The 144,179-nt window shown below is 40.8% G+C and overlaps 2 protein-coding genes across 6 annotated transcripts; one reads left to right on the top strand and one right to left on the bottom strand.

Moving 5' to 3' along the window:
• Positions 1-39,121: 39,121 nt before the first annotated feature.
• LOC122799840 (CASP8-associated protein 2-like) lies at positions 39,122-104,241 on the bottom strand. 3 transcript variants are annotated; one of them, XM_044069179.1, is made up of 7 exons: positions 103,565-104,241; positions 101,279-101,354; positions 95,282-95,370; positions 90,483-90,557; positions 62,746-62,858; positions 48,279-48,937; positions 39,122-40,703 (listed from the first exon to the last, which is right to left on the bottom strand). In XM_044069179.1, the coding sequence occupies exons 2-7, from the start codon at positions 101,352-101,354 to the stop codon at positions 40,111-40,113; spliced, it is 1,605 nt and encodes a 534-aa protein (XP_043925114.1). In that variant the 5' UTR covers positions 103,565-104,241; the 3' UTR covers positions 39,122-40,110. The 3 variants fall into 3 exon arrangements, with proteins under 3 accessions (XP_043925114.1, XP_043925106.1, XP_043925124.1); XM_044069171.1 differs by lacking the exon at positions 101,279-101,354; XM_044069189.1 differs by lacking the exons at positions 95,282-95,370; positions 103,565-104,241 and having other exon boundaries at positions 101,279-101,353.
• Positions 103,980-118,795, top strand: SMIM8 (small integral membrane protein 8). Of its 3 annotated transcripts, none has more exons than XM_044069216.1 (3): positions 103,980-104,004; positions 108,222-108,372; positions 118,513-118,795. In XM_044069216.1, exons 2-3 carry the CDS (start codon positions 108,244-108,246, stop codon positions 118,669-118,671), a joined length of 288 nt encoding a protein of 95 aa, XP_043925151.1. In that variant the 5' UTR covers positions 103,980-104,004; positions 108,222-108,243; the 3' UTR covers positions 118,672-118,795. The 3 variants fall into 3 exon arrangements, with proteins under 3 accessions (XP_043925151.1, XP_043925141.1, XP_043925134.1); XM_044069206.1 differs by lacking the exon at positions 103,980-104,004 and adding an exon at positions 104,422-104,504; XM_044069199.1 differs by lacking the exon at positions 103,980-104,004 and adding an exon at positions 104,714-104,808.
• Positions 118,796-144,179: the final 25,384 nt, after the last annotated feature.

Below are 144,179 nucleotides of genomic sequence, written 5' to 3'. Positions count from 1 at the left end.
TGAACCAGTTGAGGAATGGAGTAGATAGTTTGATGTTAGAAAACTGGAAAAGGAAGAGTTTGTGAGAGATAGTATCCAAGGCCTTAGGTAAGTCCAAAAATAAAGTGGAGATAATCTTCCCAGAGTCACGGGCTTTATTAACTAAGTACATAAAGGATATTAGTGAAGTTGAAGTACTATGACCTGGTCTGAAGCCATGCTGAGTTTGAGAAAGGATTTGATTTTTGAGAAGAATTGTAGAAGCTGATGACCCTGCCACTACTGTGGAAAAACTCAGGAAGGGAAAGAACACTACTAATGTCCCACCCATCCAGTGTATTGATCATAATGATACCAGCTAATTTCATGAGTAACCATTATGCTACTATTGTAATCCATTCTCAAATAAATAAATAAATACTCCCACTCACTTTGGGTGGGATGTATGGAAAGACTAGGCCATAATGCAGGAACCAACACTTATGAATGCCCATAACTTCAAAAGTGAACATTTTTCAACTCTTTTGTTCGCTCTCCAGAGGTGCAGCAAGCACAGAAGTAATTCACTTAGATTAAGTGGGTATGGGGGCAAAATCCAACTTAAAAATAAAATGTTTTAAAATTACCACTTCAGGGTTTGCAGTTAAAGTCCTTGCTGTATCAGCACAAACCCCCAGAATGTTATAAATCAGCATATACTAGACATTAAATGGAATAACCAAAAAAAAAAAATCTCCTCCCTTCCCTAGATGTGACAGTAAACAGTTTTTTTGAATATTACCACAGACATTTTGGACAATGTTGCTCCAGTCAAGGTTTTCTTAGTAAGACATGCATTACAGCCCCTTGATGCCTGATAGACTGAAAGGAACCATGCATATTATAAGCAGTACCAGATTAAGGTCCAGACTACCACCTACTGCTATAGCCTGCTCTAGAATGCTACAAACAGGATTACTTTGACAGTAGAGAACAAAACTGCAATTCTCCAAAAATGTTTTGCAACAATGTAAACAAACTGCTTCAGCCTGGTCATAATTTTGCCCTATCCCTAATCTCGTAACAGTGACAAATATATAGGATAACAATTGAGACAACTTTCACTTAAGCAAAAAATCAGAATAAAAAATTGCTACAGATCACACTCAAGGTGAAATGTCTACAGGCACCCTTAATGCTACTGCTTTATGTTGAAAGTACCTTAACTGACAGAAAACATCTTACTAAAAAAAAAAGAAAGAAATAAAAACACATGCTTCAGCAGGTTCAAATGGTTTACCACTACAATTTATAAAACTGGCCGCTTTTCACTTGCCATATCATAAGAATATTGAAAAAATGGGAGTATCAGATTGGCTCTGTTATCAAATTTATGAAAAGTTTTACACATCATACACCTGTACAAAGGGGACATATCTTGTGGAATCCAATGTCTACAAGCCAGTTTCCATTCTAGATTCCACAACTAAAACTCCTTTGTGCAATTCTACCAGCAGCTGACAAATCTTATAAAGGCCAAAACACACTTAACGATTCTCAGCAAGCATTTTCCACTCAGCACTGCTCTACTGACAGGGGCTGAATATGTCACAGAAGACAACAACATGCAAATAGTGTCAGGAGTATTTTAAATCTGTCGAAAACCTCAGACTAGTAAATGTTCTGAACTAATACACAGACTATAAGCTTTGGGTAGATGATAACACCTTCAGCCGGTTTAAAAGCTATCTAACCAACAGAATACTCATAGTTATGGCATGAGTTCTCCTCCAAATATAAAAGTGTCAATGGAGTTCTACCAGACTCCACCCCTGGGCCTCCTCTTTTTTAATCTATTTTTTTATTTTGCTGAGACCATCCTCATATCCTTCCTAAACACCATCTATCATCACAAAAATAATGGTCACTCAACCTCTTCCATTTTCATAATTAAAGCTTTTGACACTGTTTCTCACCTCCATTACTTAAAAGATTATCCTCAATGGACATCTCAGTTTCCACCTTAAAATGGTTTGTGAGTTTTACATACCTTCTCCTCCTCCTTTCTACCTATAACCAAAGAAGTTCCTCAGGACTCCATGCCTAGACCAATCATTTTCAGCTTCTTCATAAATAACATGTCTATTGCCATCCCTAATGTTGACATAACGCAGTATGCTGACGACTCCACCCTCATCTCTAGAGCATGGTTGGAATTACAGTATATACTTTCTCTTAACTAGTTAAAAGCATCACTTATACCACAATCCTAAAAATGGCCCTCATGAACTACCACGATTACTAAATACATTCCCAGCAGGACCTGTGAATGCACACCTAGAATCTCATCCAAATCACATCACACAATCACATAGGTGATGCCCTCTTCTCTGTTAATGTAACTAAACTCTGAAACTCAACCACTTCTGACCTCAGAAGCAAACCTAAACACCACATATTCTTGCACAAATTAAATGTTCATCTAGCCAATTATTAGATATGTCCACATACCTGATCTTCCCCTGGTATGTCCTTCCATTTCTTTCTTCTCTTCCTAACAAGTAACAGCCAAAAGTACATCACTTTCCCTACTTCTCTTTTATATTTCTGTGATGATAGAGGATACTGCCAGCCATGGTTGGGAGATGTAGGGCAGTGGATGTATGACTTGTGCCAGCACAGCTAGCTGGAATTTTGTAAATAATTGTATGTCATTAGTACATCAAACTGATCTATACAGATGCTTGTGCTGAAAATGTATTTGTGAACTTTGCTTGTGTTAATTGTGTTAAAATATTTCAACAGTGCACCCTGCTGAAATGAATAGAAATGTACATGTATTATGGTATCTGAAGTAAATGTATATATCTTAATAGAAGACACTGGCACAGTAATGGTTAACCAGCAGGCTTATTTTAAGAAAATTAAGGGAAATGTAAATGAGCTGTTAAATCATTAAGTGTTACCCCACAGTGCTGAGTAAGCCCAGAGATGGTAAGTCTGGGAGCAGCCATTATTTGTTAGCTTTCTGTAAAGAAGGGAGAAGTATTGTAAATGCTTCTGGCTCCTGGCATTGCCATAAAAGTTCCTAAATGTGTATTGTAGCAGTATGCTAAAGTCCTGTCTCAAACTTCAAAAGGAACTATTGTGGGAACCTAGAGTTAGGTGACCAGATCAGGTAATTCTGCAAGTCATCTTGGATATTATATTTTACAGGGAGTAATCTCAGAATATAGAGTATTCTGTTTGGGGCCTGACTAGAAAGACTGCTCAAGTATTTCATCTTGCCTTGCCCAAGTAAGTTACTAGGGAACAGTAACATTATCTTAGATTCAGTCAGGAATATAGTGAAGCTTAGTTTAGAGATTGTTTTTCTTTATTTGTATGAGTCTGTCCATCAATGTTGTTTTCAATATTTTCTGTGATTTGAACTTTGTGGTTTACTGTGAATATATATTCAATATTTTCATGGCCTTTTATTATTTATTATTAAATATTTTATAGTGACTAGCTAAAAAATATTAACCTTTGACAGTACTTATATTTATTTGATGACACTGTGTGGGCCACTCCAGAAGGCCTAGCCATCTTGGTGAACTACTACCATTTGTATTAGTATTAATATTACACAGTATAATTGGACACCCTTTGTTAAGGGCCTTAAAGTAGCTGATTGTGAAGTGTCTGGTGGCAGTGATAACTACTTTATACTCTAGGCAGAAGGGGTACATCTGTGCCAGCCTTCCCCAGGTGCATGTGTGTATGAAAAATTAAATATCTCAGTGTGTGTGTGTGTCAGCTACTTGGGGCAGGGACACAAAGCACTGGGTTTACAGAGAGGGTGCTAGAAGGCTTGGCTTGGACACTCAGTTGAGGACCTAACCCTACAGCTGTACCAGTGGGGAGTCTTACTGGGGATCTGGAGGGAGACAGATATAGAGACATCCAAATCCAGGGCTGAGTGTGTTTCCTGTGCACTCTTAAGGGAACTTGTTCTTGATGCAGAGAGGTCTGCATCTGGAAATACTGAGTGTATTCATTTGTATTCCAAGTGCACGTTCCTCTCCAGTGTCAGTGGTGAGGATTCAGGGTCCTTGATTACTGGCCCAACATGGGGATGACACATATTGGTAGTAGTGGTGGGCATCACAATCTCATTCATATATACCTTCTTCATTTCCACACTGCTGCTTTTCCCCTTGGCATTTTCTTTAGATAGTCTCTTAGCCTCCTCCCCCTTTGATGGTTCACTTCTCAATATTCTTCATCTCCCTGTTCTCTCATATCCATTCCCTGTCTTTACATCATCAAATATTTGTCTACCTTCCCAATTTTCTAAACTCACCAAAATATACATTATTCTACTTTTCATTTTACCTTTGCATATATATGTATATATATATATATATATATATATATATATATATATATATATATATGTGTGTGTGTGTGTGTTTATGTATTTCTTATGCATATACTGTTAAGCTCCCTTAGTTGCTTTGATTTGATTATATTGTTGTGTTCTTATTGTTTGTAATCCTGTTATGTTATTTTAACTGCCTGTACCTGAAGCTTCTCTCTCCAGACCTCTGCTGAAAATGGACCACCCGGTAATCAAAGGAATATACAGCAACATTTCTGCCATTCTATTCCATCCAAGTCAACATTTTTCAACTTCTATGCTTCATGCAAAACACAGGAAACCGAGCAAAGAAATATTCTGACAATTTTTTTCAATTTTTAAAAATACAAAATATGAAAGTGGCCACAACTATCTTAACCTATATCTAGAGCTATTTATATTTATCTTTAAGCCCCATCCCCTTGCCACCTCTTGTGAAATCTCTACCAGCACCTCCCCCCAACTATCACCAGGGAGCAAGTCATAGTGGTGCTCATTAAGGCTAAAAACACAGCCACAGTGGGCCCAAGCAATATCACAAGCTGCCTCTTAAATAGCCTCAAACATCACCTATCAAGACCACATCAGTCACTGTTAAACTACACCCCCAAAAGAGGCTACATACCAAATGAATAGAGAATGGCAATGGTTAACCCTCTTCACAAAAGTGGACCATCAACCGACTCCAGAAACTACAGACCCATTAGTCTGACTAGTCTAATATGAAAAATTACAGGTTCATAGGAGTTTACTAGGCTAATGGCCCTAGGGTCTTTACAAGCCTAGCTATGTTATATTCATGTTCCCTACTCGACCTTGGTTAGATGGCCGTTATTCGTAGAGCGAGTCTATGATCAGCACCGACCGCCCCTGTCCATGAGGGACATAGGTGCCACCCCTTGGTTTAATTTATGGTCTCCCATCCAATTATCTAGGTTGCACTTGAATAAAATTATTGAGAAGTTTGGCTTCATATGAATTGGGAGTTTATTCCAGAAGAGCAGCAATCCCTGAGAGATATATCTGTCTCTTCAGCATGTTCTGTTAATGTCACAGGCTATGATGAGATCCCTGGAGTGAGTGACTCTTGTCCCATTTGATTTGTGGATGTGCAGCATTTCCATTAGGGCAAGGTCAGAGGCTGCTCTGTATGCCAGGCACAAGTCACCTTTCAGCAGCCTGTAGGATGCAGAGTACAGTGACAGGCTTTCAGTCTTTCCATGTAGATTATGTTTTGGAGGCCCTGAATTTTCTTGGTGAGAAAACTCTGTGGTCTCTCCAGCTGCTGCAGGTGTCTGATGAAATACAGTACATGTAAAAGCAAGTATTGTACTCTATTAGTGGACTGATGAGGGTCAAGTACAATGGAGTTATAACAGCCTTAGTTTTGGATGAGATGCCCTTACTTATGAGATGTGGAACTTAGAAGGCTTCCTTTACCACTGTGGACACATAGTGATCGAAGTTTAGATTGCTATCAACCTGTGTTCCCAAATCTCGCACTTCTGGGTTTGAGCTTAGGGGAGTGCTGTCAATATTGTAATTTGCAGGGACTTCCTCTTTGCTAAAGGGGATAATAATGGATGTTTTACTCTGTGGTTTTGGCACCAGTCATTTGTCTGTTAGTCTCTCTTATAATATTTTAACATCATTTGGGGACTCTATGATTGTGCCCAGTTTACAATTATCAGTGAACCTGGTAAGCCACAGACCATCTACTTTTTCTTAAACTTCCGAGAAATAGATTCTAAACAGTAGAGAATCCAGCGCAAATCCTTGTGGTATGCCAGTGGTAACTGGTCTACTGGTAGAGGTGGAATCCCCAACTTTGACAGTATGCTTTCTGTTGGTGATCCAGTTGGCTACACATCTAGTGACGCATGGGTTAATGCCCAGCTGGAAGAGTTTCTTAATGATACCTGAGTGGGAGATTGTGTCAAAAGCCTTGGCTAAGTCAAGAGAGGAACCATGTACTGTTTTGCCTGCATCCAGGGCTTTGGTGACATTCTTGAACATGAACAAGTCCACCGGGTTCAATAAGTATGATCTACCCTTAACAAAGCCAAACTAAGTCAGGTCAAGAGGTTGAAGGCTAACTATGTCCTTCTTGATAAGATCCCTGATGATTCTTTCCATGGCCTTGCAGATAAGAAACTGGTGGTTATTTGTGGGGCTAAATTTGGTCTAAACATACCAAATTGTACTGTTTTGGTCCCTAGATGACTGCCTACATTGAATGTAATTGTGGTTTGATTTCCCCACCTGTACAAAGAGAGACATGAGTTCTGAGCAAGATGAGGATGACTATATAAATGTGATTTCAGTTATAAGTAATCAGGAGAAGTAAAGGGAATGCTTCTGAATTACTGTGAGTCTAGAAAACATGAAATTCCAAGTGATTCTTAATTGAATGCTGAATAGTCACAGGCTTCTATTTTGCCACACTCAGACACAAACAGAGTAAGACACAGACAGAAACAGAGAGTGAGAGAAACAGCAGGTAGACTCTGAGTGAAAAAAATCTTAGTGCAAGCACTTGTTAAAGCTAGTTTAAAATGAAATGTATGATCTGTCAGTGGCAGAACAACAAGTATGGTTAACTGTTTTGGAAATGTGACATGAAATAACTGGAGGTATATACAGTGAATATACTAAGCTGTTGGAAGAAATGTGTAGTGAAATGTATTTTCAGTGTGAAGCATGTACTCAAGAAATTACTGAGGCAAGTAGTTTGTCAAAATTATGTTGAATTCCAAATGGCGAACAGTAACTAAATTCATTTTAAATGTAGAAATGAAGCAAATAAACAACAAGGCATTGTGGTGTCATATTACGTGTGCCTAAAAGAAAGTCTTGCTGACAAATGTAAAGTGTGGAAAATACTATGCTTAAAAATGTAACAGCAACTGATGTACACAGTAAAGAAAAAAAGATTGTCGCAATACAACTTCACTGTTTAATGGTGTGCTGAGAAAAATATTACACTGACATTTGTAGAGTGTGTACACTGAGATGTACTACTTTTTTTCTTGAGACAAACAAGTCGGCCAGGTGTGTGTGTGTGTGTGTGTGTGTGTGTGTGTGTGTGTGTGTGTGTGTGTGTGTGTGTGTTTTGGAGAAAAAGTTACCTACAATATCCTGCAAAGGTTGCCTTGCTAACTCAGACATAAGAACTGCCATCCCCTTTTTGGAAATTTAGCAGCATAACTGTATGTGCACATATTCGAGAATGTTTATGTTTACCATAATAATAATACCAAAGGAATAAATAGGCTTTTATCACTTTCACCTTTAGTTAAACGTGTTATATTAAATTGTCTGTATTTTCTGATTTAAAACTGGTGAGAGCTGGGACTTCCAGGATGGCTGTATATTGAGCAACAACTTAATTTCAGTGCCCCCAGTGTGAAAACAGAAACTGAGGAAAAAGGAAATTGAAACTGCTATTTGAGGAAAAATCAGTTACTGGCTAGTACTTAAAATGCCTAGGTACCAACAAAGAAGGAAATTGGTGAACCTGAAAGAAAATCAACCAGGAAAGATGAAGAAAAGATCTGATTGGGAAGAATTCTGCAAAGTTTAAGCAAAAAAAAAAAAAAAAAACGGCCCAAGTTTCAGCTTTGGTACAAATGAGGCATCCAGTAATTTAGTAGAAAATAATTCAAATGTACTCAGATGTGAATAAAATAAATGAAACATTGAAGGAATGTGTCAACTTAAGGCTTGAAAAAGAAAAGGAGCTTTAGCTACCTATTCCAATGAAATGATAAAACTGGAAAAATCAGAGGTTGAAATGAAGACTGGATGAACATTAGACTTAAGAAGAGTTGTATTAAAAATAGAGTTAGAAGACAGAACACAGATAAAACCTGAGATTTTCTACTGTACCTGAGAAATTAGAAAAAAACAGACTATATTAATTTTATGAAAATACAAATAAGCAATTAGACTGTTTCACAACAGGATTTAACTGAAATGGCATATTGTGTATGTGCTCCAAATCTGTCCATGAGAAATCAGCCAAGAACCAAATTAGTAAAGATGTAATCACACCAGCAGAAAGAATTGATCCTGAAAAAAAAATTGCCAGAAAGAAAAGGTATTACAATTTGGAGACAACAGAGTGTTTGTGGAAAATGATTATTTACTGTATACCAGACTAAAGACAACCAGCTTTATTCCAATAATCAAGGAGTGTCAAGAGACAGGTGTGAAATTTGAGCTGCTATATCGAGCTGTCTTCGGAATATTTCTCCTCATGGACCAAAGACAATTTTTGATGCAGAACAGGCCAAGGAGGAAATAAAAATGTTTGCCAACAAAAAGTTAGCCAGCAAGAAGTAGGGGACTCTTCTTCATAGTATCATAACAGGTTACCAAGCTTGGCCATGTTTTACCCTTGTTTCCTTCATATACCAAGAGAAACAGCCTATATTAGCACACAAATTTATGATCAGCACTCACTGCCCCTATCCAAGAGGGACATAGGTGAAACCGCTGGGGGGGTAATTTATGGTTTCCCATCGAATTGTTCAAATTACACTTAAATAGGGTCATTGAGAAGCTATGTTTAACTTGAATTGGGAGCTTGATCCAGAGGAGTGGCAGGCTCTGGGAGACATACCTGTCTCTCCAACAAGCCCTGTTTATGTTGCAGGCTAGGTTAAGGTCTCTTGATCAAGTAAGTCTTGTCCCATTAGATTTGTGGATGTGCAAAATTTCCATTAAGGCAGGGTCCAAGACTGCTCTGTAGGCCAGGCATAAGTCACCTTTAAGCAATCTATACGATACAGAGTATAGTGACAGTGCCAGCGGCTGCAGGTGTCTGGTGATATACACACAGAAGGGAGAGTTGTACATACAGAAGGGAGAGTTGTGCTCTATTATTGGTCTGATGAGGGCTGAGTACAGAAGAGTTATAATCTCCGTAATTTTGAATGCTATTCCCTTACTTATGAGACGGGCAAAGTAGAAGGCATTCCTCACCACTGTGAACATATGATGATTAAAATTAAGGCTGCTATCAATCTGAGTTCCCAAGTCTCTCACCACTGGCTTTGAACTTAAGTGAGTACTGTTAATGTTGTAACTTGCTGGGATTTCACCTTTACTGAAGGGGATGATAAGATACATTTTTTTGCATTATGTCTGTAGCTTTGGCACCAATCATTTGTCTGTGTAGGCCCTTTTTGTAGTACGATGACATTGTTTTGGGTTTCAGTGATTGCACCCAGTTTGCAGTCATCAGTGAACTTGGTAAGCAAGAGGTCATCTATTTTCATCTGAATTTCTATTAATAGATTCCAAAAAGAAGTAGACCCAGCACAGACACCACTAGTAACAAGTCTACTGGTAGAGGTGGAATCCCCTACTTTGACTGCATGTATACTATTGGTGAGCCATTTGGCTACCCATCTAATGACATATGGGTTTATCCCCAGCTGGGTGAGTTTATCGATGATGCCTAAGTGGTGGATAGTGTTAAAGGCTTGGCTAAGTTGAGATAGGCAGTATACACTGTTTTGCCTTCATCCAAGGTTTTGGTGACATTTTCAAAGAAGTTCATCATGTTTAACAAGCATGATTTGCCTTTAACAAAACCAAATTGGGTCAGGTGAAGAGTTTGAAGGTCTCCTATATCCTTGTTGATTAGGTCCATGATGATTCTTTCCATGGCCTTACAGATAAGGCTGGTTAGGTTTATGGGTTTATAATTCCTGGGGTCAGTTGAGAGACCCTCTTTGTGCAAAGGGTTCATAGATGCACTTTTCCATTTGGGTGAAATAAAGCCAGGGATGTTGTCTGATCCCATAGAGGCTGTGTTTTTGGCCTTGGAGAGGGCAGTTATGAACTGCTCACTGGAGATACTAGGTAGATGATTGGTGACAGGTATATTTTGGGGTATAATTGGTGGGGACAGTGGAGTGAAGTTTTTGCTGAACCTGTCAGCAGATTGCCAATTTTCGTAGGTTTCCTATGAGTGGCACCACCCACTACCAGTTCGGCACAAATCTGAGCCTTCCCTTTAAGATTTCAGATGTAGTTATAGAATGCCTTGTGATTATCCTTAGCCAGGGATACTAGTTTGGTTTCGTAGTTAGCTTTGGTGGACTTAACATGATATCTAATTTGGTTAGTCAAACTGTGGAAGGTCTTTCTTCTGCTGAGACTTTTCCTTCTTGTTCTTAGTCAGCAGTTTCTTTCTCTTGTTGTATAACCTATTTATGCTGGACGTCTACCAGGGTGGTTCATTTTTTCGTGAAGGTCCTGATTTCATCTGTTCAGGTACGGCTGAGTCTATACACTTGTTTAGGTGTTTATACAAGGCATTAGTATACTCCTCAGTATGGGATACACTGCTGCCAGTGGTGAGTGGGAATTTGAAACTAGTTATGCCATTATGTAGGAGTTTATAGTTTGCTTTGGAGAAATTTTGTAACCATTTTGCTATGGGGGGGTCAGTTGTGATTGTTACTTCGAACAAAACAGATTTGTGATCTGACCTTACCAGTGAGGGCCCCACACATGGGATGGTGCAGCAATCTCCCATGCTAGTGAGTACTAGGTCAAGGATATTTGAGGCCCTTGTGAGGATGCTGACTATCTGTTCCACAGCATGTGTGTTAACAAAGTCCAGGAACCTTAGGGTGAGTGTGGTATTGCTTATATATGTTGCCTAGTTGATGGAGGGCTAGTTAAAGTCACCCATAACTAGAGTGCTTGGATGTATTGTGAGTGACTCAAGTAGGTCTAGGTAGGCAGTGTGGTTTATCTGGTTCATGTTGGGAGACCTACAGCTAACACTGATGTGGAGGGGGGGGGGTCTTTCCTACAATTACCTGGACTTGGAGTAGCTCTAGGGAGTCATATTTTTTAACCAGTCTTGAGGTGTATTTGCCTTTGATGAAGATGGTAACACCTCCCCCTTTGATTCTTTCTCATTCATTTTGTGGTCTGAATGCGTGGAAGGCATTGTAGCCTTTTGTAGCCATGGTACTCTTTGCGGCCTTGAACTATGTCTCTAATACTGCACAGACATATATGTCTTCCATCTATGTCTTCCAAAGTAAGGAGTGCTTCCAGTGAGTGCAGTTTCTGATTTAGACTGCTAGCATTAAGCAGCATAACCTTGAGTTTGTCTCTAGAAGATGTTTTTTACGTCAGGAATTCTGACAACAAGGCTCATAGAGAGACACTGTCAGTGACACTTTTTTTAGTGTTCCAAAGAAAAATGCTTGAGAAACAAAATAAATAAATACATAAATAAATACAAAAGAGTCAAGTAGAAGAATTGGAAATGGATATGATTAGGAAAAAGACCAGTAACATTGAAATTAGTGAATAAATGGAAGAGTATAAAGCATGAGTCACATTTATGAAATATGGTTTTATGACAAAAAGTAGCTGAAGAAGACTAGAATTCTGTTGACTTTGCTAAGCTTATTGGTGGAATGTAAAGCATACACTGCACAATATCATTAATTAAAATAATGTTCTCCTTATTAATATTTGTATACTGCATCATGATGTAAACTGCATGTTATATTGCAAATCAGTTTTGTATAGTGTGCAGTCAGCGGTATTTTAAATTTGGGGGAGTCTTTTTATTGATTGCTGCACATGATAAAATATTAAAGTAATTCAACAATTTTCCTTAGTTATACAATACATGGGCTTTACAATGTATCAGGATAAGGAAAACAAGACAAAAGCATAAGCTTAAGCATAATGTGATCTTGGGTTGCTGGGGTGGGGGTGTAAAAGTACACTGATTTTATTATATGTAGAAGTAATACAATAATTTCCCTTGCACTTACAAGGGCAGCTGTCCTTGGTGGAGCTATGAACATTTTTTAAATAAATATGCTTTCAAAATAAGACAAAATGATGAAAGACAATGAGTTATTTATTAGCTTATTATTTCCATTAGCAGATGCTTTCAATGGGAAACAGGATGTCTGCATCTGAAGACAGTTGGCCAGAAGAACACGTACATTGTGCTCTAATGAAATGTACAAAGCTTCCTGCAAAGTTTTTAGCTGTATTATTTCTCCCTCATTGCCAACAAGCTACATGCATGTGCAAGAAACTAATCTTGAGAGTTCTGAACACTCTTTACTGAAAGAAATGCAAGATTTAAAGATAATGTGGCAAGCAGTTCAGTAAAAAAAAAATCTAAAATAGGGGGAAATGAATCATAAATAAAAGCTTCCACTGTAAGATTTAGTTTTATTTAAAGGTAGCCTGTAAACTTTTTATTTGGGCTAAAAGTTAATGTTATCTGAAAGCATGCAAACTGTTTTTCACATCCGGGAGGATAATAAAGATAAGAAAAGTACAGGCAGCAATCAGTGTAAAAGGGGACATGCACTTAAGCATGGGTAACCTCAATTTTAGATTAGGTAATGTCTCTGGGTGCAGCCATCAATTTGGGGCAATCACCCCATATGGAAGGTGAAAATTTGTTTAAAATGTGCATTAGTTTTGTGTGCTTGTTCTAAATTAAAAGGGGATGGGGTTTGAAAATGTATTTAGGTTTTTGTTTAAGGGCTCCCATTAGAGCAAAAAGTCTTGAAATGTGGCATAGGGTCAACTGGAGATAAGCATAAGAAACAACTGTATAAAACATCAGTGTGCCAAACAGTGTCTGCATGTACGACAGAATTTAGAAATACACATTCAAGAGAGCTGTTGTGTATGTGCAGGGAGCAACAGCTTCCTATCATAATGGATACTTTGTCCATATTATTTTGTAATCTGAAAGGCCTTACAGGTATAGACAGAAACAAAAGGATATTGGGTACTTTTCCGTTAAACTCCTACCACGCATCTCAACATGAATAAAGATGCAGCGGAGTCGCTTTCTATTCACAATACTCTCTCTTAAGTTACTGGCTCTTACTCTTCGGATATTACAGAAAGTAAACCTCACAGTACCCTTTCTTAGCAGACAATTATAAATGTGCTGTATTTTAGCAAATGGAATATACTGAATAGCACTTTTTTACTTTGAGTTCAGTTTGTTTACACTGAAACAGCCAGACTGAATTTTTTCTTTACCTCAAAGGAAGTCATCCTACTTTTGTTTTAATCTCTCTCTGGTTACCTACAGTCTAAGTCTATTTAAAGTCTGTCTAAAGAACATAACATTTTCGGGCACAAGAACACAACAGCAATGACACTCGTAATGGTGCTGAATGATATTGTAAAGCACTCACAGGAAAACAAAGAGCAATATATACTGCATATCTAATGCAATAATGTGAATAATGTTAGCAGTATAAAACAGACTTTTTCTTATAAAATGTTAATGTAAAGAATGTTGCATAGGAATATCTGCTGTATTTACGGTGTATTTCAAAGTGTCGAATGGCTGAATTGCTGAAACCAATAGGAAGTGTGCTTTATACAGCTTATTTTAAGGGATGGCAGCAGAGATTATTTGTATATATGAAAGCCAGAGTGTTCACTAGCAGTAGGACCCTCACTGTAACTAGCAATTAGTTGGATTTCATTAAGGAAGGGTATTGATATACATTATTATCTGAAAGGAGAAGAAATCTCACTACTTTATTTTCCGTCTTCTGAAGTTGAGCAGCATTTCTATGTGTACTTAATGTAATGACAAGAAGCATAGTCAAGGCACAGAGTTACTAATTCTTTAGCTTGACGACGTGTGGTAGGGGTTTAACGGAAAAGTACACCCTGTAAAGCAAAGTTCACCTTTGGCTTACGTTAAGCCAGCCACATTCCCTTCCCACCCCCTAACAATTTTCAAGGCCTGAGCAAATCATTATTTTTTCCTGGCATAATACGCCACTCTACGAGAGTGGTCACATTTATTTTGTACAGACGTGAATCTGATATTAAAACTGTGTGCACAAAGTTTACAGCCACAGTAGGAAACTTAATAAAATAATTAGATAACAGTAATTGTAGTGCCAATACGAAGCCCTGGGGAAAGGAACAGGGTGAGACACGCCAGTATGGGTCCCAAGACGCGTGGTAGGGGTTTAACGTAAAAGTACTGGATACTGAATTATATTAGGAAATGTAGGGTGCAAATTGTTTCAGAATATGCATTTGAATAGAAATCAGCAGGTGAATTTGACAAAGCAAAGATTTCAGAGTGGCTATTGAGTAGAATATCAAGGACAAAGGAAAAGGCAATTAATAGTACTAATTATCTACAGGGTCTCCAACAGTGCTAGAAGAGGGAAAAAAGACAATAACAGTAGATTTGTTGTAGTATGGAGATATTGGCAAGGAAGGAGGATTACACTGGCATATATTTACATTCCACCAAAAATGCTATTATTGAACTTAAGACCATTTTGTGAGAAATAATCACTTCCAGCAGGGAATATTTTTATAGGTTGGGACTGGAACTTAATTTAGACCACTGTGGATGTATCCGGGGAACCTAGAAGGAAAAATATAACAAAAGAGAGTGGAAATTTATGAAAATATTTGGTATGAAAGATGTCAATTCAAGTAGTAGGACCTCAGACAGAATTTACACATTACTCTGCAAGGTACAATAACTGGCCTAGTATGGATATAAATTAAATCTCACAGTACCATGTTCATTTAATTGAAAACTTAGATACACACCCAATAACTATTTCAGATCATTTCACCAATAAAAACTAAGATATAAATACAGGGTACTAAAGTAAAAATGACACACTGGCATTTTTCCTATTTACATGTTAAAAAGAAAGGAATTTAAAGAATGGGTAGTGGAAATTATTCAAGAGTTATTAGGGAAGATAAGTGAGGTAAAATGATAATACAGTTTAAAACAGGATAGAAATAAAATAGATATGGTTAAGAAGTAATATGAAATATTTAGAGGGGCTGACACTGGTTACAGTATTGCAGAATGTGGGGAATCTTAAACAATAAGAGGATCAAGAGAAGGATAAGGAAGTATTTGCATACCATGCATGAGTTTAGAAAGATAGTTGTTGATCAGAGTACAAAACTTATAGCACAATAACTTAGGGTTGTCACAAACCTATGGAATTCCTATAGAGGCATTATAGATTTTTCAGAAATTGTATGAACATTTGTTTAAATTAGATTAATGTGGAAACCAAGAAAAAACACAAATGGAACTATTTATGGAAGAATTAATTATGTCAAGGTTAGAGGAAGACGAAGTTCAACAACTAATACCTAACACAGGAGGATAAGAGATAAAATGATAATATATGGTCAATCTACAAGGAAATCTCCAGCAGCAGGTAGCATTCCTATAGAGGTTTGAAAGTTAGAAGGGAAGAAAGTAATGGATGCGAGAAAGCCAGCTACAGTAGTCCATGAAAAGAAGACAAAAGTAGCACTGATTTTTGAAATTGCTATACCCAGTGACTAGAGTGTCTTACATACAGAGAGACACAAATTCATAAAATATCGGGATTTGCAGGTGAAAATAAGGGCAATGTGGAAGAAGGATACCCAGACAGTTCCAGTAGAAGTAGGGGCAACAGGTCTTATAAAAAAGAATTTACAATCATACTTGGATATGTTACCAATACATGCAACATCATACGAATTTCAGGAGGAGTCATTACTGGGCAAATTGCAGGTGCTGCAAAGAGCACTTTTGGCTAACATCAAAGACTGAAACAATACTATTTCATGAACTTTAATCGTACTTTGACTGATGAATGGGGTCCATTCCCATCAAGGTATTAGAAACCCAAAAGACTTGGAGAAATTAAGTATCCTGTTTTTTGTTTATTTTGTTCTTTATTTCTTTATTTATAGCACTTTGTGTACTGTGTATTTTTCTAGCTAGTTTCACTGTGTGTGAGGTATTAACTGGAAATTGTCCACTTTTATTAAGCATCTGTTGGGTTGTTTGTTTCTGATAACTTGTTGCAGCTAAACTCTTTTTTCTAGAGGCTCCTTTAGCTGTTTAAAACTTTCATTTAAAGGCTCACTGCTGCTTTTCAGTTGTGAGAAACATTTCTGCAGTTTGTTTCCCACCCTCCCTCCCTGTTAGTTGGTGGCTTTGCAGTTGCCTGCCCCTAGTGTAAATTTGATCGGGGACCCTCCTCTCAGTCTAGTGTCATTACCTCATTCTACCCAGTACAGGGAGAACATTTGAGAAGACCAATCAGCTTAGTTTCTGCAACTCCTTTCTCTCTCTTTCCTTTCTCTCTTTCCACTTAAAAAAAAAAATGTATCTGCTTTTACTGCATTTGTGTTTCTTCCTATTTTATTTTGCTTTTGCGTCATCTTAAAAGTACTCAACTGTATTTATTACTGCTTGGTGTAACTCATTCTAAGCCTTTTAGTTTAAGCACTTGGGCTTCAGACCAGTTGTTTTACATTAAGAAGGTTTGTGGTCTGCGCTGTAGTGGCAGAACAGGTAGCTTACATCCGTCTAAGTTGGGAACTGCTGATTGAGGGCTCAGTGTCTGTTATTCTAAAAGTGTATTAATTCTGGTTTAAGCACTTGGGCTTCAGGCCAGTTATTTTACATTAAGAGGGTTCGTGGTCTGCACTCTTGTGGGAGGAGAGGCTGGACTCTGCCCTTCTGAGCTGGGAATTTCTGGTTAAAGGCTTATAGTGCCTGCATATTTGAACTGCTTCTTACTAAAATTGGTACACCTTGTTTGCTGTAGAATAGACTAAATCCAGGCCTGCTGAATCTAGTTTTGTTTGTATAACTTGAGCACTAATCCAGGCATTCTTTAAAGTATTCAATTGTATTTACTACTGCTTGGTAGTAACTTGATTAAAGTGTAGCTATCATTCTAAGTCTTTTGGATTAAGCACTTGGGCTTCAGACCAGTTGTTTTACATTAGGAAGGTTTGTGGCCTGCACTGTGGTGGCAGGACAGGTAGCTTACATCCTTCTAAGTTGGGAACTGCTGATTGAGGGCTCAGTGTATGTTATTCTAAAAGTGTATTAACTCTGGTTTAAGCACTTGGGCTTCAGACCAGTTATTTTACATTAAGAAGGTTCGTGGTCTGCACTCTTGTGGGAGGAGAGGCTGGACTCTGCCCTTCTGAGCTGGGAATTTCTGGTTAAAGGCTTATACAGCCTGCATATTTGAACTGTTTCTTACTGAAATTGGTACACCTTGTTTGCTGTAGCATAGACTAGATCCAGGCCTGCTGAATCTAACTTTGTTTGTATGCTTGTTGTTTGTTTGCTTGTTATTTCCCTGAAACGCTAATTCCACCTAAAATGCAGCTTTTCAGCGCTTCTGTGGATCCCTGGTGATATCTGCATTGCTTACTGTACTTATTTCCTTGTTTCACTTGAAAGAAAGTTACTGTTTGTCGTTTTTGCATTTAAGTTACCTGTAACACATTGCATTTAAGTTACCTGGCACTTGCTCACTAAAGCAATTATATAAGTCAGCACTAAAAAATTAAAAGCACTACACCCTCACAAACTCCCCTTGAGTACCTTGTTCCCCATTGGCCCTTTTTTTCAATTATAAAGGAATTTCCAATACTATTCTATCATGTCCAAAGGTCAGTTGTCAATCTTCTCTCTGGTCCAGCTGGTGAATCTGGGAATCTTGAGGCAATGTTACAACTGCTTCATGTACACAGACAACCCTCTCCTCCTCCCAACAAATTCCAGCACATGTGAGAGATGCAACCATATAGCCAAACTGGAGGCTAAGCTCTCTCAACTCAGTACTGGCGTAACCAGTCAGGAGGAGAAGGAAACCACACTCACTACAATTCCAGTCTCACATAGACCTACCACGACAGCAAACCAAACACATAAACACACAAAAACATACTTGGAGACTCTAAATAAAAATCTACCTAAGCAGCAGAGGCCTCCAAAGCAGACACCCAAGCAACCGCTACCCCAAAACAAAACATGTGCAACACATAGCTCACAAAGCCACTGTGCCGAACAGTCACAGCCCTTAAGGCAAAACAACACACCTGATAGACTTGTAATAGACAACTCTATCGTCAGGCACACTGACGTCCCGCTCACCAGGCTGAACAAGGAGAAGGTCACAGTGAGCTGCCTGTTGGGTGCTAGGATCTGCCACATAACACAAGCACTCAGGTCACTCCAAGGCAAGTACAAATATGACTCAGTCATTGTCCATGCTGGTGTGAATGACCTGAGACGTACCTCCCTGGACTACATGAAAAGAGACATAGAGGAGCTCTCTGAACATGTAGCCCAGACCGGTATGACCCTGACCTTGAGTAGCATCTTACCCTCACCAAGAATGATGCCACAATATGAAGACAAGATGATCAATTTCAACAACTGGCTTAAGTATTGGTGTCATTCAAGGGGGATCCAATGCCTGTCAGCCTGGGATGACATGCTCGACAAGCCACGATGCTTCGCTAGGGACGGCTTGCACCTGTCACCCCTGGGCTTTCGGATATTGGCAAAGGCTCTTGCTACCCCCATAGTGCCTTTTTTAGGCAAAGCTCAAAAGACAAACCCACCTCCATACGTATCACAAGGGATAAGAAACTAAGAGTAATGCTACTCAATGCCAGAAGTCTAAACCTCAAGATGCACGCACTCAAAACTCTCCTTAGCATGGAGAACATCGATATCTGTGCAGTAACAGAAACCTGGTTCAAGGCTCCCAAGAGCACCCCAGCACTAGCAGGTTATACCTCATATCATGCTTTTCGGCCCCAAAACTTGGACCAAACCACAAAAGGAGGGGGAGTATCAATATTCGTCTAAGATACCCACACTTCCAGGTTGGTGGCACAGCACAAAGCATCAGAGATTATCCATGTGCAACTAACAGTGGGTAAAACTGCCTTCCAGTTTACAGCCTGCTACAGACCACTCTCCCAAACCCAGGAACCCCACTCGGCCTTCCTGAGAACACTGGAAAATATGAAGGTCTCTCCAAACACCATTATATTGGGCGACTTCTACTACCCAAACATAGACTGGGAGCATTACTCTAGCTCCAACACCCTAGCCCAAAGGTTCCTAGAATTTATAATCTCAAATGCTATGGAACAACTTGTTACCACTCCCACAAGAGGGGAAAACATACTGGACCTGATCATCACCAACATGGGGACTCTATGCTCCAGACCAGAAGTGTATCCCTCACTGGTAAGATCAGATCATAAACTAATCTCACTGGATATTCACATCCCGACCTCACCCCCTGCCCAGAAAACCACAGTGAAAAACTTCTCTAAAGCAAATTTCACACTCCTCAAAACCAAGGTGGAATCCTTCAAAGCTCCCGGGCCTGTGGAAAATACTTCCAAGACTGCAGAATCCTTTATAAACGCATTCTATGAACACCTTCAGGAATGCATGGATCATGCAATCCCAAATAAAACCAAGACCCAATACTCCAAAGGCAGACGTCCTGTCTGGTGACCCCAGCCATAAACAAACTATAAAATAGAAGGAGGAAGCTACTACATGATAGAGCAAAATCCCAAAAAGGGAAGGTATCTCTGATCAGTATTAGCAAAAAACTACGGGCACTCATAAAATCGTCTAATGCCAGCTTCGACAGAAAACTTGCACAGAACACTAAGGATAATCACAAGGTTTTCTTTAGTTATGTTAGGAATCTGGGAGGGAATTCCCAGATATGCTCAGAAATAGTCCAAAATGAGAAAAAATACACCGAACCCACAGACATTGCCAACATCCTAGCTGACAGGTTCAGCGCAAACATCTCCCTCTCCCACCAAAAGGGCAAATATCTATCCCAGCAGAGTGCTGCCCCCCTGACATCTCAGATGCTCAGGTAAGAGCTGCCCTCTCCAAAGCAAAAAACACAGCATCAATGGGACCAGACGGTGTCCCAGGCTGCATCCTACATGAACTCCAAGAAGAGCTAAACATAAAACTACTGTTCAATCTCAGCCTTACTACAGGATATGTACCCAAAGAGTGGCATACAGCAACAGTGGTCCCTCTCCACAAAGGTGGTGCCTCAACGGATCCTGGAAACTATCGCCCCATAAGCGTGACTAGCTTGGTCTGCAAAGCTATGGAAAGGATCATCATGGACCTCATAAATAAAGATATTGGGGACCTACAGACACTGGATCCTACCCAGTTCAGCTTTGTTAAGGGCAGATCCTGCCTCTTAAACCTGGTCGATTTCTTTGAAACAGTCACCAAGGCCATTGACGAAGGGAAGGTGGTCCACACAGCCTACCTGGACCTCACAAAAGCCTTAGATACAATACCCCACTCAGGCATTATAGATAAGCTTACCAGCTTAAATATAAACCCCTATGTCAATAGATGGATTGCAAACTGGCTCAAGGACAGAAACCACATAGTTAGAATTGCTGGAGCCATGTCAGACTCCAAACCAGTTACAAGTGACATCCCACAAGGCTCAGTCCTGGGACCTCTCTTGTTCGGTATATATTTCTCGGAGGTACAGGCCAACATGGAAGGACTGTGGCTGACCAAGTTCGCAGATGACTGCAAACTGGGCACCATAATCGACTCTCCAGCCGACACAAGCATCCTCCAAAAGGGCCTCATAGAAACAGACAACTGGTGCCAGAGCCATGGCCTCAAGCTAAACGCCAAAAGTGTATAGTCATCCCTTTGGCAAAAGCAGTGCCCACAAATTACCACATAGGTGGTAATCCATTAAGTACAGAAGAAGTAATTAGGGACCTGGGGACCCAAGTTGATAGCAATCTCTCATTTGACAACCACGTGGCCAAAGTGGTTAGAAAAACATTTTATATAGCCCACCTAATCATGATGGGATTCACATCTAGATCAGGGGAGGTCATCGTGCCTCTTTACTCATCCCTCATCAGGCCCATAATTGAGTACAATGCCCCTTTTGGGATGTACCTTACCAGACACCTGCAGCAACTGGAAAGACCCCAAAAGTACCTCACCAAGAGGATGAAAGGGCTCAAACAGATGCCATATGCTGCCCGGTTAAAGAAACTCCAGCTCTACTCAGTGGCATACCGCCTGCTCAGAGGCGATCTGTGTCTGACGTATAAAGCCATGTCCAACCCGGAATTAATGGGCATGCTGCACCTCAGAAAATCCAAATCCCATCGAGCTATGTGCTCGAGAGACTTGAACCTCAGCACTGAAATAAATAGGACATGCTGGAGGGACAGATTCATAACCCAGAGGCTCCCTTCACTGTGGAATAAAATCCCAGTCCAGGTTAGGCAGAGCCCCTCATTGACTCTCTTCCAGAGGAATCCTGATGAGTGGATGGGACATCGTAGGTTTACCCCGGGTATCACTTCTGTGTCACTGTTAGACAGAGGCACAGTATACTAACCTCGAAAAAGGGCATAGCAAAATTAATTTAAAATGGGTGGCAAAAGCCAAACACATTCTGGCTAGGCTTATAAATGCCCTAGGGCAGATAGCCTAGTATGAACCTATGAAATTAAAAAAAGTATTATAGGCATAAAGGTACAAAAAGTATTTTAAGGACTATGACAACACAGGAATGGTGAAAGGAAATTTTGCCAGTAGGGATGACTGCAAGTAGGAGTACAGGAAATAGAGAAGATGGAGCTGGAATTTACTGGACAAAACTGGCAAAGGAACCAAGATATTAGAAGCAAGTAACTGGAGAGGGAAAGGTAATAGAATGGGATAAGGCCAAGCAGAAGTTTGCACTGTAGGTCAGAGACTGCCTTCCCTACCAGGGATTGGTATCAAAGTAAAGGCAAACTTCTTTTAGGTGAATCCTAAGTAAAAGACCAGCTCTAGTAGAGTTTTATTTGAGTCTAGAGCAGAAGCTGCTGTTAAAAAATTAGAATATGTAAAATATTGTGTGATATCTAGGTTGAAAAGAATGGAAAGACAAACTGGAAAATCAGTTTACAAAGGGACAATGCAAGGACATATGTATAGATCTTAAATATGTATCAAAGTCCAAACGTTTTAGTATTTTTATATCCCGAGCAGACTTCAAAGGATTTTTCCTCAGACAGCTAGCAAATTCTCCTAAGCACCCTGGAGAATATTAGGGTCCAACCTACCACCATTAACTGGGAAAACTACCAAAGCACTTGCCCAACGTTTCCTGGAATTCATTAATTCCAATGCCCTGGACCAGCTCGTTCTTACACCCACTAGAGGTAGCAACATCCTTCACCTGGTCATTACTAACATGGGCGGCTGCTGTTCTACACCAATAGTCAACTCCTCCCTGGTTAGATCCAACCACAAACTAATCACCTTGGAAATCCACATCCCTCCCACCCAACCCCCACAAAGGTAATCACCATGAAAAACTTCTTCAAAGCTAACTTTGGGGTCCTAAGAACAGAGGTGACTAACTTCACGGCACTCATACAAATGGAGAATAGTTGCATGACCACCGAATCATACACCAATGCACTGTACCAACACGCACACAAATGCATGGATCTCACCATACCCAAAAGAACCAAGACGCTCTCCTCCAAAAAATGGAAGCCAATCTGGTGGTCCCCTGCCATAAACAAACTTTACAACAGAAGGAGGAAACTGATGTGGAATAAGGTGAAGTCGCAAGACTAGAAAAACTCCCTTATCAGCCTCAACAAAAAGTTGAGATCCCTCATCAAATCCTCTAAAGCTAGCAATGAAAACAGAATTGCAGCAGATAGTAAAGACAACCACAAGGCCTTCGATAGTTATGTAAAGAACCTCCACAGCAATACCCAGATTTGCTCTGAGCTACTGCACAATGGTGCCTCATATACCGAGCAAACAGATATTGCCAATATACTGGTCGACAGATTCATTGCCAACTTTTCCCCTCTCTCACCCCATAAAGGACCAATCACAATAATAGTAGATTGCCAGGCACCCAGTATTACTACTGCACAGCTTAAAACAGCACTGTCCAAGGGCAAAAATACAGCCTCTATGGGACCTATATCCCTGCCTGTGTTCCACATGAACTACAGAGTGAACTGGCACGTCACCTGTGTGCCCTGTTCAATCACAGCCTCACCTCAGGCTTTGTCCCTACTGAATGACGCACTGCTATAGTAATCCCTCTCCACAAAGGAGGAGCGACTACAGGCCATGGCAAATATCGCCCCATTAGCCTGACAAGTCTGATATGCAAAGCTATGTCACGCATCATCATGGACCTAATAAACAAGGATATAGGGATTCTCCAAACTCTGGATCCCACACAGTTTGGTTTTGTGAAGGGTAGCTCATGCCTGCTCAACTTGGTCGACTTCTTTGAGTCAGTCACCAGAGCTGTGGATGAAGGCAAGGAGGTTCATACAGCCTACCTTGATCTGGCCAAGGGCCTTTGATACCATTTCCACTCAGGAATCATAGAAAAACTCACTAAGCTATGCATCAACCCCCACATCACTAGGTGGGTTGCAAACTGGCTTGCAGATGGATCCGACAGTGTGAAAGTAGCTGACTCCAAGTCAGACTACCAACCAGTCAAGAGTGGAGTCTCACAGGGATCAGTCCTGGGTCATCTCCTGTTTGGTTCATAGGTTGTCACTAGGCTATTGGCCCTAAGGCCTATACAAGCCTAGCCATAACAATTCCCTGTTTATTTCTTCCCACAATATTTACTTCCCTGGACCCCTGCCTAGCAGGGTGATGAACGTGATCCCTGGGGTGAATTTCCTATCTCCCATTTTTGGTATCTACTTCTCATAAGTCCAGTCCAACAAGAAGGGACTATGGCTGACAAAGTTCGCAGATGATTGCAAGTTGAGTGCCATTATTAACCCCCCAAGTGATGTTGACATCCTACAGAAAGGCCTCCCTGAGACCAACGATTGATGTCAAAACCATGGCCTTAAGCTCAATGCCAAAGAATATGTCATCATCCCCTTTAGGGAAAAACCCAGTTCCCATGAACTACCACATCAATGGTAGTCCACTGAACACAGAAGGTGTTATAAGAGATCTGGGAACACAGGTTGACAGCAACCTCTCTTTTGACCATCACACTGCCACTGTGGTCAGAAAGTCCTTCTATGTGGCATATCTCATTATGGTTAAGGGTTTTGCATCCAGTAAGAAAGAGGCCGCTGTCTCCTTCTACTCTTCCCTCATTAGGCCAATCGTCGAGTACAATGCCCCATTTGGCATGTACTTCACTAGACACCTGCAACAACTGGAGAGGCCACAAAAGTACCTCACAAAGAGGATCCTAGGCCTTAAACACTTGTCCTATATGGAACAAACAATAGTGTAAAGCACCCAAAAAAAAACCAAGAAAAAATGCCCAGAGTGCAAATTTTTTACCTGCCGTGGATTCAATAAACTTTGGATATATTTTGGCAAGTTTGCTCATTCTCTCTTCTAGCTGTTGCACTCTGGACATTTTTACTTGTCCTATATGGACAGACTCAAAAAAACTCTAACTATTCTCTGTCTCATATCATCTACTTAGAGATGATCTCTGCTCGACTTATAAAGCCATGTCTGACCCAGTTCTGTTAGAAATGCTGCATCTAAAGAAATCTCAATCCCTCCACACCATATGCGCCAGAGACCTCAAGCTCATTACCACAATCAACAGAATGTGCTGGAGGGACAGGTTCATAACCCAGGGACTGCCCATGCTATGGAATAGACTTCCCATACATGTCAAACAGAGCACCTCACTGGCCCTCTTCAAAAAAAATCTTGATGAGTGGATGGGAAATAGAAAATTCACCCCGGTGATCATTCCAGTGGCTCTACTTGACAAGAGGCACTGGAAACTAAGGTGAGGTGGTACAATGCCAGGGTAATCCTATGGGCTAGGCTTGTAAAGACTCCAGGGCCATTAGCTTAGTACACACCTATGAACCTAAACCTTGACGTGAGGTTTTTAATTTAATTAATGCAATTTATTTTTATATTTATATTATGTATTGTAAGGTAGGCAAATGACCGGCAACACTGGTTGTTTTTTAAGTGTTTTAATTGAATTGTTAATTAATTCATTGATTGATTGTACTGCCTATTTAAGTGGTTTGTAGCAGTACTGTGGCATTCTGAAGAAGTCTGAGTATTCGGACGAAACCTAGGTCAGTGGTGTATTGTACGTTGTGAATAAACTTCTGTCGGCTGGACCTCGTATTCCTTGTTTTTTGGTCATTTTGGTTGTGGACGTACAATTTTTGGTTACATTGTTTGTCTCTATGGAGAACGAGGGCTCTCCGGCTGACGTTGTTAGTTTATTGCAGCGGATCAATGAACAATTACAAGAGCATTTGGCTTTAATTAAAACATTAATGGACAGAGAACCTACAGCATCCGTTACCTCTTTTTTGGGGAGTTTGGGGTTGCCACTTACCCAAGCTACTCCCAATCCATCGACTGTAGTTGGACTACATTCCAGCAACACAGCTGGTACATCTAAAGGGCAACTACACAATATGTGTTCCAATGCTGTGGATAATCAGCCTAATACCTTTAACAGTGAGCATTGGAAAACTAATCTCTTTACCTTTGATGGTGACTGTATTATTGGGAACCCGACGAAAAGCAAACAAGGTAAATGCATGAACGAATCACTAAAAATTTTCGAAACTAGACTATTCAAGCTTAAGAGAACACAGCTTGAAAATAGTTACTTGAATAAGAACATAGAGCTTGGGATGGTGCCGAAAGGTTTACGTGTGTGGAGATACCCGAATGGGTGTGATGGTAATGACAACATGATTAAAGAGCTGCACGAACTGTTTAATAAAACTGGTTTGAATATAATGGAGATTATGATTAAATATAATAGGGTTAAAATTGAAGCCTTGCTAGAAGAACTTGAGTCCATCAACGAGAACATCAGCAAGGATCTCTTATTTGACCAATATTATACAAATTATATTAACATTGTGCATGATGTGGAACATAGTTGTGATGTTATCTATAATAAGAAATTAAAGAAAATACAAAGGGACACTAAGGTTTATCAAACCGTGAGCGTTTATCCGAAGTCTAAGAAATTGTCTAGTTGGCATGGCAACACCAATAGGGATGTGCGTATTAACAACAATGTAGAAACGGATGCTGTCATTTCCCCCGCATAGCATGAAAGTTCCAATAATTTCAACTACGGTAGCAGGAGCCCTTTAGAGGAGGGTGTGAGGCGTTCGGAGAGGATCCGGAACAGAGACCACATACATGAGGGGGACGAAACTGCTAGGATGGGGGCACACCCAAAGGGGTTTCATGGCACCAGCAGTGTTCAGAGAGGCGGGTGGAGACCGCGAAAGTAGGTAGCGGTTCTTCATGGGACTGTTTAGTAAGTGATGATTTAACTTTTTCCACCGATAAGTGCAAAAAACTAATTGAGTCTACAGAATGTGCTTTTGGTCGTATAAAAACTGGAACAGATACTGAATTTGATGTATTATTGAGTAGTACATCACTGCATTTTAGTCTCAATGTTTTGATGGACACTGATTATTCTTCTGCCCCAAATTCCTTTATTAACAATGAAACAAGCATGCCTGAGGGGACATTTGAGCAATTGGAAAAATGTATTAGGGAGGTTTGTGGTTGCGATGGTGAGCACCATATTAGCCCGGATGTTTTTGCTAATACTGGGCCTAGTTGTGAAGAAAATGTTTATGTTCCAACATATACAGGTAAAGTGACTAATGACTGCATTTATAATGCATTGCTTAATTTAAGTACATACAACTTTTTAGAGGAAGATGTTGGTACGGCACCTAATACCTGCATTACTGTTTCTAAGGGGGTGCATTCACCACCTTGCTATTCCACAGATGGGGATGTTTTTGTTGACTATAGAACTGGTAGTGGAGTGATAACTAAAACATTAGGACACAACTCTAATAATCAGGAAAGTAGAGATGTGCCACTTGTATGTTTTGATAGGCATACCGATGTGGAAATGAACGTAGATGGTATGCAACACAGTAGTGATAACAATGTGTTTGGTTATGGTGTTTTAAATTGTGATACGGTTGGTTCTTTTAGTCATGTGATTTTGAGCAGTCCTATTGTTAAGGTAAACAGTATGGGGGATTTTAATTTATATAATTATTCTAGTGTTATCCTAGGTGTTGAATATGTTAATTTTTTTTCAAAGGGATTTAATTTTGTTCCTTGTAGGAGGGGAAATCTTGTTGATTCACTTATTGATTTGAAATTATTTACACGTAAAATTAATCTTAAGGTTTTGTTTGAACACACTGACAATTGCAACCATATGGGCAACAACCAGAGGTTGGCCAAACCTAGCGTTTTTAATCTGCCTTTGAATTCTATGGTGGCCATGTTTGAAAAATTGTGTGAATTTGACTTAAGGCAGTATTTTAAAAGGTGAAAGGGAAAAACATACTGCAACATGACAGAGGACGAGTATTTGTTAATGGAAAATTTGAGTCAAATGGGGAATATTCGTATTATGAAGCCCGATAAAGGTAATGGCGTGGTGATCGTAGATAATTGTGACTATATTAGTCTTATGATGTCAATGCTTTTGGAGGATAGTAACATTGAAGTAAATACAAATGAGATTAATATAGCATATAGAAATATCGATCTCTGTTTGGAGGATATGTTATATCAGGGTGAAGTATCTGAAACTCAGTATGAATATATGGTAAATGCTTATCCTGTGGTTAGTGGTATTTTCGGTATACCCAAAATACATAAAGGATTGAATAATATGAAGTTCAGACCCATTGTTGATGGTAAAAGAAGCAAAGTATGTTTCATAAGTCAATTTTTGGATCACCACTTGAAAACGGGCATAAGCAGTTTTCCCCATATCACTAAGGACTCTTGGAATTTTTTGGAAAGACTGAAGGCATTTAAGTTCAAAGATGATTTTTGTTTCCTAACCATAGATGTATGTAATTTATTTACCATCATACCGCATGACACAGGTTTAATGTGGTTGGAGGAACAGTTGTTTGAAACTGGTATGTATGAGCAGGATAGAATTAATGTTCTTGTCAAACTTATGGAAGTTGTATTGAAAAATTATTTTTTATTTTTTGAAGGACATTACTTTAAACAACAAACTGGGGTGGCAATGGGGGCCGCTTGTGCCCCTATTTATGCCAATTATATTATGGCATATTGGGAGGAACATTATATTTTCCCCAGTGAGTTTTACAAGCACATTAGACTGTATTTGCGCTTTTTGGATGATATTTTCATCATTTGGGAAGGTGATGTGAATATACTAGAAGCCTTTATTAAATACATTAACAGTACAGCATGGTTTTTGAGATTCACACATGAGTTAAACTTTGAGACCACCACTTATTTGGACGTTAGGTTAACTTACGACAGGGTAAGTGGTTCAATCAAATCCAATATATACAGAAAACCAACCTTTTCGAATTTCTATCTCCATTACAATAGTTGGCACCCTAGCCACCAGAAAAAGGCCATTGTGAAGGGCCAAATGGTTAGGGCTGCCAGGATGGTTAGTGACGATAGTGAATTCGTGGATGAGTTATATTTTATGATTTCATTATTTTTGAACAGAGGGTATCCTGAAAAATTATGTTCGGATTTGTTTCAGGAAATAACACACAAAAGGGAAATAGGTGTGTTCCAAGCTATCTTAAATTCTGATAATAATTTGAATAATCCTGTAGGAAATTCTTTGGTAAGGTCAACTTTTTTGTCAAAGTCATCCTTATTGTTTATTTCTACATATAATGGTGACTCTGATGAGATTAGGAAAATAATTAATAGGAATTGGGGTATTTTGAAGCTGGATAAAGATTTGGTCCCCCAATTTGAAAGTAAATTGAGTTATGTATACAGGAAAGATTTATCATTTAAAGATATGTTTGAAATGAATGTATGGGGAAGGGGGCTTACATGTAATAGACCAATAGGCAATTTTAAATGCGGAAGGTGTTCCACGTGTCCCTACATTTTTGCCACTGGTAACAGCCTCGTGATCAATCATTGTTATATTTCTATATCGGGTCACTTTGATTGTCACACCAAAAATGTGGTTTATCTTGCTTTATGTCAAGATTGTAATGCCTTTTATGTAGGCAAAACAAGTAGGTATTTTAGGGAAAGGATAAGGGAGCACCTGTTGGATGTTAGACATCTCAAAACCACTAATGCTCTTGCCAGGCATTTGGTTGACCACTCTGATCACAGCTTTAAATTCCGTATATTGAAACAGATAAAGGTAGATCAACAAGGTAGGATTACAGACACACATTTGGATATTTGTGAATTAAAATGGCATCTTAGATTAAATGCACACAATTATCCTGGATTAAATGAGTATAGTACTGTCAAGCCTACATTCAAGTTAAGGAACATTACAGGCATTAAATAACATTATTTAGGTTTTAGTACTCACATATAGGTTTAATTCCATGAGAAGTTTTGCACTTTCAACAGTATTTTTGGTTTTAAATATAAATATAAGCAATAATATTCTTTCATTTAAATTATATTATATATTTTTCATTCAAATTTATTTAAATTTATTCATATTCAAATTTAATTATAGACGTGAGGTTTTTAATTTAATTAATGCAATTTATTTTTATATTTATATTATGTATTGTAAGGTAGTTAAATGACTGACAACACTGGTTGTTTTTTAAGTGTTTTAATTGAATTGTTAATTAATTCATTGATTGATTGTACCGCCTATTTAAGTGGTTTGTAGCAGTATTGTGGCATTCTGAAGAAGTCTGAGTATTCGGATGAAACCTAGGTCAATGGTGTATTGTATGTTGTGAATTAACTTCTGTCGGCTGGACCTCGTCTTCCTTGTTTTTTGGTCAAACTAAACAGCAGCAACAGGGAAGACATTATCCTATTAAAAAAATCATAAATTTGGAAGCGAAGATGTCTGCTGCTTGCTTTGCCTGTTTCAGTTCCTACTGCAAACTGATGGGAAAAGCAGATATTACGATCAAGAGGCCATAGGAGAAGGCCTACCAGCTTAGTAGAAGGTACCATTTGGTGTTGGGTGGGCACTTTAATTCCCCAAAAATGTCTTTAAAAAAAGATAATCTGTGAATTGCAAAGGAAGGGTATTACTCTGAAAGAGCAGAGTCCCTGCTAAATTAATGTGAAGTGAATTAAAGTGGCTTGTGAAAGTGCTCAACATACCTCAAGGGAGTCTACATGAACTGTAGTGGAGACCTTTTCATCAGAGGAGGTGGTCAAACTCTCAATTTGTACCCCTTCAACTCAGTGTAAGAGCTTCTCTGGGGTGAGGAAGGATGTTACAAGGGGCAGAGAATGAGTACTCAATACAGAAACACTGAAGTGTAACCATTAATGTTAATCACATTGATCACTGCTGCAGTAGACTTAGCTATATAGGTTATATCCTGCCAAGGACATAATAGCCAGCCGGCTTCCGAAGCTACAGGGCACCTTCTATGCACCCAAACTGTCAGGCAGCTTGAGCAGAGAAGACTAAAAGAAAAGTTTGGACTTGCAGCCCTTCGGAGCTTTACTGTCATTGAAGAGTATGCTCTTGTGAGGATTAGGAGTATTGATGGTCAGCTTGTGATGTTCCTGTGGTGGGCAGATAAGTCCATTTTGGAAAGAAAAACTTCCATTTTCTGACTTGTGCTGCTGTTTTACCATTTTCTTCTAAAAGGAGAGTTATTTTAAAGATATGTGTGTTGTGTTTTAATAGACTATCACATGACTGCAATGCGCTTTTAAATGGACTGCTCATTTTTTTCTGTTAGTTTAATAGTGTAAAGTAACTGAAAACATTTTTTTCTGAGGAGAACTTGTATTTATTTGACTTCTGTGGGGCTGTCATTGTGTTTTAAAGTGCTTTCTTTTTACTGTGCTTTTCTGTCAAAAAGTAACTTTTGTAGAGTGGTAGAGTTTACCAGCATTTAGTGCTTGTCTTCCCTGGGAAAGAGGCACACATTTTGGCTTGACTACAGAACAGACTACTAGTTTCACAGTTGGTTCTTTATCCAGCTACGAAAGGAAAATTCAGGAAGATAAGTGAGGTAAAATGATAATACAGTTTAAAACTGGATAGAAATAAAATAGAAAGAGATATGGTTAAGAAGTAATAGGAAATATTTAGAGGGGCTGACACTGGTTACAGTATTGCAGAATATGGGGAATCTTAAAGAATACGAGGATCAAGAGAGGGATGAGGGAGTATTTGGATACTATGCATGAGTTTGGAAAGATAGTTGCTGATCAGAGTACAAAACTTATAGCACAATAACTTAGGGTTGTCACAAACCTATGGAATTCCTATAGAGGCATTATAGATTTTTCAGAAATTGTATGAACATTTGTTTAAATTAGATGAATGTGAAAACCAAGAAAAAACACAAATGGAACTATTTATGGAAGAAATCCAGTTATCTGGGTTGTGCTTAAAAAGGGTTAATGAGGTACTCTACTTGATGTAGTGAGGTAGTCTATTCCATAAAATGGGGAGTCTCTGGAACACAAATCTGTCCCGCCAAGTCCTACTGATGTCACAGACCAGGTTGAAGTCGCACGTGTGGGTTACTCAAGTGGAGCTTGACTTACGGATATGCAGCAGTCCCATCAAGGTGGGGTCTGAGATTGCTTTGCATGCCAGATAGAGGTCACTTGTGAGGAATCTGTATGTGACTGAGTAGAGGGACAGGGCTTTTAGCCTGCCTGTGTAGGGTAGATGTTTGAGGCCCTGGATTCTCCTGGTGAGGAACCTTTGTGGTCTCTCCAGCTGCTGCATATGCTTTGAAAGGGGCACTGTACTCAATAATGGGTCTTATAAGGGAAGAATACAGGGATGTTATGACCTCCTTGTCCCTGGATGAGATACCCTTCCTAATAAGGTGGGCCATGTAGAAAGCTTTCGGTACAATGGAGGCAATATTGTGGTCAAAAGTCAATTTGCTATTAACCTGGGTGCCCAAGTCCCTAATGACTGATTGCGTGCTTAGGCCCTTGTTATTAATGTGATAATTTGTGGGGATATCACTCTCCCCAAAGGGGATGATGATGAATTATTTTTTAGCATTCGGTTTGAGGCCATGTTTCTGGCACCAGCCATCTGTTTGGGCGAGACCCTCTTGGAGGATGTCCACATCACTAGGGGAATTGATGACAGCGGTCAGCTTGCAGTCATCTGCAAACTTGGTCAGCCATGGCCCACTGTTTTTGGCCTGCACCTCAAAAAAAGTATATCCCAAACAACAGGGGCCCTAAGACCAATCCCTTGGGTACACTGCTTGTTACGGGTCTACTGCTTGAGGGGGCTTCCTCTATTTTGATTAAGTGGGTTCTATCAGTGAGTCAGTTTATTACCCATCTGTGATGCCTAGTTGAGAGAGGTGATCTATTATACCCGAGTGGGGAATAGTATCAGAGGCATTGGCCAGGTCAAGGTAGGTGGTGTGCACTGTCTTCCCCTAATCTATGGCTTTGGTGACTGTCTCAAAGAAGTTGACCAAATTTAACAAGCATGACCTCCCCTTGATGAAACCAAACTGTGTAGGATCGAGTATTTGGAGGTTGCCAATGTCCTTGTTAATGAGGTCTATGATAATCCATTCCATGGCCTTGCAGATCAGGCTAGTTAGGCTGATGGGTTTATAATTACCTGGATTAGTGAACGCTCCACCTTTTTGCAAAGGGATGACAGTGGCTGTCCTCCTCTTGTTGGGATGAAACCAGTACTCAGGTTTTGGTTGAATAGGGTACCTAATGGTGCTGCAGTTCCTGCCCGAGTTCATGTAGGATGCAGCCTGGAATGTTATTGGGTCCTATGGAGGCTGTATTTTTTGCCTTTGAGAGAGCAGTGATGACTTCCTCCCTAGAGATAAGGGGAGGAGGGCAGGTGCTGGGGATGTGCTGATTTACTGATGGGGGGACAGAGGGGTGAAGTTTTCATTGAACCTATCTGCCAGCAGGTTGGCTATATTTATGGCATTTGTGTATGTGGTGTCCTTGGCCACCAGTTCTGAGCAGATCTGAGTGCTTCCTTTCAGATTATGGACATATGTGAAGAAGGTCTTATGAATGTCTTTAGTAGAGGTGGTCAGTTTGGACTTGAAGTTTGCTTTGGAGGATTTCACTAGTGCTCTTATTTGCTTGTTCAGGTTAAGGAGAGATTGCTTCCAATTTGGCACTTGCTCCTTCTTGGTCCTGGACAGCATTTTCCCCTTTTATTATAGAGTTTATTTATTGTAGATGTTCACCAGACAAGTTTACTCTTCCTTGAGGAGGATGATTTTGTCCTGTCAGGTATTCTTGATTCCATGCAGCTATATAAATGCTCATATAGTACTTTGGTGTTGGTTTGGATACTTGTGCCAATTCCTATAGAAGGGGGGGGGGGCTGTGAAGCTGTTTATACCTTCCCTCAGGAGGTTGTAATCAGCTTTGGAGAAGTTTGTATGTTTGACCCTAGCAAGGGGGGGAGGGGTTTTGGGGGAGATGGGACTTTGAAAGTGACTGCTTTGTGGTCGGATCTTACCAGGCAGGATGACACTGTAGGGGTGCTACAGTGATTACTCATGTTTGTTAATACCAAGTCCAAGATATTATCACCTCTTGTGGAGGTGTTGACCACCTGGTCCAATGCATGTGCATTGACGAAATCAAGGAATCTCTGGGCATTTGTGTCTTGGCATGAGTAGTTCTTCCAATCTATGATTAGACAGTTAAAGTCATCCAGGATCAGAGTAAAGGGTTGAATCTTGATAGATTTCAAGATGTCCAGATTGGTGAAGTGGGCATCTTGAATCAAAGTTGGAGGCCTGTAGCTAAGTATGATTTGAATATGGGTTTTGTCAATGGTTACCTGCACCTGGAGTGTCTCATGTGAGTCACTGTTTGACCAGCCTGGAGGTGTGTATGTCTTTAATATATATTGAAACTCCCACCTCCTTTTGCTTTGCTGCCCTCAGTTTGGGGTCTGTAATATAACAGGATGAGTAACCTGGTACGGCTGGGGTGCAGCTTTGAACCAGGTTTCTGTGACTGGACAACTGTCAGCATCTTCCAAGGTTAGGAATGCTTGCAGTGAGTGCAGTTTCAAGTTTAGACTCCTAGCATTTAGCAGCATGACCTTTAATTTGCATTTTGATGAGCTTTCATGTCGGTAGTTTTTACCTCATGGCAGTGCCTAAAAAAAGGCACTATGGGGGAGGCAACAGCCTTTGCCAGAAGGTTGAAACCCAAGGGAGACAGATGCAGGTCATCTCTGGCAGCATCGTGGTTTGTTGATCATGTCTTTCCAGGCTGTCGTGTACTTTTCTGGTAAAAGAAAGAGGGATATCTTGTTTCTTGAACAGATTCAATATTCTGGATCTGAACAGGAAGATGCAGGAACATATACAATGTTTTTACTCAACTTTCTGATCTAGACTCAGAGCTCACTTTCTGATTCTCCCTCTGGGGGGGATTCTTTTTCTCTGAGACTACTGCTAGAATGTGCCAGTGTTTTCAGTGGGAGAACATTGAGGTTTCTCATTTCCTCAGAAAATACAGAGTTGTTACAAAAGGACTTTCCAGAATCTACACCTATTCCCCCTGTTCTGTCTGCTTTAGAGGATGTGTGTGTTACTGCTTGCAGTTTTCCTGATAGTCAGCTAGCTGTCTCTAAAAAAGGCAGACAGGATGTATGGAGTTCCTTAGTCTTTTAAATTTGTATACACTATTCCCAGATCTGACCCAGCAGCTATAGCCTTAGTCAATTCCACTGCTGCTAATCACTTAGTTAATTCCAATCCTACTCTTTCTAATAAGGATGGGCAGTTATTGATAGATATGGGAAAAAAGTATATACTAGAATTTTGAACTGTCAGGCTCATATGTTAAAGTTTGTTCTGACAAATTGTGAAAGTATGGGGAATGTTTTATTTACAGTTTCTTACTGCGAAGAAAAAATCTGCTTTAAATAACGTAGTTTCTTCTCTTGCACAAGTCACTATTCATTGTCTAGTGTGTTTATGATTCTGTCAATATACCTCTTCCAGGGCTATGGCTACAGGTACTGTTTTGAGCAAGCTTTCATGGCTGCATTTTCAGAACCTCAGTTTAATTTCTCCAAGTCTTTTGGGTTTCTAATGCCATGATGGGAATGGACCCTATTCCTTAGTCAAAGTATGATTAAAGTTCATGAAATTAGTATTGTTTGCATGTTTGATGTTAGCCAGAAGTGCTCTTCGCAGCACACCCAATGTGCCTAGAACTGACTACTGCAATTCAAATGGAGTTACATTTATCGGTAACATATCTAAGTATGACTGTAAATTCTTTTTTATAAGAACCTTTGCTCCTGGATCTGTCTGGGTATCCTTCTTCCACATTGCCCTCATTTCTGGTAAAAACTGGTATTTCATGATTTTGTGTCTCTCTCTGTACGCAAGACACCATTCACTGGGTGTAAAAATGTCAATGATCAATGCTACTTTTGTCTTCTTTTTCCTGGACTCTGATATGATAGTCAAAATGAGATTTTAAATTTACCCTTGGATAGAGATTTAGTGTTTGGATCCCCTGCTGCAAAAGTGATCAAAAAGTGTGATAAAAGAGGAAAACTGATCCAAGGAATCTCTAAGATTTTTCACCATTCCTTTTACAAAATTTCCAGGGAATTTTCTATCTTCTCATCCAGTCTTGGCAAAAAGCAGAGTAAACAGTCCCAATAAAGATATGGGTAAACAGACATTTACTTACACTTCCCCAGAAATGCTATATACAGGAAATTTGCAGCAAGAAAAACTTATCTCCTCAAACTTTTATATCAACCTTACAACACAGTGACTGGCAACCCCCCCCCCCACCACCACCACAAATACTCCCATTAGAAGCTGCAGTATATCATACTTCAATAATACTTTCATGGAAATATTAAACAGCAAAGCTCCTCTTAGAAATATTAGATTAAAAACAATCTATGCCCCCTAGCTCTCCAAACAAAACAAAACTCCTTCTCAAAACTAGAGACAAAGTCTGGGCATAATATCAGTCAAACAAAAATCCAACCACACTAAACTATTACAGGCAACTAAGAAACCAATCTAAAAACATAAAAAATGACAAAAAAAATCTTTCTTTTTAGCTACTCAGCTAAAACACCAAAACAACACAAAAAAATTCAGGGCAACTATACATCAACTTCTACATCCAGGCCAATCCACAAACCCACCCCCTCCACCACAACTTCAAAGGATAGTATAACTACTCAGTTCAACACCTTCTTCACCAACTCCGTACTAAACATAACAAAAAACAAACATCACACTACTAACAATCCCATTGGAATCTAATAGTCATATGTTTGGCCTCCCTAAACACCAAGAAAAAACACGGCTATCATTCTCAGCAGTAGAATCTTGGCTTACTACCTCTCAACTAATACTGAATCCAAATAATGAATGATCTTTTCAAATAACAAGTCCACTGACCACATCTCTCCCTTCCTAATATACTCTTCTAACATCACCAAAGTTGAACCAGTGTCAAACTGAAAGCTACTTGGCATTACAGTTGACAATAACATGAAATTTGATAAACATCTGTCAACTACTGTAAAGAAAGTCCACACAAAACTAGGCTCATTCTACAGAACAAAACCATATCTCACTGACTTCACTAGACAATCTATTGCTAGGACCCATTTACTATCTCCCCTCCTCTATGCCTCTTCCATCTTCACCAACTTGAAAACTATTCTAGCCAGACTAGATACTTGCTATAACAAGACTGCTAGGTTTGCTAGCAACTCCACATATAGAACGCATCATTGCAATGCCTTACATCTAAATTGGCTGGAACTACCTAACCTTCTTACCCTCACACACCGTACAAAAGCCCATAGAATAGCATATGAATCCGAAAAGTGTCCATCTCTCCAAAACCTACTTCAACCCCAAACCAATACAAGGCAACTTAGATCTTCTGACAAGCTTCTTCTACAAGTTACACGAGCTAACGACTTCTATAGTGATTCCCTACTCCAATCATATTTCCAGAACATGGAATCTGACCCCACAACATATACTAACTACAACTAACTCTCAACAATTTAAATCACTGCTTAAATCTCACCTAAGAACTGGCTTTGCTCTTGCCTAAATCCTGGCTGACCTCTGTCTCTACCCTACTCTCCAGAATTCATTGCTGTCAACACATTCAAACTAAGTAATCCTTTCATCTCCTACTATAACTTCATTCATCTGAAAGACTACTAGTTCAAATTCTCAAATCCAATAATACAGCCAGTAAATCTCTATTTGCTAACTCTGTTGGCAAAACTTGAAATTCTCTTCCTGCTAATCTTACATCTGAACTCTCTCTACCTCAATTCAAGAAAAGTCTGATTCAGTACTTTAAAAAACGATGGCTATGTCATTGTCCTAATCCAGACCAACTCTAACCATCATTCGTGTGCACATGGAGGACTTCTATCTACACTTTATTGTTTCTTAACTTATAAATCCTATGATCTCCTTGGATCTACTACCAGGTTAGCCTACTAGGCATTCAATACCTTATGATTCTTAAAAACACTGTCTGGAATTTTCCATCTGAGTAAAAATGTAATAATTTGTTTGCGTATATGTTTTTGTGTTTGCTTACATTTGTGTAAAAATCCTTTTACTTGTGTTTTATTTTGTGTTTTAAACTGTAAAAATGTAACAGTTTGTTGAATGTCTTTTTGGAGCATTTCTCCCCAAGCTTCCGCTGAAAATGGGCATGTATCTTTTTGGACTATCCCGGTAAACAAATGTAAAATAAATAATAAATAAATAAAATATTGCACTTAACTACTAACACATACTCTTATCTATTCATATATAAAACCCAAGCTATGTTTAGCTAAATGACATTTTTTCTCAGTTGTGGTTGTGTTCCTCTAAATATTATGATTTTTCTTGTTTGAAAATTGTAACTATTATTATAGCTATATATGTTTCCCTTTTCTACGGCAATTGTAACTAATATTATAGCTAAATATGTTTTTCTTATCATCCTGTCCTAACATATGCTTGTAATAATTTCAACTGTGATTATTCTCTGTAATTTGTCGGGCTATTCTCTGGGCCTCTGCTGAAAATGGGGCTCCCACCCAGTCGGACTATCTGGTAAACAAACATAAAATAAATAAATAATTTAAGAAGAAATGGCAAGGGGGTTCCAAAAGGAAGTCTCAAACCTCTCAAAACCAAGGAATCCAAGTCCAAATGACTATTCAAGGGACCATGTGACCCCCAACCTCACTGGCCCCTTTTTCTTTAAGAAAGTCTCAATCTACATTTTCCCTTTGGCAACAAATAGTTTCAGACAAATGAGTTCTGAAAATCATTTGTCAGTGTTACAGATGGCAGTGGGAGTAAATTCCTCCTTTCCAGAGTCATTCCTCATCCTCTAGATCAGACTCTTTTGTTTCCACCAGTTCATAGAACCAGTTCCTCCTTCGCAGGTGGAGAAGGGTTTTATTCAAGGATATTCCCATACCAAACGTAGAAAATACCTGAAGAACAGTTCTGCATCTTTCTTTCTTTCTTAAACCTATTTGTGATAGTGCCCATATTCAAAACTGTGTCACTTCACAACCTGTTGCCTCTTCTTCCTCTTTGAAAGTTTCCTGGTAACACTAGACTTCAAAGATGCTTATCAACACATCCTTATTCATCCAGATTTGAGATACATAATGAAAGAAGATAGATCATGCAATGAAATGGTTTATAAAATAGTAATGCAACTGAACTATGTAGCTAAAAGAATTGAAAAGATTTTATAAACAGCAATGTTACACTGAAAACTGAAACTTTCGCGAACAAACACCAAAAACAAAATCAAGCTTCGACATGCAATAACTGAATTTACTTTCACAGTACTTTGTTTAGCCATTCAGGCATATTTATTTATTTAACGACCAAAAACTCCTTCTCTTCACTCCAAAGAAGACTACGAACCAGGGCAGGCAGCAAAAACCAGGCAGAAAGAAACTCTCAAACAATCCACTTCATTACTAAATGCTTTCTTCCCTAACTTAACTTAGACATGGGACTTCATCACAGTAAACTTGAATAAAGAGGTAGAATGGCTATTTAAAGTTTAAAAACACCAATCAATGACCTTCTTTTTTTAAATAAAGATTGTTATTCAACCATGATGGTTGGCTGGCATTTAACCTAATTTACCAGTATAACTCTTGTATTTTGAGAGATTTTTGGTGCCACTATCTCTAGGGTTTAGGATTTCTCTGTCTCTAATGATAAAAAATAAATTTATTAAAGTTATCACAAACCACAGTGTGTCTGTGTAAAGCGTTGGTCGTTTCCCTATTTTTTATGTTTTTTATATGCTCTCAAATTCCGTCCTTTAAAATTTTCTCTAAGTGTTTTAAAAATGAGATCTTTTAATATTTGAAACATAGATTTCAAATGTTTCAGTCATTTTAAATTTTCACTTTGATCAATTTTTGAAATTATTATTATTATCATTTTTATTTGTGTTTTAACATCATATATCTTAGCAATAGTGTTTATGCCAATGGCTCTCATTAATTATTAAAAAGTGTTATATTGTGACTTGTTAATATCCAATATATGTGCTTTGTGATTGGTGTTTTTAAATGTTAAATAGCCATCCTAACTCATTCTTTAATTTTACTCTGAAGTTTCATATCTAAGTTAAGTTAGGGATGAAAGCACCTAGTAGTAAAGTAGATTGTTTGACAGTTTGTTTCCACCTGATTTTTGCTGCTTGCCCTGGTCCTTAGTTTTATTTACTTACATATTTCAGTTTACACTTAGCAATTGAGAAGATATTTTATTTACTTTGTTGTCTTGGCTGGAAATGTCTGGATTTGTCCCATTTCTTATGATTTGATGATTTTGCTTAGTTTTATAAACAAGCAATTGAGTTGCTGCTCAACAAGTGGCCATAATAGCCACTTCCTGTTTAAACATTTCTTCTTAAGAATGTGTTTCACAGTCTTATTTAATTTTATTTCATTCATCGTTGTTTCCACAGTGGCGCACAGTAGATATTGTAGTAGGTGATCAGTCTTCGACAGCCTGGACCAGTTTAAAGTGTTTATTAACATTTTGAAATCTAAAACTGCAGCTTCTATAACTCTGGCAAACTCATGTTCCTTGAAGTCATTATGAAGGCGCATGTATCTTTTTTTTACATGTTCCTGAGTTACTGACAGCAGGAAGATGGCCTCATGAACAGAGGAAGGAGTTGCAAACTTCTTTATGCAATGAGGCAGGAAATACTCTGGCACCTCAACTTTTCTTCTACAAAAACGGAACCTACTTCTTGACACACAGCTTGATACTTTGCCTTTGTTGAGCCCATACTTGTTTGCAGGAGTTAACACTTTACTAGGCTTTACTGAATGTATTGTTTCAGTAATCTTTTCAGTACATCTTCGGCTGTCTTTGAATTGTTCAGCAAGTATATCATCTGGAAAGTTGATAAAAGAAAATTAATAATATTTAAACCATAAAATTATCACTAAAATGTAAGTTTGGTACGCAGCCGATCTACATTTACAAAATGGTCAGTTGCAAAAAGCAGTTCAACTTCTACTTCAACCCTAGCTTTACTATAGTTAGCGCTAAGTTCAGATCTCCTCATGGGTGACTTAGATGGGATGAAAGAGGCAGGTAATATCCATGTGATACTTCAATCTCTTCCTCAGATAGCAAGGAGGCTTTCTTTTGTGGGACTGGCTAGGCTTAGGATAGAAGGTGGGAGGAAGGGGCCATAATTCATATGGTAAGGACGTTTCATCCTCTTCTGAGATTGGCTAGGCGTCAAAGAGGATGTAGAAAGAAGGTGTCATAAGAGTCCTTCATTGAGGTCAGGGCCTGTTTCTGCTTCAAGAGGCTGTCAGCCAGGGGCAGGATGAGCAGCACTTCTTCAAAAATGGAGATCTGAGATCTTGGTTTCAGAGTTCCTCCTTAAGGAGATGTAGCCTCAGCTACATCATCTTTCTTAAGCACGTCTGATTCTGTGGTTAGCCAAAGTGTTCACACTCGGTACTATGCCAAACCAAACTGATCATGCAATAGTTGGTGCAGTGATACTTAGTAAGAAGATTTACTCACTGATGCAAGGCTTATAAACATCTGCCATTCTTTCAGGGCTTACGGGTGAACGGTAGGAAGTCTACAGCTTCTCTGGACACAAGCTATGATAGAATGGATTCATAGGGAGATAGGTCAGGAGTACTCGGGTATCTTCCCTAGATACTCTGTAAAGTATTTCAGAAGGGATGGGCTTTATATATACAGGAGAGGCCATTCAGAGGAAGCTAAGAAAGGCATATACTCATTATCCTCAGAGACAGTCAACAGTGTTTATGTTATCCAATTCTCATAGAAATCTGAGTGAGAGTGACTTTCCTGCCTGCTGTCACTTATTGGTAAAAGCCTGGCCATGGCATCCTGCAAAACAAAGCATGCAGCTGATGACTCCAGGTATTGGATGGCATAGACCCAACAAATGATTAGCCATGACCTAAGTTGCTGTCCACTGGGAGATGCCGACACTAGGTCTAATACTGCCATCTAATTTCATTCTCTAAGTGTATGCTCCTATATCTACCATTCCAGCTCCTATCAGATAGGAAACCTTTGATGTCTAGGCCTTGAACCATAACCCCTGGGGTAGGACAGCTCTCTTGACCCTCCTCAATTGTGATCATTTGAACCAACTACTATTGAAGGAAGATTATAGGAGAAGAAACTTCAAACCTAAATTTGATCTGGTAACTTGAGGTACTCCTTCCTGGGATCAGGACAGTTGGCCTTGTATACCATCTGATCAATCAGGATATAGCCAACACCAACAGTCTGGGACACACCTCCCTATCAGCTGGACCCCTGAGCAGTCCCCAGACTGGCACCTCCCTCAATCCAAAGTTGAGAACCCCAGAAAAGAGCCTTTTCCGCAAGTTTATACAAAGCTGTAGAAAACAGCTATGTTACAGTTACTCAAATACACACACACGCATTTAAATAGCTGCAGGATAACATCCATGGCTGCTTAAATGATGACTGATATTGGCAGCTCAGTTGCACTGTCAGTCATGCCTTCTAATTGCTCGTGACAGAGAGCCATACCCTTCACTCCACCTGGGCTACTGTATTGTTTCTGCTGTGAGAAAAAAAAAAAAAAGGGAGATAATGTACTGATTACTGATTCAGGGACACCTAAGAAGATACTATTGGGACAATGCAGGGTGGCCCTGAGGAACTAAAACATCCACTTCACGTCCTCTACACCAAAGGCCTAGGGTTCTGAGCGCCTGCAAGAGAGGCGATTGCTGATAAAAATAGCATTTTCCAGGAGGCGAACTTCAGTGTCTTTGAAATAGCCATATTGAATGGGGAGAACAACGAAGCCTTTATATTACAAAATTCAAACCCCCAGAGATGGGAGGCATTCCCCAAAGATGAATGGAAATTCAGAATATACTTTTAAGAACTCGTTAAACCATCAACTTGGAATTCAAATAAGGAGGCGCTAAGGTAGCAGAAGATTTATTAAGGAATTTCAGCTACAGCCTGTTGCTTATGTTACTCTTTTTACACCCTTAAGAACCTGCTTGACTAGCTAGAGCTGGGCTTATATCTATTATACCAATCAATAACAAATCCTATGAAAATCACTAGTCAAGGACAACAGACCAGATGGAGACCTGCTCACTGTCTAGTAACTTACTATGTGGCTGTGTGAGCTATGAATTAGTTATACTGGTTAGGGGGTTTAACCCCACATAAAAAGATACAGCAAATTGCCAGTTTGATCTATTAGAGTGGCACAAGCATGTTTCACTGCCAGGCTACAATGTTGTCATCCATGAGGTCACGATGACTAGAAAAAGCTAACATGTACAATGACCTCAGAAGTTTCAAATCATAGGTACCTGAAATATGTCAAGATCACCTGCAAACTGATTGATTCACTGGGGTAGCATAGAAGTAGTATTCCATCCAAACTGAGAACCTGTTCAAATTGTGAGTATGCTTCTGAGTCAAAGGCTTCATGTCAGTCCCAATAACTTATAATATATTTGTTAGAAGGTCAGTTGGGCTCAGGCAACCTAAAGGAGAAGCTAAGCCCTGAAGTGTAGGTCATGTCCTAACCGTTGAGGGCCTATTGGCTGAAATTGAGAGAGTTTTCTGCACTTCCAGGGAACAGAGAGCCTTAAACCACACTTTTCAGCCACAAGGGTATGGAGAAGGTTATTTTCAGTGTTTATTTGTAAATTTTACCTTGAGGTGTACAATCAGTAGGAACGCCCACTGGAATAACCCTTGTCATGGGATGGAGAACACATCCGTTGCATATTCCTCCTTGTGTTTATGCAACAAGCCGATGAGGAAAAAACTGCATTTTCATACTGGGAAAGATGTTGAGCTCTAGAGAGTCTCACTTAACAGAAGATCCCAAACAAACATAGATTCGAAATCCACAGCTCTAGGAAAAGACTAAGGGAGTGATTGAGTGATTCCATCAATATATTTATATCATACCTCCCCCTAATTACAACCTAAACAAAGACATAAAACATGGGGCAAAGGCTCAAAAATAGGTACAGAATTTAAATACTGCTCTTATATAAACTTAGGCAAAACCTAGAGTAATAGGTTTTCTTACACTTTTTTTTGAAGTACATGAAGTCTGAAACTTAAATGTTTGTTATGCTTTATGCAACATTGGCTACAATCCCCAGTGATTTTCCAGAAAATCACAAATTTTATGAGGAAAAGACCAAAAATACGAGGCAAAATTCTGGACAGTTGAGAGGTATGATTCACACTGTCTGGGATGTGAATTGCTGAGGTCCTAATGTCTCTGCCACTCTCCATACATTTCATGAAGTGTTAATTCCCCAAAGCTTCAACTACATGAAAAAATCTTGTTGAAGTTTCAGCTTGAGAAAACTAAAAAAAAAGTGGTTTTGTGTGTGTGTGTGGGGGGAGGGGGGGCTGTGTGAACCCTCTAGTGGGGGCTTTGCCTACCACCCTGCACTTACATAAACTAACTGTTGTAGCACAACTGTGTTGAAAAAATGGAAATTCACAAACAAAACTAATAAATGCTGAGTCACACTAAGAAATCACATTGAGCAGTGATTTACCAAGAAGTGTTTGAAACTTATCCACTTTACACTTGATGAAGCATAGGATGTAGTCTCTGTCTGTGGCCTACGAGTAGATACACATCACCTTTCTAATCATGGAGAATGACCATGTACCCCTTTCCGTGCTTAGGTTCTTCAAGACAAATTAGTTGTCAGACTGAATTAAGAGGGCCTCAAAATCAGTTGTCCCTACAAGCCCTTTGGAACCAGGAAGACTGCAAGCAACTGTAGAATCCCCCATTACAGGATGACTACTTCCTTTCCTTGGAACCATAGTAGAGGTGAGATAAGCTTGTTACCCTGCCAGAAAAGCATCTGCTGTCAGGACTTGGAATTGATTTGCCTCCTCAACTGAAGCTTGTTGGATACTGCCAACCACTCTAGGATACAACAGCAGGAGTGTGATACCTGTAGGAGATCCACAAGTGCATGGTAGCACTGCAGTTAGTGATGCATCACAGTCCATTATAATACAGTAGCCTTAGTCATGCATATGGCACCATAGTAACCATCAAGTAGAAAGATGCAGAAGGGTATGGCCTTGGACTCACTGCCAAGTATTCACTCAGGTTTCCATCACTTCCTATACTTTCTACACAGGCATGAATGACTGACACTGCAGTGCGCCCTGCTCTATGCTATTAAAGATAATCCAATGATATGGGAATTCCCACTCAAAGGATGCTGTCAGGATGTTGATGCGGCTACCAGGAAGCAGTTACCCAATTATGGGAACACATGGAGAGCCTTCTCTTGCAAGGCTTCATGCAACATAGCTGAAACCTTAGTAAACACTCAGTCTTCTTCTTCTTCTACTTTCAGCTGTTCCCGTTAGGGGTCATCACAGCGGATCATCTGTTTCTATTTCTTCCTGTCCTTTGCATCTTGCTCTGTTACACCAACCACCTACATGTCCTCTCTCACCACATCCATAAACCTCATCTTAGGCCTTCCTCTTTTCCTCTTACCTGGCAGCTCCATCCTTAGCATCCTTTTCCCAATATACCTGGCATCCCTCCTCAACACATGTCCAAACCAATGCGATATCACATCCAATCTGAGCTGACCTTCTAATATACTGATTCCTAATCCTGTCCATCCTCATCACACCTAGTGCAAATCTTAACATCCTTAACTTTGCCACATCCATCTCTGACTCCTGCCTTTTTGTCAGTGCCACTGTCACCAACCCATATAACATAGCTGGTCGTTCACTACCCTCTTGTAGGCCTTCCCTTTCACTCTTACTGGTATCAGTCTGTCACAAATCACTCCTGACACTCTTCTCCACCCACTCCACCCTGCCTGTACTCTCTTCTTCACCTCTCTTCCACTCACCATTACTCTGAACTGTTGATCCCAAGTATTTAAACTCATCCACCTTCACCAACTCTACTCCCTGTATCCTCACCATTCCTCTTTCCTCCCTCTCATTCACACACATATATTCTGTCCTAGTCCTGCTGACCTTCATTCCTCTCCTCTCTAGAGCATATCTCCACCTCTCCAGGGTCTCCACAACCTGTTCCCTACTCTCACTACAGATCACAATGTCAGCTGCAAACATCATAGTCCACGGAGACTCCTGCCTGATCTCGTCTGTCAACCTGTCCATCACCACTGCAAATAAGAAAGGGGTCAGAGCTGATCCTTAATGTAATCCCACCTCAACTTTAAAAGCATCTGTCACTCCCACCACAGACCTCACCACTGTCACATTACCCTTGTACATATCCTGTACCACTCTTCCATACTTCTCTGCCATTCCCGACTTCCTAATACAATACCACAACTCCTCTCTAGGCACCCTGTCATATGCTTTCTCTAAGTGCACAAAAACACAACTCCTTCAGACCTTCTTTATACTTCTCCATCAACACTCTCAGAGCAAACATCACAGCCATAGTGCTCTTTCCTGACATGAAACCATACTGCTGATCACTAATTGTCACCTCCCTTCTTAACCTAGCTTCCACTCCTCTTTCCCATAACTTCATGTTGTGACTGATCAATTTTATCTCTCTGTAGTTACTACAGCTCTGCACATCACCCTTATTCTTGAAAATCGGTACCAAAACACTTTTTCGCCACTTCTCAGGCATCCTCTCACTTTCTACGATTTCATTAAACAATCTGGTTAAAAACTCCACTGCCATTTCTCCTAAACACATCAATGCTTCCACAGGTATGTCATCTGGACCAACAGCCTTTCCATTCTTCATCCTGTTCAAAGCTGTCCTTACTTCCTCCTTTCTAATCTGTTGCACTTCCTGATTCACTATCCCCACATCATCCAGCCTTCTCTTTCTCTTCATTCATCAGCTCATCAAAGTACTCTTTCCATGTGCTCAACACACTCTCCTTGCTTGTGAGTACATTTCCCTCACTATCCTTTATCACCTTTTCCTGCTGCACATCTTTCTCAGCTCGGTCCCTCTGTCTAGCCATGTGGTACAGGTCCTTTTTCTCCCTCCTTAAGTGTCCAACCTTTCATACAACTCTCCATACGCCTTACCCTTCGCCACCTCTCTCTTTGTCATGTGCCTCATCTCCTTATACTCCTGTCTACTTTCTTCATCTCTCCGACAATCCCACTTCTTCTTCTCCAACCTCTTTCTCTGTATACTCTTCTGTACTTTCACGTTCCACCACCAAGTCTCTATGTCCTCCTTCCTCTCTCCAGATGTCACACCAAGCACCTTTCTAGCTGTCTCCCTTACTAGCTCTGCTGTAGTTACCCAGCTATTCGGTAACTCTTTACTGCCACCCAGTGCCAGGCTTAACTCTTCACTGAACTCCACCTCAAAATCACCCTTTTTCAACTTTTGTAAACACTCTGTGCATATGTAAAATTCCAAACGGTAGCACTTTTGTACTGAAAGTGATGCCCATCTAAAGAATAGCCTTCTTTTGTGGAACTAAAGCAGTTCTAAGCCAAAAGGCATCCACTATGTCTACTGACACTATCCAGATGCCCTGCAGCAGCAGCATGACCCCTCCTCAGAAAAACATCATCTGGAACCGGATACAAGAGGTGTGCTTATTGAAGCCGCTGAAGTTCGGGATAAGACAGAGACCATCTATTCACTTTGGAACTACAATTAAGCTGGAATAGAAAACCTGACTTTGTTCCAAAAGAAGGGCAGCCTCTATAGTTTATCTGAGAAGCAGCGTATGATGCTATCCCAAAAGGTCCATGGAAACAGTTTGATCTGAAAGTGGAAGCCTTTCTAGTGGAGAAACTACGAGTTTAGAGATGTGGATTACTAACCACATTCAGAAACCACTGGTTCTTTGTGATGGCTCCCAAAGCTGAAGAAAATGCAGAGAACCAGACTCACAGGTCGACCTGAATTAATAAATGCCTCCTCAATAATGATATCTTCTCTTGTTATACTGTTATAATATATCTGGAAAACATGGTTTACAATAACATGTCAGGGGCACAGCGGATAGAGTTGTTGCCTCATAGCAAGAGGTTCCCCAGTTTTATTCTTGGCTGGAGCACCTTCTATGTGGAGTCTGCCATGTCTTCCCTGTGTGCATTGGTTTCCTCTGGGTGCTCTGGTTTTGTCCCACATTCCAAAGACATGCAGTAAGTGGACTGGAAACTCTAAACTGGGCATAGGTGTGAGTGTGTCTGCAAGTGTGTGATGTGGAAGCACTATTGCGGCAGGGCTAACCACCCAGCAGGGTAAACATTGTCTCAAGATGATTGTCACTGTTGAAGTGACATTATGAGCTCATGTACAAAAATGGGAAAAAAAAAGATGTAGACAGATGGAACATTTCTGTTTACTGCACACACTAATGTCAATGGACTAGTTAGTCTATAAAAATATAATAAACAAGAAATATTATTAAATCATTTTAAAAAACACTACCTTTATCTAAAAGTTTAACCACAGACAGTTTTCTAGAATTCTGTCCTCTCTCAGGCTGACACCCTTCCTGTATTTGGCTAGCTATTGGGCTTAAATACTGAATTTCTTGCATTTGGTTCAGATAGACATTTTCTATAGAGCCTTCGTCATCATCACGTAAGCAAGCAGTAGTCTCTTCTGCTGCCTCTTTGTCCTCTGCTGCCATTGGTGATGCCTGCAAGACATGAACTGCAGACAATGCATCTGAACAGACAACCTTTTTGGCCAGAACAGCCACATTATCTCTGTATTCTTTGTTAGACAAATCCATATGTTTTAAATTGCTGAACTCCACTGAAAGGTCTGATTTTTCTGCCTTCTCACATTCTGTAATTCCACAATTCTCTGTTGTTTTTCTGCTTTCTGCTTCTCTTTGGTGAATTTCTGGGGGATGCAGAGAATTTTGTGTTTCTTCTTTCACAGTTATTTTGAAAGCATATTTAATGCTGTTCACACTTTCATTTGTTTCTGTTTGTTGTGTTTGTAAATTAGAGTGGCCATCTTTTGGGCTTACACTCCAAGATGAACTGTTTTGGTGTTTGAGTTTGGATGTGTTAGTATATAATGCACGGAGTTGTGGATGATTGTTTTTACCTGTAGGTGATGACCCAGACACACTGCTGCAGAAAAGGAAATCAAACTGTTAGTTCACACAAAATATCTAGCCAGCCTATGACCACCATTCAACAAATATAAAAATTCACATTTTTGCACACAAAGAAAATACTTGACTTAAAACATTTATTTGAAAAGAAGCCCTTGGATAACACAGCTGTGTAACACATGAAGCATAAGAGTAGATGTGGGCACTAATCAGCAGTGCCTTGAGAAGCATCGTGGACCTTGGCCATCTTTCAACAGTAATAATATCCCTCTGCACAAACCAGTGCAAGTCTATTGTGGGAGTGATGTCAGTACTCTGGGCTGGCATGCATCCTCTCCTGTACTCTGGGCTGTCATGCAGCCTCCTCAGTACTCTGGGATGGCATACATCCTCCTCAGTACTTTGGGCTGGCATGCATCCTCCTCAGTACTCTGGGCTGGCATGCATCCTCCTCAGTACTATGGGCTGGCATGCATCCTCCTCAGTACTCTGAGCTGGCATGCATCCTCCTCAGTACTATGGAATGGCATGCATCCTCCTCAGTACTCTGGGCTGGCATGCATCCTCCTCAGTACTCTGGGCTGGCATGCATCCTCCATAGTACTCTGGGATGGCATACATCCTCCATATAACTTGTTAGCTGGTGTTCAGTGCTGACTGAGAATATTTACATTATACTAGTGGTACTTAAAGAAAATAAGTAAATAACAAATACATTCTTACTTATGCCACTTGACAAATGAAAGGGCATATCTGGATGAGTCCTGTGCTTAGGATCATCTTTTCCAACAATCAAAATGCAACATCTTTTTATCAGAAGTTTTTTGCACCCATGGGCAGACATGTAGCTATGGTAATGCATTTTATGATGCAATATGTTAATTATGTATGTGGTTTCTCACAATCCATCTTTTACCCATCAGCAAATATTTTCCAACAAATCAAGAAATAAAAATGAATGATTTTGTACCCCCATTACTATCAAGCAAAATACTAACACAAAATTGCCTGACTTAATAGAAAACTAATAGTCAGGGATGACTGGAACAGCTACCCCTCATAACAGAAGGGTATTCCTGACCAGTCAAGAAGTGTCTGCTCATAGAACTAATGCAGTAGAATATATGTCTGCTGTATACAAGAAGGACCCTCCCTGATGGCTGCTACAGTTAAGGTTAAAACCAAGCAGTAAGCCACCAGGGTAGAAGGAACTTGATGACTACAAAAGTACAAATCACTCACAGAAAGCTGAGTTCCAAAGCAATGAGTTTGTAAATGAGGTTTGACTTTCAAACTTGCACTCAAGGCAATAATGTTTGACAGAAATGTATTTAGGATGGGGCAAAGAAGACAGCCTCCCCAGGTGCAAGGTGCTAGGGGGTCTGACTGGCAAATGCCAATAGTCAGTAGTACAGTAGGGGCATTAAGAAATTAATGCTAATATGGCGTTACTGATCAGTGCTACAGCAAGCAATATGATGCAAATGTAGCAAACAGTCTGCTACAATTCTCAAGGATGGGAGCATTTTTCTGGTCCTCAACTTGTGCAACAGCTCAGGGAATGGCATGGGGTTCTAGAATAACTAGCTACATGTCTGATGCTTGATTATTTATTTATTTGACATGTGTTGAATTGGGAAAGTCCAACTAAGCTACAGGCCTTTTTCAGTGGAGGACCAGGGAGAAAATCTCCTCAGAAGAACAAAACAATGTTACACACATAGCATGAATATATGCGAATACAGTATGGTATTCAAGAAGGTTATACAAGTGTATCCAATAGAAATAAATGCACATAATCAGAGAAAGTAAAAAAATAATATAATTAAATGCACACAGTCTAAAAAGTATAAACATTTGAGTTCAGATGCAAAATAACATATGTTAAACATGTAGGTATACACATTTCTAAAATGCAAGTTGGACAGAATTCAGCACAATGCTGGTTAGTTGTAGAGGTTAAGGAGTGGTTGTAAACACAGTAGGTTTAAGATAGGGAGAGTGTGAGGGTGGCCGTAGTACAGAGGTTGTGAGAAGTAGTACCAGAGGACAGTAAAGACAAGAGTGAGTGGTGTTAATTAGGGAGGGTGGTTTAGACTGAGTCTACTAGCTGAGTGGAAATGATGTGCATTTTTGATGAAGGTGGGTACTAAAGACCAAGTCACCATATCACCGATAATCTGCTTTTAAACAATTCTTGAATCAAGTACAAGGGCAACCACTCCTCTAGTATGCTGAGCTTTAACTGCAACATTTGCAGCAGGCAGCAATCTACTTGTGAAGTGTCTGCTTGGCAACTGCATGCCCTTCCCTCCCTGGTAACTCCTGAGATGGTGGTGCACATCCAGTGTGTAAGCAATTCCCGTCTTCCGATTTTTGCCCCATTAATAAAACTGAAAGATGGAAAGACTGGCTGGTTTGTACAAAGGGACCAGAACCCTTTCCTTAGACATAAAGTTCTGAAGTTTCCGGATTCTTGCTCAGGATTAGGAACAGTATTTTTCAAAAAATGTACATCATTTCCACTGAACTAGTAGATTCAGATGATGAATATGCAAGCCTGGAAACCATGAAGTTCAAATCCCATAGAAGGTGGTAGAGTCTTTATAAAATGATGGAGATGCAACTGTCTTTATGTAAACTGATTAAACAATGCAGGGCCATGGTGCAGATCTTGAGAGGTTCATGGTGTGCAGAGATAGCTGCACATGCGCAATGGATATAACATAATTGATATTCAGATCATACAAGTGGTTTAGGTATATCAAAATCATATGTGAGCTTGCTTAACCAATGTGCTACAGGCTACTCCTCTGCTCAAACCCAGAATGAGTTTCCTAAAGAGTCAGAGGCCTGTCACATGGAAGTCTTCCTATCAGCCTCAATAGCTTCTGACACCACCACAAGCAAACACAGAAGTATTAGAGGTATACATCAGATGCCAGACTTTGAGGTGTAGCCAGCTGTCATTCCATACAATGAGGGGCATCCTTGACACAGACTAGGAGAACCTCTTGTGTTACAAGGGACCAAACTGTGCCCAACTCAGCCACCAGAGTATCAAAAGGGAGTTATGATCTTTCTTATCTGAAAGTGAAATCAGTAGAAATAGACTCTCTCCTGCTCCATGAAGGAAAGAACATGGTCATGATTACCTCCCTTTGCCCTACAAGACATAGAAGAAGAAGGAGAGGACTACATTTTCTTGAATGGTGAATAGAACATTGTCCTGACTGTCACATGTCTGGATGATCCTGACCAAGCTCATCCTCTTTATCCATAGCTGACAAGACTATTTCACTTCCTTATGGAGAACAAATCTGGAGTGAGTTATGCCATCATCTACGGCTCACTGCCATTGGAGCAGTGTCTGGCTTTAAAAGTGGTATGACCTTGTACCCCACAGCATCTACAGATATCCACAACACCTACATCGACTGCAAAAGGACAGGCTCCAGAGGCAGCACTGTCTTCAAGGCCTCCAAAGCCAACAGCTCTTAGCTCCAAGTCATTAAGGTGAAGCTCCTTCTCCAAGGGGGAGCCAAACTCCATGTACCATGTAGGAGCCACAGTGCGCTCTGCAGTCTGCAAGCAAACCATTTACTGTTACAGCTGATACTGTGTCTTCTTTAATGAATGTATTTAGTAGTCTAGTGTATTAGTAACTGTAGTAACTGTAGCAAAAGTCTTGCATAAGTTGTTTGTTATAATTCTGAGCCTGCAAATCCATTTTTATGGTTCTGCTTTAAGCTGAGGGGGATGATAGATGACTTAGTTATGGCTCTGCTTTATCTGCAACAAAACTGTTGCTATCGTTAGAATTTTGGAATGCACTGCTGACCAATCCCAGTGTAGGGATCCCTTCCATTATCCCAAATCAAATTGGGATTCCTACATTGGAGCAAGGAACTTCTCAGAGAAATGGTTCTCTAGTTAGCAGACTAAAAACAGTGATATTATATGTTTTCTTATGTATGTCCTCCATTTAAATGCACAGGCTGATAACTAATGAACATTAGAGGAAGAGGTCAACAAAGCAAACAGATTACTCAATATATAACAAAAGAACAAGCAGTATGCAAGTTTATGTTAAATGCACTAAGAGCTATCTGATGTACTTAGTATTGCCCAAGCTTTTTAAAGCCTTGCACATGAAAAATAAATAAGCAACTTCAAGAGATCTGTATGAAGTGTAATGTAATTGCATATACAGTGGATATAAAAAGTGCACACACCCCTGTTAAAATGCCAGGTTTTTGTGATATAAAAAATGAGACCACAATAAATAATTTCAAAACTTTTCCCACCTTTAATGTGATATATAACCTGTATAATTCAATTGAAAACCAAACAAATTTTTTAGGGGAAAAATATAAAAAATAGGAAAACGTGCAATAAGCTGGTTGTATAAGTGTGCACACCCTTAAAATAATACTTTGCTGAAGCACCTTTTAATTTAATTACAGCATTTAGTCTTCTTGGGTAGGAGTCTATCAGCATGGCACATCTTGACTTGGCAATATTTGCCCACTCTTTCTTGCAAAAGTGCTCCAAATTCTGTGAGATTGCGAGGGCATCTCTTGTGCACAGCCCTCTTCAGGTCACCCACAGATTTTCTATTGGATTTAGGTCTAGGCTCTGGTTGGGCCATTCAAAAACTTTAATTTTCTTCTGGTGAAGCCATTCTTTTGTTGATTTGGATGTATGCATGGGGTCACTGTCATGTTGAAAATTGATATTCCTCTTCATCTTCAGCTTTCTAGCAGCCACCTGAAAGTTTTGGGCCCAAAGTGACTGCCATTTGGAACTATTCATAATTCCCTCCACCTTGACTAAAGCCCCAGTTCCAGCTGAAGAAAAGCAACCCCAAAGCATGATACTGCCACCACCATGCTTCACCGTGGGGAAAGTGTTCTTTTGGTGATGCGAAGTGTTGTTTTTGTGCCAAAAAAGAAGTTATGTACTTACCATAACATTCCATGTTTGTAGTCCATCTCACCTACATTCTTGCTGGATGGGCTCGGAGACGATTCTCATCTCCGATGCGGCTGATACTAAAGCTCGAGAGCTTTTACTGGCTCGAGGCTAACCACTATCCCACGGTGTCTCACGGCAAATCCCCAGATCTTGTTTGCAAGAAAGTAATAGGTACATAATAGTCAGTAAACTATCAATAACTATGCACATACAGAGAGAACACTGTGTATTACTATCCATGTCAGGTGGACGGACAACTACAACCAGGTCAGACAGCATAATGTATAGTCCATCAGGTCCTCCAGGAAATAAGCAGGGAGAAGAAGGGTGGGATGCAAGAATGTAGGCGAGATGGACTACAAACATGGAATGTTATGGTAAGTACATAAATTCTTTATGTTATGTAGTCCTATCTCGTCGTAATTCTTGCTGGATGGGACAGCGTCCCTAGCACCTTTACCCACGTGGCTCAAGCGAAGGGACTATTCAGTACAGTGGACCCAAAGGATGACCTGTTCCGGGAGGCCAAATCCAATTTGTAATGAGTGACAAAGGTATGAGGTCTTGCCCAAGTGGCTGCTGCACAAATTGTATTAATTGGGAGCCTAGATCTAAAGGCATATGAAGTTGATACTGCCCTTGTTGAATGGCTTTTTACTTTGGCTGGTAACTGTTTGCCAGCAGCTTTGTAAGCAAATGAAATGCAGTCTGAAAGCCATTTAGACAGGGTGACCTTAGAAACAGGCAAGCTTTTATTTTTGTCTGAAAAGGAAACAAATAATTGGTCTGTCTTTCTAAATTCTTTAGTCCTGTGCAGGTAAAACCTGAGAATTCTGTGGACATCCAATTGGTGTAGTCTGTATTCTGATTTATTAACATGATTTGGGAAGAAAACTGGTAGATCGATAGTTGTGTTGAGATTATGCTCTGAACATACCTTAGGAAGAAAGGAAGGATTAGTTCTAAGTGAGGCTCTATCCTTGTGGAAAACAATGTAAGGAGGTCGAATGGTGAGGGCTTGCAAGCCTGAAACTCTCCTAGCAGAAGTTATAGCCACTAAGAACAATGTTTTCCAAGACAATAATTTCAGATCTGATGAAGAAGAGGGTTCAAAGATGTAAGAACTAGGTTTAGGTCCCAGGGCTCCGATGGTTGTCTGGTTGGAGGTCTGAGAAGGAGGACTCCTTTCAAAAAGGTTTTTCATAAAGAGTGGGACATAATTGGATTTCCCTTGTAGCCAAAATGGTAATTAGAGATGGCAGTTAACTGAAGTCTAACAGTAGCAGCTGCAGCTCCTTCATGAAAAATGGATGCCAGGAAGGACAGGATAGACTCTTTAGGAGCTGAGTAGAGAGCTATGCCTTAGTTTGCTGCCCAATTGGAGAACCTTTTCCATTTGCTGGAATATAATTTCCTTGTGGAAGGTTTGTGTGAAGAATCAGAATGTGTTTGACTGTAGGCGAAAGGGAAACACAATTGGCTATTCGTGGAACTGGAGCAGCCCTGCTGTCAATTTCAGGGTTTGGATAGTACGATGGAACTGCCCTGATTGATGAATCAGGAGGTCTGGAGATGGCTCCAGAATCCATGGTTCCTCCAAGAGATAGGGCCACAGGAAGGGGAACCAGACTTGGCGAGGCCAGTAAGGAGCAATGAGGATCAGGGTACTCTTCAACAGTTTTGCTTTCTGAATCACTTTTGGAATGAGAGGAAAAGGTGGAAAAGCATAAAGGATTCCCAGAGGCCAATTGTGGACCAGAGCATCCCTGGGTGACATCCCCGGATGGGGAATTAGTGCAAAGTAGCTGCTGCATTTGGTGTTCATGTACGTGGCGAATATGTCACAGCAAAGCTGGCCCCATTTGCGAAAAATCTCTTTCGCATCTTCTGAATTCAGGGACCACTCATGAGGCATCAGAATTGCTCGAATGAGTTTGTCTGCTATCACACTGGACTTCCCCGGGATATAAGTTGCTACCAAAAACCGTTGAGTGTCCATCGCCCATTTCAATACTCTTAAAGCCTCTCGATAAAGTGGGTAAGATTTGGTTCCCCCTTGTTTGTTTATGTAGCACACTACAGACATGTTGTCTGATTGAATCGCAATTGTCCCTGTGGGAAGAGAACTGTGAAGTGCTTGCAACGCGTATAGCACCGCTTTCATGTCCAGAACATTTATGTGCAAGTGATTCTCGTGATTCTGCCAAGTACCTTGGACCGTCATTCCCAGATAATGCCCCCCCCACACCCTATCTGGGAGGCATCCATGGTCAAAACTGCATTTTCTTGAGTGGGACTAAGTGGGCGACCTAAATGAAGTTGATCTGTATGTAACCACCGCGTTAGAGCCTTCTTGCAGGAGTTTGCGATGAGTATCTGGTGAGACAGGAGGAGATCCTGCACTGACCACTTGGCAAATAGTAGCCACTGAAGTACTCTCGTGTGCAGATGGGCTAGGGGAACTAAGAGAATGGTAGAAGCCATAGTCCCTAGGACCTGAAGGACTATCCTGGCCTGTACGTTGTCTCTCTTCAGCAAGAATCTGACTTGGTCGTGTAACGATTCTATCCTTTCTGGTGTCAGTTTTGCTGTCATAGTGGTTGAATCTATTTTTGTACCTAAGAATACAATGTGCCGCGATGGAGATAAGGCTGATTTTTTTAGGTTTATTGTAATGCCTAAACTGGCACACAAGGGTAGAGTCTCGTCCCTGGTTCTGATTAGTTGGTGCTTGGTGGTAACAGTGAGGAGCCAGCCATCTAGGTATGGAAACACATGGAATCCTTGCGTCTCAGATGAGCTGTTACCACTGCCATGCATTTGTTAAGCACTCTGGGGGCTGTAGTGAGGCCAAAGGGCAGTGTTCGAAATTGAAAATGACTGGCTCCCAGCCAAAAGCGTAGGTGCCTTCTGGAGTGCCTACCCATTTTGATGTGGTAGTATGCGTCCTGAAAATCTATTGAGCACATCCAACTGTCTTTCCCGATAAAGGGAAATATCGACTGTAGAGTGATCATTTGGAACTTTGATTTCTTTACAGATTTGTTGAGTTTGCTGAGATCTAGACTTGATCTCCAGTCCCCCTGTCTTTTTTGGAACTAAAAAGAATCATGAGTAAGTTCTGGATCCTATTTGCTCTGTGGGGACTTCTTGGTTGACTCTTTTTTGCAGCAATGAGATGACCTCTGATGTTGCATGGTCTAGTCGAATGGGTGGCACATCTGGTAGAGACCAGTTTACCGGGGATCGGAAACAAAGGGAATCAGGTAACCTCTGGATATTATGGTTTGTACCCAACGATCTTCAGAAATGTTTAGCCAGGCGCCTGGGTACAGTGAAAGTTGCCCCCCCCCCGACTGCCTCCAGAGACGGACAGTCGGGCAACCCCTCAGGGGCAATGGAACGGCCGATCAGAGAAAGTCTCTCTGTCTCCCTGATGTTGCGGGCCTCCTCTGCCGCGAGGACAGCGTCTTCTGTTATATCCTCCCCCTCTGCCTCTAGGGGAGGGTTGACCTTGTGCCTGAGGGAAACCTTTTTGGGATTTACGGAACCACATTTTTCCCTCCTGTTTGACCCTTGGGATAGGGTCTAGAAGGAAGGGAGAAATGGACTCCGATGGCAGATAAGGTATTCCCTTCCTGCTCGCACCTGGTCAAAGTCTCTTTTACCTGCAGTCCAAAAACAGTTGTACCATCAAAGGGGATGTTGGTAAAGGAAGACTTACAGGATTCCATGAAGTTACATAGATGCATCCAGGAATGTCTCCTAAGAGAAATTTCTGCTGCGGCTGCCCTGCTTGCTCTGTCCACTGCATAGGAAATCAGCCTCAAGGAGGAGTTGGCTATCAATGTAAGGGTGTAGAGCTGCACAGATACCTTATCCGTGGATCCTGAAGCTACTGAACCCTGAAGGGTGTCACCCAACTCCTTCAGGAGATCCCTTTGAAGTCTAGTAAAATGGGACAGGTAATTCAGAGATCTTAAGGTAAATGCCGCTGAAGAGAAGGTACGCTTTCCATACCTATCCATTGTCCTGGACTCCTTATTAGCAGGATGGACATTAGAAGATGTCTCAGACAACTTTTACGTAGCCGCTGCTACCACCATAGCATCAACAGGAACTCCCTTAGAAAGAACGGACTTATCTTCCGGAGCACTCATAAATTTGTTTGTCCTTCTCGGGACAGGCTCCACTGTGTCCATGGAGGGCCAGGCTTTCCGGGATATGACATGCAACAGCTGGTCATAAAGCGGTGTCAACCAAGAGGCTGAAGGTCGGGAACCAAAGGCCTCAAGATACACTGATTCGTCCTCAGTAGGGTTAGAGGTCTTCTAATCACCCCTCTGTCTAGGGATTTCAAGGAAATCAGAAAAGGAGACATCCTCAGAGGGGGATCTAGGGGACCCTTCTGACTCATCCAAATCAGTGTGTGATGTGACAGGTGAGTCAATGTACTTCCTCTTACAAAGTCTCTTCCGAGGAAGCTCTCCAGTGGGATAATCTGGGGAGGTCTCATAAGAGGGGGACACCTCCAATGGCGGCTGCTTGAGTCTCTGGTTCCTTACATTGAGTTGGTGGCGGGGCAAAAGAGGTTGCTGCCTGCTGTTGGTGGGACATCAGGTCGGGGCTTTGGCACTGGACAAAGCTTTCTTTATTGCTTCAAAGGCCTTAACACCCCGCTCCAAAGACGACCTCTGTTCCGAAGAGATGGAAGGTTGGCTCCGAGCAGGAGGGACACGTTCTGAAGCAGACGTGGGAACTGAGCTCACTCGAGCCGAAGCACCAAGAGGGAGGGTTGGTTCCGAAGAACAACTGGGGTGACTATCCCTCTCGGAGTCGACTCGAGAGCATCAGCTCCCAGATCCCTTGGCTCCAGACTGAGCCACTGAGGATAGAGTTATCAGTTCCGAGGAAGCAGGAAGAATTCTCGGAAGCGAGGGATCCAACATAGAAAAACCCGAAGTGTTTGGCTCCGAGAGCAAAGCAGTCGGAGCAGTAGTCTGTAAATGGGACGGCTCCGAAGCCTTTAGGTCCGGAAGGGCTAACTTTTTAGCCAGAGCTGGGTCACAGAGCAACCTCTTTACCACCCGTTCGATGTCCTCATCTGAAAGTGTCCTGGAGGAATGGGTGGAGACAGAAGGAGATGATCTCCTTTTTAATACAGGAGACCTCAACGTTGGTGAAACAGGGTCGATAACTGGTGATTGTCTTGATACCGAAGGTTGCCAGCACCAAAGAAACTGACGGCACAGAGACAGAAGAAGCAGAATCGGAGCCAAAACTCCTTGGCTCCATCGCTTTAGACTTTTTAGACGTCTCTGAAGCTGGAACTGAAGATTTTCTCTTCATAGTTTTGGGAGCTGTCTGACCAAGTTCCAGCTGTCCCTGGAAGGAACTGGTCATAAGACCCCTGTCTATTAATTTACATTTCTTCTCATTAAAAACCCTAGTACTGAAGGCATGGCAAAAGGTACAGGGTTCTTGTAAGTGAACTTCTCCCAGACAGTGCACACAGCTAGCGCGACTGTCAGTCAATGACATCTTTTGTGAACACTTGTCACATTTCTTGAACCCCGACAGGTGGAGTTCCTTATGTTCTCTGTCCTGCTCTTTGGACATGCTGTGGATATTTTTTTTGTACCCTTCTCCTGAATGATACCTTTCAACAATGAGATCCCTTTGATGGTTTGTAAGCTCTCTGCGAACCATGGCTTTAGCTGTAGCAGGCAACTGAGTAAATATCAGGAAAATCCTATGAGGACAACTGAACTTTATTTGGGGTTAATCAGAGTCTCTTTAATTGATGGCAGGTGTGTACCCAAGAAGACTGAATGCTGTAATTAAATGAAAAGGTGCTTCAACAAAGTATTAGTTTAAGGGTTTGCACACTTATGCAAACAGCTTATTCTACCACTTTATTTTTTATATTTTTCCCCTAACAGATTTGTTTGTTTTTCAATTGAATTATACAGGTTATAGGTCACATTAAAGGTGGGAAAATTTTGAAATGATTTATTGTGGTCTCATTTTTTTATATCACAAAAACCTGACATTTTAACAAGAGTGTGTATACTCTTTATATCCACTGTACGTTCACAGATAAGAATGTTGCTGTTACAACCTATTGGCTTTCAAGAAGGTTGACTGTCATATCCCCATGTGGATATTTTCTGCATTTCTCTATACATAAAGATTATTTACAGAGCAAGTTAATGACTAACTTCAGATTCTAAAGAAAGCTTATTCCATAATTTTGGAGGGCATTACGTAATGTATCTTTCACATTTTTTCTAAGATTGATATTTATTTTTTTTGTATTAGACTCCCTGATGTTGTGTTACCACCTTAGCACTGTGTTCAAGCACAGAGTTTCAAGTAGAGCTGAACAGGTTGGATCAGACATCATCTTCTATAGCAGGTAAATGTGCTCTACAAGTAACTTATAATACAAATGATATCATGATGATTCCTGAATTCAGTGTACCTTTTCCAATTGATTCAGATGATTTGTTGAAAGGCTACAGAGCAGAGTTGTATTCAATAACACACAGTATCAGTGAGGTATAAATTGGTAAAATGGTCCTCTTGGAGACAGTTGACACGCTCTCTGAATTTAGATGGACTACAGAATAGTATTTTCTAACTTTGGTAGGTGTAATCTGGTCAAAGATTAAATCACTATGTTCTGGAGTACTGTGAAATATTGTAATAACTTAAGAGATTTGCACAGCCTGATTGATTAGCCATTGATTGACTTTTTTTCTATTTAAAATTGAAGAGCAATTTTGTAATGAAGAAGGCTGTGGCTAAAATACCAGTTATATTTATTTACTTGTAAGAATTTCATTAAATGTTATGTTTTAGTTATGGACAGTTACATTTTATATAGCAATTAAACTGTTGTCTGGCACTGTCCCTACATCTTTAGTGATGGTGTTATGTTTTAATGATTTGAGTATTTATTTTGTAGTCATAATTTATATCCTTCTTGCCATGTCTCATGATACTGCATTTTCTGACATTAAAGGCAAGATAATTATTACCACACTTGGTACTGGCGTGTATTTTTGTAGACCATGTTCGAGAACTTTGGCGTCTTTTACTGAAGTAGTTATGTTACTCCATTTGCAGTCATTAGCAGATTTGTTTATCCATACCCATTTCCAACATTTACACATGGGAGGACAGATGCAAAAGACATGGCTCCAATACAGTGCCCTCTGGTCAACTACTGGCAACACATACTGGGGTGGAGACATTATCTTTCCACAACCCTGACTTGTTGCATTCTGTCCTGGAAGCAGTGTTTTACCTTTTGAACTATGTATGGTTTAACATAGTAAGTATAAGTAATTTAACTTGCTAGCCCTTCATTAAGTGATGCTGTTACCTCATCAAATAATACCACAAATGTTAGCAGGACAAGCATTCACTTTAACAAACATATACTGTTCCATGGCTAATAAAACAACTCCTACATCATTTTAGAAATGTTTCATTATGGCTCTCCCTAGAAATTTACACAGAATGTTGGTCAGACTAATGAGTTTAAAGCTAACTAGGTCTGATGTAAACTCCCACCTTTATGAATCAGTACCACTACAGCCCATCGCCATAGATCAGGAACATGTCTACATACTGCCATTTTGTTTAAAACAACTGTAATAACAGGAGTTCATTTAAATTTTCCTTGAGTCTGTAAAAGACTTTCTGGTATATTGTCAAGTCCCACTGAATATGAATTTTTAATTCTATCTATTTGAGACAACAGTTATAGCTGTAGTTATTAAACCAGATGCCTCCCCTTGTCTCAATAGCACTCTGAAATATGCTTGATTAGTGTGATATTTGCAAAACATTTGTATTCAATATAATCACTTTGTCTTGTGGATAGATTATCATGTTATTGTTTATTAACAGCATTTTACACGTACAATTTCCCCTTTTAGTTTTCTTATGTTAAGAATATCTTATTATTGTTCACAGGCTTTGCTTTCTAGCTGATTTCAGTGAAAAGTATAACTTCCCATCATTTTAATATCCCCAACGTTTCTCAGCATTATAAATGTAGGAACACTGTCAACAGATTTTCTGAGACAAAGCTACAAGATTTAAGTTGCTTCACACTTCAGTAGCTCAGTGGCTAAAGAGTGACACCATTACACGGTAAAGAGGAAGATGAACCAAGAACAGTCAAGGTGACAACACAAAAGATACCACAAACACCATGTTGTGTTTGGTCTCTGATAAGCTAATGCTGCAATGTGTACATAATCTCCATGGGAAATGATTTTGCTTGTACAGAGCAGCATGCACAACAAGAGATTCCACACCTGGACATAAAAAAAAAACAGCTCACATTAATGCTGCAAGTTGCAATTCCAGGCACAAGCAGGCAGACAGACAACTTTCTGTCAGAATCTGTACAAATGGGCTGAGAAAAGCTACAAGGTCATTAGCATAATTTAATTTAGAAGCACTGAAGATTCCTGGAACCTTTCAAATTATACTCAGCAGAACTACATGTCATAATGATCTCAATAATATTAAAGTTTTGTAACAGGCAACACCCTTCTCTGTCATTCTCTTCAGAAGGCAGAATAATTGTACTGATACAGTGAATGGCACAAATCAGAGTGATCTATAATTAAAAATCACAAAACATGCTATAATTATGTATATATATATATATATATACACACACACACACACACACATATACACAGTACCCTTGTCAAAGTACACATTAATGATATGTTCTGTTCTCAACCATCTCCAAGAATATATCTGCCTTGACTGCACAATACAAAAGAAAATGGGAAAGATATCAGTTTAAAAAGTACTTACCTTAGATCATGCTTATTGGTTTTTTTACTTGTTAACCCTTTTCTTACCACTATATTCCCCAGAAGACCTAACCGCTTTATACTGATGTCAATATCATTTATTAACTTAACATCCTGTATAAAAAATGAAAAATAGTTAAAGTCAGTATCTCAACATCACACAACAATGCTAGACATGAAGTCCAAAGGCAAACATACAGGAGACATAATGAGCACACTATCAGAATTACCAAAACATATATCTATATAGCACTACAGACAGTTAACAACAGTTTTTGCTGAACAGAACTGAATAAATGGTAACAATTAAATTAAAGGTCTTTTGCTGCAAATCTTTTACAGAACCACTTGTGATAAAAGGAGAAGCTGCCAGCCCAGCTAGATATAATTTTGTAAATAATTCTATGCCATTTGTAAATATTAACATGATCCACAGGCTTGTTTCACAAATGTAAGAAAACTGTTACGTGCTGAGCTTCAAGATTGTAACCACAGTGCACTCTGCTGGAAGAAAGCAGAAATGTGTATAAACTCTACACCTATGTAATAAGAAGTTATGTACCTACCATAACGTTCCATGTTAGTTGTCTTCTTCTCTCCTTCTTTCTTGCTGGTTGGGTTCGGAGCCGATCCTCGGCTCCAACTCGGCCATCTTCAAAAGCTCGAGAGCTGCTTACTGGCTCGAGGCCCCCCTATATCCCATGATGCCTGGCGCTAGATACCCAGATCTCGTTTGGTAAACCTAACTGCAGACATAATAATAACAATTATAATAATACAGTAAACTGTAATAGGATACATGAACCTACTGGAGAGACTGATAGTCAGATGTTATAGCCAGAGAAGACTCAGCCAGTGATAAAAAAACATAAGGAACTCTTCTCGGTCTACTAGGATAGGGGGATGGAGGGTGGGATGCAAGAAAGAAGGCGAGAAGAAGACAACTAACAGACAACGTTATGGTATGTACATAACTTCTTAATATTAAGTTGTCTATCTCGCCTTCATTCTTGCTGGTTGGGACAGCGTCCCTAGTACCTCAATCCTGGGTGGCTCATCGGAACAGACCCATCAGAACAGTGGAACCAAAATCAGCTCTGCTCCTGGAGGCCACATACAGCTTACAATGTGAAATGAAGGTATGTGGATTAGCCCATGTAGCTGCTGCACAAATAGTTTCCATTGGCAATCTGGCCTGAAAAGCCAATGAAGTAGCTAGAGCTCTGGTGGAGTGACCTTTTGGTTTAGCAGGAAGCTCTTTATTCCTTAACTGATATATAAATGTAATAATAGATGTCAAATCACCTAGATAAGGTTACTTTCGACACCGGTATACCTTGTTTACCCTCAGCATAGGACAGGAACAACTGGTTTGATTTTCTGATTTGCTTGGTTCTATGCAAGTAAAAGCGTAATTGTCTATGAACGTCCAACTGATGTAACTTGTATTCTTCCTTGTTGGAATAATTTGGAAAAAACACAGGTAGGTCAATGGACTGATTCAAATTATTATCAGAAGTAACCTTTGGAAGAAAGGAAGGGTTAGTCCGAAGAGAAACTCTATCCTTGTGAAAAACTAGGTAAGGAGGACGAACACAAAGAGCCTGAAGTTCAGAAACTCATCTAGCCAACGTAACTGCAACCAGTAGAAGGGTTTTCCAAGAAAGAAACTTCAAGGAACAAGAAGCTGCTGGTTCAAAGGGGGGCAGTATCAGGGAAGCTAAAATCAAATCCAGATCCCACGGAGGTGGGGGGTCTCTTACTGGGGGCCTGAGTAGAGTGGTCCCTTTAAGAAAGGCTTTACAAAGTTTATGGGACATGATGCTTGTATCAGATAGGCCCGTATGAAAGTTTGAAATTGCAGCTAGCTGAACTCTAATCGTGGCAGAAGAGGATCCAGCTTGAAAATATTCCGCTAGAAATTCTAAAATATGGTGCACAGGGGCTGAAAAGGGATCTATATTCCTGGTCTCTGCCCATAAGGAAAAATGTTTCCACTTACTAGCATAAGTTTTTCTAGTGGTAGACTTATGCGAGGATAAGATGATTTCACGCACAGAGTGGGAGATGTTCAGAAGCTTGGCTAAGGTCGGAAGTGGAGAAACCAAGTAGTGAGCTGGAGAGATTGAAGAGACTGGTGCAGCCCGCCCGATTGATGGATCAGGAGGTCTGGAAGTGGGTCCAGGATCCAGGGTTGCTCCAGAAGGTGATGATGCAGGAACGGGAACCAAATTTGTCGAGGCCAGTAAGGGGCAATGAGGATCATCTTGCATCCCAATGTGGTAGCTTTCTGTATTAGTTTGGAAATCAGGGGAAACGTAGGGAATGCATAAAGAAATCCCTGAGGCCAATCATGAATTAGAGCATCTCTGGGGAAGTGTCCGGGAAGAGGAAGGAGAGAGAGAAGAAATTGCCGCACTTGCTGTTGAAGGGGGTGGCAAAAAGGTCGCAGCAAGGCTGACCCCCATTTGCGGAAGATTTTGTCCGCCACAGTCTGACTGAGAGACCATTCGTGAGGCATGAGAATTGCTCTGCTCAGCCTGTCTGCTATAACGTTGGACTTCCCAGGGATGTGCGCTGCTATCAGAAACCATTGGGAAGAGATCGCCCACTGCCAAGGTCTGAGTGCTTCTCGACATAAGGGGTAGGACTTGGTTCCGCCCTGCTTGTTGATGTACCATACTACTGACATATTGTCTGTTTGATTTGCAATGGTCCCGGTGGGAAGAGAGTTCTGAAGAGCTTGCAATGCTAAAAGCACTGCTCTCATCTCCAAGACGTTGATATGCAGATGGTACTCGTGAGGCTGCCAGATGCCTTGGACTGTTCTTCCCTGAAAATGCCCCCCCCCCCCCACCCAATCAGGGAGGCGTCCATGGTCACCGTAGCTACTGGAGGAGGGAGAACGAATGGTCTGCCCTGGCGTAATGATGGGGAAACCATCCACCAAACAAGTTGGTTTTTGCATGACTGTGTGATCATTATCATGTGAGACACTGGGAATTGCTGGAAGGACCATTGAGTGAACAGCATCCACTGAAGAATCCTCATGTGAAAACGTGCAAGGGGGACTAGTATGATCGCCGCTGCCATGAGAACCAATGTTTTTAGGACTAATCTGGCCTAAATCTTTTTGCATCCTAATAAGACCTGCACATGTCGTCGAATAGCTAACACTCTTATCTACTGGAAGTCTCGCTGACATGTCCTTTGTATTTAAGTTTGCGCCTATAAAGGTGATAGATTGACAAGGCGACAATGCAGACTTTTCGAAATTTATTGTGATGCCAAGTTTGGAGCACATTTGGATGGTGTAGTCTCGGCTCGCAGCAGGTGATGCCTGGTGGTTGCAGTAAGGAACCAGTCGTCTAAATATGGAAACACCTGGAATCCATCTCAGGTGAGTGGTAACTACTGCCAAACATTTGGTGAACACCCTGGGGCTGTGGTGAGACCAAAGGGCAGAGCTCTGAACTGATAATGACTGGCTCCCAGCCGGAAGCGGAGGAATCTTCTGGAGCGTCTGTCCATTTTGATATGGTAGTACGCGTCTTGAAGATCTATGGAGCACATCCAATTGTCCTGACCCAGAAAGGGTAAAATGGACTGTAGCGTGACCATTCGGAACTTCGTTCTTTGAACAGACCTGTTTCATCTGCTGAGATCCAGAATGGGTCTCCAGTCCCCTGTCTTTTTTGGGACCAAAAAGAACCTTGAGTAAATTCCAGATCCTTGTTGGTCTGCTGGGACTGACTGGATGGCTCTTTTTCTTAGCAGTTTTGAAATTTCTTGAACTGCTTGATCCCTTAGATTGGGTGGAACATCTGGAAGGGATTTGTTGGTAAAGTGTGGAGTGCGAAAGAAGGGGATTTTGTATCCTTCGGATATGGTAGAAAGTACCCATTTGTCTTGTGTTATACTTTGCCATGCTTTTGGGTACAGAGATAATCTTCCCCCGACTGCCTCCGAAGGTGGACAGCCGGGCAGCACTTCAGGGATGCTGGAAGGGCTTGTCAGAGAAAGATTCTCGTTGGCCCTGATTCTGAGGACCCCCTCTGCCCCTAAACTCTCCGATACGGTCTTGAAGGAGTGGAAAAACGGACTCCCACAGCAGAGAGAGTCTTGCCTTCCTGCTCACACCTGGTAAGGGTATCCTTCACTTGTGGTTCAAACAGAGCAGAACCATCAAAGGGGGTGTTGGTGAAAGACGCCCTGAAGGGTTCCGCAAAGTTGCATAACCGCATCCAAGTGTGTCTCCTCAGAGCCACGCCTGTGCCTGCGGCCCTACTTGCGCCATCAGCTGCATAAGAGATAAGCCACATGGAGGAGTTTACTACCGAATTTAGAGTCGCCAGCTGGGAGGCAACCTTAGCCTGGGCCCCCGCAGCTGATGGATCTTGAAGGGTATCTCCTAGCTCTTTAAGGAGATCCCTTTGAAGGTGGGTAAAATGGCACAAATAGTTCAGAGACCTCATGGAGAAGGTCGCTGAGGAAAACATCCGCTTCCCATATCTGTCCATCGTCCTAGATTCCTTATTAGGGGGATGGACAGACAAAGAAATTTCAGCCAACTCCTTTTTAGTGGCCGCTGCTACCACTATGGCATCAGCGGGAACACCCTTGGTCAGAAGCTGCTTGTCTTGAGGGGCAGTAATGAATTTTGTGGGCCTGCAGGGAGTTGGTTCCACTGTGTCTGGAGCTGACCACGCCTTTCTAGCCACCACAGACATCAGTGGATCGAAAGGCGGTGACACCCAGGAGGTGGAGGGTCGGGATCCAAACATGTCCAGGAATACAGACTCATCCTCGGAAGGGTTAAGGGTAGTCCAGTTCCTCCTCTGCCTAAGAATTTCAAGGATGTCTGAGAAGGAGACATCCTCAGAGGGGGATCTCGGGGACCCTTCCAACTCCTCTAAGTCGGTATCTGAAGTGACAGACTCAGGGGAGTCAACATGCTTCCTCTTGCATTTCCTCTTTCGAGGGGGCTCCTCTGAATGAACAGGGGAGGCCTTGGAAGAGGACGATACACCCAATGGGGTGTCCTGGAGAGCTTCTTCCCCACGCTTTGGGTCTGGAGGAGGGGCCGAGGCAGGAGCAGGCTCCATGGGGGAAGGAGCCGATGAGGCTGACCGTGAGGCTGACTCAGATGCCAGCACACGCCTCATGACCTTGAAGGCGCCCCTTCCCGATATCGGAGAAGGCACTGGCTCAGAAGAGACCGGGATCCTCCCCGGCACCAAGAGAGACGGCTCCGAAGCCGATGTAGGAGCCCAACTCACCTGCGACGAAGCTCCGAGAGGGAGAATGGGGTCGGACAAGGGTCCGATGCCACTCGCCCCCTCGGAGCCGACAAGGGAGTCCCAGCGCCCAGATCCCTCCAAGGACGGCACCATGGAAGAGATCGGAGTCAATGACAGAACCGAAAGGGGTGGTATCGGTGCTGACGGTCCCACAATTCCAGCCTCAGCATGCTCCGGCTCCGAACTCAACGGATGAGTCGAAGGAGAAACTATTGCAGAGACAGGTAGAGCCGAACCCTGATGAGGGGGGCTGGATAGCATTTTAGCCAGGGCCTGCGATTTTAAAAGCCTGCTCACCACTCTCTCCAAATCATGGTCAGAAAGGCTAGATGACCGAGAAGAGTGGGCTCGATGACTTCACTTCGATTGCAACAAGGGTGACCCTGGAGCCGAGTGTATCGACTCCAAGGATGGTGACTTGGAGCGTTTTCGACTCCCTGATGGTTCCGACAGAAGAGTCGGGGCCGACTGGGAGATAGGTACTTCGGCTCTAGTCGGAGCTGAAGTTGACTTGGAGATAGGTGGTACGGTTCCAGCTGGAACCGAAGTAGAAGCAGAAGCCACACCCGGTGACAGCTCCGAACTGGGAGCCGACGGCTTCGATGGCCTGGAAGGTTTCACTGACTGAGTCTTGGCTGGCGATCCTTCAGGTTTAAGCAAACCCCTAAGGATAAGCTTGTTCCTACGCTCCTGCAGGACTCTTGGACTAAAAGGCGTGACACATCGAACAAATGTCCTGCATGTGTAGGGCGCCCAAGCAGTAGACACAAGAAGTGTGACCATCTGTCAGAGACATTTTCTGACAGCATGAGTCACCCTTCTTGAATCCAGACACTTTCGTGTCTTTAGACATTCCTGTAAAGGAAAATTCAAATACAAAGAAAGAGTACAAAGGGAAGTAGGTAACTAGAAAAAAACACACACAGTCCACACAAGTTACCACACCCTAACAGCACACATACTCTATAATATAAGACCTACAAACTACCACAATTTCTAATGAAAAAAAATTTCTACCTTAAAAAAGAAAACCAGGATAAGCCTCTAACTAAAACGGCTTACCTTAAAAAGGCAAAACGGGAGTGGGGGAGGGAGGGGAAAACTCTCTAAGAAGAAAACAAGTTTTCAAGGGGGGAATTAAACACTAACAAATACCACAAATCCTACAACTATGTATGACACTAAGTGTTATAACTAATAATACACAAAAAGTTCTAAAATTATCAATAAAGTGAATAAATATGACCTGAGCCAGTAAACGCAACCTCGTAGCAGAAGTGGTAAATGAGATCTGGGTATTTAGTGCCAGGCATCATGGGATATAGGGGGGCCTTGAGCCAGTAAGCAGCTCTCGAGCTTTTGAAGATGGCCGAGTCGGAGCCGAGGATCGGCTCTGAACCCAACCAGCAAGACCTATGGAGTTAACTTGCAAACTCTAAGAAATTAACCTGATAAGTAAAGAATTTTACAACTGCGTGTTATCTCAAGTTAAGAAACAGGATGTCTAGGCTACGAGTTTCTTTCTATTGTCTTAAGACAGAGATAATTACTACGTTTTACATGTAAAGTGTATTTTACTGCTCTATGGCTTCCTGGCAGCTGCAGATCACAAAGAAATGTTAAATTTTAAGTTCTGTTAGCCTGGGAACTTAAGCAGAGGTGACAAGAATGATGTAATCTGAAATGATGTAGTACTGCGTATTATCAATTTAAGATCTATCTCAAGAGAGAAAGAAAGTGCATTTTGTATTTGTTTCTGAACCAGAACACATCATCACACCAGCATTTGCTTGCTCTGTAAGTAAGACTTAGATCTTAGTATTTCTCTTAGAGAAAGATAGGAATACAGTCAGATTAGTGTAAATGTTTTCTATATTTACTGTATGTGAGACTGTTCTACAAAGTTGTTTTAAAGTATTTCCTGTGATTTCTGAACTCTCTATTGTACTGTGCTGAGTTAACAAGTACTGTCTTATGCTTTTATTATTTATTATTAAATATGTGTAAACCTTTTAACTGTGACTGTTTTGTGTAGAGATATTTAAGCTCTTAGATTGCTTGCATGTATTTGGTGATACTATACAAGCTACTCCTAAATATAGTCTTCAAGTGTCAGTCACACTTACCAATTGGATAATAATAACATTGCACAGAAGAATTAGACACCCTTTGGTAAAGTCCTTTATGGTAGCTAATAAGAGTGGCTGATGGCAGTCGGTACTACATTATAGTCTGGGCAGAAGGGGGCATAGCTAGTGAACCTGTGCCAGCCTTCCCCAGGAGTGTCTGTGTGTTTGTATATAAATCAAATGTTAAAGTGTGTGCGTGTCAGCTACTTGGGCAGAGACACGAAGCACTGATTGGACACAGAGGGTTCTGGAAGTTTTGGCTTGACCACTCGGTTGAGATCTGAACCCTATAGCTGTGCCAGTGGGGAGTCTTATTGGGGATCTGGAGAGAAAAGGAGAAACAAGCCCCAGACTGACTGTGATCTCTGTGTGCTCTTAAGGAAAATTGTACTTCACTGTGTGTGTACTTGTCATCCTGTCAATGTGCACGTCCCTTACTGTTGTTAGTGGTGAGGATTGAGGCTCCTTGATTACTGGGCCAGTGCACAGGTGTCACATATTAATTGGTGGCAGTGGTGGGATATCCACATCAAATACTAATTGTTTGATAGTGGTGAGACAGCCACATCACACATTAATTGGCTTGTAGGGGTGTGGACGTTGAATTCCTGTAACTTGTGTACAGTGATCACTGAAGGTGTTTTTATACTCTAAATCAGCCATGCAGTGAACATTCAGAGTTCAGATCACAACTGTTTTATTTCTTTTGTTAGAGTAGTTAGTAAGGGAGAGCAGACAAACATGTCAGCAGAGGAGTATGGGAAGCAGACAATGATCCAGTTGGCTGAGATACGCCAGGATAAAGGAGTGGTGCATGGAAACCTGACTAAAGCAGACATGATTGCAGCTTTGGTCACAGCTGCATCAGAAAATAGCAACCAGGAAGACGATCAGACTGTCAGTAGAGATGTACAACACTCAGAAAATGGACAGGGCAACCTTTATACACAGGACTTAAAAATCCATCTGGAGCTAAAGAGACTTGAGTTGGAGGCCAGGCATATGGAAATAGAAGCTGAGGAGAAGGAGAGGCAGAGGCAACATGAAAAGGAGATGCTAACTCTTCACCAGAGTCATGGAGGTAATGGGGAAGGGAGTAACCAGACCCCAGAAGCACAAAAGGTCAGTAAATTTCTTCCACAGTTTACAGAGGGGGATGATAGTTTCATTCATATGTTTGAGAGGGTATGTAAACAGTATGATGTTGACCAAATGCTCTGGGTACAGTTCCTGACCCCCTGACTCCATGGTAAAGCTGTAACTGTTCTTTCCAAACTATCTGTTGTTGACTTTTTAAAGTATAATGTTGTAAAGAACGGTTTGCTAGAATTTTTTAAGCTAACACCTGAAGCTTATAGGAAAAAGTTTTGTGAGCATAGATGCAAGGCGGATGAAAATGTGTGTGAATATGTTGCTGAACTAAGCACTTATTTTCATAGGTGGGTGAGTGGATGTCACATCATCACTTCTGAAGGGCTGGCAGACTTTGCCTGAGGACATGAGGATCTTGTTAGCTGATAGACAATGCCTTACTGTAGATGAGTTGGGGAAGAAGGGAGACCTATACCTAGCAAGCAGGGCATTCCTGCACAGGAAAGGGACACCCAGTGCTGCTTATGGGTCTAAGGGAACCTATGGTGGGCAGCCCAGACTGCCCCAACAGAATCTCCCAGTAGCAGGGGAAGCTAATAGTCCAGGTACACGTCCAGGACCTTGGGTTAAAAGTTTTGAATGCAACCAGTGGGGCCATGTAGCATATATATATCAATGGAGGCAAGGTGGAGAACAAAAGGTGGGAGAGCCAGTAAGTAGGGAAAACAAAATGCCAACAGTGGGTTGTCTTGAGACAACAAGGGTACCAAACTACCACAAGAGGTTATATCCTATCTTAGTGAATGGCAAAGAGACCACTGCTAAGAGAGAGACACAGCTTCTAACATAACCATTGTGAAGCCTGCAATGGTTACAGAGGACCACTACTTGCCTGGGCAGTCTACTCCAGTCAGAGCTTTAGGAGGGACCCCATTCCAAATACCTTTGACTAGGGTTCACCCTGACTGGGAGGGTGGAAAAGGAAGCCAGCGAGTAGGTATGTTTGAGGCTAATCATGTAGATGTCCTGATAGAGAATGATTTTGATAATGCAGTACTGTGTGTTCATGCAGTTACATGCAGTCAGGAGTGGAGACAAGCATGTGGGTCTGGTAGCCTGGGGAAGACCCAAACAGACCACACACTTGCAGCCAGAACTGGTGAGGTGGTTACTTCAGGGAGGGAGCTACCCTGTAGCAGTGAGATTGAAAGTGAGCCACAGCTGCTTGTGGGTACTGATGTTCCATTGGGCAGAGTGACTGCAAGGACAGATGTGAGTAGTAGTACCCAGGCTGACAGGCACCACTGTCTGATGATGCTATAATTCCTGTAGAAGGGGAGCTGGGAAGGGTTACAAAGAGAGAGTTGAGACAGGCTCAGCTCTCAGGCCCTATATTACAAGGCCTGAGGCAGGTAGCTAGTGAGGAACCCGATTCTCAAGCGAAGGGGGAATCTGTACACTGGGACAAAGGGTTACTGTATAGAGAGTGTACCCCTGAAGGACGGCTGGAGGGTGAGAGAATGTAACAGTTGGTAGTGCCTAGAGCCTACCGTCTGGCACTTCTAGCCATAGCCCACGATATTCCCTTTGCAGGTCACATGGGCATAAAACATACAAAGAGAAATATTATGCAGCCCTTTTAATGGCCTGGGATTTACAGAGATGTAACAGGGTACTGCAAGACATGTGAGCAGTGCCAAAAGGTAGGCAAGGCAGGAGACAAGGTGAAAACTCCTTTGATGCCTTTGCCTGTGATTGGGGAGCCATTTCAGTGGGTAGCTATGGATATTGTGGGTCCTCTGAGTACCCCAAGCTCCACAGGAAAAAAAAGTACATCCTAGTGGTAGTAGATTATGCTACAAGATACCCTGAGACAGTGGCTTTGTCCTCCACTGAGGCAGAAAAGGAGGCAAATGCTTTGTTAGAGATTTTCAGCAGGGTAGGTTTCCCAAAAGAAATACTGACTGACACAGGTGCCAATTTCATATCAGACCTGCTGGCTTGTGTGTGGACGTACTATGGGGTGAAGCACCTAAAGACCACCCCCTACTAGCCTCAGACTAATGGTCTTGTTGAGTGGTTAAAGTCTACACTCAAGTCCATACTACGGGCATTTGTAGACCAGTTTAAGAGGAAGTGGGACAAATATTTGCCCCATCTGTTGTTTGCTTACAGAGAGGTTCCCAGGAATCCACAGGCTTTTCACCCTTTCAGTTGTTGTATGGGCATAGGGTGAGGGGGCCTCTAGATTTAATTTGAGATGAGTGGGAGGGTGACTGTGAATCCCACAAGGAGTCTGTTGTGACATACATCCTAAACCTCAGGACAAGGCTTAGAGAACTCATGGGCTTGGCCCAGGAGAAACGGACAGAAGCCCAACAGTAGAAAAAGGTTTGGTATGACAGGAATGCTCGAGCTAGACAGTATGCTGTAGGGCAGCAGGTAATGGTTCTCATTCCTGTCAGACACAACAAGCTGCAGGCAGCTTGGGAGGGACCCTATAAGGTTGTAAGGAAGGTCAGTGATGTTAACTACATGTTAGAACTGCTAGGCAGGAGGAAGGGGCACAAATTGTAAGATGTTAACATGGTGAAACCTTACCATGATAGGGAGGCCCTTGTGTTGAGTATTTGCAGGGGATTGCAAGAGGAGTCTGAGGGAGACCTGGTGACTGATCTCCTCAGTGAGGCTTGGAGTGACACCTCAGTGGAAGGGGTAGCAATGTCCCAGCAGCTATCCCCTACCAAGTTTTGAGAAATCCGAGCAGTGTTACAAGAGTTTGGGGACATGTTCACAGGGAAACCAGGGTTCACCCACCTGGTGCAGCACCAGATGGATACAGGACCCCAAAGGCCTATTAGGCAGGCCCCTTACAGGGTGCCTGAGAGAGTTAGACTCTGAGGGAGGAGATACAGGAAATGTTGGAACTAGGGGTAACTCAAGAGTCCAACAGTCCCTGGGTCTCCCCAGTGGTGCTGGTGCCAAAGAAGGATGGCAACACCAGGTTCTGTGTGGACTACAGGAAATTAAATAGTCACACAGAGTCAGATGCTTACCCCATGCATAGGACAGATGAAGCCTAAAGCAGCTGGGTGGGGCTAAGTATCTTACCACCATTGACCTTACCAAGGGTTACTGGCAGGTGCCCTTGACTTCCAGTGCTAGAGAGAGGTCGGCCGTTGTGACTGCTTTTGGCTTGTATGAGTTCACAAAGATGCCCTTTGGGATGAAAAATGCCCCAATGGCTTTCCAGAGGATGGTAGATCATATCCTAGCAGGGGATTTTGCCCTTGCTTACCTAGATGATAATGCCATCTACAGCCATTCCTAGCAAGAACACTTTCAGCATGTCAGGGAGGTGCTTGGCAGACTACAGAGGGCAGGGCTATCCATTAAGCCCAGCAAATGTCAGGTGGGTTTGGCAGAGGTCTCCTAACTGGGACATAGAGTGGGGGGTGGTAAGATCAGGCCAGAAACTGCCAAAGTGGAAGTCATTCAGGCATGGCCTGCACCTGTTACCAAAAAGCAGGTGAGGGCATTTTTAGGGACAGCAGGGTACTACAGAAAGTTTGTCCCCAGTTATAGTACCACAGCCACTCCCTTCACAGACCTGACAAGGAAAAACAGGCCAGATAAGGTAGTGTGGACCACAGCATGTGAGCAGGCATTCAAGGAGCTTAAAGAATCTTTGGAAGGATCACCTGAGTTAGCCAATCCAGATTACAGCAATGAATTTGTTGTGCAGGTGGATGCTTCGAACCATGGAGTGGGGGCTGTACTTAGCCAGATTTCTTCAGAGGGACAAGAGCACCCAGCGGTTTATCTCAGTCATATATTCCAACGCAGGGAGGAATGCTATGCAGCTGTAGAAAATGAATATCTCGCCATAGTGTGAGCACTACAGAAACTTCAGCCTTATCTGTACAGAAGAAAATACACGGTAGTTACAGATCACAATCCCCTAACATGGTTACATCAAGTCAGCCAGCAAAATGCCAAGCTGCTAAGGTGGAGCCTAGGGTTGCAAGCATATATGTCAGTGCAGCACCACAGTGGGATTAGCAATGCCAATGCAGATGGGCTCTCAAGACAGGGAATGGGGCAGGTATACCCAGACAGACTCAACCCTCTCAAGCAACGCTTCTCAAGGGTCACTTGGAAAACTATATTGAGTTCTCGGCAGGGGAGAAATGTGATAAACTGAGAGGCTGCCAGCCCAACTAGATATAGAATTTTGTATATAATTCTATGTCATTTGTAAATATTGATATAATCCACAGGCTTGTTTCACAAATGTAAGAAAACTGAGTTATGTGCTGAGCTTCAAGATTGTAACCACAATGCACCCCGCTGGAAGAAAGCAAAAATGTTTATAAACTCTATAACTATGTAATGTATGTTTCATGGTACAAATGAGGACATACGGAGTTAACTTGCAAACTCTAAGAAAATAAGTTGATAAGTAAAGAATTTTATGATTGTGTGTTATCTCAAGTTAAGAGACATGATGTCTAGGCTAGGTGTTTCTTTTTATTGTCTTAAGACAGAGATAATTACTAGTTTTCACATGCAAAGTGTCTTTTATTACTCTGTGATTTCCTGGCAGCTGCAGATCACAAAGAAATGTTACATTTTAAGTTCTGTTAGCCTGGGAATTAAGCAGAGGTGACAAGAATGATGTCATCTGAAATGATTCAGCATTAATGTGTATTTTCAATTTAAGATCTATCTCAAGAGAAAAAAAGATTGCATTTTATATTTGTTTCTGAACCTGAACACATCATCTCACCAGCATTTGCTTGCTCTGTAAGTAAGACTGAGAGCTTAGTATTTCTCTTAGAGATATATAGGAATCTAGCCAGATTAGTCCATATGTTTTCTCTATTTATGTGAGACTGTCCTACAATGTTATTTCCTGTGATGTCTGAACTCTCTATTGTCACTGTGTTGAGTTAATAAGTATTGCCTTGTGCTTTTATTATTTATCATTAAATATTTTTAAATCTTTTAAATGTGGCTGTTTTGTGTAGAGATATTTAAGCTCTCAGACTGCTTGCATGTATTTGGTGATGCTGAACAAGCCACTCCTAAATAGCCTTCAAGCCTCAGTCACACTTACCAATTGGATAATAATAACACTGCACAGTAGAATTGGACACCCTTTGTAAGGGCCTTTATGGTAGCTGATGAGTAGTTGGTGGCAGTCGGTACTACCTTATAGTCTGGGCAGAAGGGGGCATAGCTAGTGAACCTGTGCCAGCCTTCCCCAGGAGTGTCTGTGTGTTTACATATAAATCAAATCTCAAAGTGTGTATGTGTCAGCTACTTGGGCAGGGACACGAAGCACTGGCTGGACAGAGAGGGTGCTGGTACTGAAGGTTTTGGCTTGACCACTCGGCTGAAATCTGAACCCTATAGCTGTGCCAGTGGGTAGTCTTATTGGGGATCTGGAGAGAATGAGAGAAACCAGCCCCAGACTGACTGTTATCTCTGTGTGCTCTTAAGGGAAATTGTACTTTACTCTGTGTGTACTTGTTATCCTCTCAATGTGCACTTCTTACTATGTGTGTACTTGTTATCCTCTCAATGTGCATGTGCCTTACTGGTGTTAGTGGGGAGGATTGAGGCTCCTTGGTTACTGGGCCAGTTCAGAGGCATCACAGCACTAATAACGTTTTATGCAATTATACCAGAATGTTAACGTTAACATAAATACTTCAAAAATTAACAACTAGTAAGAGAAACATGCAAGAGCTCTTTAGAATGAGTTCATAGCACAAGGCCCATGCTCATGTCAGTGATTCTGAATTACTCAAAACTAAAATAATAAAATTTCTTTTATATTTTGTAGATAGGAAAAAATACAAGTACAGATGAGTCAACTGAACATACCCTGACAGTAGATGTTTGCATGATCACCGATGAACACTGAACTGCATGTACCGATACTTTTTTTTTGGAGGGGGGGGGTAAGTCCTGCATGTGGAGTTTATACATTTTGATCCAGTACTGAAATATTACCAGTCAGAGATTGCACTACCTCAGGGAAAAGGAAAAAAAAGCATGCTTTCTTTTCTTCTCACTGGTGAGAGCTGGGTACAGGGTGCCTTGATCCCATTAAACAACACTGTTGTAGACATTTTTTGCAATTAACATGTCCACCAAAATGCCATATTGGCATTTAAGTTAATGCAGAACTGAGAGTTCCCTAAATAAATATTGTCTTTTTGCTGTGGACCACTTCAGCATGTCTAAATAATTTACTAAGATTTACACGTATATGAAAACATGTATCAGTGGTACAACAGGCTGGACAGTCACCTTTGGTGCAGAAGGCTGTGGGTTCTATTCCCATATCAGGTGGATGGATTGCTGACAGTGCTGTATAGTATAAGGGGGGTGCTGCACTCCTAAGTGTGTCATACTTCGGATGAAATATTAAACTGAGATCCTATCTGCTGGTGTTGGTAGTACCTAAATTGAATATAAAAGATCCCATAGCAGTTATTGAAAATAGTAAGGGGAAGTTCCCCATTGCCCTGGCCAAATTTCCCCTAGTAGTATAAATACCACCTTGGGTATCCCTTGAAATGAAAAGAAGCCACTAGCTTAGTGGGACCAATTCAATTAACAAAGGATAAATAAATAATATAAATATAAGTGGAATTTCCCAATTGAAATGGTAGTCATTTCCCATTTTCAAGGCTAATATGACATATTAAAGATGCATGAATTTCACCTTCATTTCCTACCAAAAATCTTCATGTGCCATTCTGTGCTAATGTTAATTCCCTCACTTATCCACCACCCACACTATCCACACAGGTTACGTATATCCATATGATGCTATTCAGTGACATTCTCCCTCACTAGGTAGCCAGGTACCTAACTACACAGGACTCAGCTACCCCAATGGAGGGTAAGAGTCATTTCCATTCTTCCAAGAGGCAGAGACCTATAGTGGAAACCCTTGGGTTCAGCCCTTATGAAGACAGTGTTTGAGAATGTACCAGCAAATCACACACACATGTAGACATGTGCTGGCACCACTGCACATTGGGAAAACAAAAATCCAAACTATCTATGGATGCCTAGTCACATCAGCCTGGCTCTCACCCATACCGGTAATGTGACTTTGGCTAGCCATTGGAATAAATATATCAGCAGAGCAAGGAGTTGGGAGTGATGGATAAAACAAGGCAAAAGCATCTTGTGAGTCACTTGTATGACTAGACTGTGTCTGAAAATACATTTTCAACACAGCGAAGTATAATGGATGGGATGTAGTCTCGTAAATAAATAATGGTATGCTATGCATATGAAACTAATTTTACTAGGAGATTTTAGTTGTAAATCTCATGGGAAAGAGATTGTACAAATGTCTGTGATATGAATGCCTATGATGTAACAGCAAGGAGCACTGAGGAAGAATGTAAGGTAAAAATATAAAGGGCTCAGTACAGTAAACTAAGCATAGGCACAGACAATAAGGAAATGACATGCAAATAGGTACAGAGTGTGAGTACAAAATAATTCTGTGCGATTAATAATATTCAGTAGTGAAACAAAAGCCTAGATGATTTACCATCTGGAAAATTACAAGAAATGAAATGATTTAATATTGATAGTTTAGCAAAAAACATAACTTAAAACAGCAGGATCTATACATGCAAATGTATAGTATAATCAACCATAAAACTGATATAACACTATAAAATGGTGCAAAATCATGTCAGTCTTATCTTTGAAACAGTCGGTGATAAATCAAGAGAAAAGAAAAGGAGACTCATCAACTATAATTAGATTTTCATTTTGGGTCTGAAAAAAAAAATTAAGAAAGGGAAGAAATGTAAAAAATATACATGATATTTACAAAATTCAGATAGCATAGTGCAAAATTAGAAAAAGCATTGCAAAGACTCCAAAGAGAAGAAGTATATGGGAGAAAGTACAGTTCTGTAACATTTTACCATAATGTTAGATGTCCTTGCCTTCAGTGTTGCAGTATTCTTAACATATGGGGATTCCTTGCCATGGAAGCCCAATGTCCGGCCATTCTACCAAAGACTACTGTTGCTGTAAGGTATGCCGAACATCACCCAAACGTTCTTTGTGTAGCATAGGGCATAAAGGTGACGTTTAGGCCTACCATAATAAGAAATAACTGCTCCAGTAGAAACACCAGTCCAAGGAACCCAAGAGGTAGCCTGTACATTCAGAAAGGCAAATGACTAGGGGGATAAAGAGAGGGAGCAAATACTGCAGCAGTGAATGCAAGGACATCTACCGTTACGGTAAGATTTTAAAAAACTGCACTATATCCTTACATTCACTGCTGCAGTATTCTTTACATATAGGACAATGACAACGCTGAAGAGGAAACTAGGAAGGGGAAAAAGCAGAAGAGTCCCCTAAAAAGCCATGAAGAATGGCACTAACAAAACCAGCCCTAGATCTAGAAATACCACCCAGCTTGTAGTGCTTGGTAAAGGTATGCACAGGAGTCCAGGTAGCGGCTTCAAGCACAGAATTAGTACATAATCCCTTGAAAAAAGCACCAGAAGAAGCTACAGCTCTAGTAAGTATGTGTCTTAACTGAAGAAGGAAGGTTCTTGCCATGAAAACTGTAGCAAAAGAAAGCAGCCTTAGAAAGGCAAGAAGAAATTGTTCACTTGGATACAGCAAGTCCCAAAGATCTAGGATGAAAAGAAACAAATAACTGACCAGATTTTCTAATAGCTTTAGTCTTATCCAAATAAACCCCGAGTTGCCTATGCACGTCCAAAGTATGCAGCACCCACTCACTGTCAAGACTGTGGAGATGGGGAAAAAATAGGCAGACTAATTGACTCATTAAGTGATAACTCATTAACCATCTTAAGCATAAAAAAAGGATTAGTGTGCAAGGACACCCTGTCCTCATGAAGGATCAAAAAAGGAGGACAAGCCATGAGGGCCTGCAGCTCAGACACCTGTCTGGTAGAAGTAAGAGCTAATAAAAAAACAGTCTTCCAGGAACAATGATGAAAGGAAGCTGAAGCAGCAGGCTCAAAATGAGCCTGAGTCAACTTCTCCAAAACAAAATTAAGATCCAAGGGAGGAGAAACAGACTTCCTGAGAGGTCTTACTTTAAGGACACCTTTAAGAAACTGTTTCACCTCAAATTTAGAAGCTAAAGGAGGAGAAAAATGCAGTCAAGCAGAGATAGCTGATAATTGGGCCATAACAGACGAATAGACTAGACCAGTATTGAGCAACTCATACAAATGAGAGAGAACCAAAGGAACATCCACAGTAAGTGGGTCCAGGTTACGAGAGACACCAAATAGAAAACCTCTCCCATTTGGATAAGTTGGATTTCCTAGCAGTAGGTTTTCTGGCCTCCTGCAGGAGTTGCTGCACATCTTCAGAAAAAAGGTGTCTATTAGGAATCAAAATCCTATCACTCACAGTTTCAGCTGAAGCATGGACAGGTGGGAATGGATGAGAGATCCTTTGTCCTATGTGATTAGATTCACTCGGTAAGGTAACTTGTGATGATTGCCCCTGGTTAGATGCAGAAGTAGAGGGGAACCAGTGCTGTCAATGCGAAAAGGGAGTCACCAACAAGATTTTATGAGCATCTTGTTGAATCTTGACCAGGACTTTCGGCATGAGAGGAAGGGGGGAGGGAAGGCATAAATAAATATCCCCTTCCAAGAAAATGACAGGGTGTCCACCTTCCACACCAGAGGACCTGGGACACTGACACAAAACAGAGGAAGTTGTCTGTTCAGAGGGGAGGCAAAAAGATCCACTTGAGAAGTACCTCACTGATGGATAATGTCCAGAAACACATCTTTGTGAAGCATCAATTCATGAGACTGAGTTAAGGACCTGCTCAGTGTGTCTGCCACAATGTTCTAACCAGAAGGGATATAAGGGATATAAACTGCCTGAAGAGTCAATTGATACTTGACAGCAAGATCCCATACCAGAAGTGCCAACTGGCAAAGAAGACAAGATCTCATTCTACCCTGTTTGCTAACATACCACATCACTGTGGTATTGTCTGTGAACACCTTGAGAGGCTCTGGAGAGAAAAAGAGGATGAAAGGCCTGAAGAGCCAGCAGAACAGCTCTCATTTCTTTGACATTGATGTGCTCCTTCTGCTGACAAAGTACCTTTAGAGAGCCAAATGTTGCTCCCCATCCCATGTCTGAAGCATCTGTGAACAATTCCTTAGAGGGAAGAGGGGGATGAAAAGAGATACCTGGATTCAGAGACAACTGCGGAATCCAGCCATGAAGTCCTTGTCTAAGACAAGGAAGAAGATGAACTACAAAGTCTAGAGGATGTGCATGCTGAAGGCACACTGACTTCAGAAACCACTGAAACATTTTTATGTGAAGTTTGGCCAGAGGGAGCATTGGAATGGTGGATGCTATGAAACCCAGAGCTCTCAGAAACTCCATGGCAGTAATGGAAGCCAGAATAAGAGAGTGAAAGAAAGGAGAGTTAAGGCGTTTGGAGGAGGCAGAGATGCAAGCATTGGCACCGTCTGAATCCTGCAATCCAGAAAAACATGATCCTGAGGAGTCAGAAGGGAATAGGCAAAATGAAGATTTAGCAAAATGGTCTCTGGAGAGGATGGCTGAATCAGCAGGTTGTCTAAGTAAAGAAATATTTGGATGCCTTGAAGCCTGCAAAAATCAATCACAGGAGCAAGGCATCTGGTGAACACCTTGGGGCAGTAGAAAGGCCAAAGGGCAAAGCAGAGAACTAAAAATGCCAGGAAGCAACAGAGAAATGCAAAATCATCCTGAAAATAGAATGAATCAGAATATGGAGATAAGCACCCTTGAGATCCAGAGATACAACATAGGCCCGAGAGAGCAAGAGAGGAGACTGAATCTGAAGGGAAAACATTCGAAAGGAGGGCAGTTTTAGAAACGTGTTTAGATGAGAGAATTCTAGAATAGGTCTCCAAGTGCCCTCTTTTCTGGACACTAGAAACAGCCTGGAGTAGAACTCTTTCCCCATTGGGACACAGGCACTACTTGAATAGTACCCTGAGTCAAGAGATTTTGAAGAACCTCTGGGAAAAGGGAAGTTGTTCCCGAGGAGGCTAAGGAATGCCCATGTGACACCCTTCCTCTGAGTCAGTAATCAAGGAACCTTAATCCTCACCACTAATACCGGTAGGAGATGGTTCACTTAGAAGAAAAATGAATAAAGACAATATTTTCAGATGCAGCTCTCTGCATCAAGCACAATTTCCCTTAACAGCACAAAGGGAGCACACTCCAGATCTGGGGCTAGACTTCCTCTCCAGGCCCCAAATAAGACTCAATCTTTCTCTCTGCAAAAACCAGTGGTCTATGCCCCTGTTCCAAGTAGCTGACACAAACACACACACAGATTTACCAGCTCTGCCACCACCACCCAGACTATAAGGTGGATTCACCACCATCAGCTAGCTACTTTAAGGCACTTACCAGAGTACCCAATTACTCTTTGTCAAACATTACCATTTGTATAGTATTCATTTTACTAAGCAGCAAGCCTTTCAGGAGCATGAAGCCACAGTGTCCCAAAATAAATGCAATTATTCCCAAGGATTAAAATATTTTTATAAGATCAGCTACAATAAAAAGTTTAGATATATTTAATAATAAATAATAAAATAGAAAACATGAAAATACTGATTATATATTTACAACAAGCACCAGAGTTTCATTCACAGGATATATACAAATACAGATGCAAATATTCAGATACAGAAAAACAATATTTAACTAGTCTTACTACATTTTCCTAACTGACTGAAGAATTACTGTTACCCATTTACTTGCTAGATCAAGGCAATATGAAATGGATATGGGTCTGTGTTGTCAGGTCCAAGACAGAGTGCGGAGTGTCTTCTGTCAGACCTCTACTATCTAAATATAATTTCAGTGCTGGCTATACAATGACATCACATCTGGTCACATGATTATGTGGTTCCCACAATATCCCCTTGACTAGAAGCTGAACCACGATCTACCACAGATGTGTCACAATACACACCTAGGATTTTGCTAATGCTTCTTCCAGCATCTGGAGACTATAAAACAATTCCAGCCCTTTCACCCCTCCTGTAGAAACTAGCCAGCCATTCTCTGGCACCCCAGGGTAGCAATTAGTTCACGACTAAGGACAATAAGAGCCCAAGCTTTCCCAGACATTGTGTCTCTGGCTGCATTCAGGCCTGTGACATGAAATCTTTATGGCCTAAACCGAGTCATTTAATATTTGGCTATTTTTCTTAAGTAAGCTGAGCTGAGCTTAACCTCTTCCCTTCCAACCTCTGTTAACATACATACATTTCTTCAGTTACAACAGTACAGTCTGATATAAATGTATATTTCTTTTCTGTCCAGCAGGACCCATTGTTGATACATTTTTAATACAAGCACCTTTACAAATACATCTGTAACACAAGTTGTTGTTGTTGTGTCTTTCGGCTTTTCCCGGTTAGGGGTCGCCACAGCGAAACTCCGGTCCGCTAATGATTGGCAGTAGATTTTTACATGCTGAGTTGCCGGCCCTGACGCACAACCTTCAATGAAGGTACGCCCATTCACGCATGTCTCCACATAGAAGACGCTCTAGCTGAGAATCGAACAGGACAACGTCTTACTGTGAGGCGACAATCTGTACAAATCAGTTTGATATTCAAATGAGATATAATTCTTTACAAAACTCCAGCTAGTTATGCTGGCAAGTGTCACACATGCACTGCCCTACTGTCTCTGGCACAGCTAGTACTATCTCACATCATCACATCTCTCCTCCCTTTAAAGACTCAAGCTAGTTTTTCAAGTGACTCTGGAGAAACATTGCTTGAGAGGAATGAGACTGTCTGGGAACACGTTAACCCACATACCCTGTCTTAATAGCCCATTCGCATTGGAATTGCTGACCCCTTCCACTGAGGTGTCAGTCCGAGCCTCAAGTGAGGAGATCAGTCACCAGATACCCTTCAGATACATCCTGCCACCCACTGCAAATACTTTGCTCAAGGGCTTCCCTATCGTGGTAAAGCTTCATCATGTTAACAAGGTACAGTTTGTGCCCCTGCATCTTGCCTAGCAGTTTTACCATGTAGTTAACATCACTGACCTTCTTTACCACTTTAAAGGGTCCTTCCCAAACTGCCTGCAGTTTATTGTGTCTGACAGGAATGAGCATCATAGTCTGCTGTACCACAGAATTCTCTCAGGCTCAAGCATTCCTTTCATACCAGACCTTTTTCCTGCTGTTGAGCTCCTGTTAGGTTCTCCTGGGCCAAGCCTATGAGCTCCCCAAGCTTTGTCCTGAGGTTTAGGACATATGCCACAACATACTCCTTGTGGGATTCACACATACCCTCCCACACATCAAGAATCAAATCCAAGGCTCCTCTCACCCTATGCCCATACAGCTAATCAAAGGGTGAAAAACCAGTGGATTCCTGGGGTACCTCTCCATATGTAAACAGCAGATGGGGCAAATATTTGTCCCACTCTATCAAACTGGTCTTCAAATGCCCTTAGCATGGTCTTTAGTGTAGCGTTTAACCTCTCCACAAAACCATTAGTCTGGGGGTGTGGTCTTTATGTGCTTTATCCCACTGTGCTCCCACAGACAAGCCAGCAGGTCTGACATGAAACTGGCACCTCTGTCAGTCATTATTTCTCTTGGGAAACCTACCCTGCTGAAAATCTCTAACAAAGCATTTGCCATCTCCTCTGCCTCATTGTAGGACAGAGTTACCACCTCAGGATATCTAGTAGCATAATCTACTACTACTAGGATATATTTCTTCCCTATGGAACTTAGGGTATTCAGAGGCTCCACAATATCCATACCCTCTGAAATGGTTCCTCAATCACAGGCAAAAGCATCAAAGGTGCTTTGACCTTTCAGCCTGTCTTGCCTACTTTTTGGCAAGGCAGGGGGAAAGGACAAAGTGTCTTTGATGCCTTGCCAAAAAGTACGCAAGGCAGGCACTTTGACCTTTCCCCCTGCCTTGCCTACTTTTTGGCAAGGCATCAAAGGCACATTGATGCCTTGCCTATTTTTTGGCAAGACATCAAAGATACTTTGACCTTTCCCCTTGCCTTGCCAAAAAGTAGGCAAGGCAGGGGGAAAGGTCAAAGTGCTTTGATGCCTTTGCCTGTGACTGAGGAGCCATTTCATAGCTACCCTCTGAAATGGCTCCTCAATCACAGGCAAAGGCATCAAATGTGCTTTGACCTTTCTCACTGCCTTGCCTACTTTTTGGCACTGCTAACAGGTTCTGCAGTACCCTATTACATCCCTTGTGATCCCAGGCCAATAAAAGTTCTGAATAATATGTCTCTTAGTATGCTTTATGCCCATATGACCTGCAAAGGAATGCCATGGGCTATGGGCAGAAGTGCCAGATGGTAGGTTCTAGGCACTACTGACTACTGTGTTACCTCACCCTCTAGCCCTCCCTCAGGGGTCCACTCTCTATACAGTAACCTTTTGTTCTAGTATACAGACTCCCTTTTTCCTTGAGAATCAGGTGCCTCCTTAACTGCCTTTCTCAAGCCTCAAAGTGTAGGGTCCGAGAGCTGAGCCTGTCTCAACTCTACCTTTGTGAACCTTCCCAGCTCCCTGGAACTCATGGAAGGAAGTCTGGTATCTTCTGACAGCAGTGCCTCACTGTCAACCTGGGTACTACCACTCACCTCTGCCCTTGCAGTCACTCTGTCCAAGGGAACATCAGTACCATCAGCAACTATGACTCAACTTCCGCTTCACTGCTACAGGGTAGCTTCCCCCCTTGAAACAGCCACATCATCAGCCCCACCTTCAGGTGTGGGGTCTGTCTGAGTCTTCCCCAGACTACCAGACCCAATGCCTGTCTCCAAACCTGACTGCATATAACTACATGCATACAACGTACTGCATTATCAAAATCAATCCCTATTGAGACATCTGAAGAGATATCCTCAAACACACCTACTTACTTACTTTTCCACCCTTCAGTCAAGATGAACCCTGGCCAAAGGTGTCTGTCATGGGGTCTCTCCTAAAGCTCTGACTGGAATGGACTGCCCAAGCATGTACTGCTACTCTTTAACCACTGCAGGCTTCATAATGGTTATGTCACAGGCTGTGTCTCTCTTAGCAGTGGCCTGTTTTCTACCCACTAAGATAGGATACAAACTCCAATGATATATCCTATCTCCAGACAATTTACCACTGGCATACTGTTATTCTCTCTTGCTGGCTCCCCACCTTGTTTCAGTGGACATCTGTATGATGCATGGCCCCTATGGTTACATTTAAAACATCTAACCCTTGATCCTGGCCATGTACCTGAACTAGTTGCTTCCCCTGTTACTGGTGGACTCTGTTGGGGTGGTTTACGCTGCCCACCATGAGTTCTGTTATATCCATGTGCAGCACTGGGTATCCCTTGCTTGTGCAGTGGTGCCCTGCTTGCTAAGTAGAGATCCCCTTTTCTCCACAGCTCCTCTGCAGAGTTATATTCCCGGTCTGCCAACCAGATTCTCATGTCCTCAGGCAAGCCGCTAAGAACTTGTTACCTCACCAAAATGTCTGATAGCCTTTTAAAAGTGGTGATCTGAAACCCACTCACCCACTTGTGGAAATAAATGCTTAGCTCTGCAATATAATCACATACATTTTCATTTGCCTTATGTCTATGCTTACAAAATTTGTTTCTGTAAGCTTCAGTTGTTAACTTAAAACATTCCAATAAACACTGTTTAACCTTGTTATAAATTAAACAGTCAGTATCAGACAATTTAGAAACAGCAGTTACAGGTTTACCATGGAGTAAGGGGGTCAAAAAACTGTACCCTGAGCCTTGGTCAACATCATATTGTCTACATACTCTTTCAAATTTGTGAATACAACTATCAAAATTATCACCGTCTTTATACTATGGAAGAAATTTACTAACTTTTTTTGCTTCTGGGATTAGGTTATTCCCTTCCCTATTACCTCCATGTTCCTGTCAAACAGTCAGCATATCCCTCTCATATTGCAACTGCTTCTCATTTTCATTAGCCTCCAAACACTGCAGTCTCTCTGCCAATTCTAATTCCATGTGTTTTGACTCCAGTTCAAGTCTCTTTAACTCCAAACAGGTTTTTAAATCCTCCATGGAAAAGATGAACTATCCTATTTCTGAGGGTTGCACATCTCCGTTGACAAACTGGGTTTCCTCCTGGTTGCTTGTCTATGCTACAGCTGCAACTAAGGCTGAAATCATTTCCTCTTTAGCCAGGTTGGCATGCACCAGTCATTTGGATTTGCACACCTTAGCCAACTGATTCAGTGTCAGCTTGCCATAATCCCCTGCTGATATATTTGCCTGCTTTCCCTGACTAAACTAAACCAACAAAAATAAATGTTATGAAAAACAAAACTCTGCATGTTTACCCTGTGATTGCTGAGAGTACACACACCTTCAGTGACAACTGCTTGCACGCTACAGAAGTTCTATTAATATCCCACCACTGCCACCAAAAACTGAACACCTCCCACCCGTGTCAATGGTGAGGATTAAGGTTCCTTGACTAGTGGCATAGAGAAGGGATGTTAAAGAAGGATGGGATTTCCACACCATAAAGTACCCCTGATAAATGACTTGACAGAAACCAATAATTCTGAGTGATCTGAAGCCAAGCAGGAAGAGAAAGAGAAAGAGGAATGTGGCTGGGAAGAGACAGTCATACAGCACCTGGTTTGTCTGGAAAGGAAGGCTTTGCAATCCCTGAAAACTGAGTAGTCTTAGCAGGAGTAGCATGTTTGCCATTCTTCTTGGCTTTAGTAGAAGGGCGAGATTGCCTATGAACAAAAGCAGGCTTAGCGGGGTAGTTTCTCTGAAATTTAGACACAGGAGAAACAAAGACATGTTTAAGCTTCTGTAAAGCCTTACCATTCTCCTGAAGGGGCTTAAACAAAGCAGCAGCTGCTTCCCCAAACAAAAGTTTAGAATCCAGAGAAGCATCCATCAACCTAACTTTAATATCATCAGATAAAGGCTGAAGCCTAAGCCAAGAATACCTCCTCATCACTGAACCAAAAGCAGCAGCCCTAGAAGGGGCATCTGCAGCATCATAACTACATTTAATAGAATGAAGAATGGCTTGAGGAGAAGTCACTAAGCAAGGAAAGAACAGAAGTTTTACCCTCAGAGTCTGGAAAATCAGAAATAAGTTTTCAGGCCTGAGAAAGAAGAGGTAACCCATACCTAGACATATGGGTCTGATAATTAATAGCCCTAAAAGTTAGGGTAGCAGAAGTGTAAACCTTTTTACCTAGCCTCTCCATAGTTCTGAGGTCCTTGTCAGAAGGCAATAAAACTTGGGTGGAGGAAGCAATTGAGATGGCTCATCAGAGACTACAGACACTACAGAGGGGTCATCAGTAGGACATTTATATAAAAAATAACAATCCTCAGGCACCCTATAAACATCAACAGGCTTTATGGGAGCAGAGGGCAGAAAATCAGGTGCATGAGAGGCACTGGAAAAAGCATCCAGCAAAGCAGCCAAAACAGGAGGAATAGCTGCAGGTTTAGGAGATTCAAACTATGGCAACTCATAGTATCTCTTATGGATATCAGAGACCTGAGCACAATCCCACTTACAAAAAAATCCATCATTCTACAGAGTGTGTCTCCAAAGGAAATTTCCTCAAAAGGAACATCAGGACTAAGATTCCTCCTCCTCCTCTGATCCATAGTTCAAAGGAGAAGGAACTTAAGTAGAATAAGTCAGGGATTCATCATCAGAATCCAACTCATCCTAAGAAGAATCCTGTTCTCTAGGCCTTTTAAGGGGGGGTAGAGCACCAAGGAAGAGCAGGAACAGAAACCCCTTGAGGAGGCTTTAAGGACATTAAAGCAGTAAACAGCCCCTGAGTGAAGGTCTACCACTCACTTTGTGGATCTCTAGGAGCAGAGGAAAAAGGTTACATTTTTTTTTTTTTTTTAAGGGAACATCTCCTCCAAAACCGGAGAAAGCTCAGACCCAGGATGGCAGTCAAGAACCATAGCAGAAACTTCTTCCCCCAACTAAAAATTGAGGAACTCCCCTAGACCCCTCAGAAAAAATAAACCGTGGTTCACCCTGAACGTCTGAGACGGATACCTGCAAAGCCTCGAATCCTCACCAGTGTCCAACATGGTCATGGCAGAGAAATCTGACAACCCTGCCGGGTGAGCCTCCGGGTTTGTAACAACCTTGGGAGAAATATCTGGCAGAGGCTGGACAGCAGAAGATTCCGGTTGAACATTTTTCACCTTTTTCTTCCCTAACGGCTGACCCTCAGTGTGGGAGACTCCTTCTATTATATGTTTAGTGAAAAGCTTAAGATAAGAAGTTCTCAAGATACAAGGAAAGGGAAGAAAGTCTACTGTGAAGGGTTTTCAGGACAAATGCCTGACAAACTGAACAAGATGTATGGTCATGAGAAACTCCTAGGCAAAAAAGACATTTAATGTGGCGGTCTTTATTGGGAATCTGTCTCCCACACTGGCATTTATCCTTCCTGGATGACAATAACTCCAAGCAGCACAAAAAAGCAAGAAAAAACAAAACAAAAAAAAACAATGAGGCACTTACCTGCAACTGCTAGAAGTCAGTAAACAGACATAGGTAGTCACTGGAAAATTAAAATGCATTCAACTGGTGGAAAGCGGATGCAGGTAAACAGATGAATGGTGAACAGATACGTTCAGACTAGTAGCAAAGAAGTTCTGATTATGGTAGACCTGAATGTCACCTTTATGCCCTACACTATGCAAGGAGTGTTTGGGTGACGTTTGGCATACCTTAAAGCAACACTAGTCTTTGTTAGACTGGCTGGATATCGGGCTTCCATGAATCCCCATATGTTAAGAATACTGTAGCAGTGAATGTAAGGACATCTGATATAAACTATTAAGATGGAATGAAGGAAACAAAGAATTGGGCATCCCTATGTTATGGAGATGTAGACTGCTAATGTACTTGAGGCAGCTCAATTAAAACAACAATAAACCAGTTGTTTATACAATATAATATCATACTTTAGAAGAATTGTTTATTTTTTTGAGTTGTTTGCCTCCAGACATGAACTACTTTCTGTGATCTTAAATCAGTGTAGGAAAACAGTGAATAGCTTAAACGGGAGTTTTGCACATTATGGATAAACAATAGTATACCTTGATCCTAATCTCTTTCAGACCAATTAGTGTCTCTCTCAGCTCCAGGAGATTTCTGTCATGTCTCACTTCCATCTGTAATATAAGAAGAAAAAAAGCATTAACACACAGAGGTAAAGCACAGATATTTGATTATTAGTATTGCAGCAGCTGTTTGAATAGAGAATTATTACAGTAGAAATTCATTATATGAATGGAAATTAGCCACAGTTGTCTGTTTGTGCCCACCCCCTTTTCCCAGTAGTAGGAGTGAGTGGATGCAGCTTTGGTCAGTAACAATTACGGGGAGTCAGTGCATGAAACAAAGTGTACTGCACACCTGACTCTGTTATTCATCTTCTTCTTTTTGTGCCCACAAGTTGATAAAATGTAAATACATTCTACTAAAACAAGGCTAAAGGAGGTTGTAAATCCTTACTCAGATAATATAAAAGTACAATAGTCAACGTTTTACCAAAAATGTATAAACGTCTAACAACTAGCTAAGGAGGACAAGAAAGAAATACACCACAAGCTATGAACAAATAAAAATATTAAAAAAAATTGGTTTAAAAAAGAATGCTTTTTATTGAGTTGCTCTAAAAAGTAAAAAATAAGGAAGAGTGAACGCTTTGCAAAACAAACACAGACACACTGATTTCAGAAAAGCATTCAAGGTTGATTATTGGGATAATGAGGCACCAGAAGAAGTAGTAGAAATCAGCAAAACCAACCTCAAATGCTTTTCTGAAATCAGCATATCTGTGTTTCTTTTGCAAAGCTTTCACTCTTCTTCATTATTTTTTTTTTACTTTTTAGAGCAACTCAATAAAAAGGGGCAGCCGCGGTGGTGTAGAGGTTAGCGTTTCCACCTCACAGCAAGAGGTTCTCCGGTTCGATCCTCGGCTGGGGTGCCTTCTGTGCGGAGTCTGCATGTCCACCCTGTGGTTGCAAGGGTTTCCTCCCACATCCCAAAGAAATGCTGTAGGTGGATTGGACATTCTAAATTGGCCCTAGGTGTGAATGTGTGCCTTCTGTGGAAGGTTGGGTGCTGGGCTGGCAACTCGACACCATAAAACACCACTGCCAATCATGAGCGGACAGGTGCTATGCTGTGGCAACCCCTAACCGGGAAAAGCCGAAAAGAGAAGAAGAGCAACTCAATAAAAAAACAATTCTTTTTTTTTTTAAATGTGTTTTTTATATTTTTATTTTTTTACTTTTTAGTCTTTAAGTAAAGTATCGTCTGTACTGTGAAGGGAGAAGCAAGAGACAGAGAGAGAGGGAGAGGGTGTGTGTGTGTGTGTGTGTGTGTGTGTGTGTGTGTGCTAAAATCTCTGTCAAAATCAGGGACAGCTGTGAAGTACTCATATCCTTCCTGCATAGGGGACACAGAGGTTAGTAGTGCTATAGTAAAAGGATTAGCTGAGTAGCTTATACACTCTATGCCAGTATAATAGAAAATATCCTGTCAGTTTGCATCTGTGAAGTAATTGCCACAGATATTCTGTGGCAGAGAAAAAACTCTTGGCAGACATACTTGAGTACTTGCATTTTTTGTACCGTTTCTCAGTATTTCAATTGTTTTTCTAAGAAAATATACACCGTGAAGCAAGTTCATTTCCCATGGATATTTTAAAAAAATAGCATGTTGAGAATGTGGGCTGTGCGTCACAATTTCATGAGATATTGCTACAGAGTTTAAACTTTAAAAAAATATTGCTTTGAACTTGGTCCTAAAATTCCAGGCTGAAATCAGCAAGTTAGCATTCCAAGTCTTTTCACTGTGGTTATGTGTTAATATCGGAGTGAGTGTCTTGGATTTTTCATTATATACATAAAACATAGTGACACTAAGGTAAAGATTAACCCGTTAAGATGTGTAAATAGAGCCAGTGTGTTATTTCTGACAACAGCACTCTTTCCCTGAAATTCATTCTGGTGTGTGTGCGTGCGCACGTGTGTGTGTGTGCACGCACACGCGTGCGCACTTACATGTGTGCACATCTGTGTGTGTGTGTGTGTGTGTGTGTGTGTGTGTGTGTGTGCGCACTTACATGCGTGCATGTCTATCTGTAAGTTATTTAGAATAGATCTGGTGTGTGTCTGTGTGTGTATGTCTGTATGCGAGCAAGTCTGTATTAGTGAGACAGTGGAAACAATGCTGAGTTTCACTGCATTTTTTCCACTGTCTCGCTAATGATAGAGGGATAATATTTTACTTAAAGAGCAAAATATTGTCCCTCTGTCATTTTCTATGCCTGGGGTACAGGTTTTGTTAGGATTTACTTAACTGTCAATTAGCACAGTGGAGTGTGGCAGGTAGTGTATCGAAATAAAGCTTTGCCCAGTTGCTGAGCTTCTTCCTAAGCTAAGGGTACAAGGTTTGAATCTTTTCACCTTCATTTGCTAAAAGTGTGATCTTCAGTAATTTACTTAAGCAATATTAGTGATTTAGAGCAAGTAGGAATTTGGGCTAGGCTCCTTAATGGTATGCTGGACTGCAGTCCTATCAACTAGCTATGAATCTATTCCCAAGAGGTAGTGCAGTGGACAGGAGGGGGGCAGGTAAATTCTAAGGTCAACACCCTTGCACCATGGATTATTGTCCTTATTCCAGTGTTGTCATGAAAAAGATGGAAGTGCTGTCAAGTTGTAGCAAATGATAGATGGTTGAGTTTATGTTTTTCTACATTTATATAAACTTGTGTTTTGTTTGAAAAAATATCTTTAATCTAGTGACTTATCTATCTATATACTATCTATCTCTCAACCCATCTATCTATATAATTATATTTTTATTTAGTTATTCATAGTGGGTGAACATTGTGAAAGGAAAACATACTGTACATCCAAAATGTGACTTTCTGTAGGCTGTGTGACATTTCCACTTATTGTACTAGCAAAGAGAAGCAGTGTGTGTATGTGTTTGTGTTTGTGTGTGTGTGTGTGTGTGTGTGTGTGTGTGTGTGTGTGTGTGTGTGTGTGTGTGTGTGTGTGTGTCTTGCATATTCATATCAGCATCCAACTTGCATCAAAAACAAAACCAAAGTGCTGCCTTCACTGACCCACCTGGCCAATCCATTTTCCATCTTATACAATGCAGTTCCACATGCTGTGAAAGATTTCCTTTGGGTATTCATTCAGTCCTAAATTACTTAGTTTCTGTTTGTCCAGTCATGGTTGCTAGATACTGTAGTTTGCTGTATTTGTTTTATTGCTACATAGAGCAGAGAACTATGTAGGATCATGTTTTACTGTTTAATATTTAATCCCTACTCACAGCATCATGGAGAAAGAGTAAGAGATTAAAAAAAGATAGTGGACTGTTCTTTATCCAACTTGCAGTGAAAAAAAAATAAGGGGGTGTGGGGGAGATCCCTACAAAAACTCTTGCTTGTATTTGATACAATTTTCTATTTACTCAAAACAGTTTTCTCATTTCAAGTACTGATGATTAGATACTCTCTTGCTTGAGGAGATAATTTCATGCAGTAAGGGATAAGCAGATACATTTCAAGGGGCTGCAGTTCAAAGTATCAAATGAGAAGCACTGTGAACAATCACAGTAATGGTCTTGATAGTATAGCTGAAATGTGAGAGGCAATGTTTGTGTTCTGTGCTTTATTCTCAATATCTATCTTCCCTTAAGAATACTTCCTCCTTATGGAAAAATGCAGCCATTAGGTCCTCTGTTTAAATCATCCATCTCCTTCTCCTGATATGTGTCCCTTTCTAATCTCCAGTCACATGTTAAACACGAACAAAATGGGGTATAACCAGTTGTTTTGAATATAAGAACACACATGACCAACTTAATCATGTGAAACTTGGCTTTTGGAAAAGCAGCAGCACTCCCTTCTACCAGATTGTTGATACCGTCTTCTCCAACAAAGACAAAAGTCTTTTAATGGTACCTTTGTGTGTGTGTGTGTGTGTGTGTGTGTGTGTGTGTGTGTGTGTGTGTGTGTGTAGGAAATTACGTCAGGAGATGCGACAGTGTGAATGTGTGGAGAAAATGATGTACAGAGATGCATGCTTGTGTGTGGAGATAATGATGTACGGAGATGCGTGTCTGTGTGTGTGTCTATGTGGAGGAAATGGATGTACAGAGTTGCGAGGCTGTGTGTGTGTGTGTAGACACTGTATGGAGATGCAAGTGTGTGTGTGTGTGTGTGTGTGTGTGTGTGTGTCTATGTGGAGGAAATGGATGTACAGAGATGCGAGACTGTATGTGTCTGTGTAGACACTGTATGGAGATGCAAGTGTGCGTGTGCGTGTGTGTGTGTGTGTGTGTGTGTGTGTGTGTGTGTGTGTGTGTGTGTATGTGGAGGAAATGGATGTACAGAGATGCGAGACTGTGTTTGTGTGTGTGTGTGTGTGTGTGTGTGTGTGTGTGCGTGTGTGTGTGTGTGTGTGTGTGTGTGTGTGTGTGTGTGTGTGTAGGAAATGATGCTGGGAGATGCAAGAGTGTATGTGTGTGTGTGTTTGTGTGTGTGTAGGAAATGATGTTGGGAGATGCAAGTTTGTGTGTGTGTAGATAATGATGTACAGAGATGTGTGTGTGTGTGTGTGTGTGTGTGTGTGTGTGTACGCACGTACTGTCTCACTAATGACAGAAGCACAATATAAAGAGTAAAATACTGTCCCTCTGTCATTATTAGAATGTTTTTGTGTATGGATGTTTGTCTTCCCGCTGTTATGAAAAAAATATTCATTAATACAAACAGATTAGCTTCTTAGATGCCAGTTTTTGAGCATTTAGAGACAGGTTAGAAAGTAATAACACCATTCTGCTTAAATTACTACCACTAATATACCTCAGCAGCTGATGGTAGTAGTACACCGTCTTCTGTAAGGATCCACATATGATAGTCTATACCATGCTTCAACGGGCTATATAGGCCTTCTGTAATTAAAAAAAATAATAATTCAAAGCCCAGTCCTCATTTAATTATGCAAAATGCTTCCACAACTGTTATTATATTTCTTCTCTTGTGCCATCCCTAATCTACCAAGACCTAGTCAGCTTATCAGCAGTAGGGTAGGGCAAGAGGGGCAACTGCCCTGTGACCAAAATATTGGGTGGGTGAGATCAGCTAATCCTAATCTCTCTTAATGCAGTACCAGATTTAAGAGCCAATTTTGCACACACAGCACTGTTGCCTCACATAAAGAGGTCCCACAGTTTGACTATTGGCTGGGGTGCCTTCTGTGCAGAGTCTGCATGTTCTCCTTGTGTTTGCATAGTTTTCCTCTGGGTGCTCCAGTTTCCTCCCACATTCCAAAGACGTACAGTAGGTGGAGTGAACACTCTAAATTGGCCATAGATGTGTGTGTGTGTGTGTGTGTGTGTGTGTGTGTGTGTGTGTGTGTGTGTGTGTGTGTGTGTGTAGTGTGAAAGAACAACCGAGGCAGAGCTAGCCAACTGGCGGTGTAAACCTTGGCTGTAGATGATTTTCATTGCTGAAGTGGCACCCCGACTCCATGTGCAAAACTGGGAAAAGGGGTTGTAGATGTATGTATGGATGGATTGCATTTGCAGTCAAATCTGAGTCATGTATTACTCGTGTGTGGTCTAAACTGTCCTACATTATAGCATGTAGTTTGCTCCAGTTTAAAAGTAAAAAACAAAACTGTATTATTTTTTAACTAAACCTGAGTGCTGTAGCACTCTATGGAGGCAGGGTATAAATTGTACCAACTGTTTGCTACATTTCTAGGAAGTGGTTTGCTATAGTTAAAAAGAAGAACTAAAACATATGAGCACTGTGAAAGCTGCCAGCCTAGCCAGATAGAATTCTGATGATAATTTTGTCATCTGTAAATATTAATGTAACAACAGTACGCTCTGCTGGCAGAAAGATGACCAAATAAAGCATGCTGTGACCCTTTGATCTAAAGTCGGCTCCAGATGGTCCATATAAAGACATTATTCCTATTGTTTTAACCAAGAGTTAAATTGCTAGATTTAAACATGCAAATGTATTTTTATTGCCCTGCTTCCTGACCAGCTGCAAGATAACACAAGGAAATGTTAAGAATGTAAATGTAGTTTCTGTTAACCTGGGAACTCGGGGAAATGTGAAGAATGATGTAATGGGAACCAGGAATGTGATTTTAAAAACAGAGAGAATCAGTCGGCATTAAGCATTTTTGTCTTGACCATCCAACTCATCAGCACTCTGCCTGTTCTATAAGTAAGTTTATCTTAGATTTGTGTTTTCTCTTAGTCTAATCTTTCTAGTTTCTAGCTATTTCTAAGTGTTTTTCTGTGGTCAGAAATGTACTACTGAATTATTTTAAGTATTTCTCTGTGATCTCTAACCTGTTGACTAGCACTGTGTAGTAAAAAGTATTGTCTTGTGTTTTTATTATTTATTAAATATTTTAAAACCTTTCAACTGTAGCTGTTTTGTGTAGAGATAAGTTAAGCTCTAAGAGTACATTGCATGTATATAGGGATCCTGTATCAAGTCACTCTAATAAGCCTTGACTGCTTAGTTATACTACCAATTGGATAATAATATTGCACAGTAATAACTGGACACCCTTTTAAGGGCCTTTGAGTAGCTGATAAATATTAGCTTGGTGGTGGCAGTAATTTCTACTGTATAGTCTGGGTAAAAGGGGCACAGCTGGAGAACCTGTGCCAGCCTTCCCCAGGAGTATAAACTCTTATCTCAAAGTGTGTATGTGTGTCAGCTACTTGGGCAGGGACATGAAGCATGGGTAAGACAGAGAGGGTGCTGGAGATTTTAGCTTGCTCAGCTGGCTGAGATCTGGACCCTATAGCTGTGACAGTGGGGAGTCTTACTGGGGACCTGGAGAGCAAGGGAGCAACCAGCCCCGGACTGACTGGGATCTCTGTGTGCTCTTAAGGGAAATTGCACTTTACTGTGTGTATTTGTTATCCTTTCCTCCTATATGAGATGCCGCACACTGGTGTTAGTGGTGAGGATTGAGGCTCCTTGATTGCTGGGCCAGGGCACAGGCGTCACAAGCACTATCAACACTCCCTGGAAACTACAGACGCATAAGTCTCACTATAAGTAAATACACGGAAAGAATGATCATGGAGATGATCACTAGAGATATAGTAAACCTCCAGACACTGGACCCAACCCAGTTTGGTTTCTTCAAGGGCAGATCATGCCTACTCAACCTGGTGGACTTCTTTGGGAAGGTCACCAAAGCAATGGATGAGAGCAAAATCGTTTACACTGCCAACCTTGACCTGGCCAAGGCATTTGACATAATACCCCACTCGGGCATTGTTGACAAACTCAAGAGGTTAGGTACAAACCTGTATGTTACCCAGTGGATAGCCAACTGGTTCACAATGAGGACCCAGGAAGTTAGAATTGGGGAGTCCACCTCTACAGAGGCCAGTCACAAGTGGAGTCCCTCAGGGATCAGTCCTAAGTCAAGGCCAATGTCAGCAGTCTCTGGCTGACTAAATTTACAGATGATTGCAAAATAGGAGCTTCACTGAATCTCACACTGACACAAATCTTCTCCGGGTTCACCCGAGAGGATTTTGCCACTACAAAGTACATTGAGGATTTCCTGGCAAATGTTATTATGAAACAACAAGGACAGACTCAGAAATGCCATCTGGTATGGATGGCTTCCTATTGGAAGAGCAAGACCAAAGATCTGAAAAAATAAGTGGAATTTTCAATGAAATGTTGTTTAAAACATTTAAAGCCTGCCCACCCTCCCGCGCTCCAGTGTGGGAGCTATGTCCCCACATCCCCACAACATATACGAATTTCAAGATTGCTGTATCTCACAGTAAAGGCAATACACGAAGATATCTTACTCTCAGACTTAGCATGTATCCCCCAACTTTGTATATTGTCTAACCATTCAGAAGTCTGCAGTTCTGGTCTTCAGAATATTAGCAGGCATGCAGCATAAACAGAATCAGTAGCTGCTGCTGTGCCCACTGCACCAGATCATTCAAATGTACAACAGACACTGTGAAATTCAACAGGCAACCAGACAGATAACCCTAACCTTGTCCTGGCCACTGCCCCAGCTCATTTTAGTGTTCAGAGCCAATATAAAGCTCAACAGGCAACCAAACCAGACTACACCAGTAGTTGCTGCCCTGCCCACTGTGCAAGCTCATTCCAATTTACAGCAGGCAATATGAAACTCAGCGGGCAGGCAGTATAGACAACACTAGCAGCCTTAGTCCCTGTACTAACTCATTTCAGTGTACAGCAGGCACAGACCAACAGGTTATTCCAATGTACAGCAGGCAATATGAAACTCAAAGTGATGCCATAATAAACCCTTTGAAAGACTTCTTGATCCCAGAATCAAGAAGCTTATTTTTTTTTCCCATGCCTCATCAACTAAAAACTGGGAAATAAGAGACACAATTGAGAATCACCTGGCCACAATAACAGAGGATGAAACTCTTCTAATAAACCTCTTCATATCTTTTAACTATTTGTTCCACAAATATTCTACCAAATGCTAAGTCGTGTAAACTATGTGCAAGACCAAGAAAATGACAAGGAAATCAACCCTAAGGTGGTTTAGAGAGAACAGTACATCATTCAATTGGGGGCTTCCAGAGTGTGCCCACCTTATTAAAGGCAAACAGGTGAGCATCTGGGTTCTTCCATGTAACAAAGCAAAGCTATTCTTAAAGGTCAGCTCAAGATGACCCAAGTCTTCTCCTCCATCATCTTTAGCCACAAAGGGCCAAAGGCAAAAAATGCAAATAAAGGATTGCTTACATCAGATATCTGACAAAGACATTTTACATTATAGTTATAAATGCAGAGGTGGAATCTCTCACAAAGTAACTGTTACACAAAATAATAAAAGCAGTCAAAAGAATACTAATATTAGTTTATGTAATGCAAGAAAATAAATTAATATAAAAATAGTTGTATTCCCTACCACAGACAGGGATGGCTTCTTCTGGTGCAAGCTATTAGGAGACGTAATCAGCACCTCAGAAGAGATGATGACTGGGCATTTGTACAGTGCAGTACTAGCATTAATTTAAGCAATTGCAGCCAATATCACACCTGTTTAAATGAACACCATTATATTTGAATAACTGCAGAAACAAAGATATAGTAGAAGCTCTTTGCTAAAGTTCTGGATTTTTTTTTGGCCTCAGTTCTGGGTTGGGGTGCCAGTCTGGGAACTGACCAGGACACTAACAAACCTAGCAACAGCTCTGGTTATAACTGCTGTGACCTGTTAACAACATCTAGCATTAAGGGTTATAAGGCAGAGATGAGATGCTGCAAAAATGAAAAATGCAACATGCTGGATGATGTGACAGAGCATGATCCTGCATGTCAAAAACAGGCAGGAATACAGAGGTTATAATACGATGGCTATTTCATACAATGCACACAACTATCCACAATATGTATTGGAGCTAGCGTAAGTTGTTATTTTGAAGAGAAGAAAAAAGTCTGTACTATCAGGTAAATGGATTTTGCATGTACCAGACCCTTCTGTCAGTAAACGTACAGATGCCTGCCAAGCAAAGCACATCACCTGTGCTTCACTGCAGAACTTGATAAGACGTAAGAGTAGACTGTGGCTCTGTTAGTGAGAAAGGTGAGGACCAGTTGTGTACGATGAGTTCCCTCAAAACATCCAAGCCTTGGCCTTCATCCTGTGGCACAGAAGGATGAAGCCCTGACTGTGACTAAGATGACCAACCTTTGACTAGCAGCTCGGTGTTGGAGGAACTGTGTCAGGGAGTATGGGAGTGACTGGTTGAGGCCAGCTCACTCATCATGGGACAAGGAAGGAGATGTGACCACGTTTGGAATGTTCTGTGACTGCTGGTAGCAGCTTTTGGGTCAGAGTGGCTTTTCTACTGTAGGCTAGGAAGGTGTTCTATGTGCTTGTAGGGGCATGAAAAGGGCCTCCTAGCAGAGTTACAGCAACAGCTATCAAATACTGTAGGGAAGGACTTACACAGGGAGGGAGGGAGAAACCCCTTACATGACTGAAGGTCTGGTAACTTCTGACTCTTGCCTCTGAAGGAGAACAAATGGGCTATTTACCTCTCATCTCACTCAGGAACATAAAAATCACATGTCTCTTGAGTTGGCCTGGGAATACATCAGAGGGCTCATGCCCCAAAGGAGGAATTAATTGGTTGGCAGAAGAGGGCTGATGACTAGGGGTGGGAATAAAAAATATTAGACTTGAAATGTAGGGGGAACAATACTTTAAACAGTAAATGTTGCATTCACTTTTAATGTTTTAATATTCACTTTATGCCTCCACAAACTGACAGCCAGCAGCCCTCATTTTTCCCCATTTACATTCTAAGAGCTGGCCATGACATGCCATCATCCAGGCAACCATCAGGGCTAGTTTTTCGTTTTTGTTTTTTTCTTTGCCCTCCAACATTGTGGTAGCAAAAAGGCTCACTTTCCATCAAGACAGAAATTCTGCTGATCTTACACCTTTGTAGTGTTTTGTCAAATGCCAATACAACAATGAGGCTAGCTTCTTCTTTCCCTCAAAATATGTGGGTTAGTGGCAGCCACTAACTTCCATTTTATACCGCCCAACTTTTCGAACACCTGAGTCACAAGTCAAACTTGGGACATCTGGGTTTAGTCAGCGCTTTATCCATCTATGCCCAACAATTGGGTAAAATGAATTGACATGTCTACCACACTGGGTTAATTTACACAACAGACAAATGGTTAAGGACAATCTAAGATGAGGACCTATCAAATTATGTTGACATATCTGCTGGTAAGAAAACATCTACTAGTCAGTTAACAACACATAGAATGATTATAGTGTCTTACCTAAGCATTGTCTGTCTGAAACAATACATTTAATTATATCTTTATTGATGTTGGTGAAATTCGCGGTGCTTGTCATCTAGAAAACAAAAATAATGAAAGCATGCATCATTGCTGAAGCTTTACCTGCAAAATGAGAAGCAATTACACAAATATTGAAAACAGCAAATGTTATATAAGACTGTATTTATCACAATAAAATTGGAGATCACATCTGAGAAATAAATACATATGTGTATATTTATTTATTTAACATTTGTTAACTGGGAAAGTCTGACTTGGAACAGAGCCAATTTTCAGTGGAGGCCCGGGGAGAAATGCTCAAGATGCATGTCTTTCAAATTTGGGAGATGCAGACTCCACTCAGAAGGCACCCCCAGCCGAGAATTGAACCGCTATTGGGTCCAGATCTCAGCCTAGTGGGCAAGCTAAAACCTCCAGCGCCTTCTCTGTCCAAGCAGTGCTTTGTGTCCCTGTCCAAGTAGCTCACACACACACACACACACACACACACACACACACACGCACACACACACACTTTGAGAAGAGTTTACATAACCGCACAAACACTCCTGGGGAAAGCTGGCCCAGGTTCTGTAGCTGTGCCCCCTTTTCCCAGACTATACGGTAGTATCAGCTACCACCACCCACTAATATTTATCAGCTACTCAAAGGCCCTTAAAAGGGTGTCCAATTATTACTGTGCAATATTATTATCCAGTTGATAGTATAGCCCACGGCTAAAGCTATTGGGGTGGCTTTGTACAATTTTACCACAGGAATGCAGGTACTCTAAAGAACTTAAATTATCTCTACAAAAACAGCCACAGTTGAAAGGGTTTAAAATTATTTAATAACAAACAGTCAAAACACAAGAAAATACTTTTCACTACACAGTGCTAGTCAAGAGTTCAGAGATCACAGAGAAATACTTTTCAGTAGTACAGTTCTGACATCACAGAAACACAGTTAAAAACACAGTCTAATCTTTCTAGTTTCTAGCTATTTCTAAGAGAAAACATAAATCTAAGAAACTTACATATAGAGCAAGAGCGTGCTGGTGAGTTGAATAGTCAATACAAAAATGCTCTCTGATTCTCTCTGTTTTTAAAATCACATTCATGGTTCCCATTACATCATTCTTCACACTTCCCTGGGTTCCCAGGCTAACTACATTTACATTCTTAACATCTCCTTTTGTTATCTTGCAGCTGGTCAGGAAGCAGAGCAATAAAAATACATTTGCATGTTTAACTCTAGCAATTTAACTCTTGGTTAAAACAATAGAAAAAAATGTCTTCATCTAGACAGGTCGGAGCCATGTTTACATCAAAGGGTCACGACATGTTTTACTTGGTCAGTAGAGTGCACTGTTGTTAAACATTTTCCAGTTTCACATGTAACACTATTTTTATCATTTTTATCATTTAAGACAACACGCCTGTGGTTTACATTAACATTTACAGATGACAGAAATCTGGCTAGGCTGGCAGCCTTCATCTATCTTCACCCAACCTTCACAGCATCCATCAGCGGCAGCAGTGTCATCTTTGCGACAGCGGGCTAACATTCCAAACACTCATTACATCTGTTGCCCCGATTATAGAAAAGTACTTGGTGTTTTTTAAAGTTTCTTTGTCTTTCTTCTCATCCATTCCTGCTGGGATAATGCATTACATGGCCCAACTTTAAAGTTGTATTCATGGGGATTTTGACCTGATGTTTGTGTTTTTCTCTCCCACACTGCCTTTTTTTGTTTTGTGAAAATCTTGTAATTATATTACTACTTTTTGCAGCCTTTGAACCTGTTTAGCAGACTACAGATTAAACCACAATTTAATTATTACAGTGATCAGGGCTGCTAGACATAATAAATGGTAGCAGAAGATCAAGTTAATATCTGCAGTTCAAGCCATACAACTAGAGTCACCACCTGTCTCACTTTGTGAGGGACAGTCCAGTCCCTCTTTGGACAGTTGCGTCCTGCAAAACAGTTGTAAAAATGGCAAATGTCCTGACATTTTAGGACAAAATTATTTCCTATATTTTATGTAATAGCTCCATAAAAGTTATTCTGTACCAGAAACATCTAAATGTTATAAGAAACAGAATAAGCAACTAAAATGCTACAAAAATAAGCTTTTATTTAGGCAAAATAGTGAAGTTCTATCGTCTGTACTGGCTGTGGGTATGTTTCAGCCCGCAAAATCTTACCTTTGTACCTAAAATATCCCACTTTGGGCATTTGAAAAGGTAGCAACCCTACATACAACAAATAGGATTACTTACCTCTAGAGGAATTTTTCTCAATTAGATTCAGTCCAGTTAAAAAAATAACAGGATCCAGTGACACAGTCAGCAACTTAATCCACTGAAAAACTTTCATTAAATTGAACTGGGTTCAGTCGGTCAAACATATTTATTTCAGCGTTCGAAATTTCGTGTACTTTAAACATATTGTGACCTTGCAGTGTTGACACTGTGACATTTCAGTTTGCCGCATCACAGAACTCGGCTTTGTTTTCAAGTCTTAACCCACTGGCCGTTTCGCACACGAATGGGCGTGACCAACGTGATTGACAAGCCTAATGCCTGTGAAGTTGAATGCAAATGAGGCATGATTGGCATGCCATATAGATTTGCCAGTGACATCATGAATATTCATTTTTTAGTTTACTCTCTTCCTCCAAGTAGTAGTGCGATCTCGGAGTTGGCATATTTAAGTACGGGTGTGTATGTATGGTAAATTCGGGGACAGTTGACAGATACAGAGCTGCCTTGCAAATAAGGCTACACAGAATTTTATAACTTGTACTGCTTTCCTACAAGATAGCACAGCATCTATACTGCAGTACAAACTAAATGCAAACGCGGCATAACCCATTGTGTTTACAGCTTTGGCGATCGACACCGCTGGAATGCTACGCTAAGAGTCTGGTAAAAAGCCAAACATTGGACAAGAAAAGTCCAAAATTAGGGACACATTTTATGTATAATATTAATACGCTTAAAAGTTAATAGAAAAAAAAATAAAAAGTTTGCCTCCACGCATTTTCGGCAACGTTGTACTGTACTGGCCCAATGACAGTTTCGCGCAGAAAGGGCGTGGTCATGGTGATTGACAAGCCTTAATATCTGTGAAGTGGAATGGAAATGAGGCACGACTGGCACTATAGTAGCCCGTGACAACATGCATGTAATGATTGCTGATGAGCAGCTTTGCAAAAGTGTAAATTTTTATTTTCCTATTTCCCTACACTACAACAATGAAGCATTTGTCTGTACAATAAGTATAATAGTTGGTATTACTGGCTCTGTGCAATCCTGAGTGATTTATCCAAAAATAAAAAAACTTTTACTATTGAGTAGCTGGGGAAAACAGGCAAACCTCAAGGTACCATATTTGTTAACATCTAGTCTCTTCCAACCGTAAACAGAAACACACCACTATATTTCGAATACTTCCGGGGAAAGTTTTTTTTTCCGGTTCACATACATACATACTTGAAAATCAATGTTGAGTTAGTCGGAGGGTGAGTTGTAGACCTCATTTTGATTTGTTAGAATGCTGATATATAAAAATAAGTAAATAGTGTATGCATTTTTCAGGTTGAGTCTACGTGGTGCAAGAAAAAAATACATAGGAAAATGTTATCCTGGCCAAGTCTGAAAACGGTCTATAACAATACAGTAAATAACGGCGTAATTTGAAAGGAACATTAGATCGTTCAGAGATGATATTAGATTAGATTATAACAAACTAAACAGGTTAAAGATGAAGTATAATGCGATACATTAAGCATAAGAACCACGCAATAGCACTGGCCAATACAGAATGTGTAAAATATTGGACGGTTAGCAGATAGTTCTAAAATGAGTTTAAAAGTGGAGATAATGGAAGGGCGCATACATTTCAACCTACATCAAATCAATAATAGCTCTCACCTTGTCCAGATTTTCACAGACTGTCCAGATTTTTTTACTCATATTTTTGGACCGTTTCTTTTAAAATTGTAGTTTTTTTTGGCAAATCACTGACGACCGAAATCAGAAAATAATGACAGGCATTTAATTTTTAGCCATCAGAAAATGCATGCAAATGCAAAACCTGTTATACCCTCAACTTTCTAAATTTGTAAGAACGATATTTAAAAAAGTGTCCCTATTTGGAGGCATTTGCCCCCCCCCCCCCTTCCCCCATTATTTGTGGTTTGCCCAGATTTCTTGTTCTAAGAGGTTGGAGATATGATATAAATCATATTATGGACAAATGTTCTTGAGAAGCAGATCCAGCTGGCCAACAATCTGTAATAGCTTATAAGCATGATATTTGAAGACTGTGGGACACAATCAACCAAAAAAACGAGAGAAATGGCAAAATTATACAAAACTGTGGTAGAATAATCATGTTCTATTAAGCTTGACTATGCAACTCATAAAATGGTATTGATAATGCCATTACATTTTTTTTTTTGCAGGGGTCGCTGCCTCCTGTAGCCCCACAGCTCAAGATCACTGTAACGTAAAGCAGAGTAGTCCAGGGTGTCTTAACCTTGGACTTAGTATAGAGTTACTTATTTCCACTTTCAGTATTGCCATTGTGTATTCTGCATTTGGAATCCTAAGAATCTGAACCCTAGTGAATAACTTCCAACCATGCTGTTGCATCTTGGCTTAACCTTACAGCAAAGTAGAAAAGATGCCTTCCCATTTTCCTGCTGCTGTAAAGTTTCTCAGTGGATGAGCTCAGGGCTTGATTGTCTTCAACCTAACATTTTTTCCATATGTATCACCAGAACCTCAGGTACAACTATGTTAAGAAAGTTTAAGATGGTAAGTCGTTACTTCGTACCCTATCTCAGCTGTACCATTCCTATCACTGTGTGCTAAAATGTGCCATCACAGTGGTCACACTCCTTGGTGTACAAAAGTGATGGACATAATGCACACAGTCTCAATGACCTATCTCATTCTAAACCTGGGTCATCAAGATTATGCAGAGACCCTCTAGCCTGATTTTGCGCATGAACAGAACTGGTGCTCTTTAGATAAATGATTCAGAGTGAAAGAGGCCATCAAAAGCATCACATCTGTTACAATTCTTTGACCAAACTAGAATTATTTAATTAAATAGTTGACTGAGGATGGGGAAAACCCATTAAATATAAAAAAATCTTAAATCATAAATCTTTTGCATGCATGCATCTGGCCTACCTTACTCATATTCTCAAACTTTCATTGTTTGTTTTTCTTATCCATTGTACCCATAATATTGTTTTCCTCTGTAATATTGTTAATTTGTCTCTATTTGTATGTCTGTTTGGGGCTTTTCCCCTCGGGTCTCCACTGAAAAAGGGTAATTCTTACCCAGCTGGACCAACCCAGTTAACGAATGCAAATAAATAAATAATAAATAAATATCCCAGGTATAACTTTTTAAAAGTTGGACACTTGGTGACAGTATGGAGATATTGCAACATAGGACCATTTTCAAATGATAATGACATGGATGCAGTTACCAATACATACACAAACCAGCTACCGTCACTAAAACAATATTCTTGACTGTTGGCTGTACACTGTGTACAAACTGAAAGCTACTGATGTATCAAAATAATGTCCGGAGTTCTAAGTGTAAAAGGAAACAGAGTCAAAACTGCACATCAGTACTTCCAGAAGCAATATCACTGACATTAATTTAACATAAAAACTTCATCCTTGTTTCTTTTTTCTCCAAAGGTACACATTATGTCATAAAATGCAGAAAAAGACCACCATGTTGTCATTCAGGAATCCATACTTATGTCTAGATAACATTATTTTTCAGTAAAAGAGAAAGATGTATGTTTCTGTGGTCATTATCTATGTTATAATGAAAAACAGCACCAGTATGTTGTAAAGCTAACAAAAAGCCACATTATAAGTTTTCAGTACTCAGCAAATCAGTATTATTTGAGTTTAAAATATATTGACAGAACACCTTTGAAATGTTCATAATGCAGTTTACTTTGACAACCGTATGGTTTAAATGTGAAACAAAAAAACTTGAATGTAGATCAGTCAGCATTTTTATACAGTTGTACATGCAGTAGGTACTGTGTCCCTGCACACACTGTCAAAGAAAGCAGTGAGACAGGGACATTTTTCATTCTTATAAAAAGGCTGAGTCCCCACATTATATTTCAAAGACTTCTCACTTGTGCTATATTTTCATTTAGTTGTGCCATGGTATTTTCAAAGACTGCTCATTCTTGCTGTATTTTTGTTTAATTATGCAACAGCTTAAATAGTCATTTTTTTCCTGTTGGTTACTACACAGTGAATACAAGTATTAGTAGCTCCATTCCCTTCCACTATACACCTCAGATGTAATGGCAAGTTAAATTAATTAAAACGAACAAAAAAAACTTCCCCTGAACTACACAGGGGGAGTAGTAGGTGCTTGCTTTTTCTAATGCTTTCAGTGTTCCACCCCTCTTCCGTGGTCTGCTGGGCAGCCAATCACAGTGCCTGACTTGAAGACTTGGATCACCTCCACTTGCATACAGGTGTAGTAAAGGTGCTAATTATGTCATCTATGTCAATCTATGTCACAGGCTGAAGATGTGATGACTGGCATAGAACAAAGAAATCCTTTATTTAAAGGGGCTGCCCAGAATTTTGTTGTACCCTTCTATTCTGTGTTTAAAATCAATAGTTTTCAGCAAATACCGGCCATTTGAGGTGTATGGTAGTGGCAGTAGAAAAAATATTCCTTACAAATTAGAATGTAGTGGTTAAACTATACTAGAGTATGAAGCAACAAGGATGATGATGACTGTAGCAGTGACTGCAAGTTACAATCATCAAGCATGCAGATTTGTATGGTGTGTGTGCATCAAAGGAGAGGGTGTTGTAAAATTTTAGACATTAAAACATCTGTTATATAATGTGTTCTTATACATAGGCTGTCACCCTCTTTCTAAAAGATGTCATCTTCAGAATCAAATGGCAAAAGAGAACCAGTCAAAGAAAATGATTTGAGAACACCTGGATTCCGGGGAGTTCGCACTACTACTCTGTTTCGAGCTGTTAATCCAGAGCTTTTTATCAAACCTGTAAGATTTTCTCAATCCATAATCAGTTTATTTATGAAGTTTGGGCTGTTCACATTTTTTTTCTTTGCAACACATACTACATTCAGTTTGTTGTTGTTGTTATGCCTCAACTTTTTAGCACTGTTCTGAAATAATCCAGCATTCTAGCTATAATGAAAATAAACATATAACACAATAAGTGCATTGAGTTGTGATGTAGGTTCTGTTTTAATAGCTTTTGTTGCATTAGTGCTTATGTTAGTGAAGCTGCTCATTATGCAGCATCCATTGAACAGGTGATTAAAAAAACAGCAACATGAGTCTAAGTAATGGCTTCAGTAGAGCAACTTTGAGGTTATATCAAAAGATGGACATTGGAAGGAATGGGTGCATGAGAAAGAGGAAGGATGAAAGCAAGAGGAAATCAGCTTTAATGAGCAATAAGGTGTAGAACACTGTGACTACAGGAAAGGCACACATCAAGGGCAAAGGGTTTATGAATAATCAAAGGAAAATGTAGCTAGGGTAGTCAGGAAGATCAAAGTGGAAATGGAAAGGAAAATTGTTGAAGGGGTTAAGGAAGGACAAACTACTTTTTTTCCATTCACTTGTATGAGTGAAAAGAAACATGTTTGTACTGAAATGGGTGAAGGGAGAAAAGAGTTAAAGAACCAGTTAAGTATGTTGTAGTACTGAATATTTTTTATCACTTTGAAAAGGACATTGAAAAGTGGATGAGACCGGAGAATCACATGAGGGCACACAGAAAAGGAGTCCTTGTGACTAAAACAGGCTAAGACTTTGGGACTAGAATGAGCAATTGTGCAACTTTCTAGATTGTACAGTAGTCCCTAGAAACTGGTTAGACTTCAGTTGATTGGCATATGGTACTAATGATATCATTACATGAGGTAGGGTTCATAAATTATTCAAAGAAGTAATGGCCAGTAAGCCTCACTGCATTCATGGAGAAGGTAGTTGAAACATTTCTTAGCTGCTAACTGTTTAACTGCATGCCAGATAGACTTTTGAGTGAACATTAGTATAGTTTTATAGAAGGAAGGGAGCATTGGTCAAATTGTGCCATTTTTCTGACTTGGTAACAACAGAAATAAGCATAGGAAAACAAGTGGATGGGATTTTCCTATCCTTTAGCAAGACATTCAGTGCAGATTTTCACAGAAGGTGGAAAGAGAAAAATAAAGATAATAAGAGTAAGTCTAAATACAGTATGGTAGATCAAAAACTGGTCATCAGGGAGGAGAGGTCAGTGGTAAAGTATGTGAAGTCTGAGGAGAGCTGGCTAGTGGGATGGTAAGGTAGTGTTGAAGTTAGAAATGATAAAATGACAAGATGCTTCAAGAGTTGCCTTTGGGATGGTGCTGTTCTATATATTTTTGGCAAATATTGATGGGATTTAAACTATCATTACTTTATTCACAAATGACACCAAGAATGATGGGGCAAATAGGAAACTGGAAAGAAAAGTTTAAAAGGTGGTCTAGGAAGTGTAAGTAAAGTGGACAGAAAAGTGTCAGCTAACTTCCAGTCAAGGGCACCCACAGACAGGTGGATCAGAGTTCCAGCAAAATAGGCCTACTGGCTGACAGGCAGATTAATTTTCTTTTAATTTAAAAAATATGTTTTTTAAGGGCATTCTTCCTTAAGAACATCCTTTGTTTTCAGTTGCACAGACATGACAGGTGTCTGTGCAACCGATTGTTTGCATCTTCATCTTCCTCCATGCCCACAGATTTGAATTCCAGAAGACGTTTGGGCTGCAGATGAATGGACAAGGAGGTAGGTGTGTGTGTGTGTGTGTGTGTGTGTGTGTGTGTTTAAATGTTTAAGACGTGTGTGTGTGAAGAAATAGGTAGGTAGGGGTGTGTATGTATAAGTAGGAAGTAGATAGGTCTGTGCGGATGCATGTGTGTAAGAAGCAAGTAAAGGTAGGTGTGTGTGTGTGTAATAGGGAGGTAGGGGTGTGTGTGTGTGCCTCTCAACTGTACAGATTTTTGCCTCGTATTTTTGGTCTGTTCCTTATAAAATGTGTGGTTTTCTGATAAATTGTTGAATATTGAAGTCACTAAATAATACTAAATCTTCTTCTTTTTCTTCTTTCGGCTTTTTCCCGGTTAGGGATCACCACAGCAGATCACCTTTACGCTCATAATTGGCAGTGGAGTTTTACGGTGTCGAGTTGCCAGCCCAGCGCCCAACCTTCCACAGAAGGCACAAACACGCACAAACTCACACTTAGGACCAATTTAGAGTGCCCAGTCCACCTACAGCATGTCTTTGGGATGTGGGAGGAAACCGGAACACCCGGAGGAAACCCACGCGACCACAGGGAGGACATGCAGACTCCGCAGAGAAGGCACCCCAGCCGAAGATTGAACGGGAGAACCTCTTGCTGTGAGGTGGCAATGCTAACCGCTGCACCACTAAATAATACTAAATAAGGACAAATATTTGAGTTTCAGACTTTATATCCTTCAAAAATAATGTAATAATGCAAAACCTTTTATACTAGCCACTTTCTAAGTTTATAAGAACAATATTTACATTCTGTTCCTATTTTTGGATCTCCCCCCAATTCTGTCTGACTTTGTCCAGATTTCTTGCACTAAGAGGTTGAGAGGTATATGTGTCTGTGTGTGTGTGTGTGTGTGTGTGTGTGTGTTTGTGTGTGTGTGTGTGCGCGAGCCTGCATGCGCATATATTAACCTATCTCTGAGAGTTAAAATGGTGGAATAAACTTAACTTTATGCAAACTACCTTTTTCTAAAGCTCACTGCAACAGTTTAAAAACAGCAGTCATTTGCTGCTTTATTCTATATCTATCTATATGTATCTTTATATTAATTAATTGTCCAGATTTTTGCCTTATGTTTTCAGTTTTTTTTCATATAAAATTTTATTTTTCTAGCAAATCATTGAGGGCTGAAGTTAGAAAATAATGGTAGACGTTTGAGATTTAGATTTCATATCCTTCAGAAAATGCATGCAAATATAAAACTTGTTCTATCAACTTTCTAAGGAGGTAGGGGGAGGCATGTGCGTGTGTCATACCTCTCAACTGTATAGATTTTCACAAAATGTCCAGATTTTTGCCTTAAATGTTTGATCTGTTCCTCATAAAAATTCTGTTGTGTTTTTTTTGACAAAATCACTGGGGTGAGCTAAGGATTAAAGTTACTAAATAATGACATGCATTTGAGTTTCCGACTTCATATCCTTCAGAAAATGCATTCTAACACAAATTCTGTTACTCTAGCAATTTTCTAAATTTATAAGAGCAGTATTTAAAATGAAATGTGTCCCTAGTTTTGGGCTTTTGTCCCTCCAGTTATGACAAGCTTTGTCCAGATTTCTTGTGCTAAGAGATTGAGAGGTATTGTGTGTGTGTGTGTGTGTGTGTGTGTGTGTGTGTGTGTGTGTGTGTGTGTGTGTGTGTACCCCTCAGCTGTCCAGGTTTTTGCAGAATGTCCAGATGTTTGCCCCATATTTTTGTGTGTTCCTCATAAAAAGGGTTAAAATTGCTAAATAATGACGGACGTTTGAGTTTTACACTTCATATCCTTTAAAAATGCATTATGAGAGCAGTATTTATAATCTGCCCTTATTTATTTTAGGGTTTGTTCAGATTTCTTGCGCTAAGAAGTTGAGGTGTGTGTGTGAGAGAGTGAAATGCTCTAGTTAAGAGTTAGCAGGTGGAATCTATTTTCAAGTGCATTTTCAAGGAATTGTGAGCTTCAAGGTAAGAGAAGTTTACTGCTGCTCATGCTGAGTCTACTTAAAATGTGCAACTGTTTTGTTTAACAAATAGTATCATCATTGTGGTATAGAATTTTAAAGCAGTGTTACTTGCATCTTGATGTAGAGGGCTGTAGGCTGTACTCCCACAGCATGTAGTTTGTATATTAAGAGGGTGGGGTGCTGCGTTCCTGAGTATGCCCTCCTTTGGATGAGATGCCAAGTAACTCTCAACCTGTTTTTCAGTTTGACATCCATTTCCTATTGCAATATATCAGCTTACCATTTTTTAATGTAACCTAAGCAATTTATTCTTCGAGGGCAGCAGACACTGAATTTGTAGAGGAAACACTGAAATATAAAGTTGCTTTCTAGCAGCAGCCTCTTCATTATTTTCAGATATTTTAATGTGGAATTATTCAGATGACTTACTTCTGCAGAGATTGTACATATTGACTGATATTGGTGGATTGTAATGACAGAAGTTTTTGAGTTTTATGGTTGAAATTTTCTGAATTGGGCAGTACTGTCATTATTGGTTCATATGTTTTGTTTCATTGCTTACTGGAAGAATGTATACAACTAAAAATTTAAAACACACTTTAACAAGTGCTGCTATATTATACAAGGGATATAATTGAATTATATATTATAATTTAATACAATCAGGAAGGTGAATCAAAAACTTTTGCATGGTCTTAAAATGTGTGCTAGGTGCCTATGATTTGAAAACAGCCCAAAGGTAAACTTAACCCGCTACTGGCCAGATGCATTTTCTTTGAATGTGGGTTTCAGTGCTGTTTCAATGAATGTGAGTTTCAAAGGCAGAGAAGTTTTAATGCTAAGTCTGTTTTCATTGTAAGGCTGTATTGTTTTGTTTAGCAAATGTCTGTCAGTGTTTGTGCTATAAAATTTGAAATAAAAGTTGTAAATTAAATCCAAATATCTGTAATCATTGTAGAAGTAAAGCATAAAACAGTATGCACACAGAGTTTTGAACAGTGTTTATCGCAACTGGGGAGACACAGCCAAGTAATTGGACACTGAAATTGCTGCATGGGGGGGGGGGGGCTGAGTGGGGGGGCTCTGGATTTGCACCCGCTGGCAAAAAATCCTGCGGGCTTCCCTGCTTCCAGTGTAGGCAAGTGGAGAGTTGTGCACTTCAATTGCATTATTCCTAAAGTCATGTACACTAACCATGGGAAGGCAATGGCAGCCATACATGAGGAGGAGGACCCCAAGTCATCATGACAAAGTAAAATAGCACTGGCAAAGCCCAAGATAATGTTAGGATTGAGATTTATAATTCTGAATTCACAGTTGTGGTTTGTAGACCTTTAGTAGGCTGCAGTTGGACTAAATGTTAAATTATGGAAACCATTTAGAAGAAGAATGAAATTAAGCTGATGGGGAAAGTGCAGATGGGTTATGAAAATAAGAAACTAGATCTGCTGTCACATGAAGTCAGACTGAAGTCTCAGAATGCTCACTGTGATGAAAGGGAATATGATACACAGAAGTTTAGGAGAATGGTGGTGGAAGAAAGTGGGATGGATGAAAGATGGAACTAGATTTAAAATGGATGTGAGGGAATATTTGATTTATAAAGAGAGTTATAGGAAAATGGCAAATTTCAACAAGAGTCCATGGGATTTTGGACAGCAGAAAAATTAGCATGGGACAGTGCATCTTCGAACTTGATGACATACAAGGATTGCTATGCATAACATTCTGTCTACTTTTGCCTCACACAAAAACTTGGTGATATTGGATACTATTATATTATATTAATGTAGCAAAACCTACCACTACACTTCTGATTTTATTCATCATTCATACTTTATTTTGTTAGTTAATAATTTATGAGTAAATTTAGAGTAAAAATGGAGCTTGCTGTTATAGAGTTAAAAAGTGTCTCCTAGTGCTTGTAGTATTCGTGGTATAAAACCACATGCAGAAGAGGATACATAGCTGGTAAACTTGATTTGTTCTGTGCTATAATCAGCCTGTATTTCTAATTTGTTCCACTGTAACTAAGAATTAACATAGTACATCTAATCCATATCCTCATTTTCTAAAGGTTAGGTTAGACATTGTTTTTTTATAGACTCTGTAATTTTGCTTTCTGGGTAATGAGGTTTAGTTAGGATATTTCCTTACCAGTAGCATTATTTATTTATTTTTGCCATGTGATTACTGGGGTAGCCGAACTGGGTAGAAGCCAATTTTCAGCGGAGGCCCGCCAAGAAAAGCTCCAAATTATTACAAAACATTATAAGAAAAATAATTTACAAGCTTCAAAAATGAAACAAAATACTCTGCAGTTTAAATAATAACAAATTAGACATAATATAAAAAGATTGGTTAAGAATCGATACAAGATATATGGCAGTCATTTAATATTTAGTGAAATTTTAAACGGTTTGTAGAGAAATTAAAGGCAAGTTAATTTAATACAAATAGGAATTGCTATATGAAGTGAGGGGAAAACAGGCTTATGGTAAATTTAGAGAGAAAGTCAGGGAAGAGAATTAGCAAGTGTAGATTAGAGTGTGTGATGTACCTTTAAGAAGCATTCCAGTCAGTGGGCACGTACACATAAGTACTGAACACATGCAAGCAAGAGTGCCATTTTGAGTGAGCAGCCAGAGTGAGAAGCGTGCATGTATGTAGTCAGTCAGTTAGATAGTTTAAGTTTAATGTTCCTGCCATCCATCCTGATGTGTTTGTATATAAGCTACTTAAACGAGCACCCGAGCCTCAGCGTCCTCTTAATGTACACAAGAAGAGTGACAGTAAGGAAGCAAGTGAAGAAGGGACAGTATAAGGAATGAAAATGTAATTGTTCACATTTAGGGATATAGTTTATCCTGTTTTTGAGCAAGAACAGAGCCAGATTTTAGCTGAGAAGTCTTTCACGGTGGTTTTGAAAGATGGGAGGGTGTAAACCAATGGATACAGGTAAGGAGTTCCAAGCCTTAGCAACCTTGTACAAGTACAGACAATGCCCAGCAGATTTGCTGGGTTTGTAGACAGATAGGAGTTTTTGGTCACTGGATCACAGTGACCAGCTAGGAACATAGCTGTGTAGAATGCAGGCAGATAGATGTCGGATAATGTTGTAGGTAATAAGAAGTTGTGTATATGTTAGTTAATATGGCAGTTCTAACCAATTTAGACTTTTTAGTGCTATACAGTAGTGGATTCTGAAAGAGCTGTGTGTTGGAAATTTAGCAACTGTGTTATAGCATTGGTCTACTTTTAAGTTTTGTGAAGACTGGATGTTAGTAAGGATGGGGGCACCATAAAGAAGAGTGATGAGGAGGCAAGTAGTGGCAGGTGTAGTTTTATTTGCATTGGTGAGAAAGTTTTTGGCTCTGCAAAGCATCTCTAGTTTTTGATGAGTTTTTCTTATGTAGTTTTGTATATGCAGGTCTAATGTAAGATTATCATCCACTGTCACCCTTAATAGTTTGCTATGAGAAATGACTTTAGTGGTAGTAATATCAAGAGAGAGCACTTTATACTTTGTTTTTTCACGAGAGTGGGGTTTGGGGGGGGAAAGTAGTAGTTTGGTCTTTTATGGGTTGAGCATGATTTGTGAGTTATGAAGCCATGTTTAACTGGCCATTAAAGCTTTCCGAGTAATTTTTTGGAGGTGTACAATGTTGTCAGATGTGCGAATGAGAGTTGAATCATCTGCATATTATTTAAGGGTGGCCTGATGTATAGAAGTAGAGTGGGTGTTGATGAAAATATTAAAGAGAGGCGGCCAAGCGTTAAAGGAAAACTCCACCTTAGAACTAAACAAAAAAAAACATGTTTTTGCATTGTAGCTTTGTTTTCTGAGCTATTTTAATGCCTCAAAATCACTCCAATGCTTATTTTACAATTTTAATGTGTTCCCCCCAAAATGGCAACTGATGGGGCCTGCCTTGGTAATGTGATCTTGTTTTCTTGCTTTCATTCCTTCTTCCCAGAATATATTTCAAGTCCTCTTTATAAGAGTCATGATAGACATAAGGAAGCAGTGGTGTTTTCTTATGTCATTAAGATAGAATGGCAGGAGTATAAAGCACAGTCATCTAACATACCTTCTATAACAGAACTACTTCTATTTTTCCTTGAGTGAACCTCATTTATGTATCTGTCAGAGCTTGTTCTATGCTATAAATAGCTGTTAACTACTTCCAACAAAATAAATTAAGCAAATAGCAGGCTTTTATAAAGGGATTCTTTTGTAGTTCTAAAGGAATTGACAGACCCCTTACACTCTCATCCTGAGGTGTAAAAACCTTCTCTGCGGTAAATGATTCTTGCTGTGTCATGCACATGTGACAACTAATACTGGAAAAGACTCTAAAGTAAGTGTGTCTGCTATTCCCAATGCCTTCAGTGGAAAGATTTTTTTCTCTCTCATGAATGATGCAGAATTAAAGTGTGCTTTATTAGTTCCTTTATTATTTCTGTCATGTTCACTCCCCCTTTTTCCTAGTTTGTATTTTTTATACATTGTTAACCAGGAAAGTGAACTGGCCCCAGCAACCATTTCAGCCATGCCAAGGGCTACATTGGCAAAGATAATAACAAGTAATAAATGCATTTAGCAATAAAAAGAAAGGAAAATACTGCCAATAAGACATCTGACAAAGACTGCATGTACAACACATAGCCAAGGTGTGACAGTGAATAAGTAAAACATTAAACAATATATACTGGAATGTATACATTAATAATGCTTAACTCTACTATGCTAATGTTATTATAAATAAATTATATGCACCCATATTGCACAATTAACAGCGCTGTAAGATGTTAGTGTTCTCTAAATGACTAGGAATCAGCAAGTGAATGTTTTATGGCTTCACAAAAGGAAAGGGCAGGGGGTTAATTATATTTGCATCACTTTTGTTTTCCTAAGATAGTGTGAAAACATACTAAACCTACAAATTCTGGAAATGAATAACCACAACAGTGGAGCCTAATAACTAGTATGGTGAAAAAGATTTGGGACATGAAGAAAGTAGGAAAATGTTGATTGGGATGATGACAGTTATATACCACACGTGTGCATGCACATGCCCCATCTGCTTGTGTGTGTGTGTGTGTGTGTGTGTGTGTGTGTGTGTGTGTGTGTGTGTGTGTGTGTGTGTGTGTGCACACGCGCCTGCACCTGTATGCCCCAGGTGAAGTTTTGCTTTCAGTACTTTCTAGTATAAGTGCAAAGGGCAGTGTTTTCCTGAGATTAATTTCCTGAATGCTGGATGTTACCTTATTGTTTTAGTTTTTTAATGGATGTATTTGTGGGTTTTGAGTTGCATGGTGGATGCTTTGTCAGTTAGTTGGTAGTTTGCATTTGTGTTTCTTATGTATTTGATCATTTGTATACATGTGCATGTACACGTGCACGTGCACACACACTTGTGCAGAAAACTACACTTCATGTCTTTGTATATTCAGGAAGCGTTATTGCTTACAACCTTTTGCAATACTCCCTTGATTCAGCTCAGTCTTTCATATTAAAATGTCTCTGTGCTGCTTTTGTATACAGTGCATTGTAATAAGTTATTTCATTACTGGCACATTTATGTTAAATGTATCTTAACATGTATTTGGTTCAGATCGATCATCACTCTACTCTAGTTAACAGTGTTATAAATAAATAAATAAGTAAAGTTGTTTCATTGTATATAAACCAAATAATAAATGTCACCACCAGCAAAGAAATGATCCTGAGCATGATAGGAAAGAAAAATAACATACGAAAATAAAGGGCTCCGTTCAGGATCAAACCAAGCAGTCAGTCAATCCAAGCCAAAGTATGGGCAAAGTTAATGTCTGTTCAGACCTTGTGCTATATATTCAGTTGCTTGAAGGACACATTTGTGATGGTTTGAAAAAGCTACATAGCAAAAGCGCTTACCGTTTTTGTTTCAATAAAAAGTTTTTTATCTTTTATACCATTTGTATTTGAATGTGGAACATTTGTGGACACCTACGAAGTGGTTCCTAAGCTTTGAATAGACTTTTGTTGTATGCTTTTGCATTGTGCCTTTATTTCTAGACTTCGGCACAGTCTGAACAGACATTAAATTTGCCCATACTTTGGCTTGGATTGACTCACTGCTTGGTTTGATCCTGAACGGAGCCCGTTATTTTTGTATGTTTCATTGTATAATTTATAGCATGCTATACCGTACATGTAATTTCAGAGGGTCATGAACAGATTTGTCTTCTTTTATATAATTAATAGAAATATGCATTTTCTAGCTGTCTAGCATTTTGTTAGCAGAAAAAGTTATGCTGAAAGCTAGTAAGATGTATATTTGACTATGTTGTGTCAGTTCCAAGACATTTTTTGCTAACTACACATAATCTTTTCTTTTTTTTTCTTTTCTGAAACAGAACAAAACAGTAATGGCCATTGGACTGGTAACTATCACTCTCTGTGTGGCATACATTGGCTACTTACATGCAACCACTGAAAATAAGAAAGACCTTTATGAAGCTGTTGATGCTGATGGAACTAAATATATGAGAAGAAGAACATCCAAGTGGGACTAGCTCAGATGCTGCTGCAGAATTTGTAAATAGTTTTGCCTTTTTCAGCTGTGGAAAGGCAATATTGTTTTACTGTGCTATAATGAATGTAAATTATTTCAGTTTTGGAAATAAAAGGTGACCTGTTTGATATGTTTCCACTTTAAAATGAAAAAAGAAAAAAAAACTTTGTATGTTTTATATATGTAAAGAAATTTCCTTTAAGTTAGATTTTGATTTTTGATTATTTAAGGGTGACATTTGTATTGAAAAATTAGCAACTGTCGATAGTCCTTTGAGGAAATGGATGCTTACCATGGACCATTTGGTGTTTATTAAAAGTCCACTTCCATGGTCTAACCTGATACAGAGCAGGCATCAGTTTGTGTTTGTTGTACACAAGAATATAATTCTGAAGGCTGGCTCAGTGGTGTAGAGGACTAAAACCTTAACTGCAAGGCGGGAAACTCAAGTGGTTGATATGCCTCTAGGAGTTGACCAAGGAAAATGGGAGCAGCCTCTCCCTGCCATCCATCTGTCACCATAGAGAGAACGAGCGGTTGGATGAGACACCCCAGACAGCAACAAATAGAAAATAGCATTCTCACATAGCATAGGGATGCCTGGCTATTGCTCTGATGGAATGAATGAGTCATTTGGGTAACTATAGTAAAGCCATCAGGCAGATCCAGTGGGTTACTAAAAATATATAAGTATGGGTTGATCTCACTGTGAGTATTCTGTCTCTTCAAATCTTTATCTTTATTCTGGGTAATGACATAAGGTGGTAGCATTGCACTGAATTCACAGATTTTCAGCAATACACACTAGTCCCTTTTTATAGCCTTATCAGTTTTTGTCTTTTGCACCTCTTCCAGTCTGCCAGTCATCCTGGCTGCAAGGAGGGAGAGGTCTTTAGTGGTCAGGACCAAGGGCATGGAACATACCTGTTGGCTTCCAGGATCCTTGAAGAGTAGAATTTTTGAAGCATGTATGAGTAGAAAATTCTTTATCATATTTTCTGCTGATATTTTTTTGTACCTATTTGCCTGTGAGCTAAATTATTTTAAAGATCAGTGAAAGAAGAGTAAAGAAAGTTATACCTGTGCATATGTAATGTCAACCTATTTCTCACTTTTTGAATTTTTTCATCCCACCTCCTGTTTTTCTTACTCAAGCACTGAAAAAATAGTTGAAGTTAGGAGATTGCTAGTCAACACATTGAATTCCAATAGGTCAGAGCAGCATTCAGTAGGCATTTTGCAGTGATGGTATTGCTGTCCTGACCTGAGATTTACTCCAAAGCACCAGACATACATAATCTTGCAGGAAAATATAAGCATGTGTTTAAAGCCAAGTTCACAGTGTAGTACATGACATTATGCTTCATATCACCGTAATTATGTACTGTTCCAAACAACAGGGTTACACTTGTGCTACATAATGAGATTCCATAACATGAAATCCAAATCAATCTCAGTATGTACAAACGGCATGTTATAATTGACAGTTGTAATCAAAGTGCAGAATGAGGCAGGGCACCATGCCTACCAAAATGCTGTACAGTGTTACTGTAATGTAATGGTAATGATTCTGACAAAACTAATAACTGATATATTGACATCTAAGAAGTGACATTATACTTTGCTGTACTGTATATAGCTAATCACAAGATTCTATTAGCAGTCTGATAGTTGCACACTGCCAGACGCTTCTGGACAGCAGTAGACATTAATGCCATAATTGGGTACTGCACCACTTAGCTGTGTTTTTGAGCTTAATTTTCTGAATGCTGGATATTACCTATTTTAAAGGATATATTTATGGGTTTTGAGTATTACGTTGCATGGTGGATGCTATGTTGGTTAGTTGGTAGTTTATATTTTGGTTTCTTTTATATTTGATTATACATGTACATGTGTGCATACACACACGCGGTCTCACACACACACATGCACACACATGCAGAGAACTACACTTCATATCATTATTTATTCAGGAAGCATCATTGCCATGGTTAAATAACTTACAATCTTTTGCATTATTCCTTTCATTAACTGACCTTGAGTTTTACTCCAAAGCACTATACATGCATAACACTGCGGGCAGATATAGTCATGAGTTTGAAGCCAAGTTCACTGCATAGTACAGAACATGACACTGTGCCTCAAATCACCATAACTATATACTAGTTACACCTGTGGTACATAATGAGATTCCATAGCATGCAGTCCATATCAGTTTCATTATATATATATATATATATATATATATATATATATATATATATATATGTATAGAGCATGTTGTTAGTGATAGTTGTAATCAGAGTTTAGAATATAGTAGGGAAACATGCCTCTTGCAAGCCTATGCAGTCACCATAATGTATGTAATAGTATAGGTTATGACAATGCTAATAACTGCTGTATATCTGTCTAAGGAGAGATACTGTACTTTGCTCTTCTGTACAGAGCTAATCATATAATTCTAACAGCTGTCTGATGACAGTAGCACACTGCCAGATACCTTTGGATAGCAACAGACATTAGTATCATAATTGCATACTGCAGCAGTTAGTTGCTGTTGCGAGATTTGTGTATCTGAGCATTTGCTTTCAGAAACTGTACTGTGTGGTGGTATTTCATGTCTGTATTCTAACAGGACTTTTCAAAACATATAGAGGAAAACACTGTGGCTATCTAAGGGATGCAGAGCATGGAGAGTTAACATTTTATATTGTGTGCATTTGTTTGGGAGGTACAGGCAGGCTCTTGCAGATAGCTGACTTAAGACTAGATTACCAAGTTGTAAGGTAATGTGATCTCTAAGATAATAAGGCATTGTGTGCCTAGACAATCTGTACTTCCATGTGAAATAATTCTCCTGGATCTGGGTGTAGGGACATTAGCATATTGTAAAGGCTTATCATAGACTCATCCATACCTCTGACTATTGCAGGCAGTTGGGTGTTACATTGTTGCAAGTGTAAACTGCCGTGTAATCTGGTCCCTGACGTGTTTGATAAGATTTATAAGTCATCCCTTGAGTTGTTTTTTAAGATATACCTGTGAAAACAGAAACATTTGTGAAGCAAAATGAAACATAACATCTGGCTTTCGTCTGTCGGGTTGGCTGTTTTCTGAACAGAGTAATATTGTAAGATCTGTTGAAAGGGATTAATTGTATGAGTTTTCTGGTCTATAGGATTGTTCAAACATCTAAGTAGACAAGTAATAGCATTTTCAACAGCTGTCCATCAGTTTGATGTATGTATGTGTGCATGTACATGTCTAAATGTCTAAGTTTTAATTACATTTGATTAACCTAGAGTCAGAAGATCTAATGGAAACAACAACAAAAAAAATGGTCTTCATTATGTTTTTATTTATTCATCTTTTTATTTATCATTTGTTGACCGGGAAAGTCTGACTAGGTTCCACAGAGCCTGTTTTCAGCGGAGGCCCGGGGAGAAATGCTCCAGATGCATGTCTTTGGATTATGTTTGAAGTAGTTGAGGTTTTAAATGAAGTGTCTGGCATTCTGACACCTGTTACATCAATTTTGCCTTATCTAGGACTGAAAGAATCTTCTCAAAACAAACATTAAGTGATCTTTACCATTGCTGCAATAATACACACTGAATATATTCTGAAAGTATTTACAGATGATGGGTTGCCTTGATATTGTTTCAGGACTGTATGCAGTGTCAAACATATGCATAGGTTGTAAGGTAAGACATAACATATATGTCATATACATATTTATAAGATTTGAAAAAAAGCTTAATATATGCCCCTCATACATACAGGCTTACTAGAGTCATCTGAATGCTGTGGAGAAAATGCTGAATGTGTTCATAAATTCCTTGTGTTTGCTTACAGTGCTCATTGTCATAGAGGTACTCTGTGCTAGGTTGCTGTTATCCTGCACACTTCTGACTGAACAGTATTAGGTCCCATAAGTCTTTATACTCATTGATAGCTGCCAGTACATATAGTTATGTTCTAAAGGCAAGATGGTGATAGTTGGCTAACTGTTTGAATGTCTTTCACTGTTGTAATAGTTGTGCTCTGTTATTATTACTGTCCTTTATTTTATATGTAATGCCCGTACGAGATGGTTGAGCTCCATGTTGCTCAATACCACATTGTCTGCTAATGATTTTTCCTTTGTCCAAGTATGACCTCTGTGTATGCTGCCTCTACTGCAATCTTATATCTCTGGCAATGAAATTTCATATTCAGATGAGCACTACCCTCCTTCTGCTGTGTATAATGCACAAACATTAACAGAACTGTTATAGTATGGTCTTTTCGTGGTTGTGGTCTGGATTCATCTTCTGTTGAAGATTCTTTTTGATGCACTGTCAGCATTTGCCTAGTTGATCATCCGGCTGGTTGTCTTGTGGTGAGTGACACTAGGACTGTATATGGAGCATGATAGATGTCAGATTTATGTTATTACTTGACTTGTGTAATTTTGTACATGATTTACTGTATCATCTCACCAATATTTGCATGACTTTAACAATGCTGGAGAAGTTACTTGTCATTGCGTACCTGAAAACTAATCTGGCAGCAGTTATGATGCACTATTGATCCGTGGTATTTATTTGTACAACAGACAGTTTGTGCTACTGACTGCACTCTTGGGGTAGATATACTTTTGTTCACATTTGCTCATTTTTGGGAGCTCCTCTGGCTACCTACTTCTTTAATGACTGACTGATATCTACTAGTGTTAGGTTACAGATTTTCCTTAGTGTTACTTGGTATATTTGGTCATCTTCAGGACATTTTTAATATCAATTCTTGATGTACATATTTATTCACTATAACTTGATTTTTGATTTTATACTTGATTTTTGTGTGTTTATGCTTGGACTATGACCTTATTTTTGGATGTTTTGAGGTATTTTATTGTCTGTATTTTGATAAGCTCACACCACACAGCTTATGACTTTATTAATGCCGCCATAAATGTATTTCAATTTGCTCATTAATACAGACATTTGGAATATTTTCAGTCTGAATTTCTTTGCACTCCTTACTGAGTATTTTTATACTTTTATCAGCAAATGTTTGTTCTTTTTATTTGCCATTACATTCTCTTTATATTACATGTGGTAATTTGTTTTTACCATGCTAAAGTATAAGCAAATTAAGCTTCAGTCCATCCACCCATTCAACCACAACCCCTTTTTCCCATTTTTGCAGACATGAGTGGGGTGTCACTTCAACAGTGACAATACATCTAGAGCCAAGATTTTGATGGAAAATTAGAGCTAAGGCAGAGCCTAGTTACTCTGTATCTTCAGCTCTGAACCAGGTTTAGCTTGCTTCAAGAATGTTCACATTGGGTGAATCCCATTTTCACTGGACCTCTGGAGTGAGGAGCTCCAAGTTATGTTTGAGCACGAGCACACACACACACACACACACACACACAGAACCAGTGTGACATAGATAGGCAAGAATAACTGAATGTCCTAATCAAATGACAAAAAATAGGACAATTGGAAGCATAGAATAAGACAATACTAAAGAATTTAGCTAAACTATTTATTACTTGTTTACTATTTGATAACTAGGTAAATGGGCTGATCTGAAGACCCTTTTTAGCCATAACCTGGGCAGAGAAATGCAAATAGAGTAAGAAAACAAACAACAGTGTTGCATATATGTGTGTGTGTCTTGAAGGGAATATTAACAAAGGACGCACATTTCAGTGGTACATAAGTTATAATTGTTGCATCACAGCAGTGGAAATAGATGAGAAAACAAATCATTTTAAATGAACAGAACATACATGGTTAGTTAAAAGCTGTAGTGGCTTGGTGGTGCTAACATTTGTCTCTAAAGCATTTAAATGCTGAGTGCTTACAGAGATGTTCAAGTTGAGCTTTTTTAAAATTGTCAAGGATTGTGTAATGCAGGTCCTAGTCCAGAAAATGCTTGTTCACGCAAAGCAGATGGTGTTATCTTGGAAGTTTCATAGGAAGAGTACCTACTCTCTAAAGGAGTGTAACCCTTTTTACGGAAGGCAGTAGCTGTCTTTTAGAACTTTATATGCTAGATTACCAAGTTAGTGTGCTACTCTTTCAGTGACGGAAACAATTTAAATTTTCCAGAAGTAGGTGGTGGTGAGTGTAGGGGTCATACGGCACAACAAATCTGCAGATCTTATTTTTCTGTAGTTTTTGTGTATTGTAGCCAGAATGAAATGTCAAAAGGGGGAGGCTTCATTCCAGTTTAGGTAAAAGTACATTTTTAGCTAAGGCCATTCTAGCTGTTGGTGGGAGAAGGTGGGAAAGTCTTTAACAGAGTTTAAATTGAGAGGGAACTTTATTACTGATGTTAATGTGAGCAGAGATGGTGAGAAAGTAATAAAGGGTGAGGCCTAAATACCTGTTCTCTGAAACAAAGGGGTTAATATTGTTTTTATTTTTGGAAATAGCTGGTGAGATTTTATAGGGAAGGAGAGTAACAAGACATTAGTTTTATTGTGGTTAATCAGAAGTTTGTTGACTGACATCCAGTGGCATAGATTGCAGAAGGACTGTTGGAGCCAAATTTGCAGATTATTGCAATGTTCTAGATATAGACCACTAGTACCAAGACTTTTGCCACATAAAGAGTGACATTTGGCCCAACCTCCAGAGCTTAGCACTTTTCCCACTCTTAGCTGGATAGATGCCCTCATCTGTGGTGTCTTTAGTTCTTTCTTGCTGCAGTGTGCCTTGGAAGAACCTTTTCTTGCTTAGTTTTAGCAGCCTGACAGTTTTTGGCCAGCTCCAGAACTAGTGCAGTTAAGTACTCCATTGGAAAATGTATTTTCTGTTTGCTTTTACATTATATTGCATTATTTTTCATTTCTTTTTTTCTTTTTCTTTTTTTTGGAGGGGGGATGACCATTATGTTTTCTTGGAGTATGTTTGCTCAGAAAAATAAATACAGCTGTATAAATGTGATTGTAATATGCTAATCCTCTACATGGATTACAATTTGTGGTACATATTCTTAGGCTCCAATCGTCATCCCTAATTGTACCATCTGCTGAGGATTCAGTCATGATGTGTAGGAGAAGGGAAATGTCCCTTCAAGACTATCTTGAAAAGAAGAAACTTAAGATCGCTACCCATGTTGCCATATTGTTAAACAAAAGGGTAGGTGCTTGGCATAATGGTTAAGATGTTTACCTTACAGACACAAGGTGCAGGGTTTGTTTCTCACATAGGGTAACTGGCTAGGCTTAAAATGGTTCACAAGGGCAGTTAGCCTAGTACTAATCTGTGAACGTATATAGTAGATGTCTCTCCTTGGGAAAAGAAAAAAAAGTGTTTTATGGAGAAGTAGGAAGGTAGTCTGGGAATCTGTAGCCCCTGACATCCATGTTACGCTGCAGGGAATGATACCTATTGAGACACCTTTGCAGTCATAGGCCCACATAACTGGTATATCTGAGACCTCTGGCATTGCCTTTCTGAAGGTTGCCATGTCTTCTGACCAATGTACTTCCTGCAATGCTGAAGGCCTTCACGTGGAGTTTAACCCAGATACCATACAGTGAGCAGACAGCTCTGACAACCACATTAAATGTTTCCAAAGGAGAGGACAAAATCCATTTTGTTATGGTTAAGGAAGACATATGGGGCAGTAAAGTGGAGATTTGGGATTCCTGTCTGAATTCTCAGGCACCCCAGGTAGCAACCCCAAGTGAGATTCTAGACATCCAAACTTAGCATATCTGCTCAATCAAGCTTCTTGAGTTGCCTGGACTGCCGATAACAAGTGAATCTCACAATTCCTCTTTCCAGGCATTAGTGCTAGGTATAGATCTGAAGTAGGAGATTCATTTGTCTGCAACCTGTGGGTTATGGATCCAATATCGGATCCGAACCGGCATGATTATCCAGCTATGGATCCGAGCTCTTAGCTCCTCCCCTCACCCATAATGCCCTGCTCTCCCTACATGACCTCAGATCTAGTTTGCCGCGCTGGTAACCAGGTCGTGGATCTTGAGCTCTTCAGCTAAGTGCTATTTAAACCTTAAGAAAGCGTTTTTTTCTTAAATTGTTTTGAGTGATTGTGTTAGGTTCCCTGTTATCTGGTGATAGTTTTAGTTTAAAATTTTTAATTTCTTAAACTTTAAGTTTATCCTCCCCTTGCTGGTCGGAGTTTCTGTGTGTGTGTGTCTTGTTTGGGGCCTTGTGTGTGTGCTTGTGTAGCACTAATTTTTGTCTTTACTTTTTTTTTGTACAAAAAAAAAAGACTTTATTATGTCAGAAGCCCCTAAGGCAATATTTTCCAAGTGCTCCGAGTGTGGCCATAAGCTTTCCCCTGCTGATGGCCGACTTCGGTCGTTGATGCCTTGGGGTTGAACACCTCACTTCTGGATGTTCCATTTGTGCAGGGTTCAACCCCAGGGCATTGAAGGAGCGGAGGTCGAAGCTGGTCCTTGCGGGACTTCTCCCCCCGGACTTGGCTTCGGCTCCCGCTCCTGTGGTGGGTACCGTGGCCTCGGTTCCCTCCTCGCCTGCTCCCCCTCCTACACCTGGGACTCAACCTCCCGCTGCTAGGTTGGAGGAGAGAGAGGCAAGAAAAAAGGACCGGAGAGAGAAGCACCACAAGCGGCGGGCCGAGACCTCCGTCTCGGCCCCGCCAGCTAAGCGGGCTTCTCCTACGGCCTCCTTGGCTGTTGGCTCCCCCCCTCGGCTCCGGTATGTTTTTCACCGGGGCCTGAGGAGGAGGAGACCCGATCTCCGTCGAGGCTATCGAGGAGGCATTCAAGGCCTACCTCGGTAGCCTCTTCGAGATCAACGTATAGCCTTTCCGACGCCGATCTGGACCGGATGATGAGAAGGTTCATCCAGGCCCAGATGCAGATGGGAGTGCTCCTGCCTCCCCCCCCCCCTCTGGGGGGGAGCTCGACCCCATTTTTCAAGCCTATAGCTCCTTCTCCCACCCACTACCCGGGTTCAGAGCCGGGCAGCTTCGGAGCTGGGGGTGGGTCGGCGCCGATAGTACTAGGTACTTCAGATCCGACCCTACCCTCAAGTGTTTCGGATCCGACCTCTCGGAGCCTGGCTCCGAGCTTCGGATCCGGGGGGCTCAGTGTGCCTTCGGTGCCGTCTGTGTCGGAGCTCACTGGTCCTTCGGATCCGAGTGTCTCGGGGCCGGCTCCGATCTACTCTTCGGATCCGAGGGGGAGCCGACTTTCGGATCCTTTGGTCGGGGCTGGCTCCCCCTCGGCTTTTGATGTAGTGGAGAGGGCTCTGTTGAGGGCTTCCGGACCCCCGGCACTTGCTTCGGCTCCGTCCCACGCTCCATCTGCACTGGGTCAGGCTTCCACCATCCGGCCACTGGGACAGCCCGCTTCAGTGCCCCAAGCTGTTCCTTTGGAACAAGACACTGCTTGCGAGGTCTCCTCGGACAGCCTCCCCGAGGAAGCTCCTCGCAAGCATACGTGTAAAAGGAGGCACATAGACTCCCCCGAGTCTTTAACTGAAGACACAGATTTGGAGGAAGGGGAAGGCTCCCCAAGATCACCCCCCGAGGATGTCTCCTTTGGAGACATCATGGAAATGCTTCGCATAAGGGGTGGGTGGTCTGCCCCCAAGTCTTCCTCGGAAGAGTCCGTGTTCTTGGAGGCATTCGAAGCGGGCCCTTCTACCTCTTGGGTGTCCCCTCCTGCCGACCCCCCAGTGGACCTTATTACCACCAGGGCGTGGAAGGAACCGGACACCGTGGAGCCAATACCCAAAAGGCCAGACAGAATCCTTAGCCCCCCTGCAGACCGTACCCATTGGAGTAAGGGGCCTCCGGTAGATGCCATGTTGACGGCAGCAGCCACCAAGAAGGAACTCGCACAGGAGAGTCCTTCAGTCCATCCCCCGAGCAAGGAGTCTTGGATGATGGACCGCTTGGGGAAGCAAATGTTTAGTTCGGTGACCTCAGTGAGGGCGCTGAACTACTTGGCACATGTTACCAGGATGCAGCGCGATCTGATTAAAGAATACACTGCATCCCCCCCAGAGTCCATGTCAGAGCAGGACAAACTTTTGCACTCCACCCGTATGGCCACTCTCCGATCCGTGACAAATACCTCTATGCGGTTGCTGTCCCATGCTACTGAGGGAGCCGCTAGAGCCGCAGGAGTAGGCCTAGTCACTAGACGCCAGGCCTGGCTCCGTCATTGCGATTTCACGGAGCCCTTCAAGGCGTCCTTCGCGAATGCCCCCTTTGATAGTTCTGCCCTTTTTGGCAAAACGGTTCGCGACACCTTGACCCAGAGCGAGAAGGATGGGAAGATGCTGTCTGCCGTCGGAATCCACTTCTCTGTGCCCCAGAGGTCCTACTCTAGGAACCAAAAGGGCCAGAAGAAGATGTGGTTCCGGAAGTCACAGCAATCCCAACCCGCTCCGGACAACCAGTCCTTCCATGGCAGAGGAGGACGCCGCCCCAGGGGCAGAGGGGCTCCCAGGAATTTTGGGTCCAGAGAACCTTTCTCTGAACGGCCCGCGCAGCAGCCCTGAGGGGTTGCCTGACTGCTCCACTCTGGAGGCAGTCGGGGGACGTTTTTCGGAGCACCTAGCGGCATGGGAATCCATAACATCAGACCGCTGGGTCCTCCGCATTATATCCAGAGGATACAAGATCCCCTTTCATCACATTCCAAAATTAAAATCCCTCCCCGACGTTCCACCCGGTCAGTGGGAGGCCGCTTTGGCAGAAATTGGCCATCTGCTGGGGAAAAGAGCCATCCAGCCTGTCCCCCCAGACCAGATCGGATCAGGGTTCTACTCCAGGTTCTTTTTAGTGCCAAAAAAGATGGGGGACCTAAGACCTATTTTAGACCTGTCCTTGTTAAACCTGGCTGTTCCCCAAGAGAAGTTCCGGATGGTCACCTTGCAATCCATCCTCCCCCTTCTGGGAGAGAATCACTGAATGTGCTCTATAGACCTCAAGGATGCGTACTACCACATACTAATGGACAGACGTTCCAGGAGGTTTCTTCGCTTCCGGCTGGGAGCCAGTCACTACCAGTTCAGGGTCCTTCCCTTTGGTCTCACCACAGCCCCCAGGGTGTTCACCAAAGTATTAGCAGTAGTTGCGGCCCACCTGAGGCTTCAGGGGGTGCAGGTCTTCCCGTACCTGGACGACTGGCTTCTTACCGCCCCAACAAGGCATCTACTATCATTGGCGCGAGACTCCTTTCTTCATCTTGCTCCCCGCCTGGGCATCACAATAAATGTAGCAAAATCCAATCTGGCCCCTTCTCAGTTGATAGATTTTATAGGTGCCAGATTAGACACGAGGGAGTTAAGAGCCTTCCTCACAACCGACAGAGTTCAGAATCTGAGACTCCAGGTGCGGGCCATCCTCCACTCCAGCTCTGTTCCGGCGGAATTGGTCCTGAGGGCTCTAGGGTCTATGGCGGCAGCAATATCTCTTCTTCCACTCGCCAGATTCAACATGCGGGTCCTTCAGTGGACACTTCAAGTTCAGTGGTCTTACCTTGCTCTACCTATGCATCATCCCATCGCGATCAGCAAGGCTTGCAAGCGGTCCCTCTTGTGGTGGCTCCATTCACAGGATCTCCACAGAGGCCGCCCCTTTTGTGCTTCTCCCCCTCTCGCCATGGTGACCACGGACGCCTCCCGCCTCGGGTGGGGGGGGCATTTTGCAGGCAGGACAGTCCAAGGCACGTGGAGCGACTCAGAGACCTCCCTGCATATCAATGTTCTAGAGATGAGAGCAGTGCTCTTGACGTTGCGAGCACTTCAGGCCTTTCTTCCCCTGGGAACAATTGCGATTCAGTCAGACAACATGTCGGTAGTCTGGTACATCAACAAACAGGGGGGAACCAGGTCTTATCCCTTATGTCGAGAAGCCATGAGAGTGTGGGAATGGGCGATCTCCACCAACCGCTTTCTCATCGCAACGCAATTTCCGGGTCGGTCCAACATCCTTGCGGACAAGCTCAGTCGCACCATTCTCTCCCTGTACGAGTGGTCTCTCAATGCTCAAGTAGCGAAACGTATCTTCACACGGTGGGGAGCTCCTTGTTGCGATCTTTTTGCGTCTCCCTCAAACACCAAGTGCGACAGTTTTTTCGCTCTAATCCCTCCTCCAGGAGATTTCTTGAGAGACGCTCTGGTGCATGCTTGGCCTCCCGGTCTTCTTTATGCTTACCCCCCTTTGCCTCTGATGCTCCAAGTTCTTCAGAAAGCCTCTCGGTTGGGGTGCAGAATGATCCTCATTGCCCCATTCTGGCCTCGACAGATCCGGTTCCCTTACCTAAGGTCTCACTCGGTGAATCCACCTTGGATTCTAGATCCCATTCCGGATCTGGTATCGCACCCATCGAAACTACCAACTCCGAATCTGGACAACCTGAAGCTGACTGCTTGGCTGCTCCAGTTCCACTCCTAATTAGGACTCCCGGTATCTCGTCCCCCGTTAAGTCCATCCTGGTGGCGGCTCATAAACCATCTACCAGGAAAGTTTACCGCAGTAAATGGAAACGATTCTCCATTTGGGCGGAGCGGCAAGGTCTAGATCCCTTTACAGTTCCCCTTCCTCTAGTGCTAGACTTCCTAACCACTCTTTTTAATGATGGTGCCAGTAGTTCCACGGTCAAAGTGCAGCTCGCGGCCATTTCTCATTATCATGTTGGTCATGACTCTGGACCTCTTATGTCTGCCAAATTGTGTAAAATCTTCCTAAAAGGCACCTTTCTCCTTAGACCCCCTATTAAGCAAGCGGTTCCTCCATGGGATCTTTCTTTGGTTCTTCAGGCCTTGACCGCTCCCCCCTTCGAACCTGCGGCTACAGTAGATCTTATCCCTCAAGACTGCTTTTTTAGTAGCCATCACTTCAGCCAAAAGAGTTTCGGAACTTCAAACTTTATCCATGAAGCCTCCTTACTTGATCTTCCATCCAGACCATGTATACCTCAGGACCAATCCCTCCTTTCTTCCTAAGGTAGCTTCAGAAGCAAACATTAATCAGTCCATTAACCTCCCTGTTTTCTTTCCTAAATATCAAAACAAGGGTGAATACAAGCTGCATTCCTTGGATGTTCACAGGCAGCTTCGTTTTTATCTTAACAGGACAGCTGGCCATAGGCAGTCCGACCAGTTGTTCATTTCCTTTGCCAAATTCAATCTGGGTAAGCCAATTTCCAAAGTCTCCTTGTCACGCTGGATTTCGCAATGTATCCTTTTAGCTTATCAGGCTTCTGGGAGGCCCGCACCAGAGGGAGTCCATGCCCATTCGACCCGGTCAGTTTCTACCTCAGTGGCCTTTAAGGCTAGGATTCCTCTGGATGACATTTGTTCAGTAGCCACTTGGGCTTCATCTCATACCTTTATTTCTCATTACAAGCTGGATATCACATCTAGAGGTAGAGCATCCTTTGGCTCCGCGGTGCTCCGGAATATCCTTCCATGACGGCCGCCCAAGATTCAGGTAGCTGGGGACTCTGTCCCACAGGTTGCAGACAAATGAATCTCCTACTTCAGATTTAGAAGTTATGTACTTACCATAATGTTCCATCTGAGTAGGTGGATTCATTTGTCTGCAACCATCCCGCCCTCCTATCCCCCTGGCCTTGTCAGTTTCCTGCATATTACGTGTTACCCTTTCCAGAGTATTTTGATTCAGGGCAAACTTGATCGGAGGTCATGTAGGGAGAGCAGGGCATTATGAGTGAGGGGGGGAGCTAAGAGCTCGGATCCATAGCTGGATAATCATGCCGGTTCGGATCTGATATCGGATCCATAACCCACAGGTTGCAGACAAATGAATCCACCTACTCAGATGGAACGTTATGGTAAGTACATAACTTCTAATTCTCCTTGACTCTTTTTTAAACTTTGTGCAGAATCTGCAACCTGTTGGGGACCGACCTTCAGTGTCTGGAGTTCCCTCTGTTAAGAGAAAGAGGTAACCCTCTCCAAAGAAAAAAATCTGACTCCTCTGATAATGAGAAAGAACTAAACTGTACTTCCCACATACCTCTTTCTTGAAGTTATGACATAGTCACTGAAGGAACCATGTTCTCTGCATGTCCCCCCAAAGGAAATATCATTTCCTGACATATTTTGCAAAATTAAAGATTATTTTAAGTGAGATTCCAAAGAGGTATCTGATGCTCAAAGTGATACTTTGACCTCTTCAGCGTAGAGGCCCCCAAACTACAGTTATTGAAATGCACTGACATTCCTGTGTGCTTCAAAGAAATCACAGTCCTAACCCTTTACATTAAAAAGCGTAATACGTTACATAAAATCCATGAGCCCCACAACTTTTTGTTTAAGAACCCTAGAGATAAGCCAGCAGTGGTGTCTGAATCTATGAAAGGGATCCTTGTTGGTTCCAGCTTCTAATTATCTTCCCAATAATTGGAAGAGAAAGAAAGTACAAGGGAGGGAAACCTATTGTTTATTTTATTTATTTATTTATTTATTTATTTTATTTTACATTTGTTGACCGGGCTAGTCTAACTGGATACATGTCCATTTTCAGTAGAGGCCCGGGGAGAAAAGCTCCGAGGAAGCACAAAAATATAATCACATATACAAAGATTAATTTCATGTTAAACATTGCTAGAAAGAAAGACTAGGAATAATCTCAGTGGTCGTTTGTTCTTAGTGTAGTGCTAAGTTAAAAACACTTAATACAGATGTATTTATTGCTCCTAAAGTGTAGCCCACAGGGTGGGTATAAATTTCAGGAGGGAAGAACATTTTACCTGGAAAGAATTGCGCTTTTTGGAGGCTCAGGAAGTAGTCCTCAAAAGGACTTTTCAGTAGATGATTCGTATTGTAGCTGTCCTGGGATGTCCTTATAGTTGTAGCCCTGAGGAGGGCTGTTGTAGTCTTGATGTGGACTTTTGTAGCCCTGAGGAGGGCTGTTGTAGTCCTGATGAGGGCTGTTGTAGTCCTGAAGAGGGCTGTTGTGTTGGTTAGAGCTGAAGTGGCCATTACAAGGGCCGCCCTAGGTACCCTGTCAGATCAGATGAACATATGTGTTCATGTTCCTAAGTGGCCATTACAAGGGCCGCCCTAGGTACCCTGTCAGATCAGATCTCAGTAGGTGCCCCCTTATGTAAGGCTGGGCTCCTGCAGATGTGGTCTGCGGGTTTTTAGAAGAACCTTTGTGGTCTGTGTGGCCTTACAGAGGAACCTGCCACCCTCATCAGGACTACAACAGCCCTCCTCAGGGCTACAAAAGTCCACACCAGGACTACAACAGCCCTCCTCAGGGCTACAACTATAAGGACACCCCAAGACAGCTACAATACGAATCATCTACTGAAAAGTCCTTTTGAGGACTATTTCCTGAGCCTCCCAAAAGCACAATTCTTTCCAGGTAGAGTGTTCTTCTCTCCCAATAATTGGAAGAGCAAAATCTTCAACCACTTTTGAAAGAAAATGTATATAATCGCTACCCTCCGTGTACCCCCCCCCACAAGCCTTTAGGGCACTCATTTGGTAGATGAATATAACAGCAAAGTGATAGGTGAAAGGTATCAGAGATCTGAGGACAAAACTACTGGAATCTAACTAGGCAATTATTCAGGTGGCAAAACACTCAATTACCTGTGGCTATAACACTGTGAATGTAGCACCCAGGGCAACAGCTATGGAGTCTGTTCTTCAAAGGCATGCCTTGCTGACACCCCATATCTTGTCTACATCAAAAGTAATTAAGAGGCTAAAGGAGGAGGGAAGACTTTGCAATCTGAAATGGCCTTACCACCCCCATCCATAAATGTGGCAGAAATTGCCTTACAATGACTTGGCTGTACTATAACAGACAAAAACGGGAGGCACAAGCAGCATATAAAAAAAAGGACGGCACAAGAGGAAGTAGCAGGGAGAAAAGATGGGATAACCTGGGGGCTTTCAGAGCTACACACCACAATGGAACAACTATTATGACTATTTTGAACATTTTCCTCTTTACCCTTACCCAGATCCTCACCCCAGCCTCTTCATACCCCCAGAATGGGAGGTAAGTTGGCCCAGTTGTCAGGGATCTGGGAAAAGGCCACAAAGGATGAGTGGATCATACAAGTGATATCCCAGTGGTACATTCTTGACAAAGCCAAAAATGGCAGGCATCCATTCAGTGCCAAAAGAGCTGAAAATCTGGTAATTTGTCTTTTAGAGAATCTGTTAAAAATAGGGCATTATAAACTACCAAAAGAGGAACAAAACAAATGTTTGTACTTCAAATTATTCCCAGCACACAGGAAAAAAAAGTACACTGGAGACCCATTTGGACTGCTTCAGGTTATACATCTTCATAAAGGTCCAAAAATTATATTCAGAATTTTTGTGTTTCAGATATTCCTTCCTTTCCTCCTCTCTTAAGATAGTCACTCTGGAACTCAAGGATGCCTGCCCTACATATATTTTAGTCCACAGGGATCATAAATACTTTCTCATTCAGGGCAAGGGGTTCCCATTACCAATTTACCTCCATGCAACTGGTTTGCCTAATAGTCTCATGGTATTCACAAAGTGCTTGGCTGCAGGAATTGCATAATGTAGAACTAATGTAGTTCTTATCTAGCTATATCTAGATGACTGTCTAATTCTGGTACAGTCCAAGGAGGAGGAGGTGGGAAAGGATCAACAGTTCATAAAGGGCAGTTTTTAGGCCTTGTGTTTTTCCTTTACCTGCTTTAAGTCAAACCAAACACTGTTCTGAGAATAACTTTCCTGAGAACACTAAGACTTCAGTTACCAGAAGGCCTCTGTCTCTCAGTGCAAGCTGTTGATTCTTAGCAGAGTACTTCAAGCCATAGCCATAAAATGTTTAGTGACAGCCAGGTAATTCTTGAAGGCAGTGTGTGACATGCCTTACACCATCTTAATAATATCCTGGTGAGGCTACAAATGAGGAAACTCCAATTGTATTTTGGAAGTACCTAGAATCAATACAAACAGTCCCTGGAGGAAGTAGTCCCCTTTCTGCCATGCATCAAACAGGAGTTGTAGTGGTGGTCCAACTAAGTCAGAATAAACATAGACAGTACTTAAAAACTACAACAGACTCAGGTATGAAATTGTAAACATAAAAATGAATGAATTTTAAGTTATTTCATTCTTTTATTTAACAGAACTTCTTCAGAAATATAGACAGTACCTTTCAAACAGCTCCAACCAACAACAGATGTCGTAGGTCTGACCTAAAGGATAAAAATAATTCTACTGGGAAAAGGGGAAAAGAAAGAAAAATAAATTTTAAAGGGATAAGTGCAAAAGAAAGGAAATAGACAAGAACAATAGATACAGCTAATGATTGGGGTTGGTACAGTGGTTAAGGTTTTTGACTCACTGACATAAGGTACAGTGTTTCATTTTCACCTCTGGGAGGAAAATTGGCTAGGCTTAGAATTGCCCATTAAGAAAACAAGCCTAGTAATTAGATATGAAACTATGAATCTAAGGAAAAGGGGAAAATACAAATTTTAGACTTTCTGTAAATGTGATGTATATGTTCTTGTATTAGAAGACACAAGATTTTTAACAAATGAAGAAATATTATAAACAGAGAAACTATGGGAAGGAAAGATAATCTAGAATTTTGGAAATAAGAAATGTTCTGAAATAGCTATATTCTGTAGAAATACAGTAAAGATATTAGATGCAACTTCAGAAAAATTGGAAGATTAACTATTGTAGATTTAAAATGGAAAGAACAAGTATATATAATTATAACATTATATTCTTATACTAATTGTAAAGTAAAGAAAGGGAAATGGTATTTCATCAGAATTTAAACTATGTACTGATAAATATGAATATTATAATAACAGAATACTTTAATTGTGATTTTTAGAGGCAAGCATAAAAAGAAGGAAATTATATAAAAATGTAAGCAGTTAAAAGATGTGGTAAGTTAAAACTTTTGACAAAAATTCATGCATTTACAAAAGGGGTATGTATAGAACTGAAACAGATTATTTTATAGTATTAGGAGGTTTAGTTATGGGGAAAGGGGAGGTAGTTGAAACAGGATTTTCTGATAATCTTGCAATATGGCTAGAGATAAAGAAGAAGCATAGGAATATATACAAATGGGTCTATATCACTTTGTTGAAAATCCTAATTGTCAATCATCAGGAATCTGCCCTTCTCCCCACTTTAGTGTGATCTTAGAGATGGTATATTTAGATATTTAGTTGGGTGTGTGTGGATAGTGCAGCCCCCCACCTGGATGGTTTTAAATTTTGTGATTTTTGTGATGCTCATTTGGTTGGCCAAACATTTTCCCCCTGGGAAAAATTTCACTTAAATGAATCTTCGATGGATTAAGGTTTTGACAGATAGGGTTCAACAAATAGGTATTAAAGGATTAGGCTTTTTGACAAAGTGATAATCTACCCATAAAATAGCCAAAGGAATAAATAGGATACATCAGAAAGCATGGAATGAAGACGGAACGTGATTAGTAATACAGTTATAGAAAGATCATATTACTATGAGAACATTTTATAAACATTGGTATAAATGGTGGATGATATTTAAGGAAAAATAAAACAAAATTATTTTACATTGACAATATGATGTGAAAAACTGAGAAAGAAAAATATGAAAGAATATATAATGATACATTGGAAGATTTAGAACATAAAGATAAAAACTATTTTGATAAAGAAAAATAATTATACGAAAGAAATCAAGAAAAAATACAAGAACTGTTATATAAGCAAAAATATTTTTTGCAAGTAAAAAAGTAAAAAAAATGTAAAAGGATAACTAGAAAATAGAAAGAAAGGAAAAGATTATCAATAGTGTAGTACAATACCTACAAGAAATGTTAAAGAAAAAAGAATGTGGTGAAAAAAGCATGAAAAAATTTAACAGAAAAAGAGAATGAAGAGTTGGAAAAGGAGATTTCTTTAAATGAGCTACACAAATTATTAAAAAAAATAAATTTAGACTCGGCTGCATGAACAGATGGAATATGGTATGAAATGTATAAAAATGAAAAGAGTTGCAAAAAAAATGCTAAAGATTTTGAATGAATGGTTAAATGAAGGTTTTATGTTTAAAAAATTATGTACTGGAATACTTAAAATTCATATAGAAGAAGGACGATAGAAGACAAACAATGGAGACCGATAGTATTGAATGATAATGATTATAAGATCTTTATGAATATAATACAAAAAAAGATTTCAAACTTAAATGGACAATATTATGGAAGATATATATATATATATGTGTGTGTGTGTGTGTGTGTGTGTGTGTGTGTCTGTGTGTTTGATATATATATATATATATATATATATATATATATATATATATATATATAATATTAGTGTAAAGGGTTGTCAATAATTATTAATGATAGTTAGAGAAATTGTGGATGTGGATGAACTATAAGCCTGTTTCCTACCTTTCCTGTAACTAGTGTAGTCCAGATACAGATTTGTTGTATCCAGGACTGTATGTCAGCTTCTGAGCCCTCCCAAGCCTTTCTGTGTTGGAGGGAAGCCTTCTAGCTTGTCAGTGGAAGTGGTAAGCACTAGGTAACCTGTCTACCACATAAGGAGTGGTTCTGGCCCAGAAATTGTAGTTATTGGCCATCTGGGCAATCTTTTCCATCTCTCTCAACTTCCTGACTTGAAAGCCCGCATTTGCACTTGTTTCTTTCCTGTAACTAGCCTAGTGCAGATACAGATTCTTAGTTTTAGCACTTGAATTTCCTTATTCGTGCTCAGCACTTGTTCAGAACTTGTAAGCACTAAATAAGCTATTAATTACTATAGTACTAAATCTTCCTCATTACCTAGAGGAAAACAGTTTTTGCACTTACTTTCCTCACTTGCTTAGAGAAAAACAGCTCTTGTACTCACTTTCCTCACTTATCTAGAGGAAAATATTTTTTTATTCAGGCATGTCTAAGGGTCAGCTCCCAGTGTTCTCTCCTGTCTATCTGATGAATCTGGGCATCTTGGGGCAATGCAGAAATTGCCTCATATACACAGACAACCCTCTCTTCCTACCACCCAACACTACAACCTGTGAGAGATGCACTTATCTAGCCAAACTGGAGGTAAAGCTCTCTCCAACCAAGACTGAACTTGACATTCAAGAGGAGAAGGTAAACACTTGCACCACACCACACTTATCGCATAGTCTCACTAAATCTACACCACCAAAATCCACACATAGAAACCCAAAAACATTCACAGAGGCTCTCAATAATAATCTACCCAAGCAATAGAGACCTCCAAAGCAGAAATGCAAGCAACTTCCACCCCCCAACACAACCCAAATGACACATAGCCTACAGACTCAGTGTGCCACTCAACCACAGCCAATAAGGCAAAACAATGTATCCAACACACTAGTCATAGCTGACTCTATAGTCAGGCACACTGATGTCCCACTCACCAGGCTAAACAAGGAGAAGGTTACTGTCAGCTGCCTGTCGGGTACCAGGATCCTCCACATAACTCACACACTCAGGTCACTCCACAACAAGTACAAATATGACTCATTGTCCATGTTGGTGTGAGCGACCTGAGACGTACCTCCCTGGACTACATGAAAAGAGACATGGAAGAGCTCTCCGATCTTGTAGCCCAGGCAGGTATGACCCTAGCCTTGAGTAGCATTTTGCCATCACCCAGAATGATACCACAGTACAAGGACAAAATTATTGACTTCAACAATTGGCTAAGCTTCTGTTGTCATTCTAAGGGGGTCCAGTATCTGTCTGCTTGGGATGACATGGTTGACAGACCATGATGCTTTGCCAGAGATGGCCTGCACCTGTTGCCCCTGAGATTCCAGATACTGGCGCTCTTGCCACCCCTATAGTGCCTTTTTTAGGCAAGGTTCAAATAACAAATTCACCACCATAACAGGAACAGCCAAGAAAAAACTCAGGGTAATACTACTCAATGCTAGAAGTCTAAATCTCAAAATGCACTCACTCGAAGCACTCCTTAAAATGGAGAACATCAATATCTGTGCAGTGACTGAGACCTGGTTCAAGGCTCCAGAGAGCACACCTGCACTACCAGGCTACAACTCATACCACACTTTTTGGCCATGTAACCTGGACTGGAACACCAATGGTGGAGGTGTGTCCATATTCATTAAGGATATCCACACCTCCAGGGTAGTTGCTCAGCATAATGCATCCGAGGTTATCCAAGTGCAACTAACTCTGGGCAAAACTGCAATCCAAATTGTAGCTTGCTACAGATCTCCCACCATTCCCCAGGATTCCCACTCCTCTTTTCTATATGTACTGAAAATATTAGGGTTCAACCAAACACCCTAATAATGGGCGATTTCAACTACCCCACCATTAATTGGGAAAACTACTCGTGTACCAACTCCTTCACACAATGCTTTCTGGAATTCATAAACTCCAGTGCCCTGGATCAACATATCCACACCCCACCAGGGGCAACAGTATCCTAGACCTAGTCATTACAAACATGAGTGACCAGTGTTCCACACCTGAAGTCAACTCCTCATTTTTCCGATCTGACCATAAGCTAATCACCCTTGATATCCACAGCTCACCCCCCATTAAGGAAACCATGGTAAAAAATTTCTCCAAAGCCAACTTCATGCTTCTTAAGACAGAAGTGGTGAACTTCATGACACCCATGCAGATGGACAATACAGTTACGACTGCTGAATCATACACAAATGCAATCTATAAGCACTTACACAAGTGCATGGATCGTGCTATCCCAAACATAACCAAGACGCTATCCTCCAAAAAAAGGAAGCCAATCTGGTGGTCCCCTGCCATAAACAAACTGTACAACAGAAGGAAGAAATTGTTGCAAAAGAGATTAAAATCCCATGAGTGGAGGGAGCTCCCTGGTCAGCCACAGTAAGAAGCTGAGATCCCTTATAAGATCCTCCAAAGCTAGCTACAAAAACAAAATCACCACTGATTCTAAGGACAACCACAAAGCATTCTATAGCTATGTCAAGAATCTCAATGGCAACACCCAGATCTGCCCTGAGTTACAGCACAACTGCACGAAAATTACAGAACCAACTGATATTGCCAACATTCTGGCAGATAGGTTCAGTGCTAACTTTACCCCTCCTCACCCCCTAAAGGGCCCATATCTATACAGGAAGAATGCAGAGTACCTGTAATCACAACTATGCAGGTAAAAGCTGCACTCTCTAAAGCCAAAAACACAGCAGCCATGGGACCAGACAACATCCCAGGCTGCATTTTACATTAACTTCAGAATGAACTGGCTCCCCACCTAGGCACCATGTTCAATCATAGCCTCACATCATGTTTTGTGCCCACTGAATGGCGTACAGCAACAGTTATCCCACTCCACAAAGGGGCAGCCACCACTGATCCCGGGAACTATCGCCCTATTAGCCTGACAAGCCTGGTCTGCAAGGCCATGGAATGTATCATCATGGAACTCATAAACAAAGACATTGGTAACCTCCAAACTCTGGATCCCACCCATTTCAGGTTTGTGAAAGGCAGATCATGCCTCCTGAGCCTGATTGACTTCTTTGAGGCAGTCACCAAAGCCGTAGACAAGGGTAAAGTTGTTCACACAGCCTATCTTGACCTCCCCAAGGCTTTCGACACCACCCCCCATTCTGGAATTATAGCTAAACTCACTAAACTGAGTATAAATCACTATGTCACAAGATGGGTTGCCATCTGGCTCACTGCAGAACCCACACAGTAAAAGTTAAACACTCCAAGCCTGACCTCAAACCAGTGACAAGTGGAGTACCACAGGGTTCAGTCCTGGGACCTCTCCTGTTTGGTATCTACGTCTCTGAAGTACAGGCTAACACAGAAGGCCTCTGGCTAATGAAGTTTGCAGATGACTGCAAACTAGAAACCATAGTTGAGTCCCCAAATGATGTGGAAATCCTACAGAAGGACCTTGCTGAGACAGATGCCTAATGTTAGAGCCATGGCCTCAAGCTCAATGCCAAAAAGTGCATTGTCATCCCCTTTGGTAAAAACTCTGTACCCATGAACTACTATATAGACAGCAGTCTACTTAACACCAAATGTGTGATAAGAGACCTTGGGACCCAGGTGGACAGTAGTCTGTCCTTTGATAGTCACATCACCACAGTAGCCAGGAAGTCCTTCTACATGGCACACCTCGTCATAAAAGTGTTTTCATCCAGGAAAAAAGAGGTCATTGTTCCCCTCTACTCGACACTCATTAGACCCATTATAGAGTACAATGACTCTTTTGGAATATACCTCACAAGACAACTGCAGCAGCTGGAAAGGCCACAGAAGTACCTCTCAAAGAGGATTACTAGCCTCAAACAGATACCCTACACTGACTGTCTCAAAAAACTCCAGCTTTACTCCATAGCATATTGCCTACTCCGAGGTGATCTCTGCCTAACATATAAAGCTATATCAAACCCAGAGCTGTTGGACATGCTACATCTAAAGAAATCCCAATCCCTCCGAGCTACACGCTCTAGGGACCTAAACCTTGTCACCACAATAAACAGGACATGCTGGAGGGATATATTCCTGTCCCAGAGACTTCCCATACTCTGGAACAGGCTACCCATCTATGTCAAACAAAGTTCTTCATTAGTACTCTTCAAGAAAAATCTTGATGAGTGAATGGGAAATAGGAAATATACCCCGGGGATCACTTCTGTGTCTCTGCTCGACAGTGGCACTGGAAAATAACTTTCTTGGGTGGCATAAGCCAGGGAACCTTGTTGGCTAGGCTTACATAGGCCCTTGGGCCAATAGCCTAGTACCTACCTATGAACCTATGATATTATGAACAGAAAAGAAGAAGTGAAAATCATGATAGGATAACTTAATAAGTCATTTGATATAATTGGACATAAAATCTTATGGGTAATAATGAAAGAATATAATATAAGTGAAAAAGTTAGGCAATTGTGTACGGCAGTGTATAGTAATAATAAAATAAAAGTACTTGTAAATAGCTGGTTAACCCAAACGTTACACTTGAAGAGTAGTGTAAGACAGGGATGTCCAATGAGTTGTATGTTCTTTGCATTAGTTATGGAAATGATAGTATGTGAAATAAATTACAAAATGAAGGAGATGAGGTATATAACACCTGAAAGATTAAGAATTCCAGTTCTGTTAACATATGCAAATGATATAATAATTGCAAAAAAAATGTTGGACAAAAGTAATAATTTGTACAAATAAGTGTCTATAGGTGATAGGGGCAGTGTTAAATAAAGAGAAAAGTAAAGGTTAGGGTGATGTAAAGTTAGGGGTATATATTTTACGGGTCTATATCACTTCATCGAAATGACTAAACATTGAATCCCTATTCATCAAACTTAATATGTTGAAAGCTAACTCCACCGATTGTTCACTTCCATGAATTTTTTCCCAGGGAAGTTAACTAATTGGCCATCATTGAGAATTTGCCCTTTTCTCCACTGTAGTGCAATCTCTGAGTTGATATACTTAGGGGGTGTGGGGGGCACAGCCCCCCCACTTGGATGGGTTTTAAATAATGTGGTCTTGTGACGGTCGCTAGGTTGATCCACTAATTAGTTTCCCTGGGAAAAAATTCACGGAAGTGAACGTTCAATGGTGTTAGCTTTAAACTTATTAAGTTTGATGAATAGAGATTCGATGTTTAGTCACTTTGATGAAGTGATATAGACCCATATTTTACAGTGAATGAAATGTATGTGTTAGTTATAACATTTGGAAATAAAGCTGTAAGTAAAATTCAATGGAAAAAAACAAAAGAAATAAAACAAGCCTGTCATTTCTGGAGAACATATAAAGTATCATTCAAAAAAGGCTCATTTGATACATTCATTACTGATGGGAAAAATAGCTTACTTACCATCTATATTTATGTTGCTAACAGTGTTTGAAAAGAAATTATTACAGATTTTTTTTTCATTTATACAGGGTTCTAGATTAAACCCAGTAAAAAAAGAAATTTTGTATGTAAATAAAGAGGAAGGAGGTTTAGGGTTAATTAATGCAGTGGTATATGCTACTTCATTAAATTTGTACAAAGTGGTAAAATGGCTAAATAAAAAGATGAGAGGTTTAGTAGTAAAATTGTAGAAATACAAGTATGATAAATTTTGGAACATGGTAAAATAAGAAAAAGAGTGCATGAATGAGGAAATAAAATGTTACCAAGAAAAAATATGTTTGTAGAAAATAAAAAAATGATGATATAGAAAAGGATGGTATAAGAATATAATGATAAAACATTACTGTGCAAAACCATGGGAAGATCTAACAGATGAAAAAAATTAAAGCTATAAAAATAAGAAGCAGGTGGTGTAATCAGAAAGTAGAATGGCAATACTTTTTGTGGAGACTGGTAATACATAAATTGCCAGTAAAAGGAAATATGCCATATAAAAGGAAGAGTGGTCATATATGTTTACATTGACAAGAATAAGAAACTACAGAACATTTGTTTTTGAAATGTAAAAGAGTAAAAAGTGTATAGGGAAAACTGTAAAGAATTTTATTCTCAAAGAT

The sequence above is a fragment of the Protopterus annectens genome, chromosome 1.part0 (assembly GCF_019279795.1).
Source record: "Protopterus annectens isolate FY-2018-M chromosome 1.part0, PAN1.0, whole genome shotgun sequence".
NCBI classification, from domain to species: domain Eukaryota; kingdom Metazoa; phylum Chordata; order Ceratodontiformes; family Protopteridae; genus Protopterus; species Protopterus annectens.
This window is presented reverse-complemented; position numbering and strand designations above follow the sequence as displayed.

What these genes read in the sequence shown, in the direction of transcription:
- LOC122799840 (XM_044069171.1), bottom strand. Translation starts at nt 103,661, where the DNA reads ATGAAAGTTTTTCAGTGGATTAAGTTGCTGACTGTGTCACTGGATCCT. An exon ending in TGAAAGAGATTAGGATCAAG is followed by an intron (nt 62,859 to 90,482) that starts GTATACTATTGT and finishes TTTTTTATACAG; the next exon opens with GATGTTAAGTTAATAAATGA. An exon ending in GGTTAAACTTTTAGATAAAG is followed by an intron (nt 40,704 to 48,278) that starts GTAGTGTTTTTT and finishes TCAACTTTCCAG; the next exon opens with ATGATATACTTGCTGAACAA.
- SMIM8 (XM_044069216.1), top strand. Translation starts at nt 108,244, where the DNA reads ATGTCATCTTCAGAATCAAATGGCAAAAGAGAACCAGTCAAAGAAAAT. An exon ending in CAGAGCTTTTTATCAAACCT is followed by an intron (nt 108,373 to 118,512) that starts GTAAGATTTTCT and finishes TTTCTGAAACAG; the next exon opens with AACAAAACAGTAATGGCCAT.